We start from the raw sequence: 141,670 nt of genomic DNA, 5'->3' as shown, positions 1-141,670 counted from the left end.
CCTCTAGTTATAGGTATACACTTGCCTGCTCATAAGAACTCGTTAACATTTCATCTGAAAAGAAGCAACAAAACAAAAGAGAGAGCTTACCAGTGCGGAAGATGTAGGAGAAAACAGGGTTCTTGAAACATATGTCCTCAGCCGCAAGAACCCATCGAGCCAGCTCTGGATCAAGGGAAAGAAGACCCTTGAACCCTCCCCACATTACTGGATCATCTAAACTAATTACAAGAAGAAAAAAATGAAATAGCTCAACATTGAGATGACAAGAAGGAAAGAAAGAGATTATTATTAAAAAAAAAAGGTTTTAAAATTTTTGAACTAACGTGGACATGTGATTACTAACAGTGATGAGAGGGACACCAGGTGGTCGTGAACGGACAAGAGTCTTAAGAGTATCTGCATTGTGAACTGTGGTTTTGTTGCAAAGATTCGCTACTGCTCTCGCAAAGGCACCAACGGCTGTTATCACAGCTTTCCTTGGGATTCCTCCCAAGTGATCAGATCTTGCTGCCCATTCTGTTATCCTCCCCATTGTATAAGCCTCAAGCTTCAAAGTTCTCACCTTTATAGCAACATATCATAACAAAAGCTTAAGTAATCGAAATGTAAGAACTTGAAAGGCTAGTTAAACACAAAACTCGATGCAAAGATTCCGTAACTAAGTATCATTTCCTAAGCATCAATCTCTAAACAGTAAAGACCGAGTAATCTGGGGAACTCTAAACGACAGAACTGAACTATTAGAAACGAGTCTACTTTAAGATCGAGACGAAACTTCCAAAAAGATGAAGACTTACGATTAGAAACGAGCGAGACCACACGATTGGTCTAAGAGGAGAAACTGAAGAAGCTTTGCTTGGGAGAAGAAACTCAGAGGGCAGTAGTGTTCGGACGGAGAAGAACGGTAGAATTTGGTTGGTCTGACTCGGTACATTAGATGAGAATACCGGAAACTTTTGTTGGTCGGTAAAAGTAGAGATGACAATCGTGGATCTGGACCGCGGGCCTAGTCCGTAAAGGACTGTCGCGGGATGGTATTGGGACGAGGTTTTCTAGGCCCGCAAATTTGCGAGCTTCGCGGGACGGGTCTTTGCGGAACTGGGTTTTTTGCGGGATGGGCCGGAACGGGTCATGCGGGATTACATGGACCCTCATTTTTTTTCTTCATTTTTTATTTTACCTGAAAAAAACGAGAAAGAGAGGGAGAAGAAAGCGATTCTTGTGACTTTTCCCCCAGAAAACATAAGGAATTCCGGCGATGATGATTCGAGTTCCGGTGATGATGATTCGAGTTCCGACGGTTACGACTCGAGCTCCAGCGATGATGATTCGAGCTCTGGTGGTGTTTTGATTTGTTTTTTTCTTTATATTACACACAATTATGAATTGTTTTATTACAATGTGATATTTCTTGTTTAAGTTGATTGGTTTTATTTTCAGTACTGTAAAGTGGTGTTTTTCTTAAATTAAATTAGGTTATAATGGTGTTTTTTAGGAGAAAAGTTAGTTGTATAACACGTCACTTGTATAATTTGGCAAAGTGATTCACGAATTTTTTTGCAATCCAAATAATTAAAAAAAGAGATGGTTTGATGAAGACATACAATACTTAAGCCAAATTATTATAAAGACAACAAATTAATCAGATTCAAACTTAACAAAAGCTTATGCTTATAACAGAAGAAGACTTTTAACTCAAGAACGCAAGCACAAACGGAGCTTTGTGACATTGATTTTGATAAGGCTTTAGTGAAGCTTAATGAGCTCTCTTCAACTCTCTTACACAACTTTTCTACTTGAACATTCATGAAAGAAGTTGTAACAGACGGTTTGATAAAGAGGCGTCCCGCGGGACGCCCTGCGAAGGCCTATATATTCTGCGGTACGGGTTTAGATCGGCATTTTGAAGATCGTAACCTGCGTGGGATAGGCCCGCTGTGATCCGCTCAACGACTAACCTGCTGCGGTACGGGATGGGTAAACCTGTTTGACTTCTCTAGGTAAAAGGAAGACAGGCGAATACCAAGAAGAGTAACTGGGCTTTAGTGAGCCCATCACATAGAAGAGATCAAGAAGCGTAACTGGTTCAATACCGAGAGAAACACACAATTATACGAGTTGGAATCCAAAGAATGGTAGCGCGGTTAAGCATTCTAAAATCTTCACTCTTCAAGACCATGTAGAGGATGTTAAGCTTTTGGAAGTGTTTTAACTAACTAGGACTTCTTGTATCTTACCGGTATCTATTTTCTGCAATCTGTGATCGATTTATTTATTAACAATCCTTTGTTGGTTCGTATGCCAAATATTTATTGCTAAAAAGACAAACATAACACCAATTCCAACCTTTGAAACGATCCAGTTCCAAAGCGATAACAAACAGAACAAGAAGAGAAATCACCCAGCGAGCCAAAACAATAGGCTCCTTTTAACTGAGATAAGAGATACATGCACTTCATATAACTGATTCACTTGAACAAACACACAAGACTGAAGACGTTCTTATAAACGGGATCTTGGTTGTGTAAAAAGGTATACTTCGTCATAACCCTTCCTGCAATATAGATAATCCAAAGAATCGTTAAAAACATACAACAAGAAAACAACAAGAGAGTTGTGTAAAGATAGTCCAAGTGGCTTTACCCTGCGTATCCGCAGTACGTAGGCTTGTAGTTGTATATAAGGTTCTTCAGCACTTTTTCAGAAGATGGTCTGTTAAGAGACTTCCTAGCTTCACTGCACCAACACACACATCGAAAATCCATCAGAAAAGCAAGTACAATTTTTTTTTGATTCTGAAATTGACTTAAATGTCTGTACACCTAAAATGCCAGCAAAATTAGGAAAAGTACAATTGTTTACATAAATGAAAAAGAAATAGCAGATTTTTTGAGGTAGTATAAAGACTTGCAAATTATTCATTCACATAATTAATATACAAACCCTTAAACGGGTATTTGCATCAATCATGTTTTGTTCTCTTTAAGTTTCTTGTTTTTTGCGTTTGTTCACAACAAAAACGTTGCTAGATAAATGTGGAAACCTTCTACGCTGATTAGAGATGTTACCTGACTAGATAACTAGCAGCGTACTGTGTCACCTGGATAGCGTCAGCTGAGTGTGGAATTTGAGATGAACCCCATTCAAATGCATTTTTCTACAGAGCATATGAATAAAAATTGTTCACCAATAGAGACATAAGAAGTGTATAGCAAGTAGAGTATATACCTCAGGATGCCACTGGAAGCCAGTTATTGGGTACTTCTTTGCTTTAACGGTTGAAACATAAGTCTGCAAGGAAATATAGTTCAAGAGTAAAGGTCAATTTCAAGAATATTAGAAGAATCCTTACTCATGGTTTATATTTATTACTACCTTGCTGTTTTCATCAATGCAGGTTGTCACAATTTCAAAGAAACTAGACAGAGCATGATTGGCTTTAAATTTTTCTGGTGTGATACCCCACTGAAAAATAATTAACAATTTATATTAGCCAGAATATTGAATGTTAATGAAGTTTTAGAGAGTTCCATAATATATTCTGCTTCAAAAACTAGAGGTCACAATACTAACCCTGTGTTTCTGCATAACCAAACAGTCTGTACTGAGTTTTCTCAACAACTCTGGAGGAAATCTGCAAAAAGTATGACGCAATAAGATTATGAGTAGAACAGTTTTACAAAACTAAAAGAATCATGAAGAAAGCTATGCACCTTTGGAATAAGGTTCCTTCAATATTAACATTTTCAACGAACTGGAGACTTGACGCATTATCTTCTGCATCAAATCTTTGAAGAATGCCTCTGTCCTGTTATTACAAAGACAAAGAGTAGATGTAGTATGGAAACTGCAGGTTCCCAAAGTGCTGCACTATACTGTATTCACTCAGATCTATATTCAAAGCAAACGAGAGTTTGTAAAGAAGAAAAGAGTCACCTGACTAACGATGATAGACATAAGCTCGAAACCGAGACATATGCCATATATTGGAAAATGCTCTCCAGCATCATTTCTCTCCAACGTTTTCTGTAACAAACATTATGTAAATACATATTGATGTAACATGATGAAACCAAACATTGTAAGAGTTGAAAGATGGCAACTTACTTTGAAGATTTTTGTAACCATGTCGAAATACTCATATTTTTTAGCCCAACCACCAGTGAATATCACACCATTGACTAGCTCTAGCTTCTGTACTTCACCAAAAAAGACATAACTAAACTGAGTGAAGCCAATGTTTTAAACACAAAGGAGCAAGGCTTCAGAGAACAGAATATGACCTTGAAGAGAACATCTTCAGGCTCGTTATAGATGAGAGGGATGACACGTGCTCCACCTGCTTCCGCGAACTTCACGTAAGAAGCTGCGATGTAAGTCGAGGTAGTATCATTGCTCAGCCTACCCGACGCTCCATCTCCAGGGTGGCTCAGTATCCCTATGACCGGTCTGTGGTTCAGGTTCGGATCAGGGGAGGAGCAAACTGGATTCGAAGAACCGTCAGCGCCGGTTTGACTAGGGAGGTATATGGAAGCAGGAGCCTTGGCTACACCGATGTCCAGGAGTAGGAAGGGTAGACAGAAGCAGAGCTTCCACATCTTGGAGCCAAATGGTGAAGGATTCGCAGCGTTGACCAGGAGAGATGTGAGTGATCTAGCTTTTATTTATCCATCGTCAACGTCATCTGAATCAAATCGTGGAACTCCACGCACACTCTTTTCGAAAACCAATCTAAACTTTTCTTTCTATATTCATTAAAAACAGAAACGTGTTTTGTACTATTTTATACTCCCATCTGTTTCATTATAAGCCTCATTTTATTTTATGTTTCGGCACACGAATCAAGGAAACAATTAGGTAATGATTGTTTTGTTAGTTTTTAGTTTTTAGTTTCTAGTTTTTAGTTTTTGGTTTTTGGTTTTTAGATTTTGGTTTTTAGTTTTTGATTTTTGATTTTGCAGTAGATTTTAGCTTTTTGAAAATCATGAATGGTTGTTTTAGATTTTGGTTTTTAGTTTTTGGTTTTTGCTTTTAAAATTAATATAATATTTTTATAAAAATAAAATATTTATTCCGAAAAATAAAATATAAAATACAAACATCAAAACGCACATAAACTTATTTAATAAAATTATTTTAAATAAAATTCGAGGTGTTAAAAATATTTAAATAAAAAACTTCAAAAAACAATATAAATTATCAACAATATAATTTTTTGTAATGACTAACTTCAAATAATATAAATTATAAACAAAACTGTAGATACAATAAATGCAAAAATAATATATATATATATATATATTTCTATGGTTTGTTATTTTCTGTAATTTTTTAGTTTTTCTAAAACTAATGATATAAAAATAATAAAGATTTATTTTAAATTTTGGTTTTTTAGTGTAGTTTTAGTTTAAATATATTTTATAACTTTGGTAAAAATAATAATTTTTTGTAATTTAAATATTATATAAAATTAAAAGCTGATTTAAAAAAAAAATAATAAATGTATAATACTTATAACTAAAGAAATTATTTAACTTTTCTATAAGATTCATGGTATAAATATTGACTTAAAAATTATAAATAACTTACATAAAAATTAAAATAACTTAATTCGTAGAGAAGATTATTATTTGTAAGTTTTTTTGTTTGTTTTCTAGAATGGCAGATATAATTATATATATGAAAAACTAATTTCTTGAAAGAAAATGAAGTCAGTCGTTTGGAAACCACAAAAGCACATAAAAAGTGGATTTTGGTTTCTATGTATAAAATGGTGTAGGAGTAAAAAAGCTGGTTTCCCTAAAATATAGGGAATCTATTTTAGTTAAATCTTGATTGGGTAAAAAGTAGATTTTAGAAAAACAAAAACTAGAATCTAATCCAAAATCAGCAAACAATCAACCTCTTAATTTTGTACATTTCCTATAAAAAAACACTATTACCTATACACCTAACCATATTTCAGCCAATAGAAAAATAAATTTTGCATAAAATTAATAAATTTTGCATTGAAAATCGAAAACGACACTTATTTTGTAACGAAAAAAAATTCTCTAAAACGACACTTAATATGAAACGGAGGGAGTATTTTATGTTAGAGTTATTCTTAGGTTCACCCCCTAGGGCAAACCTCTAGATTCACCAACCAATAGGATTTCATTATTTCAAATTTGATATTTTTTATAATAGAAAACAAAATATTGTCAAGTTATATCTATATTATTAAAAGAGAAGTACCCATTTGAAATTGTTTTTACTTCATTAATTAAACTCCCTATATTTTTGCTTATCTTTTTCAGTTGCATTTATGAAATATCCTAAAACGAATAAAACTGCCTAATTCATTACTTGTCTTTTCAGTTACATTAATGAAATATGCTTAAATGAATTTAAACTTCCTATTTTATTGTTTGTCTTTTTTAGTTACCTTAATGAAATATCCTTAAATAAATTTGGACATAATGTCATTTAATCAACCAAAAAAACTCAAAAGTTATCCTTACGTGCATAATTTTAATAATGGAGATTTTAAAAAACGTGCATCATTAAAAATGTTACCTAAAACATGCAGCACTAATATATAACATGCATCAATAAAACTAGAATTTGACTCACACAATTGTACGGATATTATTTTCAGTTGATTAAATTTAAAAATAATTATTTATTCAAAAATATTTAAGAATGACTATGTTTTTAAAAATTATATTGTATTATTTGCTCATAACTCATTTGTCATTTGCTAAATTGTTAGAAAGAAAATTTTAGCATAATATAACTCAGTTGTCATTTGCTAAATTTATGGTTTTTATTTATATTTTTTATTATTTAATTATAATATTTTCATTTTATATTTAAAATATAAATGAATTTTCATTCAAATAATATTTTTGTAAATGTATTTTTTTAAAAATAATAGATTTAAATTGTTATTATCATTGAATATAATTATTTTTGACATAATTTGAGTTTTCGTTTACATCAAAACTTATCATATTTTAGGATAATTTTAATTTAAAATGTAATTTTCAAATTTTTCAAACAAATTCTTAAAATATTTTTTAAACATTTTGTTATATTTTTTTAAAAAAATATTGAGTTGCATTTCAAATAAAAAAGGTAAATATATTAAAAATATTATAATTAAAATATGTAAAATTTAATATAGTTTTAAGGAAATGGTCAAAAAAATTCACATAAAAAAATCATGATTTTTGTTAACTGGGTGAATCATTATTTATATGATATCGCACACGAAAGAAAAATTTATGTTTTTACAATTATCTAATTAACTCTATATACTCATTTTTTAATATTTTTTATATGATATCACACATTCGTAAAAAAATAGATAGTTTAAGATGCAAAAAAAATATTTACTTAATGAATATAATATGAACGAATATTACAAATACATCATTTAATAAAATAAATAATTAAAAACTGAAAATTCATATCCGCGCTGGCGCGCGGATCAAGGTCTAGTTACTTTTTTAAAATAAAAAAAGTAAAAAAAAATAGTATTTACAGAAAAAAAAATTAATTTTCTTTTCAGCAAACACTAAACCCTAAATCCTAATCACTGAACCCTAAATCATAATCCCTAAACCCTAAACCCTTGGGTAAATCCTAAACCCTTGGGTAAATCCTAAACTCTAAATAAAAAAACACTAAACACTAAAACTCTAAACCCTAAATCCTAAACCCTAAACCCTTTTGTGTTTTAGCGATTAGTGATATTGATTTAGAGTTTAGGATTTATCCAAAGGTTTAGGGTTTACCTAAGGGTTTAGGGTTTACCTAAGAGTATAGGGTTTAGTATTTAGGGTTTAGAATTATGATTTAGGGTTTACATATATTTTTTGTAATTAATATTATTTTTTATTTCTTTTTATTTTTTAATGTAAAAAACATAATATAATTTGATTATATTTTGTTTTTTTAAAAAAATATATTGAATATGGAATAAGACAATGGTGAACCTGTGAAACCAAGAATAAGTACTCCGTATGTTTTTTATATCCATTAGTGGGGCCCGTTAGTTATTAGCCAGCGAGATTGTTGGCTGGCCGTCGGATTAAGGGATATATACAAGATCTATGTGGTGGTCAATTCTCTTTATCCACGTAGATCAGATTTGATGGGAACGAGCGGTTTCTCGGAGCTACTCAAGAGCATGAGCATTGGTTTGGGTTCATCCAATTTTTTTAATATTTTTTTGTGCGACCATGAACAGTTATGAACCTGTATTTGTTGTTTTCTGCATTAGTGAACTCGAATAAGAAGTTCATAGGAATAAAATAATAATATTAATTTATAAAAAAAAAGTTTAAATTATTCAGAATACATGAATAAAATATTAAAATATATTACAAAATTTTGAAAACTTTTTATTTGAGCGTATCCGTCTCGTTCATTCTCTACTATCATATTGTGCAATATGACACAAGTTCTCATTATCTTTCCTATCTTTTCCTTGTCCCATTGTAGAGCTGGATTTCTAACAATTGCAAACCTCGATTGCAATACTCCAAAAGCCCGTTCGACATCTTTTCTGGCAGATTCTTGCTTCTCTGCAAATTTCTCGGGTTTAAGACCTTGAGGAAGTGGGATGGATTGGATAAATGTTGCCCAATTTGGATAAATTCCGTCAGTAAGATAGTAGGCCATACGATAAGTGTGGTTGTTCACCTTGAACTTAACTTTAGGTGCTCGACCATGTAAGATGTCATCAAAAACAGGTGACCGATCAAGCACATTGATATCGTTGAGGGTACCCGGTAAGCCGAAAAATGCGTGCCATATCCAAAGATCTTGTGATGCCACAGCTTCTAAGACTATTGTCGGCTTTCCTGAACCACGTGTGAACTGACATTTCCAAGCCGTTGGGCAGTTTTTCCACTCCCAGTGCATACAGTCGATGCTGCCTATCATCCCCGGAAACCCCCGTACCTCTCCAACATCGAGTAATCGTTGAAGATCCCCGGTTGTAGGTCTTCGTAGATACTCATCTCCAAACAATTGTATTATTGCATCAGTGAAATTTGCCAAACATAAACGTGATGTACTGTCACCAAATCGGAGGTATTTGCCAAACATAAACGACCAGCCAATCTGTGCGTGACGCGTGGCTTGAACTCGCCCCTTACGGGGTTCATAACTAAGGCCCGGTTCAGCGATATATATCCATTTTACTTTTTCTTTTAATTGATCGGGCCTAAGATCCCGAGCCCATGATCCCCCATAAAACCGCTGATGCGGATGGTCTAACTCCGGCTATGTCGACAGAAAAAGGGGTAAATTCGTATAACTAAATCAATAAAATTTAACATAAATATAGACTTTTAAGTTTCAATTGTTTTGATCAAAATTTTTAAACAATATAATATACTCGATCTTGATCTGTGCATCTGTGCATATTTTATTCTTTTTATACTAAAATATTATAATTTATATAACATTATCATGTATGAATATTATTTCACATAGTTTTTTGTATTTTTAAAAAGAAATTATTTTGTAAACATTATTAAGTAACAATACTATTTTACATAATTTAATGTTTCATTTCTAAAATTTGGAATTTATACGGAAATTAAATTAAAATGAACCTATATAATAGAGATGATTTTTTTTGAGATACTATTAAAAACAACAAAACTTATTTAAAAAAAACTATAATATTGTACTTACAAAATAATTTTGTAGTAAAAATCCTATTTGAGAAATTGCTTGAAATACACCAACTTGAATATCATTGAAAAAACAATTCAGTTAAATATATCATAATATTTGAGTTTAGGGTATAATAATAATTTTTAGAATATATTATTTAGGTGTTGAAGTTGAGTTTATAAAATTCTGTAAATAATTCTTATATATTTATAAATGTTTTGGAAGGGTTAACTTTGTCTTTTAATAATAAATTTAAAATATTTATGAAAAATGATAATAATAGTTATGTACATTTGATAAATTTTTTAAATAGTGGTCCAACTTAAAATATCATATATGAAATGAAGTTGTGACTTCTATTATATATAGTTATTATAGTAATTAAAGTAGGCATAACCAAATAATGATAGTATGATGGTAAGAGGTAGGTTTGGAGCAAGGGGTAAAATCTATCGGTTGAATTTGGATCCGGTCAAAAACTAAGTTTGCTATTGTTTCGCAAGATGAAAATAGAGCTATGTTTTAGACTTTATTAAAAATATAGAACTCTGACTAGTTATTAGTACTATTTTCTTTGAGAGATTAGTCGAGAGCTTCGGTCACACCTTCATGTTAAAAAATATTAAATTGGGTAATTATTTGATTTACTTTGTATGAATTTTAAAATAAATTGGAGATTGATCCGCGCTCCCGTGCGAACGTTTATTTTTACTTTTTATAAACTGATCTTTTGTTTTTAATAATTAGTGCTATATATTTTACATGGTCATCATATATTTGATTATATAATCATTGGATAAATCATGTCGCGTTGTTACATAAGATTTTGAAATTGGGAAAATTGTTTTTTCTTTAGGCAAAAAAAAATGGTAACTATGTCCTAATAGACTAATCTCATATACGTTATGTCTCATTAGGCTACTTATTTTCAAAATGACAATAATACCCTTAATTTATATTTTAAATTTTAAATTCGAAATTACAATTAACAAAACAATTGTTAAATATTAAAATATAATAAATAATTAAAGTAATTAAAATAAAAGAAAATATTAAAAATTCTCAAATCAAAAAAAAAAACTAAACCTATACTTTATGTCTCACTAATATTTTTTTTTCTGAAAATTGAATTTATTCATATATGGAAACTGAATATTTCCAAATATTTTATTCTCATTTTTTTGGAACTGGTTATTCTTATTCGTAGAATACAATAAATCCGTAGAACTCGGTTTGTACATGTTTTTAGATTTATAGTAATGTATAGATTATGATTTCTACAAGTTTTAGATTTACGGTAAATCTGTAGAACTCGTTTTCTACAAGTTTTTAGATTTATAGTAATGTGTATATTTCGATTTCTACAGGTTTTAGATTTATAATAATCTGTAGATTTCGATTTCTACAGATTTTAGAGCGATAGGTTAAGTGCGGAATGTGTATTCTAAATATTTTTAAAGTACTATTATTTGCGTAGATCACGTATTCTAAACATAGTAGATTCAATGAAAAAAATGGATTTCATTTTCTACTTTGTAGATCTACTTTGTAGAATGTCAATTCTACTTTATGTAGAACATAATCTGAAATTATGATTTAAACATTTTTAGAACTGGAAAAAATACCACTAAGTTCATATAGGTATTTCATCTGTAGTTACTATTTTTTCCAATTTTTTTTTTGTTGTAAAACTATTTATTTAATTTATTTTCAAAAATACTAAAGAGCATTAGAGACAAAAATTGTACAAAATAGAAATTAGTCTAATGAGACATAATTATCATTTTTTTGGCCTAAAAAACAAATTTCACTTTGAAATTTATAATTCTAGCAAGTAGGGTAAGGGATACCACAAGTCGCTAAAACCATGTGAACATTTGCGGATGTAACATACTGAGAAAACAATGGATTTTGTATGTAACCACACAAACACGACTCTTGTTCTTTCAGTTTTCCGCAACATTCAGCGGAAGTCCGGCTTGTAATGCTGGTATGCATGTTATAAGTTCTGTCGAGATGCATGCCACTTTCTCTTCCAAGACTGCTTTGGTCGGAGCTAAAGCCGATACAAAGACTATCACAAACGCGATGCATACTACTCCTTTGAACTTCATGTTTTGTAAGCTTAGCGACCTTTTCAACCAAATTCTAGTTATTATTATTTGTTTGAAGAATGTGTGAGGTGTTGTTTTTGAGGTCTTGATAGTTAAGCTACTTATATAGATGGAGGCTGGAGTAATATTTGTAAGAGGCTGGCGTTTTAGGTAGTGATTTTGAAGTTTTGACTGTAAGCTTTTCGTATCAATGCGAGACATGTTACTTTGGTAATCTATGCGAGACATGTTCCTTAAAAGAAAACTACATAATAGGAAAATATTATCAAATTTTGCAAGGAGTCTCATATAATATCTAACTAGTAACCAATGAAAATATATGTTCATAATAAACCATCAATGCATAGATTATTCATAGATTTTTTGAACTTTTACAGCACTAATTTTCCTAGAAATTTGATATGCAAATGATTTATAGCTATCCACAAAGTTAACAAAACAGACAAAACGTAGAATCTACCTGTAACTATTGGGATGATTTTCCAAAATTAAATATAAAAACAGTTGTCAATATTTTGTAAAATGAAAATTAAATTAAACATATGAAATCTAAATAAAACGATAGTGTGAAACAAAACAAAAAGAAGGAAAAGTAATAATATATACTAATTTGTCGACAAGGAAAAAAATGATTTGCTTTAATTTATATCTCTAAGACTCTAACAATGATAATGTAAACCAAAGAAATTATGATAACTGGAAAAATAAAACAGAAAATGGTTGTTTTATTCAATATTCGGTTCTTAAAGACCGGATATAGGTCAGGGTCAGGGCCGGCCCAGAGGGAAAACCACCAAGCCAACGATTAGAGCATATAAATTAAGGAGGCATATCTCTGACTTTTTTATTAATATTTAAAAATATGCAGATTTCTTAGATAAATATTACTTATTAAGAATTTATTAGCCAATGAAAAAATTTCAATACTCTCTGAGACTAGTGCAACTAATGCTTCTTTAATTTGTTTAGTTGTTTCCCATTATCTGTATGACATATTTATTAATAAAAAAATATATAAACAACTCTAATGTTTTACGAATATTATTATTATTATTATCAAATAAATATAATTTATGTTTTTACATATAAACTGTAATAAAATCATATAAAATATAAGTAAAAACTAATAAAAATATTAGTAAAAATTATATAAAATTTAAGTAAAATAATATTTTTAAATGTGAGATGTTGAATTAACAATTGATTTTAGTAAATTATGATTGATTATTGTCAAAATGTTGGTGATAATATTAACAAATATTTCTATACATTTAAATTTATAAAACTATATTTAATAACTATTAATGCAGTTGAATTAGTTTTTAAAAAATTAATGTGATATATATATATATATATATATATATATATATATATATATATATGATTATTAGGAAAAGTATAAAAATATGTTGTTAAAAATTTGCTTAGGGCATCTAAACGTGTTAGACTGGCACTGTCTCTGGTACGAGACCTTTCTCAGGTCTGTCTCATAAACTGCTGAAATGCTCTACACTTACAACAGTGCAATCCACGGATTCTCCACTTGGCTTACTCCCCAAGAAGCGGACTCGCTCATGACTCAACCATGTGGCATTTCCGTTCTCCCTGAAAAACAATACAAGTTACACACCACTCGGACTACACTATTACTCGGTCTCGAGTCTCTTAACGTACAAAACACAGCCCTATTTAACGCAGCAGAAGCCAGCGACATTGTCATCAGAGTTCTCGACACCAGTGTTTGTCCAGAGAGAAAAAAAATTTCAGACGAAGGATACGGTCCTATTCCGTCTACATGGAAAGGCAAAATGCGAGGCTGGGGCTAACTTCCCAGATTCTCTCTGTAACCGCAAACTAGTCGGAGCAAGATTCTTCACTCGTGGTTACGAAGTAAAGAATGGACCAATGGACGATCCAAAGAGTCAAAATCTCCAAGAAACGACGACGGTCATGGAACACACACGTCATCAACCGCGGTGGGATCCATAGTGGAAGGAGCCAATCTTCTAGGCTTCGCTAATGGGACTGCTCGTGGGATGGGCCACGCTCGAGTAACTGTTTACAAAGTTTATTGGGATGGTGGTTTTCAGGTGATAATTTTATACAAAGTTCAGTACTTCTATTTTATCCTACTATATAAAAGGGGCTATTTTGGGGGCTTCCAAGGTGTGCCACATGGGCAGAAAAATTCCTGGCCAACCAATCTGCCATGTCATCCCGAACTGGGCTTCAGCCCAATAAATTGGAAAAAGTTGTCACGTACTGGCCCAGCCCCTTAAGTATTCCTGTCCAATTATCTGAGCCAACCCCAAAGTATTCATGTCCAAAGTATTCATGTCCAATTATCTAGAAAAGAGACAGATCATCTCCCCCGTAACCCGAAGCGAAACACAATCAGCCTCCCCTGTAACCCTAAGCGATGTCTCGATGCCGACATCTAATCACTTCCTCTCCCCATCGCCTCCCGCATAACGCCTCCATTCAAGATGGAACTTCAATCGTCTGCCATAAAACCTCTAATCAAGATGACTATTGACCCTCCACATCTCTCCTCCAGCTCGATGATATCTATCTCTTTGTGTTCTCTTCTTCTCGGACTATTTATACACCCTTCCACATCACTCTTTCCTCAGATCGTAAAATCCATACCTTCATCATGGCCAAACAAACCGCAATCCTCACCGGCGAAGCTTCTTCTCCTCTCCTCTTCCGACATGTTTCACCAGGACCAGGAGATTCCACCATGCAATTTAGGCTTATTCATCACTGGGAAGCTCGCAAGAATGTCAAAGGAGGACCTGGCATCCTTCTTGGGATTGAGATGCTTATGATCGACAAAGAGGTATATTAGCGTAGCTTTGAAAAAAACACTTACTTTATTTTTTTAGCGGATTAGAGTGCTGTGATAGAGATTGGATTAAAAAGCTTAACTTTGAAAAAACCCTTGCTTTATTTGTTCGTGCGGATTCTTTGATAGAGATTGGATTAAAACGAGAATTGAAAAGTTTGTTTTATTGCCTTATAAAAAACACTTGATATATTTGTTTGAGCGGTTAGAGTGATGTGATAGAGATTGGATTAAAAAGCGTAACTTTGAAAAAAACCCTTGCTTTATTTGTTTGAGCGGATTAGAGTGCTGTGATAGAGATTGGATTAAAACGAGAATTGAAAGGTTTGTTTAATTACCTTATATGTATTTAAAAGTGTGTTTTATTGGCTTATATTATGTGTATCTATTATAGAAGTGATTTGGAGAGAAACATTATTTTGGTTTGAGAGGATTACTAGAGGGTGCTGTGATAGAACTGTAAAGTTTGTTTTGTAGCCGTATATCTTTCTATTTTAACGCTTATAAGTAACAAAAACATATTGTCTCTCTGTTCTGTAGGGTACTTTGGCTCAGGGGTTCATCGGTCAGAACCGGCGCAACCAATATGAGGAAAAGCTCGAGCGTGGGAGGATCTACACACTGACAAACTTCTATGCATCCAACAGCAAGGTGATGTACCATGTTGCTGATCAGAAGCTGGTAATTTGCATTTCACACGCCTCTGTCCTGAAGAAAGTTGAAGAAAACATTGAAGGCATTTTGACAGAGCGCTTCAGAATCCATTCCTTTTCAGATTTTGAAGCCAACTGCGATCTCAGAGGGGATCTTCACGGTAAGGATTAGATGATTTGTTATCAAGTTCAAACTTATACAACATCCCGGACTTATTAACCATCTGTTTGTTTTATAAATTTAAACCAATATAGCTTATTAATACATTGTTTCTAACCTTTTAACTGTGTGTTGTAGATGTTGTTGGCCACCTTAAGCTGGTTGATGGCAAACCTCTCCATGAGCGTCCAGTTTTGTGCACCAATGATGACTCTACTTCTCGGATAGTTACCGTTCATCTACAACTTAAAGAGCAAGCCGTTGTAGTTATATATTGTTTACTAATATATGATCTCTTAAGCCTAAGTTCCTCATTTAAACATGCATTGTTTTTTAAATTGCAGTGGTCCAGTAACGAACGTCTACCTATGGGACGAGGCTGCGGAAAATTTCCGCCTTAAGTTTGACGCGTCTGCAGCCACTCCAACGGTTCTATTGGTCACAACGGTGAATCCTAAAAGACTCGCTAGTAATCTCTCACACTCCATATAAGACCTCTAACTTGGTCACATCTCATTAACATAAACCTAACACTAACTGCCTCTGTATTGACAGGAAAATTGTGCTTAAGTTCAATGTCCTCATCCAGAGTTTTTTTGGACGAAGAGGTTGACCCCACCAAGGAGTACTTGACATGGTTAGTATTTTAGTTTCTTTCAATTTGACAGTGTTGATCATCGTCTGATGAAAATTACTTATTCAAGGTTGACCACAAACCCATCTGCAACTTCTGCTGTCAACCCTGTTGAGGTGGTTAAAGCTGAGACGCTCACAATAAGTGAGATTGCTGCCTTCATCAAGAGTCAGCCTGCTAAGGTAATCCCATTTTCTTATGAAATTCAAACATTTTCTAAATTTAGACGCTGACAAACCTTGACATGTGATTTCAGATTGCCTACTTTGACTGCATTGCCACAATTGACGATGTCAAGCTTGGCAGTGAGTGGTATTACATTGCTTGCAAGGATTGTCAGACAAAGCTAAACCGTGGGCCTACAACACTGATTTGTCCAAAATGCGACAATGAAAATGCTTCTGCAATAGCCAAGTAAGGATCTTTCTATTCACATAGTTGAATGCTAGAATATGTAACATGATCTGTTCCGTAATCACAGATTCCGCGTGGAATTGTCCGTCTATGATAATGAGGAGCAGTGTACTTTCATCATTCTTGGCGATGCTGGAAAAGAGCTAACAGGTCGCAAAGCAACAGAGTTAATCGATATGTATACTGAGGTGAGTGAGAATCTAATGTATACTTGGATTTTCAAAGTTATGAGGTTAGTAACTGTATGCTGTTATATTAGGAAAATGGTGGCGATGGTACTGAACATGAGGTCCCTCTACCACAATGTCTCATTGATACCATAGGACAGACACACAAGTTTAGGATTAAGGTCTCCCTCTTCAATTTCACATCAAAGAGGATTTCCTTGACTGTTACGAAGATAGCCTCCCCTGCAGTGCTACCTCCTAAAAACCGATCAGCTCACGTGCCTGCTCTGCCTCTTGCTGGAAGCCAAGACAACCCAGCATCCAGTGCCGTCGATAGCTCAGTGGTGACTGAAAGCAGTGGTGGAGGGTCTTCCTATGCAAACAGTGATCCCAACTATTCAATTGGTGAGCAGAAGAAAGCAAAGCGCAGTAAGCGTAATGGTTAGGTCCTCCTTCCCTGAAGTCACTCCATCAATGGCTGGTACAGACTGTCCAGTCAGCACTCCTTTCAAATAACAGTCTTTTTCTTTTCTTTATTTAATTTTTGAATCCTTCTCTAAAGACAGCTATGAAGTACTTTTTAAAGATATATTGGTTTGTTCTTGCAATCGAGTGTTGGTTATACAATTGAAAACCTATTATGTTTGTTTGTTACTTTTCTCCTTAAAACAGAGATAATTGAGTAATGAGCAAATACTAATTATCATTTCGCATTATCATATTGTTTGTTATTTTTTCCTATTGCTTCAATCACACAAGAATTTCAAATTTTAAACGTATCCCGTTAATTCACGGTAGACAGTTATAACAGAAAGGCAAGAAGCACTTCTCCTGCATCATAAAGGCAATTAGCACCGGCTGCAATCACGGATAGTTTCCAAAATTTTGTTTTGTCTCATTAATACATATCAACAGAATATATGAAATAAATTCATTGGTTTGCATATTTGATACACACCGCTTACCAACCTCATCTCCACATAAGATTCACATCATCTTCCACTAAAAACATTGGAACGAGAAGAAAGGAGGAGACGAGTAATAGTCGTAACTCACTCAATCTGTGGATTTCCACATTTCAAGATCTCTCTTTTACACTGACTCACATTTTAAATCTTTCTTTCGTTCCAAGGCTGGTTTCCTCAACACAATGGTCAAATCAAACAACAATGATCCTCCACCTGTTGGAGGTAAATCAAACTTACCACTTTTTATTTTGAGAATTTGTACTCCCTACACACCAAATATCCCCTATTTGCACTCCATACACTGTATCCTTCCAATTTTTTTCCCCCAATCATTACTATTTTCCCCCTATTCTATGGTATCTCACCCTTTTTGGTATATTCAGCAAATTAGCTCTTATTTTTTGAAAGATCCAACCTTTTTTTAATATAGAGATTGCGAGTTTATTGTTCCAGTTATGGTTCTTAGTATTTCTTTTAATTAAAACAGGGAGAACATCTTAGATTCAAGGGTAGAAGAAGATCAGAACTTAAAACTAAAGAGCTAAATTATAAAAAATTAAAAAAATATGATATTCTTAAACCTTTGCATCTGTTTTTTTTTATAAAATTGATTACGTAACTAACATTGCATGATGTCACATACAAAATTTTGGTTAGCATTTATCTTGTAGTTTTACGATGATTACAATACTATACATAATGAGAATGAATAATGTATATATATATATATATACAAATACTGTCGTTAGTTTTTTGTTGAAGTTATCAAATACTAATATATTTATTTCATACATCAACAGATAATATATATATATATATATTAATAAAATAGTCTAAGTTCAATGTTTTTAATGGTACCAACAATTTTTAACCGCTTTAACTTTTCATGTTTAAACTAAAACTACCAATTAATTATAAATTTACTTTAATTAAACTTGTTATCCGCGCGGAGCGCGGACACCGGCTCTAGTTAGTATAATAATATCTAATTTATTAATTTGAGGTCTTATTTTTTATCTAATGTTTAGAAGTCATCGTGGGACCATTTAATTAGTGATTTAACATGTCTTATTTTTATAATTTACATTAAACATTTGACATGTAACATTTAAACAGAATATCAAAGAGAATTTTTTTGAGATGTAACAAGATCGTTTAACATATGCCCATTCAACTTTTTTTTTTGGTCAACTTGAACTTTCATTAAAAATAAAACTTGAGAGGTGTTCATGGCTTCAGGCCCAAAGAAAATAGACAAGACTTTGCTAAAGAGTCCGCTGGGCCGTTTTGGGCTCTAGGGATAAACTGAAAAGAACATTTCGAGAAGGATGAGGACGGAGAAAACGCCAGGGAGTCGATATCGGAAAGGACTCCGTGAAGATCCATCGTTCTACTTCTCGAGGAGATTGCTCGTACGAGCACTTGGGAATCTGTTCTGAGGCAGATTTGATTGATGTTAAGGGAGGAGGCGTGCAGGAGTGCTTCTCTGATGGCTAGCGCTTCAGCCATGCAGGCGGAGGAGACATGATGTTGAAGTCGTGATGCTCGATTTAGTTCCACCGAGTCCTGATCACTGAAAATCCAACCTAGACCCGCCGCTTTCTGACCTTATCGCCACGCCGCGTCTGTTGCAGATGACTGTTGAGGAATCGATCACCGGTGATTGGAGGAATGTCAGTTAACTACAATTTTTACACAATTATTATCATAAAATCAGCAAAGATTGCCAACAAAAATGGAAGCATTTAATAAATTTATCTTTTCATGAACCTCGCCAAAATTTGTATAAATTAAGATGACATACCTATTTTAATATTTTAATTATCACGTAGACCATTGTATTCTAATATATTATTATTTCAAAACTGAAAACCATAAATATTAACAGAACACATTCAATAATCAGACATATTCAGTGCTATTTTATTCAAAATTAATTATTTAACTACAACCCAAAAAATATATTTTAATAAATCCAAACTAAATTTTTAAAAATCTTAAAAAATATATATTTAAAAGTTCTGATTTTAACACATAAACTGATATAGCTTAAAATCCGGATTGAGAAACATATTAGATATTTCGATATTTCAAAATAAGCAATTTTTTCTTTACTTCCAACACTAAAAAAACAAAACTAATGCAAACGAAGCTAAGTTGGTGGGTTATACTGTTTTAGTTTTCACAAGTTATATTTATAAAAAATTTAGTTACATTTACAAAACTATTTTTAATAGAAAATTTAAATATTCAAAATTAAAAATAAATGTGAATGGTAAAATAAAATACATAAAAAAATTCAAAAATATATATTTTTAAAAAAATGGAAGATTATGTTAATTAGTTATAGCACATCTCACGTTTTGAAAGTACGGGTCAAATGCAAAACTATATTTATTTTTGAATTGTTTATGTATAGTTTAAATATTTTATATTTTTGGCTATAATGAAATATAAAAACTAATATAAGCTAAAATATAATGTATAATTCTTTTCTAAATTGATGTTACATAAATTTCCTAGATATATGCGCTTACAAAACTAACATTTTACATTAATCCTAATTAACGATTTCTAATTATATTTAAATTAATATTTAAAAAATTAAGAATAAAGTTGATTTTTCTAAACAAACATATGATTAATAAGTAGACATTTTTACAATTTCTGTTTTTTTCCCGGTTTATTTCATCAAATATACAAAATATTTATCAAGTAGAAACGAGTTGAACAAATAGATGTTTTATTTCTATTATAAACTAACAAACATGTTAATAATTTTATCAACAAAAATAATCTCGTGCTTTGAAAATGCGGGTCAAAATCTAATTCACTATTAAAGCGGGTTAAAATTAGTAAATTATGTAACAATTTCTACAACTATGTATAATATTTTTATTTATTTGTAAACTCACTACAATATATTATTTAAAATTATTATATAAAAATATAATAGTGTATATTTAATCTTGAGTTCATGTGTCATTTACAAAATATTTAGAAAACTTTAAACGGAGATTTGCCAAAAATGACTCAAAATTTGATTTTGAATACAAAAGTGTACCCCAAATTCAATCAAATGCAAAAGTAACCCAAAAACCTAGTGAAATTACAACAGCCTCCTTATGAACAAACAAAAAACATGTATTCAGTTTTACCATTATAACCTTCCGTTAGAGAAGACTTCTTCTCTATGATGACTTCTTTGTAAGTCTTCTCGTTCAGTAGATCTTAAAAATAATTTTTATAATTTTATAAAAAATATTTTGATGGGTAAAAAATTGAAATCATGTAATAATAAACATTTCTCAATGATGTAATTTTAGTTCATCTGAAACTGAATTATTTTCAACATAGATGAGTGAATGTATATTGGCTTATTAGTCATTGGTTTAGGGTTTGGTAACATATGTTATAGTATTGTATGTGTATTTAGGGTTAGCATCTGAAATCTTACCTTCATTTTTTTTCTTCAAATTGACCCATATATGTTTAGTAAGTATCTAATAACTTGATTTAAACATTTTCTAAGTTTCTTTTAAGTTTAAGAATTTTTTTTTTTGCATAGTTAATTGATTTTAGGGTCTGGAAGACTCACAAAAGACTTAAAAACAAGTCTTCCGACACATCCCGCCTAAATTTTAGAAGAATTTAGGGTTCCCGCCTAAATTTTGGAAAAAAATAGGTTTCCCGCCTAAATTAAAGTCTTCCATAAGTCATTTAGGAGTCTTCCAGAAAAAGTCTTCTTATGGATTAGATCTTAAAAATAATTAATAAATTTTACAAAAAAATATTTTCAAAGGGAAAAAGTGAAAATCATGTATTAATAAACATTTCTAAAAGGTGAAAATTTAGTTTTACTGAAATTAAATTATTTTTAACATAGATGAGTGAATGTAGATTGAGTTATGATATTCTTTGGTTTAGGATATGGTAACATATGTTGTAGTATTGTTAGTATTTTTAGGGTTAGATTTTGAAATCTCATCTTTAAATTTTTTTTTTTTGACCTATATGTGATTAGTTATTTGATTATAGGGTCTGGAAGACTCACAGAAGACTTCACAATTCCGCCTACATTTTAGTAGAATTTAGGGTTCTCGCCTAAATTTAGAAAAATTTAAGTTTTCTGCCTAAATTGAAGTCTTCCAGAAGTCTTCCCGAAGTCTTCTAGGGAAAATCTTCTCATGTATTAGAACTTAAAAATAATTAATAAATTTAATAAAAAATATTTTGAAAGAGAAAAAATAGAAATCATGTATTAATAAACATTTCAAAACGATAGAAATTTAGTTTTATTAAATTTGAATTATTTTTAACATATATGAGTGAATGTAGAATTAGTCATGATAGCATTTAGTTTAGGGTTTGGTAACATATGTTATAGTATTGCTGGTATTTTTAGGATTAGATTTTGGAATCTTAACTTTAAAAAACTTGTTTTGACCTCCATATGTTTAGTTTTGTGTATATTATTATAAGTTGATTATAAGTTTAATGAATTATTATTTGCTATTTAGTTAGTTATTTTATTAGGTTATGCTTTGGAAGACTTCACAAGAAGACTTACCAAGAAGTCTTCGGACATATTCCCGCCTAAATTTAGTAGAATTTAGGTTTTCCGCCTAAGTTTTAGTAGAATATAGGTTTCCCGCCTAAAACGAACTCTTCCAGAAGTCTTCTCATGTATTTGAATTTAGGATCTAGAAGACTCTCTATGTCGAAAATATTTAACCTAATTGAAATTTTTGTCTCCATGTATAAAGAAAATTTACTCATTATCTTTCTTCCTCTCAAATGGCTGCAACAAAAATGTAATGTTTCTCACTCTAAAACTCTCCAACCTCTCTCTGATCTCTTTGAACATCAAAACACCAAATTTTAATCCATTTCTCATTTTTTCTTATGTCTTCTCACTAATTTATCTTCTTTTTGCAGGTTTTTCATTACATGGCTCTCATCTTTCACTCATTCAAAGGTAGATCTATAAATGTTGGATATGTATTATTTTGTGTTTTATATATTATATTCCAAAAAGCTATAGATTCAACCTATTGTGAGTGTTTTGTTTATTATTTAAGCATAAAATTATATTTTTGAAGTTTTTATATGTTTTGAAGCCATTTGAATGTTGTTGAATTTGCAGGTTTTCCAAATCTGAGACTGACATTGAAAGACTTTTCAGAAGACTCTCGGAAGACTTCTAGACAAGTCTTCTAATGCATTTTATGCTAGAAGACTTCCCACTAAGTCTTCAGGAAGTCTTCCCAGGAAGTCTTCAGGAAGTCTTCTGCCCAAAGTTGTACAAATTTTGGATATGTATTTTTTGTGTTTTATATATTGGATTCTAAAAAGTTATAAATCCAACCTAATGTGACAATTTTTTGTTTATTATTAAGCATAGAAAGTGTTTTTGAAGTTTTCTCTGTTTTGAAGCTATTTGAATGTTTTTGAATATATAAAAATTTTAGATCTAAATCAGATTTTGGAAGACTTCTTAGAAGACCCTTGGAAGACTTCCTGGGAAGTCTTCTAATGGATTTTATGTTAGAAGACGTCCCACGAAGTCTTCCGGAAGTCATCCAAAGTTTGAATATGCAGATTTTTCAGATATGACTTTGGAAGATTTCTCAGAAGACTCTTGGAAGACTCTCAGAAACTCTCAGAAGACTATTGGCAGACTCAGAAACTCTCAGACTCAGAAAAATCTTCTAATGTATTTTATGCTAGAAGACTTCCCACGATGTCTTCGGGAAGTCTTCCAAAGTCTTTTGTCCAAAGTGGTACAAAGGAATGATGTCAAGTGGAGTCCAAGCTTATCTATGTTGAGGAATGATATCTAGTTCCATGTGTAATAGTTTTGTTTATGGTATGTTTTATGATTTGTATGTGCACTATTTAGTTGTGAATTCTTTTGTAAACTTAAAGAAATGTTAATCAAAAGAATTTGCTAAATATGTTCATGTTTTTCCAAAAGTACTTGACATTATTGAAGTTATTGATACAACATACCACAAAAAAGTTTAATCATTCTACCCACTCATAACAAAACACAACAACACAAAAACTTAGTCAAATTTACTAAAACTAAGAGAGAAGACTTAAAAAAACTTAGTCAAATTCACAAAAGATCAAACTTGAATTTTAATTGAAAGTTGAAATTTTTTAAATTTCAGGTAAGTTAAAAATTATATCTTATGATCTAAAAAGACACATTAAACCACATGACTTGATATTCTTGAAGTTACTTAACACTTTTGAAAGTTAACACTTATGAGGAAGACTTACAGAAGACTTCTCCGTTTAGCTAGAAACATTATTAAACATCAATGTTTGTAACTTCATAATTATCACCAATTAAGTTATAAATTCGACTTTGTAGTCCCAATATTGGCTAATAAACATGAATTAGCAAGAAAATATTAAAAATTCATTTTAATTTTGGATAAATTTGAAGTTTAATAAAGATTTACGTAGAAGACTTTGTTGGAGGTCATCCACAAAAGACTTTAAAAGAAGTCTACTCTGTGTAGACTTCAAAAGAAGTCTTCTGTTTAGGTCATTTTTGCAATTGTAAATTTACGAAGGAAGACTTCTTAAGAAGTCTACTCTACATAAGACATCTTCAGAAGTCTTCCTTTGTAAATATTGGCTTACTTTTGAAATTGAAATTTTTTCGAAATTCCCAGAAAAGACTTTTTTAGAAGTCTTCTCGGATAAACATGTTACTTTTGAATTTGACCGAAGTTGGTGAGAAATTGACTTTTTGTAGAAAACTTCTAGGGAAGTATACCTGGAGAATACTTCAAAAGAAGTCTTCTCTAAGTCTTCCGGAAGTCTTCTCAATGTCGTAAGAAGTCTGCTGGGTTATTTTTGCAATTGACTATATTTGACTTTTCGAGAGAAGACCTCTTTAGAAGTCTTCCGTTGGATGACTTCTCTAGAAGTCTTCTCTTGCGGGCAAATGTTTGACCAAAACCCAGAATTAAACTCGAGAAGACTTCTCAGTGATATTAAATATTTTACTTTTATTTTTCAATTGCAAAAGAAACCCACGCAGACATCTTCCGGCATTGAGAAGACTTAGAGAAGACTTAAGGAAGACTTTCAGAAGACTTTTGTAGAAGTTTTCTCCAATAATACTTCTAAGGAATTCTTCTACAAAAGTCAAATTTCTGACCAACTTCGGTCAATTCTAAGAGTAACCTGTTTACCTAAATAAGTCTTCTCTGGAAATTTCAAAATTTTTTGTTTACAAAGGAAAGTTAGAAGACTTCTAGGAAAGTCTTTTATTAAAACACACAAAAAGTCAATTGCAAAACTAACCTATGCATTGACCAGAAGACTCCTAAAGAAGTCTTTGTCGAACAGATCTGAAAAATAAAATGTGGTTCGCAATTTCATACCTTGAACTCGCGAGATGACTTGCGTGGTTTCTCCAATAACCCAGAACTTCACTAGAACAACTACCTACTCGTTTATCACCAAGAATCGTGAGCTTATGAACCTTACATAATTTGTAATCAAAATCTTCAGTTTTTTTGATGAATTTTGTGAGAAACTGTAAGATATGTGGTTTGTGTGGATAGAAAATGAGAAAGGATAAAGAAAAAAATCGAAACTTTAGAGCATGAACACTCTCAATTTGGTAGTTCATGGTGGTTGAGGTATTGATGTCAATGGCAAAGTTGTAAATATTTGGTGAAGATGACGATGGTAAGGTAAAAACATTATTTTCAAAAAAAAAGTAAAGGCATTTTCGTGAATAACTAAAACTTCTAGGGTGAATAGGACAAAACAAAGTTCAAAAAAAGCGTAGGTTATTTTTGTGTTTGACTTGAAATTTTGAGTCATTTTTGAAAGAAGCCCAACTTTAAAAGTTTACCAATTTAATAAAAATATTAATGACAAATATATTTTAACAATATATTTCATGTGTATTTTAAATTATATCAACTTTGTTGAGAAAAATATTAAAACTTTTACAAAAAAATTCAAATATTTTTTATAAAATAATGAATTAGTTTAGTAATAAAGAATTCAAAAGTCTCCAAACTCAAAATAGCTGCTTACTTTTCCAATATTACTAAAATAACGAGGGTAAAATTAATTAAACAGATCATTGTGTTTACTGATTTCAGCAATATACTTTTAAGAAATTTCTCTAAAATTATATCTGCTAAAATAAAAGGTAGTATAATATTTTGAAATCTTAATTTAATAACAAAAAAGTGAGAAACTTTAACACTATAACCTCCAAAAATATAGCAGTAAAAATTACTAATATAATATGATAAATCATGTAAAAAATTTACTAAAATAATAAGGTTAAAATTTACTAAACATAATAATATATTTCTTGATAAGATTCAGCAATATATTTTAAAGCAATTTCTCTAAAACGATAGCTGCTAAAATGTTTTTTAAGCTTGACATGAAAATATTTATTATCCTAAACAAAAGAAATCATTATAATAATATCGAATAAAAATACCTAAAGACTAAGATTACAAATATATACAATAGGAGTACAAAATAAAACACCCTTTAGTTTTGCAAGTTATTTACATTCAAATGCCACTGATATATTTAATGAACTTATTTTTAAGTGTCCTTTGTCTCTTACAGATCAATAAACGTATGTTCTGAATTTATTATAAACAGAAAAATGTCTAAAGTTTAAAATTAACTGCACAAAATATTTCTAATATCAAGGACTTTCCAAATTTAAGGTATCCCTAATTTATTGCTATCAAATTAACTAGAAAAATCAATCTGTCATATACAATCTATATTCTTGACTAACCATATAGTAGATAAACAATTAAATATTAGAAAACATAAAATAAAATGAACAACAAGATTCTTTTCATATATATACTATTACATATATAAAGTAATATCAATTTTTCAATTATAATCGTTAATAGAATAGTTGAAACACGAATATTACTTTTATAAAACTACTTCATAATAGAAAATTAAATGGAAAATTACAAAATCATAATATAAATTAATGTGGAATATTTTATCGTAAAATATTTTATAAATTAAAAATGTTTTAAATTAATGTGAAATATTTTGTCTTAAGAATAGCATCCAATACCTAACTATTTATTCCTAAGAATTAGAAATATTTAAAGCACATGTAAATAATCAATTAACATCACCCACTGTAAAAATTTTATGTAAAATAATTTTTTTTTATAAATATGTTTTTTATGCATATTTACATTATTGATTCTATTGGAAAGAAAAAATAAAAGACAAATATATATAAAATTGGCTAATATTATTGCTATTGAAAACACCATAAAATTACTGTCGATCTCTCTTATCAATTTGTGTGTTTAAGAATTACATATTAAACAATTAGTTAACAGGTAAGTTTTTAATATATATATATATATTATTCAATCTTATAAAATAAATTTTGGACACGATAAAAGTTAAAGAAAATATCCGCACGGGCGTGCGGGTCAAAATCTAGTATAATATTAAAATATAAATTATATATATTAAAATTTTTTTATCAAAATTATACATTTATAAAATAACAAATACAGACGTACATCTTATCAAACTCTAATATAGTTGTTATAGTAAGTAAAATTAGGCATAACCAAATAATGATAGTATGATGGTAAGAGGTAGGTTTGGAGTAAGGGGTAAATCTATCGGTTGAATTTGAATCAGGTCAAAAAGTAAGGTTTATTGTTTCGCAAGATGAAAATAGAGCTATGTTTTAGACTTTATTAAAAAATTAGAACTCTGGCTAGTTATTAGTACTATTTCCTTTGAGAGACTAGGGGTGGAGCTCCGCAAAAGCGCGGAGTGGTGGACGTAGTCGTTGCTCGGTCGTGGATGTAATTGTTGCTCTATCTCTGTGTGTGTTTGTGATGCTGTATTTGTGTAGTTAGTGTTTTGATGTGGTTATTAATTTTCCAAGATTTCTATTGTGATATGATTGAGGTGTGGTGGTGAACTATTCTACTTTCTTTATTTGTTGGTGTTGTGTAGGTAGAGGAGTTAAAATTATTGGGTTTATTTTACTTTTTATTTTAAAAAAATGATTGAATTCCAAACCTTGGCTATTTTTTTGTTGTAATTTTAAATTGTCTGTAACATGTTTATAAAATGCATACGGTAATTTTTTTTCTTTTGAAACTTCATATGGTAAGTTTTAGTGTTTGTTTGGCATTAACTAACCAAAACTGTAGTGAAAAACGCATTTGCGTGAAAAAAAAAAATTGTATTGGGTGGATTGTAATTGGACCCCTATAAGTCCAATTTAGAAGAGAACGTAACTGAACAATATTATTGAAATCAACATTTTTACTGTATTATTGAAATATTTTGTCATGACTTTAACTTGACATCAATATTTTTACTGTATTATTCAAATATATAATTTTTTATGTTAGACACATGATATATTAAAGAGGTAATATTTCTCCTGGATTATCATAAGAGAATGATTACTGAATCTAGGCATGAGCACTCGGGGTTCCAATCGGGTTTCGGTTTTGTCCAATCGGGTATCGGTTTTTCAGGTTTATCAAAATAAGCCCCATTCGGATTATATAAAAGTTTGGTTCGCGACCGGTTCGGGACCGGTTCGGGTTCTATTGGGTTCGGATCGGGGTTAGTAAATCTTCAAAGAACCGGTATAACCCGATGTACTTTCGGGTTTTGGGTTCCAACCGGTTGTTCGGTTTTAAAGTACTTGATTTATACCGATTTTGTAACCAAAACATAAGTAAAATCGGTTCTTCGGGTTTAAGTACTTACTTTGTACCTATTTTGTAACCAAAACATAAGTAAAATCGATTCAAAAATAAGAAAAAAACATCAAACATGATCATTCAAAGTCAAACGAAAGGTAAACATTGTTATTGATAGAAAACCAATAAATGAAATCATAAAAAGAAAAATTAAGTTCTCATGAAATGAAAAAAATTATTCAATGAAAATAAAACCAAAATCTAAAAATTTCAAGCCTCAACCGCCACTTTCAACCATCAACCTTCATGTAGTAGATAGGTATTTTAGATGTTTAATAATATCTTAGGCTCCGACTGGTGACCTTTTCGGGAACACGGAGAACGAATAGGAAATGAACGTATAAGAATAAAATTGCAGGAATGAAAAGGAATGCTTGTTCCTTATCAAATTTAACAAGGAATTCTTTTGTTCTATATTTCTCTAAAAAAAAGGAATGGAGAGGAACAAGAAGGAAAAACTATTCCTTGTGAATAGTGATTTTTTTTAGGAATGATAAGGAATTTAGTGTTCCCTTCCGTTCCTTGGTCACCATTCAAAGCCTTAGTGTATTTTGGCTACGTATCAGAAATTGAGATCATGTTTGGTACAAGTTCTTTTTTGACATTTTGAATGTTTCGGGTTCTATCGGATATCCATTTAATTTCGGATTCGGATAATATCCATAACCCGAAATACCATAAAACAAAATCCATTCAGTATTTATGTCGGGTTCGGATCGGTTCAGATTCATTTTTATCGGATCGGGTTTGATTCGAATTTTCGGGTTCGGTTTATTTGCCCTAGCTGAATCTGAAATGATTAAAGTGTTCATAAATTAGAATACACATCTAGTATTATAATTTTAATGTGTTACAAAAAAAAGTATCATAATTTTGATACTGTTTTTAATTTTAAAGGAAAAAACCCGGAGGATGCTTCAAAGTAATATAGCTTTATAAATTATCTGTAGTTCACAATCAAGAACCTTTCCCAAGATTCCTTATAGTTCTCCCGTTTCGAACAGCCATTGTTACCACTTAAATTCAAAAACGTCATTTATTAGGGAAACAACCATTCTCCGGCATTTCTTCAAGAACCTTGACTCCTTTAACAATCATTCGATCAAAACGTAATGCGTGAAAGCATTTGGCTTTCATTTCGTTTCACCATGTCGTCTCATAATCAGCCAGCATCCATCAAATCACCCTTCTAGCACATTCCAAAGATTAATATGCTGCACGTCAAGAAAGCGGGGAAGAGCCACATCTGGCCACGACGAAAATCACCACTTCCATATGAACATTGATATCATAATCTCCTATTTGTCAAGCTCAATAAAGCGAGAAAGATAAACAGATGAGCATAAGAAGACTAACCTTGAGGGAGGTGGAGGGATCGCCAGAGGAAATGGCTTTGAGTTGAAGCAGAGACTCGTTGAGGTAAGGGATTATGAGCATGAGTATCCTCTTCACATCTTTCTAACTCACTCTAACCCCTTTATACCCCCATTGGAGAGAATGATATATATTCTTCTTGAACAACTTTTATATTGCAAACTCCACCAAAGATCCAGATGCATATGAATCTTTCTGAACATTTTCAGAAGGGTTTCCACCAAAACTCACACCCCTAACTTCAAGTCTGATAGCTCTAAAAGCGGATGATCTAGAACCATGAGATGGTCCATGTAAGGGACCTGCAGAAGGCGAATATACATACAAACAAACTTAAATGATGACACAATACTATCATGAGCTGTCTGCCTTCCCTTACAGAGTTCTTTTCTGGTAGGAAGACTCAGAGGAACATGCCATGTGTCCTTGGACCTCCTATGAGCTCCACACTGATCACCATAAGTGTAATGATGATCTACAAAACCACCTAATGAGCTAGCAAGAAATAAAACAACATTAATAATCAATAAAATCAAAAAATAATGAGAAATCATGAAATCTATATTATTTCCTGGATGTTCAGGAAATAATATAACAAAATTAGTTCCCAAACTTGATGTTCTCCTCTTTAGAAACTTTGTTGAAGCATACAATCTGTAAAATAAATAATGTGTATTAGTGTGATTTGAGACTATTCAAAGTTTCAAATTGGAGATGTGCAATTTAGTAAAAGAGAGAAACCAACTTAGACAATTAAGAGTTTTAGTGTGCAAACAACACACGGTTTCATCCACCCAAGTTTTTAGAGGTATAAGAAAATGATTATATAAAAAAAAACATAGATAAATTAACAAAGCACTAAACTTACATAGTAGTTATGTTTTACTTGAATGCTACTATCTTTTGTAAAGTTCATCTCTTCCACATCAATAATACTCTTCTTTTTTACCAAAAAATAATACTCTTCTTTCCACTTCTTTCTCCTCCTCCTCTTAGTGATCTTCTTGTTCATACTCTTTATGATCGCTATTGTCAATCTGCTCATCTCCCACAATCTCCTTTACAGAATCAGATCCCGCCTTCTTCGCCGTCTTAGCCGTCATCGACAAAATCAAACTCTTATCATTCATGTCACTGAAAATCGATATCCTCGGCAACATCGTAGGAGTAGTTACAGGTTACCTCGTCGGCGTCACTGGAGGAGTCAAGGAGTTGCATATATGGATGTTACGATGATGTAGTTATAGGGAGGAATTACATAGATGTTATGATCCAGAACAATTAATGATGGAATGAGTGAAGATGTAGAGTTAGAAGAAGATTCATTGCTTCATGGGAACCCAAAGATCACTTTCTATTTTGTTAATTTAAGCGATGGATACTACAAATCTCCACTGAAGAGGAGGAGACGGAAAGGCTGGAAAATTCAGACTTTCTTTTTGATGCTGCGATTACATGAAGAGTGAGATAAACGTCTAAGTTTGAATGTTTACCGAAGGGCGGCAGGAGCAGCAGGCAAGTACTTGGTAGGCCAACAGTCCGGCTTTTCATGAATATGGAACCCCCTTAACTAGATTTTAGTGCGCTGAAGAATTCTCTTGTAATTATTTTGTTAACTTATTGGGCCAAGATTTTCTTGGACGAACGTAAGAGTTAGTTTATATGCCCATTTCAAAATTCACTGAACTTGACATCTAAAACGCAAAAAAACAAAAAATTGTGGGACCCGTTTACTGAGGTGGACAGCTTTATATATAAAGTAGGGTTTACTCCGTCCTGGTGAAGCCACCTCAGCGTCCACGTCATGAAGTCGAGTTTTGAGAAGCCAACACGTGTCCTCCTATAACAAAACTATGCGTTTCATTAACTCTGCGTACATTTATATTCTGAGAGAGTTTTAAATGGGTTTTGAATGTGGTCATGTGTTTTAATTATTTAAAGGCTTGATTTCACTTTTGGTTTTGTTTGTTAACTTGATTTACGTTTGTTCATGTATAGATTATCAAATTTTTTATTCCTAAGTTTTTGTGTATCGGTGATGATTTAGATGTTGATTTTTTTGTTTATTCTGTTTGTTACGATCTTCATCAATGTAGTTTTCGACCATAGATTTCCTACATGATTATATTTTTAATTCCTCTTTACAATGTCCTTGCGTTCTGTTTTGGGTGATATTTGTTGGTCTCATGTTGTTTTTTTGTTACTGAGCTGAACAATTGTTTACATTGTTACTATCCTCCTAGATTTCTCTTTGTATGTTTATGATTTTAATTTGTACTTGATTAATTTGTAGAGTTCCTTTCGATGTTGGCTATCGATCGTTTTGGTGATAGTTTATGTGACCAAGAAGCCCACGAAGTGAGCAGGACGTAGCAAAGAGTTTGCAAATGATCCAAACTAAACCAAACGGCCAAACAAATGCCTTCTTCGTTTTCATTTAATCATTGCCTACTGATTCTTAACTTTCATGTGTTAAGTAGTTTCCAAGGATTAAACATTTTGGCTGTCAAAAGATTTTTCATTAGGCTACTGTGAAGTTTACTGAAGGTGAGAAGAGTAGATCTTTTGTCTGTTATTGTTTTTTTTCCATTAAAGTTTCTACTCTAATTCTTTTGTGTGCTGGACTTTTTGTGATCCATAGAAAATATTTATGTGAAACTTTCGAAAAGGAACATCCTATGGAACAAATATACTGCTGCTTGTTGTGAATGACTCCTTTCACTTTGAAGGTTCTTTTATAACTTAGCTTCTTGATCTTGAAAGGCACACTAACATAATTGATAGATGAAGCACCGTAAAGATGGACGCAAAAACAGGTTAAGAAAATCTGTGGGAGACAATGCTCTAAATCTAATAATTTCATTTCACAATAATGCAGAGGAAGACACTTTATGGTGCTAAGGCTGAAAAGTGAAAAGTTGGCTATGAGAAAAACATGAGAGACTACAACATATTATCTGGTAAAACGAGTGTCAATCGAGTGTCAGTTTATAGATTGGTTATTATTTGAATCGTTGACCATATTGAATTGTTATTACTCTAAGGAGGAAGGTCGAAAGGAAGATGAGGCCATATACCATTACAAATGTTGAACTACCGCCGTACTCCACCTGCCATGTTCAGGCTGCCTGTTTCCTCTTCTACGTGGCTCTTGATTTCCTAAGCTTTCGTTCACGTTTTTGCGTTACAATATTACTCTCCTTATCCAAATGTTCTATGTGTTGCTTTCCAAGTTTAACTTAAAAGCCTCTTCACATATACCTTATTTAATATTGTATTACGGAGCAATTCATTGCAGTAAAATTAGTTAGAGATCCAAAGATTACTTGACAAACAAGTTACTAATCAACCACGGAACGTAAGAAAAAAAAAGAACCCAAATCCAACAACATAAGCTACCAAGAAAATATTGAAGTCCCCTACGAATGACGAACCTAAATAAATGACATCTTAGAAAACCCAATCTTCCAAGATCCAAATTAAAACGATTATGTTTTCATGATTGTTTTTAAAGATATGAAATATAAATGTATATCACTCTCTTCTCATTACTCCATATATCGCTCTCTATACAAAAGAGAACTATCATATATAGTTGTAAGTTTTTTAAACAAGAAAATATTACAATTTTTAAACATCTGATTTAAGAAAAAAAACATAAAATATAGAGACTTTTAAATTTAAATAAGAGAGTCCATTGAATTACTTATAGACTAATTGGAAACAAACCTTATAAATAGTTCTAAGTGAATCGAAACATGTAAACAACTCAACCAATTAAACACCGTAACTAAAATTTAATTAATTTTTGTTCATTCTTCTCTTCATCTTATATATAATTTTCAATAAAAACATAGATAAATTTTTTTTGAATCGCATAAAAAAATATATTGAATAATTTAAAATTATATTATATTTGTCTATAGGTTCTTATATATTTTTATAATAGATTATAGAATTTATATATTAAAATAAATATACTAAATATATAATCAAAATTAAAATTTAAACAAAAAACCCGTGCGTAGCCCGGGCCGACCCTAGTTATAATATAGAAGATTAGTCGCGAGCTTCGGTCACGTTCATGTTAAAAAAATATTAAATTGGGTAAAATTATTTGATTTACTTTTTATGACTTTTAAAATAAATTAGAGACTGATCCGCATTCTCGTGCGGGTGTTAATTTTTACTTTTTCTTATATAAATTGGTATTTTGTTTTCATGATTAGTGCTATATATTTTACATGTGTAATCATATAATTAATTGTATAATTTGAATATTTTTAGGTTCCTATATATCAGAATCGAATCCGAAGGATATCAGAGTGGTTTCCTTGGAGATGGAAAATCCGACCGTCGGGTTTTATTAATTTGCAAATTCTTCCTGAACTAGTTAAAAGAATGAAATTGGCTGATATTATGACGATACTCGGTAGCAAATCAGGTAATATGGTTACTTTTGGTTATTTGGTATTTTTAGGTTAATATGGTTACTTTTGGTACAAATATTAGAACATGTTTCAAATGCATTAGTTTTTAGATATTTTTAGGTTTCTATATATCAAAACCGAGTCTATCCAGACTTGGGAAGAACCGACTCTAAACCCACATGAAAATTTATAATACCCGAATGAAGACTAATTTCAAAACCCAAAAAACCCGATACTCAAAAAAGAAAACTCGTAGTTGAACATGTACTCGAATGTCCATGCCTAATTGATTATGTAAACAAATAAAAAAAACTCTTTTTCAACCATTTTGAATTCTTGTCACAAATGAAGCAATTTCATTCAAATATGTCGAATTATTATTGTTAATATGTAAAACAAATGCTGTTGAAATATTATAATAAAGATAATTAATGAAGTAGTTAAAAGAGTGAGAAAAGAAATGTAAGAGTACCCGCAGTTCGATTCCCATTGGCCATCCAAGCTGTCTTAAATGGTAAGAATACGTGACTATTGCGGGACTCGTGAGATTAGTTGGTTGACCTCAGTCGGCGGATCCGCACGATTATCCAAAAAAAAATTAAAAAAAAAATATATTTTGTATTTCTGTAATAAATGATGTTGATTTATTTAGAAAATATAATAAATGAAGTGGTTAGAATTAATTAAAAATAGAATAAAAATCTATAATAAATCAATTAAAAATAGACAAGTATTGTTTTGTACTTCAGTTTTAATAGAACTAGTGTTAAAATACTATGAAGACACTATAGTAAAATAATGAAAACACTATATTGTATATTACATATATTTTTTTTAAAGAAAAATATATTTGTATCCTTTAAGGCGGGAGGGCCGTCATGGGACGTATTGTTAGGAAGAAGTGTGGATTTGGGTTCAGTCAAACTCCAAACGGACTTCGTGTTCCACGGCCCAATAGCTTCCGAAACCTGCACGAAAGAGTCAAGCCCAAGTCTCAGCCCAAGTCTCAGCCCAAGGAAGTCACTCACTACAAGAAAACATATTTTTAACGAGGGCGGTATTCGTTGTAAATTCGTCGTAATTGGGACTTTACGACGAATTAACATCGATACGCGTTTCGTTGTTAAACGCTCGTCGTAACGGAGGTTTCGTCGTAAAGTCCTAGTTACGTTTACGAGGAAGTCAATTCCTCGTAAAGCGGAAGGAAACTATTCGTCGTAATGCCCTCGTAAATGACGATGTAAATACCTCGTAATAGTTCGTTGTAAAAGCCACGTAAGGCTTCCACGTAAAGTCGATGTAAACTTTACGAGAACTTTACAACGACTCCATGTAAATTCCACGTAAACGTTACGAGGACTTAACGTGGATTCTTACAACGAACTTACATCTCCATATTTAAAATATTAATTAATTATAATAATTATATAAATTTTATAAAACAATAATTTTAAAATTTAAAATATTTGAAATAAAATTAAATATGAAACCAAATAATTTTTTTAAAAAAACTATAAATTCATTAATTAAATAGAATTTAAATTTTTTATACAAAACAAAAGAAATTAAAAAAGGAAACTAAAGGCCAACATCATCGTCATCGAAGTAGTTGGCTGAGGGCTGGGCAAGCAAATCCTCGACGGTGTATCTTGCGAATGGTGCATGAGCTGGCACCCGCAAATCGGGATGAACTGCAGCCGGTGGGGCAGGCTGATCCGGGGCGACAGGTGGAGCTGGTGGGGGAGGCATCTGAGATGGAAGAGGAGGAGGGATCGAAGAAACTCTCCGAGATGTGTGAGAGTCCGGAACTGTCCCGGAAGAAGACGATGGACCGCTAGAGGAAGATCCATCGCCAAACAAATCCGCATATGTAGGTGCAGGAGCTGCTGGTCTCGGTCTAGGAGCCATCTAGAAAATTTAAAAAAATTAAATTAATATATATCCTAAACGAATTGTTTAAAATAATTTTCTAAACTAATCATCTAAACTAATTCCGTTAACTAATCACCTAAACTAATTCCCTAAACTAATCACCTAAACTAACCACCTAAACTATAAAAAAAAAAGATAGAGAGAGAAAGTTACCTTAGAGGGGGAGAGGAGTTAGGGGGGAAGATACGAGCAGTGCTCGTCTGAAAGACTTCTCCCATATATATAAAAACGGTTTCCTCGTAACTTCGTCGTAATGTTACGAGGAAGTTACCAGACCCGTGTTTTCGTTTACCACGAAGTTACCAGGCCCGTGTTTTGGTTTACGATGAAGTTACCAGGCCCGTGTTTTTTCATTTACGACAAAGTTACCAGGCCCGTGTTTTTTCATTTACGACGAAGTTACTAGGAAATAGTATTTTATGTTACGACGAATTTACATGGAAATAATATTTTATGTTACGACGAAGTTACCAGGCCCGTGTTTTTATTTACAACGAATTTACGAGGAAAGTATGAAACCCCGAAAATCAAATCCCTAAACCCCAAAGTTATCATCTTTACCATTATCACTCATTCATACTTTCATCCTCTTTATCCAACTAAAACCCTTAACTTCAACAAAATAAATTTTTTTACCTTAAGAAATAGATATTATACAAGACAACTTATAGTACACATACATTAAGTATTTCACCTAAGCAATAAAAAACAACATTGGGTACAATATTTTGTAAAGATAAAAACAACATTTGTTACATATATTACATCATTCTGAATCGTTTGAGTTCTCATCAACATCTGAACAGTCATCGTCGTCACTACAATCGAACTCTTCTTCACGTGCTTCATCTGTCGCATCTTCGGGAAGATCTTCATATTGATGGTTATTTGGGTCGATCAGAAGATTTTCATCAAGTTGTTGATCAGGAACCTCAACTTCATTAATAGCATCTTCTTCTTGCAATGGTGGTTCTTCTCCAGCAACAATTCGTCCACGAGGTGTAATTTTGATAGTAGCCAACCAATTAATCCCAGAACTTCGAAGGCGAGGGTATGGAAGAAAGCTAACTTGTTCCGATTCGACCACTTTACAAGGAATTTAGTTAGGTATAAAGCACACTTAATACACGTTTCGACCAAGTATAACGGTAACCCGATTCGTTGTAAAATACTTGTTAAATTACAACGCCATTACGAGGAAATATAAGGAAATAGGATTCCTCGTAAAGTCCTTGTAACATTACAACGTCTTTACGAGGAAAGATAAGGAAACAGGATTCGTCGTAAAGTCCTTGTTACATTACAAAGCGTTTACGTGGAATTTAATTTTCCACGTAAAAGCGTTGTAACTTTACAACGGCTTTACGACGAATCAGTTTCGTTGTAATATTACATCCGCTTTACGACGAAACTGCTTTTCGTCGTAACGTCGACGTAATCTACTTGTAAATTTACGAGGAATTATGTTCGTTGTAAAACTTCGTTGTAAAGCCAGTGTTTTCTTGTAGTGACTCGAGATAATGAAACGCAGCGTTTCAGAGTGATACGCAAGAGGATGAGGTTGTTATAACAAACTCATGAGCTGGCATCGTCTTCTTAACACGAGAGAGAAAGAAACAATCAAGCAGCAGAGAACGAGAGAGAGAGAGCAGAGACTTAGCTCAAGATTGTGAGGGTGAAGATCGAAGGAGTTGCGAAAGCGGTACACGGTTGGAGATACCATTCCGGCGGCGACTTTCCGATCTCCGCAGAGGAAACGACGTGTGAGCTATAGTTTTCTCTATCTTGTAAACGGTTGAATAGATCTACCATTGTTGTGATCTTGTAAGCTTGATTGAAATGATAGTGAATCATTTGAGGGATGTCGTTCCCTCCCCGGTGAGTAGATCAGCGAACACTGGGTGAACAAAAGCTTTGTGTTGTTCTTTGATTCTCAATCATCAATCTGAAACAGAAGGAATTGATCAATCACTCACATTAAGCAATACAATTAACCTAAAGAATTGGATCTAAACTCTACAAGTGGTATCAGAGCACAAGGTTGGGTGCTAAGGCTTAGAGTTGTATCAGATCTGATAAGTAAAGAGAGAGAGATCTCTTATATGTGATTGCGGCTTTAGCTTTCACGTTGTGGTTGAGATTATCTTGCTTGTGTTGTTGTGGCTGTTGCGGTTACGTCTTCTGTGTGCAGTGAATCTTGAGATCTCTACGGTTCAAGATGGAGCGGAGTCATGGGAAGTTCGAGATGGATAAGTTTGACGGGAAGGGTGACTTCGGGATGGGGAAGTACAAGATGATGGCTCAGCTTGAGGTTCAAGGTCTTCTGGCTGTTATACAAGACAACTTTGTGGTTACTGCAGCTTCTGAAAAACAAGAAGAAGGTGAGAAACCAAAGGTTGATCAGAAGAAGTCCGATAAGGACTTACGAGTCAGAAGCTTACTTTGTACCTGCTTGAGTGACTCAATCTTGAGGAAGATCATGCACGAGCAGACAGCGCTTGGCATGTGGAAGTCCCTGGAGAAGCTGTATCAGCTCAAGTCTCTTCCAAACAGAATATATCTGAAGCGGCAGTTCTCCTACTACAAGATGGAAGAAGACAAGTCAATAGAAGAGAATGTGGACGTATTCTTAAAGCTTATAGCTGATCTAGAGAGTCTGAAGGTTACCATAACAGACGAAGATCAAGCTATTCAGTTGCTCTCTGGTCCTCCTGCTGCGTATGAGCAACTGGTTCACACTCTTCAGTATGGCATGGGTAGAGACACTCTTACCGTATCCGAAGTTATTACCTCGGCATATTCAAAAGAAGCAGAGCTTAGACAGAAGAGATTACTAAACAAGAAGAAATCTACTTTAGAAGGCTTATATGTTGAATCAAGAGGAAGATCATCTAAGCGATCAGATAACGGTAACAACAAGACGAACGGCAGATCGAAAAGCAGAAGTGATCGATCTAAGTCCAGAGGCAGATCAAACAAGACAAAGAAAGGAACATGTTTCTCATGTGGCAAAGAAGGTCACTGGAAACGAGACTGTCCTAACAAAGCTCAAAGATCAAACAGTGAACAAGAAGTGAACTCAACAACTGAAATACAACCACTAGTTATTACAGCAAGCACACATCATTCAAGAAAGGAGTGGGTTCTAGATTCAGGTTGTACATTTCACATAACACCAGACAAGAGCGTCTTATTTGATCTACAAGAAGAAGATGGAAGTCAAGTTCTAATGGCAAACGACACAGAATGCAAAGTAAAAGGCATTGGCAAAATCAGAATCATAAATGACGACGGTACAGAAGTGATTCTTAAAGATGTTCGTTATATGCCAGAGATGAGCAGAAATTTAATCTCATATGGAATGTTAGAGAAGTCAGGATGTAACTATCAAGGTGGAGATTTCACGATAACATTCTATAAAGATGGACAGAAGGTGATCACATGCAAATATCAAAACGGATTGTATTATCTACAAGGAACCGTGTCAAGTGGTGAAGCAAATGTCAGTGTGTCTACATATGCTAAGACTAAGGTGTGGCATTCTCGGCTTGGCCACATGAGTGCAAAGAACATGGAATTACTTGTTAAAGAAGGCTACATTCCAAAGACTGAAGTGGGAAAACTAGAATTCTGTGAAGGTTGCGTTCTTGGAAAATCACACAAATAAAGTTTTCCTACGGCTAAGCATACTACTAAAAGCATCCTAGAGTATGTTCATTCAGATTTGTGGGGTTCTCCATCAACTCCAGAAAGTCTTGGAGGTTGCAAATATTTTATCAGTTTCATTGATGATTTCTCTAAGAAAGTTTGGGTTTATTTCCTGAGAACTAAGGATGAAGCTTTCTTTAAGTTCAAAGAGTGGAAAGAGGCGGTTGAAAGCTATACAGAGAAGAAGATCAAGTGCTTACGCACTGACAATGGACTTGAGTATTGCAACAATCAGTTTGATGAGTTATGCAGAACATCTGGAATCAAGAGACATCGCACTTGTACTTACACTCCTCAACAGAATGGGGTTTCAGAACGTATGAACCGCACCATTATGGATAAAGTGAGAAGTATGCTTGCGGAAACTGGTTTGGGACACAAGTTTTGGGCAGAAGCTACTTCAACGGCAGTGTATTTGATAAACAGGACACCAAATTCAACCTTAGACCAGGAAGTTTGGTCAGGGAACAAGCCTAATTTATCACACTTGAGAAGGTTTGGATGTACTGCGTACGTTCATGTTACTCAAGACAAGACTAGTCCACGAGCCGTGAAAGGAGTTTTCACGGGGTATCCATTTGGAGTTAAAGGTTACAGAGTTTGGATTCCAGAGGATCTTAAGTGTACTACAAGCAGAAATGTTGTGTTCAGAGAAGATAAGATCTACAAGCATACGCAAGATCATAAGGTTACAGAGAGTGAAGGTGATTCAGTTAATCCAGAGAAGCAGACTAAGAAATCTAAGAAGAAAGTTTCATTCAGTCCAAGTTTGGATTTTGATTCAGGGGCCAAGTGGTCCAAACTATGAACATGGTGAATCCTCGGATCCTGGAAACACTAGTGTGTCTCAACAAGATTCAGAGGATCAAGGAAGTTCGAGTGGTTCAGAAAGTGATGATGAAACAGACGGTTTAACGTTTGTTGAAGACAATGAATCTACATGCTCTATTGATAACTACATGCTTGCCAGAGATCGTGCAGAAGACAGAATGTGAGACCACCTTCGAGATATGAAGACGCCAACTTAGTTGCATATGCTTTAGCCGTGGCAGATGAGATTGAGAAAGATGAACCTAAATCTTTCAAAGAAGCTATGAGGAGTAAAGATAGGAAGTTCTGGTCTAATGCTGCTGATGATGAGATTGATTCACTTAAAAGAAATCACACTTGGGATCTAATTGAGAAACCTAAAGATCAGAAGACAGTGGGTTCTAAGTGGATCTTCAAGTTTAAACCAGGCATTCCAGGAGTTGAGGAACCGCGATACAAGGGAAGACTAGTTGCTAAAGGATTCTCACAGAAAGAATGCATTGACTACAATGAAATCTTCTCACCAGTTGTCAAGCACGTCTCCATAAGACTGATGCTTTCAATAGTGGTGAATCGAGATTATGAATTGGACCAGTTGGATGTCAAAACCGCATTCTTACATGGAAACCTAGAAGAGAGGATTCTAATGGATCAACCTGAAGGTTATGTGAAACCGGGAGATGAGAACAAGGTGTGTCTTCTAAGGAAATCATTGTACGGTCTGAAACAATCTCCTAGACAATGGAATCTACGTTTTGACAGTTTCATGAAGAAAGAAAAGTTCAAACAGAGTGATTATGATTCCTGCGTCTACATGAGAAATGTGAATACTCCTAAAGCAATCTATCTATTTCTGTACGTGGATGACATGTTAATTGCTTCAGGTGATTTAACAGAGATTCAGAAGATGAAAGATAGTTTGAGCCGTGAGTTTGAAATGAAAGATTTGGGGAAAGCTTCAAGAATTCTCGGTATGGACATTGTTCGTAACAGACAGAAAGGAACACTGCTGCTATCTCAAGAAGCATACATTGAGAAGGTTCTTAAGAGTTTTGGAATGGAAGATTCTAAGCCGGTCACAACTCCATTGGCGCCTCAATTCAAATTGAAGAGTCTAACCAAGGCAGAGGCATTAGACCAAGCTGCGAGAATGGAGGAAATACTTTACGCGAGTGCTGTGGGGAGCCTAATGTATGCCATGATAGGCTCCCGAGCAGACTTTTTTTTTTTTGGTCAAACGAGATTTTTATAAATGACTACTCTCCATCAAAGGAGAAATTGTTTACAAAAGATGGTAACAAAGCCATCACGGCTAACAAATTCGCTGCCATAAAAGTCAAGCGAAAACATAAAAACAGAAGATAAAAGCAAGTCATTATACATAAGCAACAAGCATTGCTGAGATGTCCTCGTATCTCAACAACATTAAGCCTAAGCAGTGGAATGACGCCAAAGAGCATACTGAACACAATCAGTGATCCAATGCCTGTGATTGATACCACAACTAGTGTGGGATACACAATCTTAATAAGGGCCACAATAGCAGAAGTAATCTGGTACCAAAATGCTGAGCCTTTGAAGAGTACAGAGAGCGCATCATCTGTCGTCCAATCTTCCAATCCATAAACTGGCCGTGCAACACAAGAGCAAAGGTACAAAAGCCATGGTAAAAGGAAGATCGAAATGTGTTTTAAAGAAGTGGCGATAAACAAAATCTGCAACCACATCCAAGAGAAAGTTCTGCAATTTAACGTTAACGTTAAACACTCTATAGCAGAGGAAATAGAACTGATCTGAAACCACGTTCTTGTAGTAAATCTGCATCCAAACAGTAAGAACTCCATAGCGGAGGAATATATATGTAACGAGCACTCCATAACGGAGGAAGTTGGTAACAAGAGCTCCATAACGGAGGAAGTTGGTAACAAGAGCTCCATAACGGAGAGGAGGGTTTGTAGCTTAGGAATCATCAACAACATACGATGTGAACTGAGTAAGATCTCACCAGAGCATTCAACACATCCGGCGGGGCAGGTTGAAGATGGCTCAGATACTTCGCTCCAGAGGCGAGTCTCGTCGATAGCACAGGTCTTAGCAGCATTGGAAGAGAAGTGAAGTGGAAGAGGTTTTGATGGAAGAGGAGGCGGTTTCCAGTGAAGATCTATGAAAACAGGGCCTCGACTTACAGATCTGACGCACCAGAAATAGGAGCCGCAGCACCAGAGAACACGCAGAGCGGAGGAGCAACAGCAAAGCATATGAAGAGCTCTTGAACCCAAGCGATTTGAAGCAGTAGCGGTAACGGCGGAGACAAAAGGAGCAGTAATCGTGGCGGAGACAATAGGAGCAGATAGAGAGACAGACTTGAGACGAGGCATGAGAGTAGGAGACGAATGAAGGCGACGCCGGCGATCTAGGTCACCGCCGGCGTCGATGAAACCAAGCAGGAGCGGCGCCTCGATTTCCGTGGCAGGGAGCGACGAGCTAGGTTTTTTGGCTCCCGAGCAGACTTAGCTCACGCAGTGGGAGTTGTAAGTAGATTTATGTCCAAACCAGGAATGGATCACTGGCAGGCAGTGAAGTTGATTTTGAAGTATTTGCGTGGTGAATCTAAAATCAGTTTAACGTTTGTTAAGAGTTCAGTGTGTTCAATTGAGGGGTTTTCAGATTCAGATTACTCAGCTGATTTAGACAGACGACGTTCAGTTACTGGTTATGTGTTCAAGGTTTAGGGTAATACAATTTCGTGGAGGTCTAATCTACAATCTGTTGTAGCTTTATCGACCACTGATTCAGAGTATATGGCACTCTCCACAGCGACCAAAGAAGCAATTTGGTTAAAAGCAATATGTGAAGAACTAGGTCTACAAACATGCAGTGTCAAGATGCATTGTGATTCACAGAGTGCCCTAGCTCTAGCAAAGAACAAAGTATTTCACGAAAGGACTAAACATGTTGCAAACAAGTATCACTTCATCTGTGATATTGTTGCTCAGGGTGATATTATTCTACACAATATTCACACAAGCAAGAATCCAGCTGATTTCCTAACTAAAGTGTTACCTGGTCCGAAGTTCAGGCTTTGCTCTGAGCTGGTGAACTTGTTCTGAGCAAGAAACGGCTTCGGGTAACAATGTGTCTACGTTATTGGTTACCTCGCAAAAACAAAAATAAATCAGTAAGGTTAGATGTCAACAACACATTCATCAGTCGATATCTAATCTTATCGTTTTCTGAAACCAACTTGGAGAATAAAGAAAGAATTCGTTACCCGAGTATTGGAAGCGAGGTGGAGTTTCTCTGGAGGAGTTCAGTTTCAGGTGGAGTCTCTTCCGGTTTCCTGAAACGAAGTAAAGATCAGAGTCAGTAAAGGGTCCCTTCAGTCACCGTCAGTTTATTAGAAAAGTTTTCAGTGCTCATCATAAGTCAGAAAGGTCAGAGTTTACTTATCTGGGTTCGATGTTGCAGAAAGGTTGAAGCTTTATGATTAGATGGTTGTCTCTGGGGTTGTCAGATTCAGATCTGGTACATGCAGAGTCCGTCGAGGTTCGTCGGTTCATCTTCTTGATCATGCAAAGTGTTCTGGTCAGGGGTTGAGTTGAGTTCTTCGGGTATCTGCAAGAACATACAAAGAAAGGTCAGTCGGTGGAAGATCCGATGAAGTGTTAACCTTAAAAGAAAAAAAAAGAGGAGGAAGAAGAAGGGATACAGAGAGTACCTTGTCGTTATGGGCTCTCAGGTATCAGAGAAGCATCGAAGACGCTCCAGGAGTCGTCGGAAAGCGATGCGAAAAAGCGGAGGCGAAAAATCTCTTTGGAAAGAAGGGAGAGAGACAAGGAGGCTAGGGTTTCGCAGATAGAGAGAGACAGCACTTTGGTGTTATGTCTGAAAGGTGGAGATTGTGGATTTGGGTTCAGTCAAACTCCAAACGGGCTTCATGTTCCACGGCCCAATAGCTTCCGAAACCTGCACGAAAGAGTCAAGCCCAAGTCTCAGCCCAAGGAAGTCACTCGAGATAATGAAACGCAGCGTTTTAGAGTGATACGTAAGAGGATGAGGTTGTTATAACAAACTCATGAGCTGGCATCGTCTTCTTAACAAGAGAGCAGTGTTTTTAAAACCGGACCGACCCGATGGTTGGACCGGATTCGACCGTGAACCGGTTATATAGCCGGGTTGGTCTAGTAATTGGTTCGACCATGAACCGACCACATAGCCGGATTATATTTCAAAGTTATTAAACCAATAAAAACCACTAGACTATCGAAAATCTATAAACCATCTATATAAACAAGAAACTAATTTATATTTATAATATTTTATGTTCAAAATTGATTTATATTTTAACTATGCATCATGTTCACTAATATTACTTTTATATTTACATACTAAAAAAATATTAAACCATATTATTGAACCAGGTTTGACCGTGACCCAAAAATATTTTCGGTTCAGCTTCCGGTCCGGTTTTAAAAACACTGCACGAGAGAGAAAGAAATGATCAAGCAGCAGAGAACGAGAGAGAGAGAGAGAGCAGAGACTTAGCTCAAGGTTGTGAGAGTGAAGATCGAAGGAGTTGCGAAAGCGATACACGGTTGGAGATACCATTCCGGCGGCGACTTTCCGATCTCCGCATTGAATAGATCCACCATTGTTGTGATCTTGTAAGCTTGATTGAAATGATAGTGAATCATTTGAGGGATGCCGTTCCCTCCCCGGTGAGTAGATCAGCGAACACCGGGTGAACAAAAGCTTTGTGTTGTTCTTTGATTCTCAATCATCAACCTGAAACAGAAGGAATTGATCAATCACTTACATTAAGCAATACAATTAACCTAAAGAATTGGATCTAAACTCTACAAGAAGAGATGGTCGCACGGCTAACCGTGGGGACGCCGTGGCTGCACTTCCACTAGGACCTGACTCGATGGAGATACTTACTTCTAAATTCTCCGTACATAATCTTGACACTACCGATCTTGTCGCTTTATCTGGTAATCTTTACATTCCCGTCTTGAATCTTCGTTTGAGACCAAAAATATTGGTCATCTTGCAGATGTATGACCAGGGATCTCAATAGTATTTTGTTTCAATATTATCAATACGAATTATGAATCATAATAAATGTACAGGTGCTCATACCATCGGGAGGGTTCAGTGTGGAGTGATAACAAATCGTCTACACAATTTTACTGGTAACAATGGACAGTCTGATCCTAGCATTGAACCAAAATTCTTAAGAACATTGCGAATAAAATGTCTGCAAGGCAGAAGTCTCACCGCGAGGGTCAATCTTGATCCTACAAGCCCTGACTCATTTGATAACGACTATTTCAAGAACCTTCAAAACAACCGTGGAGTCATTGAATCAGATCAAATCTTGTTCTCTTCTAAAGGAGCACCTACGGTGTCTTTGGTGAATCGTTTTGCAAAGAGCCAACGTAAATTCTATAAAGCTTTTGCGAAATCAATGATCAAGATGGGTAAGAGCATATCCATTGGTTAGAACCCTTGATGGGTTCTAATTATTAGTTTAATTATTAATTGTGTACTTTATAAAGTTTAGAACCTTTGTTAATGTAATTAGTTTTGTCAAAGTCTAATGGGAGAACCTATTTGAGGTTCTTAATTTTTTTTTTGTTTTAAAGTTGAATTATTAAATTCAAATTTTACAAAACTTATAAATTATATGATTTCATAAAAGGAAAGAACAAAATATTATTGTTAAAGTAATTATTTTACATAAATTTGAAAATTCAAAGATGCTGTGATGATAAATTTGACATTAATAAAACCATACTCAATTTCAATTTCAAACGCCATTTGACAAAATATTATCTTTCAATATAATTTCAAAAACGTCTAATGATCAAGAACTACTACAAGCTAATGCTCAAACAACATAACCATAGTAGAGTTGAAAATGACTCCAACATAATCATACATTCAAAGAAGTAGATGGTACCTTTGTTCAGATACTGAACCAGGAGCTTGTGTCGCATAATCACTTGAGGAATTCATGGCACCGATATAAATTTTGCTATCTTTATTACCAGCATAGAAAAATGATGTTTGTAGGAATTCAACGCAAGTGCATTGATGGCTGCAGGAAAGATGATGTTTCTCAACAGTTTCTCCTTGGACAGGCTCCAAACCTAACCAAAGGCCATGAAATTTAAAAATCGCTTACACTTTCATCGCAAGTTAACAAAATGCATATAGATTACTAGTCCTCCAAACAAGTGCGTACCTTGCAAGTACAATCTTCTGAAGCAGTAACTAGCAGAGCATTGCAGCCACCATAGTCTATGACAATGTCGGTTACAGAAGTTGTATGCTCATTAAAATCGTGTTCATAAAAAGTGCTCCCTTGCTGCTGCCTCTGGATATCATCAAACAACCTAACTAACCAGCAAGAGTCAAAGCATAAGAATATAAAGTACTTAAAATCAGAGAGAAAGAAGCAAAGAATTAACCTTATAAGAGACCATACTCTAATATAACCATCTTTAGACCTTGAGACCAACAAAGAATCGTCTCCAGAGAACAACAAGCATGTCACTGATTGGTAATGGCCATGCCACTTCTTAAGAAGTTTCCCACTCGAAACCTAATCTCACACACACTATCAAGTAAGCTTCATCACACAAGAAGTGAAATCAAAACATTAGAATTTGTTACTCTTTTACCTCCCAAAGAAAGATATCTCCAGAGGCTCCACCACCAACGATGTAAGTTCCTTCCATGTTAGCTGCAAGAGCCGTTATTGATTCCAAAGGGAAGCTCTTAACTTCAGCTTGAGGCTAGCAATTAAAAAAAGAACATCTTTTTCAATCTCAAAAGAGAGAAACAGAAAGTGGGTTTATGTCGGATAAGGAAAAGGAAGAACCTTGTTCCAAGACAAGAAGAAAATGGAGCCGGATGAACCGGAAACGTTACGGAGCTGAGAGGCGGCGAGGAATTTATCTCCGACGGCGGTGAGGCCGTGTGCGGGAGAGGCGCACTGCTTGAATCTGAGCTGTTCCGTTCCGGTTTTGAGATCCGAGCTTCCGATTCCGTTATCGATTGACGATAAGCCTATTACAGAAATCTCCATAGATATTCACAGAGAGAGATAGAGAGAGGTACGATTGCATAAGACTATTATCCTATACCAAGCTGCCACGTTAGGGGTTCTTAGCAACTCCACAAATCCCATTTTAGACAGCGGTTCTGTCTTTTTTTACTTTTTTCATTTATTTTTTTTGCTTTTTTTTCTAAGAAACCCATGTTTGCAATCCTCTGTTGGAGGTGGTCTAATGTAAGGATTCTCACAGGAACCGATGGAGAGATTCGTAGAGACTGTAGACGAGTCAACTAATACGGTTTTGCTCAATTGCATCATCAAGGGATAAAAAAATTTCGTGTTGATAATACTTAATAAGTTGTGTTTGTTCTTTTCCATACAGTTGTTTATCTCCGTTTGATTTTTTTTAATATATTAAGGTTAACATGGCCATTATTAATTTGTTCACAGTGATTGTAAATCATACACAGAGATATCAATGAGAAGAGCGTCAACAAAGTAATTAAGCTTCTGTAAGCCAAAGAAAGCAAAAAAGTGTTGAACGACGTCGTTGAAGTGGAGATGGTCTCATGTAGTACATATACAAAGCTGTGCTTTGCTGCAGTACAACACAAGAACACCGGTGTTTAGTACTTGCAGAAACTTGGATTAAATAATAAAGAATAATACATTAACAATGTTTTCTTTATTACATTAGTCACGTGGAAACTATTTTAAACTTTAGCTAATGATAGTTTAAAAGTTATTACACATCAGCAACGTCAAAAATACGATTTAGCACCGCTCGTTAATCGTACACAGTCGTACAAACACAGACATTGTACTGCTTTCAGACAATGTCTTATAAATTACATGTGTAGTTCCATGAGGATAAAACAGAGCAATAAATTATTTTTCCCTGGAATTGAATGAACATCATTGAGTGCAGCGTTGATGTGATTTACTTTTTTTATTGTTGAATGGATTAAAGCAATTTACATCAATGTTGGCTCAATTATGTTTTTTCTGATTTTCAGGATCATAGGAAAACAACATTCACATTTTTTTTTATCATTTCACTCCAGATTCAAATCTCTTTTTCCATTTTTGAGTCTTACAACAAACTTTCACCATACAAAATAACTTAGAAAAAGCACCGAAAAGGATTCAGAGGATGATTGTTTGCAGATTCTGCAGTAGTTTTTAGTTTTTGTTCTTTTAAAAACCACTTTTTAGCCGATCAAGTTTTTGGAGAAATAGATTCCCTATAATTTAAGAAAACTGGTTTTTGACACAAATTGTTATTTTATAAAGAAAAGCTAGAAACCACTTTTTCCAAGTTTCTACAACAACATCACGTTAGATTTTTATCTTTTAACTTTCTTATAAAATAATTTTATTTTCTTAATCAGCATTTAACAAAATGAAATTTATATACAAGAACAAAGTTCTCGTACATGTAACTAAAAGAAGTTCAAAAATATTTGTTTCATAAATAAAAATGCTAACTACTATAAACAAATAATTTTTAGAAAAAAAATATTTTTAACATATATAATAAAAATTATAATTTATATTCAGAAAATCTTTTAAATTTGTCATGAAAACTAAATTAATTATTTAAGCTTACTTTATGTAAAATTTGCATGTTTTGTTAATAATCTATTAGTATAATTTTATTTAAAAATGTGATATATTCTTTTAGTAATTGTATGTTTCTTAAGGAAACAGATTTTAGTTATAAGTTAAAAATTTAAAAATAATAGAAAACTAAAATAAATCAGTAGTCAATTTTTTTAGGAAAACAAAAAAGCAAAAAAATAAAATTCAGAAGCTACTTTTTGTTTTAATTAAATTTGGATTTTTGTTATTATTATTTTTTTCAACTTCAAACAAGTAATAAATAAAATATATTAAAATCAAAACTGAAAAATCATCATCCAAACTATTGTGAAAACTAAAACAACAGTAAAATCAAAATTAAAAATTAAATTAAAATACTTTCTTAAATTAAAAAAATAATCAAAAACTAAAAACTGAAAAATCAAAAACCAAAAACTAAAAACCAAAATCCAAAAACTAAAAACCAAAAACCAAAAACCAAAAACTAAAATCTAAAAACCATCCAAACAATTATGCGAGGTTGGTCTCTTTAACATGTATTTTTTTAAATGAAAAATCATAGCTTTTTCATACTTTATGCTAAGAGTGACATTAAAATTATTATATTTTCAAAATATTGTCACTGTTTTTAAATCGAAAGTGAACAACTTTATTAATAAGATTAACGTCGCACTAACGTTCAAAAAAAAAAGATTAACGTCGCATATTCGAATCTCTATTGGGTGCATTTTCTTAAGTTGTTTTGTATGTTGAAGGTGTGTTGTTAGAATCGAAAATATAATAATTGTAAATGTTCTAAACGACGTATAGGAATAAGAGCATCTCCAAAAAGATTCTCTATTATTGAGTTTTGCAAACTTTATATTTGAAGTTTCAAGGTGTTCTTCTCCAAAAGCAAAACTTCAAATTTAACTTCAAAATTATTTATAATTTACACTATGCTCCTTATATTTGTCATAATTAATATAAATTCATAAAACTTTTGTAGATAACTAGCACTTATATAAAATATTATAGTAATATTAATTAATAAAATATTACACTAAAATATAAAATTATAAATTGAAATACATAATTAAATATTAAACTACAAGACAAATACCACATTATTACATAAAATTATTTTAAAACGCTCCATTATTAAGTTTCTTTTGTAATATTTTTGTTGTATAATTCTACTTTTAAAATATTATAAATCTTATTTTGATTTTTAAAAAAACTTCTATATGTAAAATTTTAATTTATAGAAATAAATTTGAAATATTTAAAGTATACAAAAGTTTTAAAGGTTAAAATTATAGAAGAGAAAATACTTAAGAATCATAAATGTGATGTATAATTAATTATAAGGACCAAAATGCAAATAAAAAGATAAAACTTCAAATTTAGAGTTTTAAGAAGTGAAACTTCAAATAAGATTTAACACATGATATCTGATGTGTCTTTCAAAGAAAAATATAAACCATATAAATCCAAAATTTAAGTTTGGTTCGTATACAACCTTGTTGATTTTTTTATATCTACGAATCACATAACAACGTTTATAACTTATATATATATATATATATATATATATATATTTGAAAATTTTAACAAAAAAAATTGTAGAAATTAACAACGTCATATGTGTAGGAACTAGGAAGTAGTTAAGTTCCAAATACACTTGTTTTACTTCGTAAAGTTTTCACATTATATATTTGAAAATTTTTAACAAAAAAATTGTAGAAACAACGTCATATGTGTAGGAACTAGGAAGTAGTAAGTTCCAATACACTTGTTTTACTTTGTAAAGTTTTCACATTTCATTGTTTGTTCTGCCACACAAAAAAATTGCAGCTTATATTAAGTTGCAGTATTTCAGAACTACTACATTATTATTACTAGGGGCATAGCCTCGTGAGTATTGTTGTTTCTCTAGCTAAATCTGTTGAGATGATGTCATGTTTTGTTGTAGTCCTTAATTTTGTAAGATTTATACCGTAATAGAATTGGAGTGGGATGGTGAAGTGGGGTAACTTTTTTTTGTGTGTTTTGTGTCGTGAATCAAGTAAAATATGTCTGATCTAAATGATTAGAATACTTGCTGAATATTGTTATATTAAAAATGTGATTGTTATTCATGTGGAAATCACGAAACCATGGTTTTTCTTGCAATACACGCAATACAAGCTAATTAGTGTATTTGTTTCCTCTTAAAATGATTGTTTTAGTCTTCTTCTATATGAGTATTTCCATGGGTTCTATGGCAAATCTGGAAGTTGAGGAACGCGATGGTCTTTGAAAATGTCCAATACAATCCCATTTCAATCATTTCAAAAGCAGAGGTAGAGGCTGACATTTGGTTTGCTACCAATAGCCCCTCGGGAGGCGTTGAAAGAAGGAAGACGAATGTTGTTCAGCTAGTCGGGGGTTGGCAAAGTCCTCCTCGTGGGCTGTCAAAATGTAATACCGGTTCTTATTGGGATGCTATGAGAAAGATGAGTGGTGCCTCTTGGATTATTCTTGACCATTTGGATTCAATCTCTGTTCATTGCTTCATTCGTATTCTAGTGTAAACTCTGAAATGGAAGCGGAATTACTTGCAATGTTCTAGGCTGTGGACATCATGCAAAGTATGAAGTGGCACAACTTCATTTTTGAATCCACATCCACCTTTGCAAGAGTGGTATGCTTTAGCTTCCCGTGGCCTGGTGCTCTTATATCTGAAATTATTCCTCGCCTTCATTCCTTTGGTCGATGGAGTATAGAGCACGTCACTAACAACAGTAACAATGCAGCTGAAGCAATCACTGTCAAAATAAATTTTCTTATCAGATTTTAAATGAGCTTTTAATATAAATAGATATTTTTTTGATCAAATAAATATCTATTTAGTTCCATTTAGTTTAATAGATTTTGAATTGGTAGTTCGACTAAGGCTCATTTATTAAATGGAGTTTTCCTTAAAATTAACATAGACCTTATTAACCTGTGTAACTTAATATTTTTTAATTAGTTAAAAAGATTTTAATTAAAAATAATCTAAAAATATATATATATTCTAAAATCATTTTTTCAAAATTTCGTTTTCCATTTCTTCAATTTTTTTGTTTTCTTAAATAAAAAATTAAGTTTGTTTTCAAAAAACACTCTTTGATTTTTTTTCTTAATAATTTTAATAATTAGAGTTTTTATTCCAAATAATATCACTTTAAATGGATTTAAACATTTAAATATAATATTTACGAATCTGAATACGCCTAAACATGTTTTAAAAAATGAAATTTAAAATTTCATGTAAAAGCTCCATTGTAGAATTGATTCCTAATGATTAATCAAGAAGACACCTCTTTAGGACACATGACTAACACTCGCTATTCTGTTACATCTTAGCAGTGTTAGCAGTGTAGAGTGTGGGAATTGTATGAGAGAAGTTTTGAAGTTGTTGTATTTGCAACCGACGTAGATAACAGCATACCATATTTTCATATGCTATGAAGGAGTTGTACGATCTTCAATTACACTCATTTTCTTGTTAAACTAATTTAAGAAGAGGAACTTTGGTTTAAAAACACTTAAAAACTATTTACTTCTCACTTATAGGTTTATTAGTTTGTCCCGCTCTAGTTATCTTGCTCGCCTAGTTACTCATGAGATTTTTCTTCTTTAAAAAAGTTATCCACATTTTGTTTCTCCGTTAAATTTGCTATTTTACTAATCAGATTTTCTATTTATTTAGAACTCAGCGGTGTGATTTAACATGACAAGGTTATTTAAAAGACAGAATTGAGCCTTAGGCCAGCAAAAGTTGTAGCTTATTCCTTTTGTGATGTGGATGTAATGTGTATTTAAGCATGAACAAACCAGACATTTGTTGTGACAAATTACAAATACCCATCAAGGTCCCCTTTATTAATGTTGCCAAATTACTACACTCCCACTGGAAGCTTGATTGAAGGTAACTAAAAAATCAAAAAAAAAAACTTAAAACATAGGAAAAGAGTAGTAGCTGTAGCTTATTCCAGAGTTTGTAGAATAGGGAAGCAAATCTAAGTGGGAACAAACGTTTGCTGAACTTGCTAGGATAACACACGTGGGCGTTTGCGGCTCGTCTCTTCGGCTCCAAAGTTAAGTGGTATTGGTGGGGATCAACTTCCATTATGTTTGGAGTCTCATCACCGGAATGCGTGCAGAAGCGTGTGGTTCCTTAGATTGGAGATCCATCTGAGGAGGGTTGCTACTACTTTCCCCCTGAAACAATGATGATCACGTGGGTCAATTTTGTTTAACCGCGTTACAATGTATTCGTACCTCACGTAGCCTACCTCTGACTGAGTTTGAGGAACAAATATCATCACTGATTGCAGACACTGTGAAGGTCCGGTGTCTGGGAGTGAAATTATAGGGCGTTATCCGAATTTGGAAAAGGTACTGCTGCCCATCAAGATCCCGCAAGGCAGCTTGAAAGCTCATACCCTCCACTGCCATTAACCTGTCGCAGTTGTAAAAGTTTTTAAATGACAATTAACTATAAACAGGTGAGAAGCAAGAGATTAAATAAGTGTAACTATGGACGTTAACCTCCTCAAGAGCGACTGTGGTTACATTTTTTTTTTGTCCTCTTGGACTGACAACAAACGTATTACTTTTCATGGCCATCGTCAACAGCCAACTCAAAGTGATACATGAGGAGTTTACGTTTACTTCCAAGTCTTATTAAACTTGGATAGGTATGATTATGTAGGACTCTTTGTTACCTTAAAACCCTGGCGATCTTGGGTGATACACATTTCTTGCGGTATAGAAATAGAGTTTTGGAAACCTGGTTGTTTGACGTGGCTATGTACGTGTGGAGGCCTGCTATTGAAACATGTACGTGGGAAAGCCTTGGTTGGTGCAACACCCAAGATGTGTCCAAAGATATATTTTAGCAAGCATGCCATATAGTTATAGCTAATATTGATTGGACAACAGACAGCAGAAGCGATGTACAAATGAAACGCAGTTGGTTATCTAAGCGTGGGTTAAAAAGTAGAATAATATGGTGATGCTCTGTTTGCATAACACTTTACACTGACCTATTGGTGAAAGCTTCGATGGCAAGGATGTTGGTGTCCAGATAAAATTTGGTCGCCGGGGTGGAGTTCAAATAGAGTACCTAACATAACCGAGTGTGCGTTAGTGAGTGAGATTTACACATAGCTAGCAATATATTTGCATAGAAAAGATTGACCATCTGTATATGCACAATGTGAAATATAGGTGAGCATACCTCCAAAAACTTTGGGATTTGGTTGGAAGATGAAAGGGCTATCCGTTCTCTTGTACATATTAGTGCAACGTCCAACTTCGAAACCACCAACTTCCACAATGGCACCTGCTCGTAAAGCTCCATGGTATTCATTAAGACGTGCAGCTATAATCCATGGATCAACAGAGAAAAAAGTATAAACCATTTGGGTTTCAATGTTGACGATCCGGTTATGAATTAATAATTTGGTGTTAGGGTTATACGTTGTTACCTTTTCATCAAAGTGATACCCATGAATTATATGTTCTTCTTAACGTTAGGTGAATCCTAGAATCGGAGAAAAAGACCAACAATCTCCTGAGAAGAGCGGCCAAGTTCAAGATCCTAAATCTGGCGGACGTTACAACAACTGGAGCAGAGATAACATCACCGACAGACAGTCATCTTCGAATAAATGGCTAATGATTTCAACCGGGAGATTATCAGAATGAGGATATGATTCAGATTCGAAACCAAAAAAAAAAAAAAAACTCAGATTCAGACAAGAACTAACGTACATATTCAATAGCGGAGGCATCGATCTTAACCTTAGATCGCTTGGTAGGGTAAGCAGATGATGAAGACTGTTCAGGGGATGAAGAAGAAGAACAGAAACGCTTGGAAAGGGTAGGACTTGTCTAAACCATATCTCGCGAAATCTAAAATATTAGAGAGATTTTATGTTATTGTGGGACCCATAAACATAAAGGAGCCGGTGACGTGGATGGCCTCAAGAGAGAACAAAAACGGTCCTATTATAACTACAGCTTTTTCCGGGCTACGCCCGGATTTATTTTCATTAATTTTAAAATAGTATGTTAGTATATTTAAAGTATAAATTACTAAAATTAAAATTTAATTATTAGAATGCAAACAAAAATAATTATAAAATATATATTATATTATCACAGTAGAAAACACATGTTAAAATCTCAATCATTTTAAAATTTTGATTTCGTAACTCCTCTGTTCATCATATCTTTCTGATTCGTATTGTATAATTAGTGGCTAAAAGTTTAAGTTCTTACCAAGAAAACTAAACTTTCTAGAAGTATGCATGAAAAATAAAATGGGGTTGCTGAAATTTTCTTCCAAATTCAAAAAAGTTAGATACAATAAATATTTTCTTTTGTAAATACCTTGATAACAGGCAAAAAGATAATTTCTTATTGAATATTTTTCTGAAATTTCATAAATGTTGAAAAAATATAATAGTTTTTGAAGGTGATTGGTAAGTACTCTGAATGCTTTCCACACTTTTTCACAACTAATCTAATTTACCAATCATGCTTTAAAAAAATAATTTAAATGTACAATTCAAAAGTTAAACTGAAAATATATTGGCTATGAAAATCATTTTTTAAGAACTTATATTTAGTGCTTTGAAAGTTATTGATATAAATATACATCAATAGATTGTACAGCTACAACATATTTTTTTACAAATTTACAGCTTATCTAAAGCAAATAATTAAGTTTGCAGCTACAAAGACTAATTATCTCCACTAAATATTATTTTCCTTTTGTCGTTCTCTGCTAAATATTATCTTTTAAAATATTATTCGTTTTCATGAGATTCATATTTTTCATCATCGATTTCCAAGAACAAAGATAGAAGATATTATAGATATAGATATTAGATACGTGAATTCTCCTATTGACTCCCATTAAGGGAAAAAATACATGTTACATTCGAAATAGTCTATTTACATATAAATCAAAGATTATTTTGTTAAAAATAATAATTAAGATCTGGGTTGTGATTTTGCATCCAGTTAAATAATTATGAACTTTTTATTGAAATAATTCAAAAATTAACGCCCAAATTACATATTTATGTTATTAAATTAAAGGAATTCTAATTTTACCATAATATTTGATATATTTTCTAAATTTATTTAAAAAAATAACAATTTGCATAAATACCTTAAATCTGTGATGGAAATAAGACTAATTTTCTTAAATCATTTATAAATGTTTAAGAATCATTTATAAAACATTTATAGAAGTGTTTGAAATAATATTAAAAACAGTATCTAAAGTATGGTATTTTAAGCAGTTGCTCATTAAATTTGGATATCCTTTTCTATTGTGTTTTTCATTTTTAATTAAAATTCTTAAAATCCTTTGTACATATATCGTTTACAAATTTTGTCAGAATATTTACAAAAACTTCCTGGTTTTGTTAGCTCCAAGTTTTGAACATAATTTTTCCCCGTCAGCATAGAATTTGTATTATTATAAAATATTCATAATTTTGAAATATAAAAAATGAGTAACTCACATTTAGGCACTAAAAATGGGAAATGTAATTTGGCCCTCTTATCTTGACATACTATACAGAATCAAAGCTTCTCTGTTCTATTTTTTAATCCTATACAAAGCAAGAATCATTTTCAACATCTATATGTTTTCATTTTGTTTCATACTATACAGAATCAAAGCTTCTCTGTTCTATTTTTTAATCCTATACAAAGCAAGAATCCTTTTCAACGTCTATATGAATCCTCTTTCCATCTCTCTCTTTCTCTGTTTCATCAGTCAGTGGACACTGCACCAAAACAAAGGCTAAGGTTTGGTCTGGAAGAGAACTGTACCATAAGTAGAAACTCTGTATACAGTTACATTCCAATCCATGTAGTCTACTCCATCCCCCGATTGCAAAACGTAGCCCGTCGTTATCTGGATATCGCTGGTCAATGGCATTGCGGATGTCTCTTATGGTTTGGTTTGATCTAAAAGGAAGCTCCAGCGCTGTCCCAATCCCATCTGCCAATCTGATAGATATCATAACAGTACTTGGCGCAGTTTGTGTCTCCACAGTTGTCCTCCTGTCTCGGTTAGCAAAAGGATCAAGGACTGTTTCCGCGCTTGAACCTTCCTATACAGCCTTATCCTATAAAGTGAAGTCAACAAAATATTCAGAAGTGAAAATAGAAAAGCAAACACCTTATGTAAAGCTAAGACCAGAGGAAGAGAAGGGTTACATACATCCACTTGAGATGACGCCATGCCAGGAATAGCCACTGTAAAGTCTCCTTCACCACCCTCTTCAAGTGACTTTTGTGTCTCCGTGGGGCCACTTGAAACATATGAATCATCAAACTGTGATTGTGAAGGTAATGATCCCATCGATGGAAGAGGCGGATCTCTGTTCTCTATCAAACCCATATTAGTGATCCTGAAAGAAAAGGAGAAAGAGATATAATACTCTAGAAACCAACATTCAGTGGTTTACCTAGAAGAGCTCCCGGTTTCAAATTCTTATGAATCCTCCTGAACTGGCGTTGTTTTATCCTCTTCCACGAGACAGGAGAAGGCTTGGTCTATATTCCAATTGCTGGCTGTAAGGTAAATGGTTGCAACATCTCGAGTAACTACTCCATCAGCCGCATCACGAATATATCAATGAATTCATCTTGTTTCAGCGAATTCAGCAGCTCCCTAGTTTGTGTAGGACTTGAACTTTCCTGAAATGCAAGCAGTGTATGCATCAACATTGAGTTCCATTCTCGGCAACTCAAAGAAAGAGCAGCAAGAGACAATAGGTTGTTTGCTAAGTTTATGTTTAGCTTGATGAACCATGTGATGGCAGGTGCTGCTGTCTCTGCGGTTCAGGGTTTCGAGCAGCACGCGGTGGAGGTGGTGGACCAAGAGAGGTTCTTCTAGGCGACCTGGATCTGCTCCTGTGAGAGGTAGAAGAAGTTTTAGCCTCGCCTTCCTCTCTAACCTTGTGAACAGCATCCAAACCTTTCCTCAAGATTAATCTGTCCTTCCCACTGACGATAATGAACTTGTCATCCATTTTGATCTTGCAGCCGGTCTCGCTCTCAATCCTTTCCACAACTTTCTCAGTAAACAAATCTCTAACGTTCTTGTCCCTAGCTGGTACCCTCTCAAGGAACTCCTGAGACTTTCTGTTGGCACCAAGAGTCGATGGACATCCCTAAATAAGAGACTACAATCAGTAACGAAGTATACAGACTACAAAAAAGTAAGTAACTTCAGAGGATAGTTACCTGTGTGAAATGACCAGACTCTCCACATATCTTACAGATCATTTCCTCTTCTTTCCTCTTCTTCCAGTTCCTCTCAGTGGCTTTGGACTTAGCCTCCCAAACCTTAGCCTCTCGGCTGATGAAATCAGTTGGTACGGAGTTGGGGTCAGGGAGCTCCTGCTGCTCTTCTTCTTCATCACATTTATCTTCAGGCAGTTTAGGTTTTTCTTGGACATTGGTGGTTACAGTAACTTGAGGACCTGTGTACTCCTTGTAGATTTCACTAAAGTCGTCATAAATATCTGGGTCTTCTGACCTTGTGCTTTCCATCTGAATACAAACACAATCACAACTCTCTCTCACTTTCAATTTCAATTTCCAAACACATCCAATAAGAACTAAGTTCATCGATCACAAATACGATTTGTACATAGCTCAATGCAAATCATATACACAGAATCAAAGAGCGGCTAAGAAAGCGAATGGGAAGAGTGAATCTAGATTTCTTGGAGTAAGGTTTCTATCGTTTACCTTTCGAAGCGCGAATCAATCAGTGGCAACCACGTTTCTCGTGAAGGTGACTCTGTGCTTGAATCTTGGTCAACAGCCATACCACAAAAAAAAAAATTTGATCATATAAAAGACAGAACAAAACACTATCAGAAGACAAAAGCACCCTAAATCAAGAACACACAAAGACACGTTAAACCATAAATCAAGAACAGAAAGATATGCTAAACCGTAAATGAAGAAATGATGACCTAGCAGAAGGAGGGCTCCCGATTCTGACATTCGTCGAGGTATTACGAAACGGCGGCACTTTACTCAAGACGTCATGCATCGTATCGGCCGATCCTTCATTCCCTGGGAACCCGTGCAGATACCACGTCGTGTGATAATGGCACCGGCTTCGACTTCTTCTCAGGTGTATCATACCCGTGCAGATTCCTTGTTGTCGCTGAGGTACTTTGTTGCGTCCGCCATAGACGACGATCCATGAGAAAGTTCTATGAATCTCGCGATCTTCTCGTTCTCCTTTGTTCCTCCGCCGCGGTTCTCTGGTTCTCAGACGGAGGTTGAGTCGGTGACGGCAAGGTTTTCTGCGGCAAGCCTCCATCGATTCGTGAAACGTAGTAAACAGAGAAAAGGGGATCGAAGATCGATTTTGATAAATTAGGGTTGGTTCTTGGCGGAAAGGGAACTTCAGCGAGTCAAAGGCTTCCCGTACTTTTCGATTCCGAAATTATCGGGCCTGTAAAATGCGAGGCCCAAATGACACGCACGGAGTGCGAATATCTGATTCCCTATTGGTTGATTTTTTATGCTGACGTGGACATGCTCAATGGAGCTCATATATCCCTTTTAATATAGTATAGATATAAACTAGAGATTAACCCGGGCTACGCCAGAGATTTTTATTTTTTTCTAATTTAAGTTGTTAAATTATTTATATTTAGGTTATGATATATATTTATATAAATGTTAAGATGCATGTCATAATTAAAATTTATTTTAAAATTTTAACACGTTAAATTAACATATTTTTTACTATTTAAATATTTTTTTGTAATTTTTTTGGCTATCTAGTTATCATATTTAGCAAAACTATCTGTTGAGTGTTGGAATAAATGTTTTAGACATTTAATTAAACTGCAGAGTATTTTCGGATCGACCACATGCTCAACAATCGATCGATCCGTAAAAAGATGGTCGATCTCCTTGGCCAGGTAAGTACAATTTTAGCAAAAATATCTTTGATTTTCAAATATTAAGTATATAACTATTCTTTTGAATATTTTTTTTTTGAATTGTATTTTTTGATTAAATTATTGTATTATAATGTTTATGTAAATATTTTTTGTGATGTTTGAATTTGTGATGTTAGTATACTTAACCTAGATGATATTGATGTTTAATAATTTATATTTTTCTAGAAATAGAAAATAATGATATATCAAAACATATCTAATACTTGTTAAATGATAGTATAATGTAAATTACATCCATTATTTGAAAATAACCATTTGTTGTTTTTATTTTTTTTTAAATCAGAAATTTTTTTTATTTAAAAACATTATTCATATATAATATAATAGTTTAAGTTTGGAAGATTAATATATATATATATATATATATAAATTATGTATATTTTTAAAAAATAATTTAAGATATTATATATTGAGTAACTGAATAAAAGCTGAATTTCTTATCTTGAAAATGAAATATTTATATTTTTGTCTTCATGTTATACTCACCAATCCAGCATTGATATTTATAACTCAGTATGTTTTTTTAAAAAACTTAGTTTTAAGTAATAAACGAATTTAATAAATTAAATTCATCACCTATAATGTTCTGTAAACTATATTTGAAAATTCTCTAAAATTATATTTTAAGCATAATATTACTATTATTTAATTTAAGTTATTTTAAGCATAATATATGCTAAACCAACTTAAATTATATTTACAATAGGATCATCCTAAACCGGTTAATAAACCAAAAACAATACTAAACCAACATGAACCAATACCTGATTCGGCGAGGAAAGAAGTGTTTCGGGATAAACGCTTGAATGGTTATTAACTGTAATGGTTTGATCATAAAAGAGTAATATGAATATTAACAATAAAATTATGAATTAGATTAATTTAATTGAGTCTATGAAAAACAATTCAATTCTCATGAATAAGTTTGGCTTTTGGAAGTTCCGGGTTTTCCAACAATGAATCCACCTATCAAAAAGTTCGTTGTTATAAAAAATCTCCTTCAAGGTCATTAAAGGTTTTTGGGACGGCAAGAGTTGATGATGAAACCATTTTTTTGCTCGAGTGCTTTGAAGTTTTCCTTAATAGTGTGAGGTTGATGTTGATGGAATAATGAATTTTATAGGGACTTTCTTGATGTAAAACTATACATTTTTTTTAATGTGGTATTTCCATTTTTATATAATTTACTACCACTTTAAGATAGATGTACATTTTAAGATAGATGTTTAAATCTTAAAGTACCTTTTTCCATTTTTTAAAATGTTTATTTCCATTTCTTATATTTTTTATTTACGTAATATATATATTTATATATTTATATTTTATATTTTAAAATAGATATTTAAATCTTAATGTACTTTATCCATTTTTTTAAAATTGTGTATTTACTTATATTATATATTTTACATTTTAAGATAGATGTTTAATGCTTAATGAACTTTTTCCATTTTTTTAAACAAAATTGTGTATTTACTTATTATTATATATAATTCATATATTATATATTTACATTATTTAATTATTATTTATTTTCCTGTATATGTATTTCCATTTCTTGTCCTTTTTATTTACTTAATATCTCTATTTTACATTTTAAGATAGATGTTTAAATCTTAATGTACATTTTTCATTTTCTTTAAATTGTATATTTCCATTTGTTATACTTTTTATTTACGTAATATCTATATTTTAAATTTTAAGATATATTTTTAAATCTTAATGTAATTTTCCATTTTTAAATTGCGTATTTACTTATATTATATATTTACTTATTATTTATTTTTCTTTATATTGTGTATTTATATTTCTTATACTTTCTATTTACTAATAATTTTATATTTTAAGATAGATTTACATTTTAAGATAGATGTTTAAATACTAATGTACTTTTTCCATTTTTTTAAAATTATGTATTTCATTTTCTTATACTTTCTATTTGCATAATATCTATATTTTACATTTTAAGATAGATGTTTAAATATTAATATACTTTTCCATTGTTTTTAAGTTGTGTATTTCTTTGTCTTATACTTTCTATTTACTTAATATCTATATTTTACATTTTAAGATAGATGTTTAATATTTAATGTACTCTTTCCATATTTTAAAAATTGTGCATTTACTTATTATTGTATATATAATTCATATATTTATAATATTTACTTATTATTTATTTTTCTATATATTGAGTATTTCTCTTTCTTATACTTTATATTTAGTTAATATCTATATTTTATATTTTAAGATAGATGTTTAAATCTTAATGTTTTTTTCATTTTGAATGTAAAAAGGCAATGTTTAATAGAAGAACTTGGACAAATAGTCAAATAGTTATATTTATGTTTTTTTTCTTTTTTTATAAAATGGTAATGTTACATTATGGAGATAAGCCATTTTTTTTAGTGAAAAATGGTAATCTTATGTATGTTTAATGTAGTTTTTCCATTTTTTTATGTTGTATGTTTACATATTTTTGTTATTTTTAAATGTAAAATGGTAATCTTACATATGTTTAATGTAATATTTTCATTTTTATGTTGTATGTTTACATATTTTTTATTATTTTCGAAATTATATATAATGTTTTTTTTTTACAAAATAGTAATGTTACATTATGGAGATAAGCCGTCTTTTTTTTGTGAAAAATGGTAATCTTACATATGTTTAATGTAGTTTTTCCATTTTTTATGTTGTATGTTTACATATTATTTTTTAAAAATAAAAATGTAAAATGGTAATCTTACATATGTTTAATGTAATATTTCCATTTTTTATGTTGTATGTTTACATATATTTATTATTTTCGAAATTATAAATAATGTTTTTTGTTTTTTTTTATAAAACGGTAATGTTACATTATGAAGATAAGTCATCTTTTTTTTAAGTGAAAAATGGTAATTTTACATATGTTTAATGTAGTTTTTCCATTTTTTATGCTGTATGTTTACATATTATTTATAATTTTCAAAATCAGTAATATTAAAATGTAAAACTATAATTTATGCCACGTGTCATCTTTCGGGAGAAGTTTTTTTGCTGATCTGGACGTTCTATGGAGCCTCAAAAAGTCTCTTTTATTAGTAAGGAAATTGTGCTTTTACTTATTATTGTATATATAATTCATATATTTATATATTTATAATATTTACTTATTATTTATTTTTCTATATATTGAGTATTTCTCTTTCTTATACTTTATATTTAGTTAATACCTATATTTTATATCTTAAGATAGATGTTTAAATCTTAATGTTTTTTTTCCATTTTTAATGTAAAACAGCAATGTTTAATAGAAGAACTTGGACAAATAGTCAAATAGTTATATTTATGTGTTTTTCTTTTTTTTTATAAAATGGTAATGTTACATTATGGAAATAAGCCATTTTTTTAGTGAAAAATGGTAATTTTACATATGTTTAATGTAGTTTTTTCATTTCTTTTATGTTGTATGTTTACATATTTTTGTTATTTTTAAATGTAAAATGGTAATCTTACATATGTTTAATGTAGTATCCATTTTTTATGTTGTATGTTTACATATTTTTTATTATTTTCGAAATTATATATAATGTTTTTTTTACAAAATAGTAATGTTACATTATGGAGATAAGCCGTCTTTTTTAGTGAAAAATGGTAATCTTACATATGTTTAATGTAGTTTTTCCATTTTTTATGTTGTATGTTTACATATTATTTTTTAAAAATAAAAATGTAAAATGGTAATCTTACATATGTTTAATGTAGCATTTCCATTTTTTATGTTGTATGTTTACATATATTTATTATTTTCGAAATTATATATAATGTTTTTTATTTTTTTTAATAAAACGGTAATGTTACATTATGAATTTTTTTAAGTGAAAAATGGTAATTTTACATATGTTTAATGTAGTTTTTCCATTTTTTATGCTGTATGTTTACATATTATTTATAATTTTTGAAAATTAGTAATATTAAAATGTAAAACTATATTTTATGCCACGTGTCATCTTACGGAAGAAGTTTTTTTTGCTGATGTGGACGTTCTATGGAACCTCAAAAGGTCCCTTTTATTAGTAAGGATACAAACATCATATATATTCTGGATGTTTTTATATATATTAAATCTAAAAATAATTAATATATATATATAAATATATAAATCTATTTTGGATATCCAAAATACTTTGATTCGGATCGGATTATGTTTCAGTTTTTCAAATACCAAAATTTTGAATAATTTGGATATTTAATCAATTTCGGTTCAGATTTGATACTACTTATTCGGATTGTGATCGGTTAACTTCTTTGAATTCGAGTTTTTTACCTAATCCTAAATAGTGACATAAAAAACTAATAGTATCGTATTTAAAAAAAAATACACCCTCGCGCGGAGATTAAAATCTAGTTATTATTCTTATAATCTCACACATAACGTGGATCAATCATCTATTTTCCAACATTTAAGACGACCTCGATTTGAAAATTTGGCAAAATTGTAGCGGAAGAGTGTCGCTTTCAATCCCGAGTATTCATAAATCATCAAACTCTAGAATGTACCCCCGAACATTATAAAGTAGTGGTGAGAATTCTAAGTACAAATATGTCGGTATTTTTTTCTTTATCACAAACAAACTTGAAAATAAAAGATATCACTTTGGCATTATTATAGTAATCGATTTCTATCAAAATTTCAAAATTACTCTTTTCTATAATCAAAACAATGCAACGTTCATAAAGCAATCGCAAAAGTTGTTGTAATTTCTTAACCAAAAGAGGTGCAAAAAAATTCCGGAAAATATTACGTAGATAATAACACTCCCACTTGTCAAAAAATGACAAGAAGAACCACTAGTTGTCTGAGTCAATGTACATACATTAGGCACCGTAATATATTCATTTAGGAGTTTAACTCATGCATCCATTCAACCACAAAACTTTCTACTGCATCAAATTTTTTATTATCTACATCTCATTTTCTAAAGGGAATTTTTCGAATACAAGCAGAATACACACGCAGAGACACTTGATTTCATCTACATATATAGACACTCTGATAAGACTTAAAAGATCTTCGGCAAAAGTTTCACTCGTACACATACTTTAACATCTCACATGAGAGACTAAACCTTACATGGTCATAAGTTTTAAGGAAACTTTTAGGTTGATCGACCTACCTAGCCCCAAAGGGGAACCACATCTCATGGATGTCTGACTGGTACGAGACCATGAGCAAGATGATCACGAGCACGGCTGCTACGCCCCAAGGAGAAGAACCAGCACGGTGGATGGAGTCCTGTTCAGGCCATGGGACGTAGAAGGAAAGGCCGCCTGAGAAGATGTGGACGAGGAGGAGGAGGAAGAGAGGGGAGAGCATGAAGACGAGCTTGAGCTGGTTCATGGTGTCTTCGAGGACGGACTCGTAGTTCAAGTACCATGTGAGAGACAATACAAAGAAGACAACCATGAAGACAAAACAGACATGTGGGTCTGGGAGAGAAAGGTTGTCTAGGTACGATGAACCGTAGTATGGTGATCTCTCCATGTATTTCTTCTTCTTCTTGATCTTCTCTGGTTTTGGCAAAGGTCTAAAGTTCTTAGAATGTCTAAGTGAAGTCTAGATGTCTCTCTGTGAGTGTGTGTGTAGCAGTGTATTTATAGAAAAAAGTAATTTTCGTTGATTTAGACCATGATTATCGGTAAAACTCCAAATGGGGCCTTAAGAATTTTTTTTTTCCATTTTGTCTTCTAAAAAAAAATTAAAAAAAAAAACCAATCACGGGCCGCCACGTATCGACCTGGTTTTTAAATTTTTTGTCGGATCCACGCGTTATTGGGTTCCACATTTTGTCAAAGGCCTCTTTTAGAAAGCTAGGTTATTTATGCTCTTATTAGATTGAAATATTGTAGGGCTTTTGGGGGGGGGGGGGGGGAGGAGGTGTTTGAAGTGGTCAGTTCAGACTACGTGAATATTGTCATATGGTTTTGTATTAAAACGTCAAATTATTCCCTTACAGAGATGTGTCAGAAGCATCGCCCAGGACTTGTGTTCCTTTATGAAACAAAGAACAGGAGGCTGCTGTTGCAAAACATTCAGGCCGACTTAGTATTTGATCATTTGGTTACTGTTGAGCCACTTGGTCTCAGCGGAGGTTTAGCTTTAATTTTTTATGGATGAATTTCAAGTTAATGTTTTATTTTCAAATAACCGTATGATTGACATTGAGTCAGTCATCGATGGAATAAAAGTCTATATGACGTTTGTTTATGAGGATCCTGTACTAGAAAGACGAGATCAAGTTTGGGAACATCTTACACGTTTCTCAACGACAAGAACTGGACCTTGGTTTATGATAGGGGATTTTAATGAAATTACAGGGCATGATGAGAAGGTAAGCGGAAGACAACGGCCTGATAGTTCATTCCTGCCTTTTAAGCAAATGCTTAATTATTGTGGAATGCTAGAGTTCCCTTTTACGGGAGAAATGCTCTCATGGGTAGGGAAGAGAGCAGGCGGCTCAACTATTAGATGTCGCTTAGACAAAGCAGTAGGAAATGCGGATTGGCTTGAGAAGTTTTCCCACTCGTCTGTCAAGTATATGGGGTTGTGGGGATAAGACCATCGTCCGATTCTTGCAGATATACTCATAAAACCAATAAGGAGATCAAAAAAATTTAAGTTTGATAAAAGATGGCTAGATAACGATGAGCTAAGGCAGGTCATTCTTGAGGGATGGAAATCTCCTGATCTTCCTCCCAACGCGACTATTATGGAACATATTTCAAGCTGCCGAAAAGCCTTGAGCGAATGGAGGAGACATCATAATGTTAACTCCTCTTCCGCGAAATTAGTGGAAGAGCTTAAAGAAAAAGTGGAAGGTATGTATGCAGATGATAATGCTACGACTGAGGAAATTGCTGCAGCGTTGAAGGAGCTCTCTGATGCTCTTAAGGCAGAAGAAATGTTCTGAAAACAGAAAAGTCGAGTGTTTTGGCTGAGAGAGGGAGATCGAAATACAAATTTTTTTCATGCCTTGACAAAGCAAGGGAGAGCAAGAAATAAAATTACGCAGCTACTAGACGCTGATGGGAATATAGTCGAGGATGAAGAAGGCTTAGTAGCCATTGCTACTAGCTATTTTAGACAGATCTTTGAATCGTCTAACCCAGAGGACATTGCAGAGGCACTAGCTAATGTTCCTACGACAATCACTGGGGCAATGAATGATAACCTTACAGCTCCGGTAACGGAATGGGATGTCAAATTAGCACTTTTTGCTATGCATCCAGAAAAGGCCCCCGGACCAGATGGGATGACTGCGCTTTTCTATCAAAAATTTTGGGATATTGTAAAGGATGATTTAACTCTTATGGTTAATAAATTCCTTATTGAGGGAACAGTGGTGAATGGACTAAATGATACGAATATATGTCTCATCCCAAAGACGGCCAAGCCTAATGACATGGCTCAATTCCGACCCATAAGCCTGTGTAATGTCAGCTACAAGATAATTTCGAAGGTCTTATGCCAAAGATTAAAGAAAGTGCTACCAGGCTTGATCTCAGAAATCCAGTCAGCCTTGGTTGCTGGAAGGCAGATTTCAGATAACATTATGATTACCCAGGAAATGTTTCACGCGCTGAGAACAAAACCAAGTGGACGAAGTAAAAGGATGGCCATTAAGACAGACATGAGTAAAGCTTATGACAGGATGGAATGGTCATTTATCGAAGCGGTCATGCGTAAAATGGGTTTCTCAGAGACTTGGATCACCTGGATAATGAGATGCATTACGTCGGTGAAATATAAGGTACTTATGAATGGACAGCCAAGAGGAAATATTGTTCCTGGTAGAGGCCTACGACAAGGAGATCCTTTGTCTCCTTTCATTTTTATTCTATGCACGGAAGCGCTCGCTAGCCTTCTCAATCATGTAGAGAATCAAGGGAAGATAACGGGGATGCGTGTCACACGCGCGTGTCCTTCGGTATCCCACCTTCTCTTTGCTGATGATAGCCTTTTCTTCTGTAAGACGGAGCCCCGTGAATGTGAAGAAGTAATGAAAGTAGTCAGGAAATATAGTAAAGCATCAGGCCAATGTATCAACTTTGATAAATCGTCCTTACTCTTTGGTAAGCGAATTAATGCAACCACCAGACAAAAGATCAAAGATGCACTTAGAATACAAAATGAAGGAGGAATGGGAACCTACTCAGGTATCCCGGAAGACATTAGCGGCTCCAAGTGTAAATTGTTTGCATTTCTCAAAGATAAGTTGATGCACAGAGTAAATGGATGGACAGGTAGATGGCTCTCAAAAGGAGGGAAAGAGGTTTTGATAAAATCTATTCTGCTAGCTCTTCCGACTTATGTCATGTCTACTTTCCTGCTCCCTTTGGAGATATGTGAAAACCTAGCAAGTGCCATCGCACAATTCTGATGGAGCTCTAACCCACCAAAAAGAGGAATACACTGGGCGAAATGGGAAAAAGTATGTCTACCAAGAGAGGACGGTGGGATTGGGTTTCGTATGATCCATGAGTTCAATCTGGCTCTGCTGGCAAAAACAATTATGGAGGCTAGTTCAATTTCCAGATTCATTGTTTGCCCGGGTTTTGAGGGGAAGATACTACATATTAAGTTCGCCACTACGAGTACATTCTGCTAGTAGCCCATCCTGTGTGGACTAGCATTTCTGTTGCGAGGAAGTTGTTTCTACTGGGAATCACACAGAAGATACACTCAGGGTATGACGTTAAGGTGTGGGAGGATCCGTGGATCCCAACGACCCCAGCGAGGCCAGCTATCCCTGTTGCGCCATTTATGCATCCCAGTATGAGAGTCAATGATCTCATTAATCAGGCAGCAAATGATTGGGATGTTGGACTTTTGGAAAACAATGTCAATCTTGAGGTCATACCGCTCATAAGAAGCCTAGCCATAAGCTCATCTCATCGTCGCGATACCTATTGCTGGAGCTACACAAGGAATGGCCAATATACGGTTAAATCTGGATACTGGGTGGCATAGAATTTATTAAAGCCGGAGGAAGAGAATGAGATCTTAGAGCCGAGTATCACCAAGCTTCAAGCCTTTGCTTGGAAGTTAAGGGCACCTACGAAGATATGTCATCTTATATGGCAGTTGTTAACTGGTCATGTGGCAGTAACAAGGAACTTAGCAAGACGTAATATGAGATGTGATAATTACTGCCCAAAATGCGGAGATTTAGAAGAATCTGTAACCCACACCATTTTTGAATGTCCGCCAGCTCTACAAGTTTGGTCCTTATCAGCAACTCCAACAAGCCCAGAGGTATTTCCAGTATCAAGTGTCTACACAAATATGGACTACCTTTTTTGGAGGAAAAACAATATTATTGAGCCAGAAGAAGACAGAGACCCGTATCCCTGGATTATCTGGAAGGCAAGGAATGATAAACTGTTCAGGGGGATCGACAGAGATCCTTTGGAGTTAGTTCGATATGCAGAAAGTGAATTTCAGGCCTGGTTTGAAGCGAATGAAGTGGCACAACCAGTGGTACAAGATAACAATATGGAGAATCCCCAAGTTATAAGCTTTGGTAATATATGCTTGCTAGATGGATCTTGGACTGCCTCTGCCAATTATAGTGGATGTGGGTGGGTTTGGCTGGACAGTAATGGAAATACCCAGCTCATGGGGACAAGAAATCTCACTCGACGTGAATCAACCTTAGATACGGAAGTAGAAGCACTAAGGTGGACGATGGAGAATATGCTTCAGCACTCAACATGTCAGAGCTTTGGGACGGACTACAAGGAGCTGATTGCAATGTTAAAGGAGCCTCATGCTTGGCCAAACTTTGCGACGGAATTGAAGAGGATAGAGACACTACAGATATTCTTCCCGGATTTCAACATCATACATGTTCCACGAGCGCGCAATCAAATTTCAGATTTTTTAGCTAAGACTGCTAGATCCTTCGATAGGGAGTTAAATTTTATTGGTTGTTCTATTCCGGTCTGGTTACCCAGGCCACCTAAAGTTTGAGTAATAGAATAGCCGTTTGATGTAAAAAAAAAAGCCACCTCAAATTTGAGTAATAGAATAGCCATGTCAAAAAAAAAAAAGTGTTGCGTCTTCGCTATTTTTTTATATGCATTTGAGATTATCCAAAAACCTTGAATAATGTTTTGATCATAAGCTGTGAATTTTATTGAATATTGTTAGTGATAATACAGGGGAGGGGTTTCGTGGTCCCATCAGCTACATCAGGAGATCACGTCAGGATTTTTTTATTTTTAATTGAAGTGATAATAATTGAAGTCTATTTCTGGGTGTCATGATGCATCGATTCTTTCGTGGACGGAGTCACGGAGGACGGTTAATAATGTCGGTAGTAGATTCATCAAATTAATTTATTACTATTGAAAAGAAAATGTGACGTTCATTTCTGCAATCTCATTGGTGTCTCTTATTTGTGTTTCCTGAAAAGCCCAAGAGTCTACTAGAAATGAGACGCCCAAATAGAAAAGGCCGAAGAATATTTATGACAGACGTAATACAGAGTAGTAAGCTTATAGTTGCAAGTTACTTGAGGTTTCGATTTTAGACGAACTGGTGGTTTGCCCTAAGGACGGGATCTTGTTTCAATTATTTATGTGTTGTATTTTATTGTATTTTTAATGTAATTCAATTTTCTTGTGTTAAGAACTATATTTTACGGGTAATTGTTATTTTCAGTGAAGATTTTTTTTAACAACTTCAAAGTTGTGTTTAGAAAAAATGTCAAATACGCGAAAGTTTTCTTCCTTTAAGATGTTTTGTGTAAATCTATGTCATACATATATAGCATGCTTTCTATTAGTTTTCTCGGTCTCAAAATGTCTTTGGTTAGCTTGTATTGTTGAGACAAAAAAAATAACTAAATCATTTTCTCACTTTGAATATTTTGGTTTTTTTTGTATGATTTTTGATTATCCACATACAACTAATAGTCGTTGTCTCGTTGATAATGTTTGTAAGTTTCAATGTGGTTTTTCAATTCATTGTAGTTGTAAGTTGATAGGTATATTATTTTGTTGTTGTCTCACATGTTGCTTTCTTTTTCATCCGGAAGTTTCCTATCTCTAATAAATCCATGAAAAATATGAAACTCAAATTTGATCGAGCCATTTAAGATTTTTGCTAGCAACTTGTAATATTTTTAAGAGTTACTTTCTAACATACATGTTTCCAATATTTTAGTTCCTAAAAAACTTATAAATGATTCTAGAGGTGATAATAATATGGCTGTTTATATTAGAAACAAATCATTAACAATAAGGACTCATAACAGTAGCTAAAACATTAGTTTAAATCATTTTGTAAATCTAAGATGTCTTATACTTTTTTGTCATATGTGCATGCTTGATTAGACATAGTGTATGTTTGTGGGCGGAGATATTTCTCACAGGACCATGACTGACTTCGGTGACCTTCTTTACCACATGCAAATCATTGACACATTGCAGAGGCCACCACTGAAAACATGTGTTACATAAAACTTGCATTTTAGATACCCGATCTTTGGACGTTGATCGAATTTGGGAAATGGACGACTTGGAGCTCGAGTTCTCAACAGTTGTGTGGTGACATGGATTTTGGACGATCACAATTTTTCCTTTCCCCGCTGATGTTTGCTTGACCTTAAATTATGTCAAAGGAGCTTATATTGATAGTATATCATATGATTGTTAGTGAGAAGCAGCAAAATCGCCTATGTCGAGTTGAAGAATGATTTATGTTTTCTGTTATCTTCTTCCTCTAGTCTTACATCATATACAATAAAAAAATCCATAAATTATTAATGGTGGGATTATGATATTTATTAATTTATAAAAAAAAATTTCTGGATTTTATTATTTTAGAATATATTTTATATAAAAGAGAAAATAATTGATTTTACTGTATATATATTAATTAATTATTTAAAAAAAAAAATAAATTTCATATTATTTTTATTATATTATTTGGTGTATAGAAAACATGTTTTATAAAATTTAAATATGGTTTAGATATAATTTAACTAAATATTAGTGAAGTATATTGAAGTGTTAATAAAATATAGAGATAATTCTATTACAAAGCAAACAATACAATTGTTTGTTTGTACTTATATAAAATGTAATATATACATAAATTATTAATTATGATTTAAAGGGGGGCATATATTTACATAATATTTTCTAAAAAAAAATTATTTTATTATTTTATCGATTTACGTCTTTGAATCAGTCAAACTTGGGACCAAAATTTTATATTAATTTATTGAGTATTAATTTGCAGAATTCCTACTGTATTAAAAATGAATTTTGACTAACTTCAGCAGCCTTAGCCTCTGAAGCCTTCTAGAAGCTGGGAATTGGTCATTTGTCAGAGCCGGTGTTTCAGAGAAAGATTAGAACCTAAAGAGAATGTCGAAAATGAAATATTATGGTGTAAAGTCTCTTTACCTCTATACTTATACTGGATGACGTACTGTCGAAGGCGGTGAAGCTGGATACAGTAGACATAATAGGTATGTGTAGATGATTGAGGTGTAATATTTAGAAATAATTGGACAAAACTAAAAATGAGATATGTTTGTGACAAAAAAAAACTAAAAACTAAATTAAAAAGGGAAGTTTACTAAAATGTCACAAATTAATTGTGTTATTACTAGAATGACTAATATTTTTAGAAAATTATTAGAATATTTTTCTGGTCAAAATTGCTCTTGACCATAGTTATAACAATAAAAAAAACATTACCAAAGTACCCTTAACATTAAAATATGTATAGAAAAAAAAGTCTACCGTTAAAGTGGTGTCAGACTTTCTTAGAAACGTCAGATTTGTTTCTACGGCAGAGTTAATTGTCTGATTTAAATAGAAAACAGATTTTTAAGAATTAGTCTGTCGTATGAGGTAGCAGATTTGTTATAAATGGTAGATTTTTGTGGTCAACTTATCTTTTTATGGGCCGACTTATTTTCTTATGTTCGACTTATTTTTTTACGGCAGAGTTATATATCTGACTTAAAATTGTTGGTAGACTTTTTTTTATGTGGTTGCAGACTTTTTAATTTATATTGTGGCAGATTTATTGACGAAAAAATCTGTATTTGTGTCAACCAAACTTAATTTAATGTTCAATTTCGTATCGGGTTAATTTTTAGGTTAATTAAGATCAGAATTAGGTAAATGTTTGGTAATTATCGTCATCTCTTTCATTCCTCTTTTTCTTTTTATCAAGTCGTCGTTTTTCATGGCAGATTAATCACTTGTTGCAATACGAGGAATTACCTTATTACCTGCACAAGATTAGAATGGTAAATCCTGGAACTTTGGCTCTACTGGAAGTTGATGCAATAGATTTAAGTATTTATTCCTTGCCTTCAGCGCAAGCATTATCCGGGGAAGGATTAGGAAGCGTGCACAACATACCGGTATTTTGAATGCATGAAATGAAATATTTTGTATTTAGTAATGGTTTCAAAGTAAACGTCTGTTCATGGCTGGTGGAGCTAAACATCTGTTCCTACATTTATAGTTTCTTGAACAATCTGTTGTTATCGGAAAAAAGAAGAAAAATCTATTGTCAAAGCCACAAATAATGCAGTGAGGTTTTACAGGAATGAGTTTCTTACCATGCAATTAAAAAAAATCTTGCTCTTCTGGCAGTTTTCAACAGTGACAAAGTCAAAATCATAAATGGCATAGTGACTTTCTTCAGCAGAGAGGCGTGCAGCAAAGTCCTTATATGTAAGAATAGGTTCTTGAATTTGACATGTTGTTGAGTTTGTAACTTTGTATCAGATACTGTTCTCTCTTTCAATTCATATCACATATCTATAAAGTTCAGAGGTACTTATCTGCAGACAAGGAATGTGGACAGCAACCAGCTGACTACTTTCTTTTTAATATCATTTTGAGAAAAAGAACATAACAATGGAGGTGTTGCAAGCAAGAAACTAAACTGTCCATGAAAAATCTTTATAACCTATAAACTTGTTAACATAGAGCTTAAGCTTGTTTTGTTTCTTTGTCTTGGTGGTTCCAAGTTCCACATCTTTCTCCTTGTCAGCTACCTGAATCGTCACCGTCTTTTGGTACGCTAAACCTGAAATCAAAGAAAAAAGATCCAACCGTTTATCACATGTAAACCAACAAAATTCAAAACAAAAGATCCAAACTTTAGAGTGTGTACTACCTAAAGGCAGTAACTTGTGTCCTTAAACACCATTTTATCCAACAGATTAACAAGAATTTAGAGGAAAATAAAAGAGTTGTGTATTACCAGAGTACCTGTAACAGTTGAGTTTGCAGAGGTTGTTGCTCTCTTTGCTAAATTAAACATTAGCATTGCCTCTGCCGAACTGTTTCATCAAGAAATTGTTGTTTTTCTTCCCAGAAAAGTTGTCCTGGAACTGTTATTATTATCTTGCCAATATCACGTACGTATCTCATCAGACCCTAAGAGGAAACAATTTCAAACAATCTGAAACCAAGTCACTAGTTTATAAAACTTTAAATTTAAAAAAAGAGTAAATGTTAATTATCAAATACAATTAACAGATCTGAAAGTCAGTGAGATGAAACTGGGAATTAGGGTTCCAAAATTTCAACATGCAATCAATTAATCTATGATAACAACAATTCGAATAGCATATATTAAAGACTCACAGATTAGAGTAACTTGTAGTTGAAGCCGGATGTGATTGAGGTGAAAACGATTTCGGGTTTGTCGAGTAGGAAGAGATGAAGGTGAGTTATCGTGGAGGATGGTGGAGACAGTCAAGTCACGCTGGTGACGGAGACGAAGCCGGTTGTGAGGGAAAAGGGACCAACAGAGATGGAGGTGAAGGAGACGACGAGGAAAGCGTTTCGCCGTAGGTAGAGAAACCCGACATAGGTAAAGTGCTTGCTTTTTTTCTTTCTTATAGTATTAAATATTTTTTTTAATTAGGATATAATTATTAGTAAAGGCAAAATGGTAAGTTTGCATGCTTCAAGAGTTAATCTAGTAATTTCAAAATTATATGAGTTAGTCTAGTCATTTCATGATTAATTAGAGTCATTTTAAGTAATTTCTCAATTAAAAATGGTTAATAGGATATAGCTCGTGAAAGACTTAATCACATCTCTTAATCTCACCTATTAGACACCTATCATTAGAGGTGTCAAAATGGATAATCCAACTCAAACCAATCCATAACCATATGAACCATTTAGTTAATGGTTAATGGATAAACCTAATCCATTTAGTTAATGGTTTGGATCAACCCATAACTCATTTAAAATAATGGATTAATGGTTTTAATAAGTTGACTCACTATTATATAGTATCAATATTACAAATCAATTAAAATAAGGAGAAATTTATATAAATTTTTCAAATAAAAATATCATTAACACTGTCTAAAATAGTACTATGCAAATTTATAAGTAAATTGTTAAAATTAATAAAATTATAAAACATAAAATTAAAACATAGTATTTTCATTAAAAAGCAACATCATGTGAACATCTGTATGGAATTATTCTTGTCATTGTCTTTTGTCTTTAATAATAAACTTCCTGTAAAAACACAACAAACATGGAAACAATTCTATTAGACAAAAAAGAAACAAAGTCAACTTAATCATACATAAAACTCTTGTCCATTTCATTTCAGAAAGACTAATATAAGAAACATAAAGAATAACTAAACTTATCATGATATATCCAAAACAGAGAAAAGTCAAAACCATTCTAATACATTCACCCCCAATACTTAAACTTAAACATCTCATTCAAATCATTACCAAAAGTCAGCTTAGTCACACATACTCTGACAAAACAAGGAAAAAAGGTTCAGAAACAGAGAAACATCACATGACTAACCTTTGCCTTACTGATACGTATGTGTGATGTTGTTTCTTTGGCTACTTCCAGTTTCTTCTACTTCATTTGGCCTTGAGCGAATAATAACCATCTCACCTTCGCCTTTATCTACAATACATTTGTACTGTTAACATACATCTCAATTCACAGCAAACCAATGATGCTAATCAATAGACAATATACTTATACCTTCATCATCAAGCAGGTAGCCATGTATCCAAGAACGTGTACACAATAAAGCCTGAACATTACTAGGCAACAATCTATTTCGATACTTACTTATAACCTGAGAACCAATACTGAAAGAATACTCAGAAGCCACAGTAATTATAGGAATGCTAAGCACATCAATTGCCATATATGTCAAGGCGCCAAAATGATGTCTGTTTTCTTTCCAATACTGCAGAACATTCAAATTAGGATGACTCCTCATATCTAACTTTGGATCCTCCAAATACATATCCAAAGCTGACTTTCCTGCTTCCATATAGTCTGGAAGATCATCTAATTCAAACAGATCCTGTATCATTTAAAGAGAAGAGATCAAAGATCATTTGAAACTTAAACGAATGATTATATAATCAACAAACATAAGTTAAATAAATCAAACAGAACTTACATCTTGTACATCCAAGTTCCCTCTTCCTCTTTTAGAGACACGAGAGTCTACTCTTGTAGAGCTCACAATAGGAGTCAAATGATACTTTTTCCTATAGTCTTCAAAAAGCTTATCCATAAGATGTTTAATCTTTTCTTTCAAAGTGAAGGGATCAAGCTCATCATAACAACGCTTCAGGAGTCTAAATTTCATCCTAGGATCAAAGACTGCCCCCATTGCTAGAATAACGCTATACTGCTCCCAATATTTATCGAACTTTTTTTCTCATCTTAGATATCATCTCTCTAATGATTCTATCTTCATGGCTCCTGTTCACTTCCAACAAACACTGAATCTTCCAAATATGCCCAAAGTATAAGTTGGATGTATAATAACTTGTCCCAGACATTAGAGTGGTTATACAGTAAAAAGGCATCAAAATTTCGTGGATAATCTTTGCCCTCTTCCATTCTTGACTCGAGGGACAATGCCTATAGCTTTTATCAACCACTTTGAACCTATTTAAGGCACGCTCATACCTCAAAGCTTTCTCAGGCATTAAATAAGTTGAGTTCCATCTATGCTGAACATCCAAAGAGAAGATAGCTTCTTCATCACCTGCAATCTGAGAGTGCAATCCTTCTAGCTGTTGAAGCTTTGAAATACTTCACAGTATCTCGAATCTTAGACAATGCACCACTAATAACATCTAAACCATCTTGTACTATCAGGTTTAAGATGTGAGCACAACACCGCACGTGAAAAAAATTCTCCTTTACACAACAGATTATCATCCAAATTTAGCCTATCCTTCAAAATCTCTTGCTTAGAATCGTTAGCTGTGGCATTATCTAATGTCAAAGTGAACACTTTTTTCTCAATTCCCCACTCCTTCAAGCATTCATGAACTTTACTAGCTAAAACATCACCAGTGTGTGGAGGAAGCAAATCACAAAATGACAAAATTTTGTTATGCAATACCCACTTCTCGTCTACATAATGTGCAGTCAAGACTATATATCCATCTCCTGAGACTGAAGCAGTCCAACAGTCAGAGGTTAAACATATCCTACTAGGAATATTTTCTAACTCAGACTTTAACTTTTGCTTCTCTTTCTCCCAAGTTTTAACCACGTCAACTGCAGCAGTGTTCCTAGTGTAACACTTATAATCTGGGTTTAAATAACTTAGATAATCCCTAAGTTCCTCATATTCAACCGCAAGGAAAGGAAGGTTATGTCGGATAATGACTCGACTGAATTTTTCCCTAGCAACTTTATCATCAATCTTCCTCTCTTCTCTTTCACCATCTAATCCCTGTGAGCATTTCTCAGCGTGGCGTTTTAAGTTAGAAGTTCCATTAGTTCTAAACCACAAATAGTTTTTTGGGCACTTCTTACAATAAGCTCTCTCTTGAGCATTCTCATCTTTTCCTATTGTAAAGAAGTCCCATGCAGTTGATCTTTTAGTTCTTTATGAATGAGTGGAACTTACAAGAAGATATTGTGATGCACTTGTTGATGATTGTCCACCATTGGGTCCACCAACACCACTTGGAAGACACTCTTCATCATTGTTCATCATTTTTAGACACTGAAATAATGTAACAAAACAAAACAATAAGACAAAATCAAATATCTACATTATAAAAGACCACATGTACATGTTATGCTTCTTTTATTATATATATACAAGTGTTGAATCACAGAGTATGGGAGCTACAACTACAAGAGGAGAGACAGTGACGTTCTTCATATATATACAAGTATTGAAACTTGAGGTTTTGTTGAACCATTAAAACCATCAACAGAAGCTCAACGATACAAAAAAACCCACAACGAAAACAAAATACTCACAACGAATATAACGATCGAGAAGATGGAGATGAGATCGAGCCTCTTAGGTGATGAGATACGACATGTGACGAGATGAGATACGGTAGATGGAGATGAGATCGAGCCTCTTGGATAGGCTATCATGTAGTAACAAATATCTCAATTTTTTTAACATTCCATTAGAAAAAGGTTCCCTTGAAATTAAGGATTTTCTTATACTATTATTTTATTAATTAATTGTGTCCGTTCTGGTATTTAACTTTTGTTTCTAATACATACGATATTAATGAACATTATTTGTTTGTTTTCTCAAAAAAAAAAGAATTATTTGTTTGTATATGTTACCAATATTGACGTTAAAAGTTTTTGATTATATAACAAAAAATCAGAAGAAGTAATTTGGAACGTGAGTGCATAGCTGTCTGTGTCTTTTGACTTTATTGTGTATGTCCTTTGCTTATCAATATCTTTCTCGAAATTCCACTTTCAGTCTAATGGCCGATCTATAATTTTAAATTTCCAGTTCATATTTTTTACTTTCACACCCTTCGCTCAAAAACAGAGAGAGCCTGTAAACTTTTCTAAATCTCGATTTGTAGCAACTCTCTCCTTCTTATCTATCTTCTCTGTTTCTCTTCAAGCATCACCATCTCAGTCTGTGTACATAGAAATACATCAGTTTATAAGCTTTAAGAATCAATCCCCAGATTGGTCTGCCAGCAAGAACTTGTGTACCTTTAATGGCGTCACGTGCAGAGATGGCATGGTTTATTTGGTTGATCTCTACTCCAAGCCTCTCAACGTCAGATTTAATGATAGATAATCTGCAAAGAGAAAGTATGGAATGTTTTGTTGGGAGAGATGATTATCATGTCCTTTCTCAGTCTGTATTTATAGTCCTAAAGTTTCATATGTTACCATGAAAATGTGTATGAGAAATCAATGCGAGGGAGTGGAGAGACTGGTTTAATGATTATTATTGCGATCATTACAACTATTTAATGTAAAGGAAAGGCGTTACTCGCCGTCAATTGTCGAAAGAACAAAAAAAACTAAGCGCGGTGTGGCCTTTTCGACTTGAGCACAGAGGTAAAGAAAAAAGAAGGCTTAAAAATCTGTGGTTGGGCTTTGTCTAATAAATGTCCATGAGTGGCCCAACAGAAAGCCAAGATAGATAACTCGAGAAGACATGGCCTGCGTGAGACGAAGAACAAATTAAGGAGAAACAGCGGTGATTGCTTGGTGTCGAGGAATAGAGAAAACCCAAAACGAAGACGGGCCAGATGAGTTACACTTTGTAAAGGCCCATAAACACACAAATAGGAAAGAGCGATGAGAGCCCAAATAGAAAGGGTGAGGAGAGCTTTGAATTCACGTAGTAAAAAGGACACATGTCCAATTTTAAATATAGGAGTGATGAGGTGCCATCATGAGAAGTGACAAAATGCAACTTTATTGTAATAGATATCTTTTATAAATATTCATATTTTAAATCTAAGATATAGTGAAATCATAACAAATTTTTAATTGCAGGATTGAGTTATTAAATCAATTTTATTATTAAAATTGTGCTGATATATTGACATTAATCCGAAAAGGGCTGAGTTCGAATTAGTGACAAATAAATCAAGCAACAAATGTGAATGATTCTTCTTCTAAAGTTTCTGCAACACCTTTGGGTCCAACTGGTGACACCAATTGAGGAAAAAATTGCAGGGAATACTATGTTCCTCTCAGTTCCCGTCTTTTGTTACCAGTTAAAGGGAAATTTTATTACTTGTAGGAATTAGAAATTCCCCCACGTTCCTTTCTTATGAGGAATATAGTGTAAATATTTTCCATGTCAAATTAGATAAGGAATCAAAAGGAAAACTATAAAAATGGTAAAAACATATATATTAATATGTTAATGTACCAAATAAATTTATAGAAAACTGATATTTTAAACCAACTTGTCAATGTACGTAGGTTTGTCTTTTTCTATATAACATTAGTTCATCAAGCTTTTTCTTCATATAACCCTAATACATCTAGAAACAAGAGAAGCAGATAAACTATACTTTTAAGATTATTTATTATGTGTATAAGAAAAAACACACGCACTGATCAGTGTTGGTTAATAATAAAACTTGTTTCATGTGTTTATATTATAGCTATCATGTCAACTCCAAGAAATCAAAATGGAGCACGTCGTGGACGTAAGTCAAACAATGAGGCAATAACCACAATCGATGGTGAAACCAGTCGTGAAGGCCAGGTAATTATGTTATATAATTTTTTCTGCAGTAATCAGCTGTATAAATGAGATATTTTAAGTTAACAACTAGAAATATGTACTTTAGTATCTGTCGAAAGACAGAAACTGTCAAGTTGTGCTTGAACTTGTCATTGCGGAGTTAAGAGCAGGAGACTACCGTAGTAGAATGCCCGATGCTGCTGCTAAGAAAAGAATTGAGAACAAATACTTTGAGTTGGTGGGAGAAAAGATTTGTTGGGATCCAGAAATAACTAACAAAATTGGTTACATGCGTAAACTATGGAGTATCAATGGTCAACTGATAAAACGCACTGGAGTTGCAGTTGATCAATCTACTGGACAGATAGATATGATGCAAACTTGGTGGGCTGATCGGATTGCAGTAATTCTTTATGCATATACAATTAACTATGTTCTTATTAAAAATCTAGTAACCTACATTTTTATGGTTATCTCTGTAGGAATATGGAAACAAAGGAAAATTTGTTAGCGTGTTGCAAAAAAAACCGTTGCCGTTCAAAGATTTGCTAGATCAAATTTTTGGTGAACATGATGTTGAGCAAGATGAACGTTATTCTCCGCATATGCTTGGCCAACATATCCAGCAGATTCAGCTTTCTTTGCCTAGCAATGATGACACGGTATTTGACCAAATGCAAGAAGATCAAAGTGTTGAACAAATTGCAGATGTGACTAACGATCAAGGATCCCAACCGCCAACTCGAAGAACATCAGCCCGTCGCCCTCCAAGAAGAAGAAGTAGTTTTGAAACACAGGTTGAGAGTGGATTTCAACGTGTAATAGATACTCGGCAAGATATTTTGGAAGAACTACGGTCACGAAAAGTTCAAAAGCTATCATATGGTGATGCGACGGCTGTTCTAGAAAAACTACCAATTGAACAACTTGGAGTGTTTTTGTGGGCAGCAAATAAGCTGTTGAAGAATGAAGTAGATGTCCGTGAAGCATTTATAAAAATGGAGAGTCAAGATATTAAGATCAGATATTTGGAGAGTTTAGTTGGCATAGATAGATACGGAAATCCATGCACTCATGTTGATCTGCTAATGACAAGTCAGAACCTCTTTCAGAATGTTGGAATGACTGGAGCTAGTTCAATGGGAACCGAAACTGTTAGAACTGATTTCATGGGCTTACTTGGGATGCACTCTTCTGAGTTAGAAGAATCAACAAAAAATGCAGCACGTGTAGTCCATATACATGATGATGGAAGTGATGCTGAAAAGCTTGTTTAAGTTTTCTGAGATTTATATTTTGGTGTTTGATATTTATATGGATTTTATTTATTTTTATTTATAAAAGCATGAAGTTTTTCTAAGGATTATATCAATAATAAGTTTTATAAATATATATGCAGGATCTTCGTATTATATATTTACTTTCTCGTGGAACTGAAAATCTAGAAGAAGATGAGTTAGTGGAGCTTATGTTATTGGAAGAAGAAGAATTTATGCAAAGGTACATGCATCCTATATTAGAGTATTACAAAAACAACTTTTGCAAGAATCCAATGAACAACGTGGTTCCACGAAGTTGAGTTTTGGACCATAGCTGAAAGGCAACTTTTCTCTCTCCTGAAGTGCGACTCCAAAGGCGAAACTGAGATCTTGGAATTATGCGCTCCACCGGCGTCGTTCCCGGCGTCGGACCCCACCGCTGGCCATGACTAACAGGAAGAAGAAGAAACAGAAGCCCTCTGGTGGTAGCCCGTCTACCTCCTCTCGCTCCGAATCGTCTGAAACAAAATCCTATCCCCCGACGCTTGAAGTTGACGCTTCAACCGTTGCACGTTCATCTCCAATGAATGAATCTCAGCTACTTGGTGAAACTAACTCACTGACACCCCTCCGGGAATTGCAAGGTCGCGCAGCCGCCGTCGCAGATGAATCCGGAAACTCTAACCCCCAAATTTCAGCTACAGTCGAGATTGTACCTGAAGAAGTTGGACCTGAGGCTACTTCAACGCAGACCATGCCTGTGGTACCCTCTTCCGTCATTGCCCCGCCGACTGTTGAGAATCTCAACACTCAATCGCCCCAAGAAGGTGTCAAGACCCAAGCGGCACTATGGAAAGATAAAGTTAGTCCTAACTCCGGGAAGCTAGAGCCTGAAGGTACCCCGTTTATTCTAGACTCCGGAGAGGCTTGCGTAAAAATCCCCAACGCTGTCATTGAAAAGAACCGGAAAGCTTGGGATAGTTTCATCATAGGGAAATTCTATGAAGAAGCCCCGGCTAGAGGAGCTATACACGCCATTGTAAATGGCATGTGGAGTAAACAAAGGCGAGATATCTCTGTCTCCAAAATGGATGTAAAAGCATTCCTGTTCCGTGTTCCTTGCCCGAACGCCCGCCGTAGGATTCTCAGCCAATGCTTATGGCAGGTCGATGGACAAACCATGTTCGTTGCGAAGTGGTCCCCTGGTGTTAAGCCTGAAAAACCTGCTCTTTCTACTGTACCCGTGTGGCTTGATTTTGTGGTAGTTCCTCTGCAATTCTTCAATAAGGACGCTCTGAAGGAAATAGCTGGGCTGGTGGGTTATCCGATTCGCCTGCACCCTAGCACTGTAAACCTTACCAACATTGAAGTCGCAAAGGTCTACACTGTCATCGACCCCCGTAAGCCCCTACCGGAGGCCGTCAATGCTCAGTTTGATTCAGGCGAAGTGGTGAGAACACAGGTCTCAAGCCCATGGCTCCCATCTCTGTGCTCTCACTGCTCGAAAGTGGGACACACGATCTCCAAATGTCCTGCTGCTCCACCCAGGTGCGAGCACTGTAGGTCTGTTAAGCATTCATCGGAAGCTTGTACCAGACAAAATGTGCCTCAACGTGCAGGAAAAGCACCTATCGCAAGCCAGTATCCAATAGTTGGAACCTCAAAAACGCAGAACATGCACAATGCCCCAGCAAAAGTTCCAGCGCCTGATCTTAGAGGAAAGCAGAAAAGTAAAAAGCAATGGGTACGTCCTGAATCCATCAAGCGTCCTCTTATCATTGAAGAAGCCCCCTTGAAGCAGTCCGGCCCTTCAAAGGAACTCGCTGCCCCTACTCATGATCTCGAAGAAGGAGAAATATTTGTTGACTTTCGCAACCTAGAACTATCTTCCGCTTCTCCTAAGTCCTCTACTTCTTTAGATGAAGACGATCCAGGCTCAGAGGGGTTCTCTAATGAGGAAGATGATCCTCATGATCTAGCTGATCAGTACATCAAAGTGATCTCGCGGAGATCGCAGAAGAAAGCAAGAGCTATCGCTAGGGCCAGAGGCCCTTTAATCCTCTGATTTTTTTCCCTCTTTATGGATATTTTTTGTTGGAACATTAGGGGTTTCAATGATAAAGTTAAGCGCAGCGGATTTAGGAAATGGTTTCGTTCTAATAAGCCAATTTTCGGAGGTCTGTTGGAGACTCATGTCAGTAGCGCTAATGCTGGCTCGATCATCAACAGAGTTTTTCCTGGCTGGCATTACGAATGTAATTACGAATTCTCGGATTTAGGTAAAGTTTGGCTTCTGTGGCATCCGTCAGTTTCTGTATCGGTGCTCCAGAAATCTCTTCAGTGCATCACCTGCTCGGTAAGGTTGCCTTTTATCTCCACTGAACTTGCTGTTACTCTAGTCTACGGCTCAAACCACAGGAAGGAGAGACGGGAGTTATGGTCTGAAATCTCCTTCCTCTCCCCTCCTCCCCTATCAGCCATCTACCTTGGACTGTCTTGGGCGACTTTAATCAGATTCTAGCGGCTTCGGAACATTCTTCTCCTGATGCCCCTTCTTCTTCCCGAGGGATGAGGGATTTTTATAACTGCACACTTTCTGCTAACCTTTCAGATCTCCCGTACTGTGGAAACTCGTTCACTTGGTCTAACAATCAAGGTGCTTCGGTGATCTCAAAGAAGCTAGACAGGATTCTCGTAAATGACATATGGCTGCAGCGGTTCCCGAACTCACTTGGTGTCTTGGGTGACCCGGGAATCTCTGACCATAGCCCGTGTTGTGTTTACCTTGATACCTCCTTGCCTAAGAAGAAGCTACCCTTCAAGTTCTTCACCCTCTTGAATGATAATCCAGAGTTTGAAATCCTAATATCTGAATGCTGAAATTCTCTTGAGTTTGAAGGGACTATGATGTTCAAAGTTTCTAGGAAGCTTAAGGAGCTAAAGAGTATTATTAGGTCCTTTAGTAGAGATAACTATTCAGGGATTGAAAAGAGAGTCCTAGAAGCTTTCGATCAACTCACTCAGTGTCAGCGAATTCTCCTATCTTCTCCTACTCCTCAGGCGGGCATGGATGAGAGACTTGCTTTTGGAAAATGGTCAGAGCTTGCTAAGGCTGAGGAGTCATTTTTCTTCCAGCGATCTCGTGTCAACTGGATCGATAAAGGCGACTCCAATACTACTTTTTACCATCGGACAGTACGGACTAGATCATCTCAAAATCAGATTATCTTTCTCAAAGATGAACATGGTAATGTCTTAAGCGAAAAAGATGATATCATGAGGCATGTTGTCTCTTACTATGAAAGCTTGCTCGGAGGCACACCGTCGATGACACTTTCTACCTCAGCTGACCTTTCTAGCCTGCTCCAGTATCGATGCTCGGAAGATGTAGTGGCTGCTCTTCAAGCGCCCATCACAGCAACTGATATTCAGGCGACTTTCTTCTCGCTTCCGAAGAATAAAGCGCCTGGACCTGATGGTTATCCTGCGGAATTCTTCACTGCTCACTGGAAAACAGTTGGTAATGATATGATAAATGCGGTTCAGGAGTTCTTCACTTCTGGTAGACTTCTACAGCAATGGAACGCCACCATATTAACCCTCATCCCGAAGAAGCAGAATGCAGTTTTAATCTATGAGTTCAGACCCATCTCTTGCTGTAATACAACTTACAAGGTTATCTCCAGGCTGCTCTCCAACAGGCTAAAGAAAGTGCTGCCTTCTGTAATCTCAAACACTCAGTCATCTTTTATTCCCAGAAGGCTACTAGTGGAGAATGTCCTCATGGCTACAGAGCTGGTCAATGGGTACAATTGGAAAAAGATCTCGAAGCGATCCTTACTCAAAGTCGACCTGAAGAAAGCGTTTGATTCTCTCAATTGGAGCTTCCTTCTACTCATCCTACGAGTCTTGGGGTTTCCAGAATCTTTTGTCAGTTTGATCGCAGAATGTATTACAACCACTCGCTTTTCGGTCTCAGTTAATGGTGAGCTCGGAGGATATTTTAGGGGAGCACAAGGATTAAGGCAGGGAGACCCTCTGTCCCCCTACTTATTTGTCCTTGCCATGGAAGTCTTTGCTCAAATGCTGAACAGAAAGTATGCAGAGGGAAGCATCGGGTATCACCCAATAGCGTCGAACCCCTCAGTAACTCATCTGGCATTTGCAGACGATATTATGGTATTTTTCGACGGTCAATACGGGTCTCTCCAACAAATAACTCTTACCTTAGAAAGCTTCTCCACATGGTCTGGCCTGTCAATGAATCGAAACAAGACGGAGCTATATGTCGCAGGAATGAGCCAGATAGAATCATCGGAACTAACAAGCCGTGGCTTCTCCCTTGGCTCTCTCCCTGTTCGCTACTTAGGATTACCTCTTATGCACCGCAAGTTGCGTATCTGCAACTATAGGCCACTCCTGGATCAACTAAAAAGGTGATTCTCATCTTGGTCCACAAGGGCTCTCTCTTTTGCAGGACGTAAGTTATTACTTTCCTCTGTGACCTTTGGTACTCTTAACTTCTGGTTCTCATCTTTTGTGCTACCAAAAGGGTGTATCAGGGAAATTGAGTCCTTGTGCTCAAGATTTCTTTGGAATGGTAATATTACAAACAGAGCAGCTGCAAAGGTTTCATGGGAAACAGTTTGCCTCCCTCGTTCTGGAGGTGGTCTAGGCCTCCGAGACCTTCATACTTGGAACAAGACCCTTGCGCTCAAATTAGTCTGGTTACTTCATGCTGAAACTGAATCTCTTTGGGCCGCATGGACAAAGACGCACAGACTAAAGGGCGCCGGCCTATGGAGTATGGACGCAAAAAAGCAGTCCTCTTGGGTTTGGTCTTCCATCCTGAAGCTTAGACCCATGGCTGAGCAATTTCTTCGCTGTCAGATCGGTAATGGCGCCTCAGCAAGCTTTTGGTATGACTACTGGTTGCCTATAGGCCCCCTCATTAAGTACTTTGGTGATGCTGGACCAAGACACATAGGAGTTCCTCTCAACGCCAAAGTAAGTGAATGTTGTACCCCAAATGGTTGGTCTCTGAGGCCAGCGAGATCTCACAAAGCTGAACACCTCCAGATCCTCCTCTGTTCAGTTCCTCTGCCCTCTTCATCCATTACCCCTGATGTCTACAACTGGTCTGTAAATGGTCAGTCCCTAGACTCTTTTTCAACTAGTAAAACCTGGGACTGTGTGAGATGTCGGGGCACTACAGTAGATTGGGAATCTACTATCTGGTTCAGTGGACACATTCCTAAACATGCCTTCAATATGTGGGTGGCGAACCTTGATAGATTACCAACTCGATGTCGATTGGCTGCTTGGGATATAACCATTGTCAAGACTTGTTTGCTTTGTAATCTCTATGATGAAAACAGGGACCACCTCTTTCTTCGGTGCTCCTTCAGTGAGCAGTTATAGAACATCATCATTAGGCGCCTCGGATATAGACCGTTCTACTTCCATACCTAGTCCGCTCTTATTGCTTGGCTTGACACTAGAGACACAACAAGCCCTCTCACACTTAGACGCCTTGCAGCTCAGGCAACCATATACAGTATTTGGATCGAGCGCAACAACCGTCTTCATCAACGTATCTCTTCTACACCGGCCAGACTCTGCAAGGATATTGACAGACTCCTCAGGAATACAATCCTAGCAAGGAAGAATCGTAGCTACTTCGGTGGGCTCATGCAAGTATGGTTCAAACATACTGTCTAGTGTGATGTGGATCTTCTATCTCATCATATAAGCCTTTTGTTGTTTTTTATCTTTTTTTGGCATCAATCGGCTTTACCGCTCAATTTTTTGTAAATTTACAACTCTGTTTCATTTTAATGATAATTAACATACTTATCAAAAAAAAATGAACAACGTGTGGGGAAATAGTTGGAAAATAATACGGGAACAAATCTACAGCAATGAAATCTCGTGCCGTACTCTTATTCGTATGAGCTCAGAAGCGTTTATCCGTTTATGTGAAGTCCTTGAGAAAAAGTATGGGTTACAAGAGTCGCTTAATATTAAAGTCGATGAGAGTGTTGCAATTTTTCTTGTTCTCTGTGGTCAAAATGACACTCAACATGACATCGGTTTAAGATTCGGTCATGCCCAGGAGACTATAGGTAGAAAGTTTCATCATGTTCTGGGGGCAATGGTAAAATTGGCAGTTGACTACTTACGACCAAGAACGGCTTCTGAGTTTGAAGCAATATCTAATAGTTTACAAGGAGATAAACGATATTGGCCATATTTTAATGGATCTATCGGGGCTCTTGATGGTGACTCCAGGTCGTGATGCATTACGATTTGTGAACCGGAAAGGAACGACAAGTCTAAATGTTCTAGGAGTATGTGATCACGATATGCTTTTTACATATTGTTTCGTTGGAATGGCAGGATCAACACATGACTCTAGAGTGCTAGATACCGCTATGCGCGATGATCCGTTGCTTCCTAGACCTCCTGGAGAAAAATATTATCTCGTAGATTCTGGTTATGCAAATAGACGTGGTTATTTAGCTCCATATCGAAAAGAAAGAAAAGAAGGTACTCGATATCATCTTCAAGACTTTATAAATTGCGAGCCTCCAAGAAATAGTAAGGAAATGTTCAATAGATGGCATGCAACTGAACGTACGTTTGGTGTATGGAAGAAAAAGTGGAGGGTTTTAAATGAATTTCCAAGGTACGACATCTCCACACAGAGGAACGTTATATTTTCAACAATGGGGCTTCATAATTTTATTAGGTGGAACAAAATTAAAGATGTTGATTTTGAGGAAGCGACTATGGAGAACAGTGGTGTGCATATGCATCAAAGTGAGAACGATTCAGATGATGAAAATGATGTACGAGGAAATGAAGAAACATCAACGGCAGTTTATATGAAGATTGTTCGAGATCAGATTGCTACACAACTGTGGTCAGATAAAAGACTTGGCTCCCGTCGAGTATAGGTCAGTGTGTGTTTTTCTCTTTATTTTATATACAAATTCTTGGATATATCATCTCTTAAAAAGCACAAATATATACTTTCAGTAACACAAGTTTTTGTTTTGTAGTTATGAGCTACATGCATTGTGGCAATTGAAATGGACGTGGCAACATGAAGCGTAGACCAAAAATCTTGTTTACATTATTTATTATTTTTTAGAGTTAATTATCTAATTATTTATTGTTTGAAATTTTGTTCCTTGTTTTGGTTACATTCCTTCTCTACAATTTTTCTTTCTAATTAATTCCATATCATTCCTTTAGATTCTTTTCCCTATGATTCCTTTCATTTTTAAAGTGGTCACCAGTTAGACGTTTTAGCAGGGAAGACGATTAGACGAATACAAACGTAAATAGGAAGATAGTTCATATTGAGAGCCTCATTCTATCGTAGGATGCTTTGATTCTCTAGGAAAAACTTCATGTTTCTCATTTCTATCATATTCTCTGCACTCAGTATTCTAACCTTCCTACATGAACCTACATGAAAAAATGGAAAAAATATATATATATACAGTAATGTTATGGAACAGTCAATGCGTCAAAAAGCTTGTTATTCAGTTTATGGAAGTTGAAACAGAACCTGGTGAGATTGAGGACTAATGATGAGTTTGTATCTTAGATTTACGTTTTTTGTGGCACGTAGCTATGTTATGATAGTTGTTTTTTTTATTAATTCATTGTTTTTTTTTGTCAATATTTCATATTCATTCACTGTTTTTCGTCCAACAAATTTGAAATGGTTAGTAATCCAAATTTGTTTTGTTTTTATGATTTGAAATTATATATAATTGTCAGGAAATGAATTTAAAATTAATTAGTTTTTAGTTATGATTTAAACATCTTTTTTAGGTTTGTGTGTAACATAATTGTCAAATTGTCTACTGACTTAAACTTTGTATAGACTATAGTTTTAGAATCTTTTGAGTTTCCATTTATTTTCTTTGCCGGTAAGAACCCACATATAAACCAGATTTTTATTTAGTTTATCTTAAATTATCTTTGTATATCGAAATTTTTTGGTTTAATTGTTGCATAGAAAATCAAATCTGAGTAGAATTAAGAAAAAAGGAAAATTGTTACCAAAGATGTTATTTCCCATACCAAAGTGATAGATGATAAATCAAGTCAAAGAATGACCAAAACAACAAACTACTATTGTTTTCATCATCATCCTCGTCCTCCTCAGGTTAGCAACAGCCCTTGGAGTAAGTTTGACAATCACTCAGTCGAGGACGTATGAGTGATTGTCAAACTTACTGCCCAGCCGAGCCGGTGACTGGAACACAACAAAGAGTACCACCAAATGAGTTTCCGAAGTTATAGTATCACAATCCTCAGTCTTAATGGTCGGCTTTGTCTTTTTGGATCCCTTCTTTGCCTTATTTTATAGAACATAACCATCTGAGTCAAACATTTTCGAGGATACCACTCAATCTCCATCAAGAACAACAGTTTTAAGGGTCAATAAGACTTGTTGTAATACGGAACAAAACCTGCAAGTACATGCATGATAAGAGCCAATAAGATCATACATATGGTCTTCTCCAGGATAGGCTCATCGTGATCAGTCATTTGATAATATGTAGAATCATGTGGAAAACATCAAGAAATGGAATTGCTTTTCCAGTAACAAAAAGGTAACCTAATTACAAAACTTACTCAGGGGTAATTCTCCAGTGCAATATGCAAGAAATCCGGTACCCCTTCCAGATATTCGTATCAGTTGAAGTTGAAACATAATTTCACCTGCATTGAAAACAAAAAAGATAATCAGGTTGTAGTTTCTAACACACCTTCAGCAGTTTTATCTTCGCCTTGTTCTGTTTTTACTTCTTCTGGTGCACTTTCAACTTCAACCACACCATTCATAATCTCACAAAGCTGTTTAATGTGAACAATGCGGTAGAAAAGCAGAAAACCATCAACGTCAGTTATAATTTTACGAGAGAGAGAGGACATATCAAGTTGTATCCTACTACTACGTTGAGAAGAAAGAGAACTATTAATATCAGTTATAAGCATGAGGGATAAGAAAAGAAGAAGAGAATTGGAACCAGAACATAATCACGAACCAAGGAGGAGGATAAGTGGAGCTGTGGACGTAGAGGAGTGTATTCTTGTCCTTCACGTCCCTCAATCTCAATTTTTTTTATTAACTCCAATTGATATATTAAGTAAGAAGCAACAAATAGAAGATCATTTCCATACCTTTATATACAAAGGTTGATACAACTTCTGATAATAAGCTTCTACCGCTGCCTCTCCTTGATTCCATTTCATCATGGTGGTCCTGCAATGCAAAATTTAAAAGGAATAAGTAAAAGACTATGTACATATTCATCTAACTGGAAGATTGTCTGTCTCCCCTGGATCTCTCTTAGAATCTCTACACGGTTCATGATTGTCGGATTCAAGTTTTCTCAAGGACATCTGAGTGTTGTGAAGCAAAATTCTGCAATTTGTTCTCCACAAACCAGCACAATCAGCAAAGCACATAAAGCATAACAATCAAATAAAGATCCAGAAGCCACAGTCCTTTGCGGTTGTCTGTTGTGTGTGAATCGACTTTAGAGACCACAAACTTTATAAATCTTAAAACGAGAGGAAAATACTAAAGGAGTACTTGTTCACTAATGATTAGACGCTCAAGTTTGATGAACATCCCAGCTTCAGCTGGATTACAGGCTTCTAACATAAGGATGATGGCCTCACAGTCTGGTGACGATATATTCCTCCAATGTGATTATCAGAAACTAATTGTGCAGAAAACCAGAGAGGGAACCTTGCTGAGAAGATTTGACGATTTCATCAATTGATTGGCGTTTGATTTTAACTTACTGGAAGGTTTGAGGATGGGTCTCTTCAACTGAAAGGACTTGTAAGAGTCGGTCATTATATGTTATAAAGCTCAAAAATGTATTAGATGAGAATTCAATTGCAAGGGAGATGAAAATATATAATGGAACGGTTGATGTTCAGTTTTCCCTAGCCAGGTCTTTGGAAATTGGAGGAAGAAGGAGGCTCTTAGATTGTTGGCCAATTTTTTTTTTTTATTTGCCGAAAATATTACGTGGATGTTCAGTTAGATGACATGCCTAAAAATGCTGAGATGGCACGTTCTAATAGGTTTGAATTAATTTGCAAACGTAGACCGTTTATCCGAGACTCTTATTCCATTTATATTACTTATTTCACATATATAGATAAATAGATAGATAGATATACACATATATTGAAAAAAAATAGATAGATAAATATTTTTACTGAGCAACCGCCCTGACCAATTAGGAATGAACATTTAAGATTGTTAGATAGTTATTACAACATTGGCTATGTCATCTCAAGTAACATAGGCTTTACGCTTTGGCCATCATTTAATTTTTTACTAGATCATTCTCTTCTTTCTTATTTGCGTTTGTGTCCGTCTCATCCCAGACTACCTCCAGTTACTATTTTCAGTCAGAAAAGGATCGTATAGTAAGAGACATTGACTTCTCAACCTAGAACTAGGACTGTTCAATCTGGTTTAACCAAACCAATTAAAAACCGAACCAAACCGAAATAGAAAGGTGGTTTGAATTTGGTAATGCCGAATATTCGGAATTTGGTAATACCGAATATACCAAATAGATGTTGTTTTTAAAAATATACTTTGGTATATAAACCTATCAAACCGAATAAACCAATCAATTAAAATATAGTAGCATAATTATATGTAGATCATATAATATAATTAACAATATATACATAAAATTTATTTTATAGATATGATCTTCATACTTAAAATTTTGATTTTAGTAATTTAATATTTTATTTTAAATTAAAATTAATTTATTTTAATTTTTTATCAAATTAAACATTAAATAATTTTTTACTTTTGTTGACAAATTATGTATGCTAATATTTAGTTATTTAATAATATTATGGATTACTAATTTTTCTCATTTTTATTCTATAAAAACTATTATTATTATTAACTTAATGTTTTTACTAATCGTTTTAAATAGTAAAAGAAAAAAAGAAAACATATTCTATTTAAAAACTGAAATATCTTCATGTTATAAAGCTGATATCTAATCATATAAAGTAAAATTCACAAAATCTTATAAAAGATAAATATATTTATAATTTTTTGGTATAAAACTGAATAAACCGAAAATCGACGGTATCTAAACCAAACCAAACCAAATTTGATATGGTTATTTCTTATAAACTGAATTACCAAAAAACTGAAAAACCAAACGGAAACGAAGGATTGGACACCCCTACCTAGAACTCTCGTTTATTAACTCTTTGCTAAAAGCCTAAAAGCCATGCATAAGTATACTTTTTTTTTTGAACTGGATGCATAAGTATACTTGTTTTTTTTGTTACTACTGAAAACAGATATATAAGGGAAAAATCGCGACGTTGTTCAAAAAAGGAAAAAGAGCATATGAAAAACTAACAAAGAACCAACGTGAGTTCTTCTGTATCTGTATGATTGGACTTTACGATTCAACATATAGATAAATATTAGATGCTTAATTTTTAATTGATTTCACCTAATTTCTCCAATAATAATAATAATTTCATTATCCAAGTAAAGATTACTTGATTTTTTATAACGAGAATTATCATATATAAAAAAAATGCAACGCTGCTCAAAAAAGGAAAAAATGCATTAAAAAGCCAAACCGTCATATAAATAAATTTATAGTTAAGGATTTTGCCATGGAAATTCATTTATAAAACCAATTCATGATAGGAAATGGACGTACACTCCTGTTAGAAATCAGTTAAGGATTTACATCTCTTTATAAACAACTCTCAACACACACTTTTCTTCTCAAACAAAGAAGAGAAGCCAACGAGCGTTTTTATGGATTTCGATCTCAACATGCCACTACAAGAAAACATAAGTTTAACGAGGACGGTTTTCCTCGTGAGTTCGTCGTAAAAGAGCCTTTACGAGGAATTAGCGAAGAAACACGTTTTGTCGTTACTCGTTCGTCGTAACACATATTTCCTCGCTAATTCGTCGTAACTTAGCGAGGAAAATATTTCGTCGTAAAGACGAAGTACATCATTTCGTCGTAAAGACCACGTAAATATTCCACGTAAGGAGGTCGCTAAATTTCCTCGTAAATACCTTGAAAAGAGTTCCTCGTAAATATGTCGAAAGTTTTTCCTCGTAAAATACACTTAACTACCACGAAAGTATTTCCTCGTAAAATACTCGTTTATCTTTCCTCGTCATTTCCTCGTAAAAGATTCTTCGTAAAATACTCGTTTATCTTTTCTCGTCATTTCCTCGTAAAGTTTCCACGTAAATAGGTCGTCATTTCCTCGTAATATTTTATATATAAATAAGTTTTGAATTTATAATACAACAACCGGAAAAAAAGAACTAAGGGTCGTTCATCGCCTGGTAGAATTCCTCACTCCTCCTCGCAACATCCGCCTCGTTATGTGTGTCGGATGACTCGCCTGGAATGGGATGTTGTTGTCGCATGTTCTTCAACATGGACTCCCATTCCGGATTTGTGGCCGCTATAACGTCCAAGAAGCCCTCGACTCCACCCATACGAGCATTTGTCGAGGCCAACTCGTTACGCAGCTGAGAGACTTCATCATCCCGTCGCTGACCATAAGACAATGTCGCTCTCGGAACATCGTTGTCGGAACCAATCTCCAACGTCCGTCCTTTTTTTTAAGGACAACCTTAAAAACAAAAATAAATATTGTTAGTAAAAATTTAAAGTTAAATTAAATGAATAATAAAAAATTAAAATTTTAGAAAAATTACCTCCTCGTAAATCTTATCCACTTCAAGTGTGGATAAGGTGACGGGTAATCCGTCGGTAGACTGCTGGGTCAGCTGGGTCTGGCGGTCTTCAACCCGAGCAACCACGTCGGTGTAGATTTGCTCGGACTTACCATCTACAAATACGCCTGCCTTGTTCTTGTGGGTCCTCTCGTAAAGTTCCATAAGAGACGGGAGATGTCCCGTCTCTTTGGCCTAAAAAACATTTAAAAAAGTTAGAATAAAATTAAATATATATATTAAAAAATTTATTTAATAAAATATTTAATTACCATTTCCATACGGACACCGGCGTGGGGTTTTTGGCCCAGTGTGAAGCATCGGCCCGTTCCCGTGCTCATCGACCGTGTTACGGGAATTAGAGCAAGACTGGGCAATTCTAATGGAATCAGGAAGACGCCAATAACAGATGAGACCATCCCACACATCCGTGGTGAGCTCAGCGGGTTTGCCACGCTCATATCCCTTCACGATCCAGTCACCCTTCCAGTTGGAGACCCTGTCCAACAAGCGAACTTTCGCCTTCGCGTTAAACGCTTTCCTCACCCTCTCAGTGACCCCAAGGCCCAATAATATTTTTGCTGTGGAAAAAATTAAATAAATAATTAGTTTTTTTAAAAGAAATATATATAAATCATGAAAAAATTAAAGTATATATAATTAATTAATAGAAACTTACAGCGTAAATTTTGAACCACGTCTTTCTGACGTAGTGAGGCGTCTTACTCCAGTTCGGATGTGGCATGGAGAAGTAACCTTTGATAGTGTCGGCTACGTCCGATGCAAAACATCCATCAACCCCAAACCTGGAAAAAACCAAATTTAAAATATAAATTATTTTTTAATGTTATAAAAGAATTTTAAACGAATTAAAAAAAAATTAATGTAACATACCACAAAGTTCCGTCCGGTCGGTCGGGGTCGATGACTGGTAAACTTTCTCTGCCTGGCAGACGGAGAATGTCCTCGACAGTGTACTGCGAGTATGGAGCACTCGGAGGCACCATCAAATCGGGATGAACATCGGCGGGCATCGGAGGAGCCATCGGAGGAGGCACAGGAGGAGGCATCGTCGGAGGAGCCATCGGAGGAGGCACAGGAGGAAACGATGGTGCACTAGAAGAAGGCGACCGAGAGACTCTCTGAGAAGGCTGAATCTCGGGGACAATCTCCGGACCCGAAGAACCGGGAGCTGAAGAAGACGACGGGTCTAAACGACTACCAGGCTCACCGAACATCTGTCTGTAATGGGGAGTAAGTCTGTTCTTTCGAATCGTCTTGAAAAATAATTTAATATTTAAAATTAACATCAACAGTATAATTTCCTATATTATCCACCTAATCAACACTAATTAACATAAAACCCGTAAACCTATCTAAATTCCCTATATTAACCACCTAATCTATCCTAAACTAATCGAAATTAGAGAGGAATTAGAGAGACTTACCATTGCTACGAAATAGAAAGGAAGTGGAGAGGAAAGAAAGAGTGAGCGCTCGGGAGTATATATAAGATTACTTATCCTCGTTATTTCCTCGTAAAGTTACGAGGAATTACAAAGGCCCGTGTTTAGCTTTACGAGGAATTACAAAGGCCCGTGTTTTATTGTACGAGGAAGTAGCGAGGAATTACAAAGGCCCACGTTTATGTTTACGAGTTTTTTACGACGATTAAGCTTACGTGGAATTTACGAGTCAACCATTTACGAGGAATTAGCGAGCCCCGCTTTTCTATAAATACCCGCAACTTTCCTTCTCAAACCACACACAAACTCACAAATCACACACAAACTCACAAATCACACCCTATCTCAAATCACACAACTCAGTAAAATGATTTTCAAATTAGAAATATTTGAAAAAAAAAGGAAGATAAGAAAGATATTGGAACACATGTGGGCTAGACTTACGTAAGTCTCACCACATGTGATTCCAGTATCTTTCTTTTCTTCTCTTCTTTTTTTTCTAGTTTTTATTCTACAAGGAATTAGCAAGGCCAGCTTTTTTTTTAGGTTACGTGGTATTTACGACGATTTGCGCTTACGTGGAATTAACGAGCCCTGCTTCTTTTTTTTCGTCGTTATTTCCACGTTGGTTTACGAGTGCTTTACGACGATTTCTGCTTACGTGGAATTAACGAGCCCCGCGTTCTTTATTTTTATATTTCGTCGTAATTTCCATGTTTATTTACGAGGAATTAACGAGTATTATGTTTAAATCCCTAAAATCCAAAACTCCAAACCCCATCTTCCTTATCTTCTACTTCATATATTCCAAACCCCAAACCATCTACCCTTTAAACTCAATATATTCTTTCACCTCAATCTATTCTTTCCATTCCAAACCCCATTCCTTAACTTATTATCTCAATATCTTATTTATAAAACAAACTCCCACATTACCTTACACAAAATCAAATACATCAATCCGATACATCGACATTCTCGTCATCACTAGAAACATCATCATTTTCATTAAACAGCTTCCTCTGTGGCATCGTCGGTAAGATCTTCGTACTCGTGATTATGCGGATCAATGAGAAGGATGTCATCAATTTCTTGTTCAGGTTCCTCGACTTCATTTATCTGTTCTTCTTGCAAAGGTGGTTCTTCTCCACTGATGATTCGTCCTCGAGGTGTAACTTTGATCACAGCTAACCAATTTATACCCGAATCTCTCATCCGAGGGTATGGAAGGAAGCTAACTTGGTCTTCTTATGAAGCTAAGATGAAAGGCTCGAATTTGTTGTACCTTCGTCCACCGTTGACAGTAACTACACCGAATTTGTTAAACTGAACACCTCTGTTGACGACGGGGTCGAACCATTCACATTTGAAGAGGACGCATTTCAGCTTCAATATCCCTGGGAATTCGACTTCAATAATCTCCGTCAAGATAGAAATATGTTTCCCCTTCACACATATTCCATAGTTACTGGTCGCCCGCTGTCTACCATACTCATATGTGTGAAAAGTATAGCCTCGTGTGAAATACATCTGTGATGTGGTGACCTTTACAAGTGGAGATTGAATTACTTCGTGTAACCACTTAGGATAATTTGCATCGTCGTCATAATCAACCTGCAAAAATAAAGAGAACGTTGAAATACAGATCATGTATGAAAAAAGAGTTTGAGTTAATTAATACCTGATTCCTCAACCACTTAATAAAGTGTTGATCTTTCCTTTTGTCTACGTCACTTGTGGATATATCAGGAAATGTTTCTTCGACTTGAGAAAAAAATAGGCTGTAAAATCACATTTTATATGAATGAATCTCTCGCAATTATATAATTTATACTTATATGTGTTTAGAAGTGTCCATATATGTTACCTTTCAAAATAACGCATCAATGGATCCTCGCAATTGAGTACAATATAGGTGTGTGTACTATGAGTGTCTTGTTCACTCGACCACCAAACCTCTTTTGACTTCCCTCCGAGTCGCCCATTCTGGCTAAAGAGATCTGGAACGCCAGCAACTGCATATGTTGGCGCAACACCACCATCATCATATCTTCTTGGAGCTCTTCTCCGGGTACGTACTCTTGACGCAAATGCAAAGGGCAGTAGTCGTTGCATAAAGACATGAAAATCATGACTCTTCATCCCAGAGAACTTTTGACCCTTTTCAACACATCTAGAGAGATTTGAAACATACCCATCGGGGAACTTCACTTCTGATGCCACCCAGTTGAACAACACCGACTTTTTTTCCGAAGACAATCTGAATATTGGAACTGGAACTTGTTCATTGCTTTTTATATGTAACTCGCTTCTTGAGCAAATATCCGGCAAGTCCAACCTTGATTTTATGTTGTTTTTGTCTTCCCTGGGACATTCAATATTGTATTCATGTTGTTGTCAAAGAAATTCTTCTCTATATGCATCACATCGAGGTTGTGGCGCAGAAGAAGATCCTTCCCATATGGCAACTCCCAAAATATACTCTTCTTGTGCCAGTTGTGATGAACATCGTAAGAATCATGCATATTACAAGGGACATGCCAATTACCACCCCAACGAACCGTTTCGTTAGCTCCGTAGTAGTCGATTTGCGCTTCAATTTGTTCTCCAGTTAGATATGGAGGAGGAGTGTCTCTCACAACCCTTTTGTGCCTAAACAAATTTTTGTTTCTTCGGTACGGATGGCCAATGGGAAGAAATCGACGGTGACAATCAAACCAACTTGTCTTCCTACCATTCTTCAGTTGAAACGCATCTGTCGTTCCATTACAATATGGACAAGCTAATCTCCCATGTGTAGTACATCCAGACAACATCCCATAGGCAGGAAAGTCACTTATGGTCCACAAAAGCATCGCTCGCATCGTAAAATTCGTCTTCGTTGAACAGTCATACGTCCTCACCCCTGTTGACCACAAATCCTTCAGCTCTTTTATCAGTGGTTGTAGAAAAACATCCAGGGACCTTTTTGGATGGTTCGGACCAGGTATTAATATGGTGAAGAATAGCAACTCCCATTGCATGCACATCTCCGGTGGCAGGTTGTATGGCGTAAGAAAGACTGGCCACAATGAATATTATCTCCCTGACATTCCGAACGGACTAAATCCATCTGTGCATAATCTGAGATACACATTTCGGCTATTGCTAGCGAAATCCGGATGTACTTTGTTAAAATGTTTCCAGGCTCTTGCATCTGATGGATGAGTCATCTCACTATCCGTCTGAGTATGCTCGGCATGCCATCTCATCTTTCCAGCTGTCTGCTCTGATTGGTACAATCTTTTCAATCTGTCTGTAATTGGTAGGTACCACATCCTTTGGTACGATACCCTATTACGTCCCCATCCTTGCGGCTTGAATCGTGGCTTCTTGCAGAATCGACATTCTTCTAACTTCTCATCATCTCCCCAGTAGATCATGCAGTTGTCGATGCAAACATCTATCATCTCCGAAGGCAACCCAAGATTATAAACCAGTTTCTGAATCTCATAATAAGAATCAGCAGACACATTGTCTTCCGGCAAATACTCTTTAAACAAGTCTGCCCATTCGTTCATGCAACTTTCAGATAGATTGTGATCAGTTTTACTATTCATCATTTTAGCAGCCAACGACAAATTAGAGAAACCTTCTCTACAACCACTGTAAAGTGGTTGATTTACCGCGTTTAACATTTCGTAAAACTTTTTTGCATCTATATTAGGTTCTTCGTCTTCATCATGAGCTACGAATGCATCAGCTACCATATCATGAACCCTATCATAATCTACCATTTCCTCCTGATGGTAACTATGTTCATTATGCAAATGATGATCAACCGGTTCTTCCTGAAAATTGCTATTACTACTACTAGCTTCATTCTGATCATAATTATAACTTTCTCTATGTTGAAACCAGATATAGTAATTTGGCATGAAACCTCTATTTATTAAATGCTTCCAAACATTTGTACGGTTTGCCAATTTCGAATTGATGCATTTCCGACAAGGACAGAACATCTTACCACTTTCTTGGGCGAGCGGTGTTGAATCTCCTTGATGCATAAATGTCTCCAGCCCCACAAGGTATTCTTTCGTCACTCTCCCGTTAGCATCTCTATGCATATACATCCACTTCCGCAACTCGAAAATATTCCCAGAGCCAGCCATTTTTTTTTCTTTCACGTTTTTTTTTGTTGGTGTGTTTAAAATGATGTTCAAACGTCCCTATTTATAGAAATTTTCGAATCTGGTAGTTGTAATTTTCCTACGAATTTATGACGAAAATTAGTTAGGTGGCCGAAAAAAAACGTGTGACAAACAAAGTTGGTGGATTCAAAATTTCGTCGCTAAGTAGATGTAAATTATTTCCTCGTAAAGACTACGCTAAGTTTACGTTACGTGGAATGTACGAGGAAATACGATTTCCTCGTAAAAACCACGTGACTTTACATCGACTTTACGACGAAACTGTTTCGTCGTTACTTTACGAGGAAATAATGCTGATTTTATTTTTCCGCGTAATTTTCTTGTAAAGTCGACGAAATTAACGAGGAAAAATATTCCTCGTTAATTTTCCTTGTTAAGCTTCTGTTTTCTTGTAGTGTGCCCCCGTATACCTTCGTGAAGAAACTATCTGCAAGTGATGTCGGTAGTCAAAGCCGACTTATGCTGCAAAGAAGCGACGCCGAGAACCACATCTTGAGTCATCTATCTGAAGATAACAATATAGCAATCCAAGCAGGCGAAGGAGTCAGGATTAGAGTGTGCGACCGCAACTCAGACACTGAGCATTTGCTTGTTCTAAAGAGAATGATAAAAACAACAGGAAGCTATGTTTTAAATGGCGGATGGATTAGAGAGTTTGTCAATAGGAGAGGTTGGAAGGAAGGACAAAAGATTGGACTCTTCTATAATAGCCATAAAAACAGTCTCGATGTTTATATGCTTCATCCTCCTCCTGCAGATAAAAACAATCCTAACTAGGTGGAAAGATCTTCTTCTCTTCTGAGGACCTACCTAATATACATCTAGATTGTCTTTGTTTTTGTTTTTTTTTTTCCAGGGTTTTTTTAGTAAAGCCTAGACATGACTATGTTTGTCTACCCAAAACGTTAATAACTTATTCATGGTACAATTCGAACTTAGAATTCGTGTCTTTCTTTTGTTATCCCACCCCTTTTTATCAACTTTTAGTTATTCTTTAAAGCTTCCAATAGGTCAAACTAAAACTTAATCCCTTTTCTAATCCTTCAGTCACCGAATTTTTATCTCTTACATTTTCGATTCATTCTTTGAGTTTTTATGTTTTTGGTATTTTGATTTCTATCTATATTAATCCCGTTTAGGGTTTTAGGTTGTTTTGGTTTGCATTTTGCTTTTAGCTTGTTCATCGTGGCTTCACAAAGCTAATAATGAACACAATTGACAAATATTTTTTTTTTAATTATGAGAAGTGTTATGGTATCATAAAAACTTTTAGAAGTCCACCTACTAATATACATATATATATGTATGAACGTCTAGTTATTTACCTTAGACTCTAATATCATTGTATTGTTAATGTTTCGCTAAAGTGGTCCACTGGCGATCCTCGACCTGGGAAGTCATGGGTTCGAGTCCCGCTGGCGGATGTTGCTCTTGAGGGCCTTCGGGCCCAATACGGACACTTCCAACTACGCTGGCCACTGGTGGGATTTAAATGGGGTGATCACCAGCCCTCCTGGAGACCTCGGCGGGCTCCCCGGCTTAGCTCCGGTGGACGGTCTTTGGTTGATAGTCGGAGCCTTACGAGGTCTTCGGATACCAGGGTTATCAAAAAAAAAAAATGTTTCGCTAAAGTTATCTCTACTGTTTCTGTGTGGACAAGACCATTAGTTTTCTTTTTCTTTTTTTTCATATGTCAAAATTTCTTGTATATGATCTACTGGTTTCAAACCAATTTTAGTAAAATGATTTTTTGTATTGGCCGCTTATTAGATCATACAAATCTTTAACAAGAATATACATATGGATATACAATATAAGTAGATGAGTGGGTTTTACTTAATAACTCTGTTGTGATCTCATTGACAAGCAGTGCCGTCCCTGCCATAAGGCAGCTAAAACTTGTGCTTTAGGCCACATATTAATCACAGTTCTTAAGGCCACATATTAATCACAGTTTTTAAGGCCACATTGCAATAAAATGATTGTAGTTCAATGTCTAATGCAACATCTTGTTACTCTTTCTTTATTTCAGTGATGTGTTTTGTTTTGGACTTACGTTCCAATTTTCGTTGGTTAGCGTGGTTTTCTTTTGAGTAATGTTTTTTCTTCTTTGTGTTAGTTGGCTTTTGCTACTATAATATTATCTTTTTCATTCGATTATTTAGATGTTTATCACAATAAATTTTCATCTTTCATATATAGTTTGACAGTTTTATAATTTTTATTTAAAAGTTATTTTATCCTTTTTTTTATAAAATAACTCCCTAATATTTATTGATGATCTAAATTAATATACATTTTTACGGAAGGAAACTTTCAAACAAAAGTTAACCACTATTTTTAAATATGCTTTAGGCCACAGATTTTTTTGGGACGGCACTGTTGACAAGGATTTTAATGTTATTCTGGCCAATAACATTGTCAATATTTTATGAATTTGATGCTTTATCATGGATTTTGGTGCAGGTTATATGCACAATGGAGTTTGATCAGTCATTCTTAATGCGTTACATATACATGAGATAATACTTGAAACAGAAGGGCCTAGAGAATCAGGGAGATTTGTCATTTTTCTTCAATAATCTTAGGAATTTATTTTCTATATATAATGAGTCTCTGTAATTGCAAATGCTTACGCATAAGAAAAGAAGCTATCAGTAGAGTAATCTCCTGGAGAGTTCGAGACTCTTACTCTAGTACCATCCAAGATAGTGGCTTATGATGCTGCGTAGGCCTGGGCGTTCGGTTCCGGTTCGGTTCTTTCTGTTTTCGGTTTTTCGGTTATAGGGATATAGGAACCGTTCGGTTATCTATGAAATTCGGTTCGGGTCCGGTTCGGTTTTTTTCGGTTTCGGGTCGGTTCCGATAACAATTAAAGAACCGACTAATATCCGATAAATTTGTGGTTCCAATTCAGTTACGGTTCGGTTCCGGTTTTTTTGGTTAATTTTGGATAATTCGGGGTAAAAAACAATTTGTTGGAGATTTTTCGGATATAAATCGGGTAATTCTGATAAATTTTAATATTTTAGATAAAAACTATTCGAGTAATTCGGTTCTTTAGGATAATTTGGATAATTTAAAATACTCTAGATACAAAAAATATTAGAGTATTTCGATTTTTTTGGATAGTTCGGTATATAAGTAGCAAGTTTTGAATATTTAGTATGTTCAATACCAAATATAATGAATATTTTTAGGTTTATAAATTTTATTTCAGATATTCGGATACCCATTCGGTTCTCGGTTCGGTTCCGGTTCGGTTTCGGTTTTTCAGTTATAGAAATATAGGAACCGTTAGGTTATTTTTGAATTTTGGTTCGGTTTCGGATTCGGTTTTTTCGGTTCGGTTCCGGTTCGGTTTTCGATTTTTATGCCCGTGCCTATTGTTGCGGTAGCCAAATTATCGTTAGGATAGTTAGCAGTAAAAACTAAATAAAAGACTTTTCACATTAGAAAACTTTATAGCATAGAGTTGATAGTTGCAAGCAAATAGAAACAAGAATCTGCAAAGTCTCCTCTGGTTTTGAGATGAAGAAACTACACAAACCCGAGAAGAAGAAAAACTGGAGCTTAGCAGAGATACTCCATGGTGTGTTTCTATTTCTGCAGCTGTATTCTCTTGTCCCTGATAGGCAGATCAAGCGGCTTCTGTGCCTCATGAGGATGGTCTGGGCCTTTGTACACCTTCAGGTGATTGAACAAAGCTCTCCCAAGCCGTCCCTTTGGAAGCATTCCACGAACAGCATGCTCAATGATCCTTTCCGGGATTCTCTGCTGCAACTGATCAAAGGTTTCTACTGTCATACCACCAGGTCGTCCTGAATGCCTCCTGTACAGCTTTTGGTTCCTTTTCTTTCCAGACACAGCCACTTTCTCAGCATTCACCACAATGACAAAGGCTCCCATGTCGACACTGGGAGTGTAGGAGGCAAGGTTCTTCCCACGGATGTGATTAGCAATGGTTGATGCTAACCTTCCGAGAATCTTGTCGGTTGCATCGACCACATACCAGGGCTTGTCCGTGTTCACATGGTCTGAAGCCTTTGGGTACCATGTTGTGTTCCAGATGTCCTATAAACCAAAAAGTACAGATTCAACCCAAAGTCTATAAATAAATAAAGGTTCACACTTTACCAATCACGAAGAAGAAGAAAAAATCAAACTTTCAAATCCATTTGAGTCACTAAACAAGAAGATACGCACTTATACTTATACATATGTAGCCAGAGTCAAAAGGAAAAGTCTATAGCTTCAACATAACCCATTCTTAAACACAATGTGAAGAAAGTAAAGGCTCACACTTTACGAATCAAGAAGAAGAAAAAAAAAAGCAAACTTTCTAATCTGTTTAACTATCTGATGCACATATACTTATACAAAACAATGATTAAGAGATGTGAATAACAAAAGCGTTGAAGCTAAAGAAAGAACGAGCTAGATAGAGAAAAAAAAAGATCGTTACAGGGCCATTTGCTTCCTCTTCGTCGAACATCCACCGTTGGTTTGCAGGAACGAGAGAAGTAGTAATTGCCTGGTCGGCTTCGCACTTCACCTGCACTCCCCTCTTCGTGTTCGCGTTAGTGGCGTTTCGAACCGGCGGCTTTGAGATAGCATTTAGAGAGAAGCCTAAGAACGAAGACCTTCTGTTACATCCGGAGGTTTTCACCGAAGAAGAAGAAGAAGGGAGTATAACTGTCGAGGACGAACAGAGAATCGCCATTGTTGTTCTTCTGTGCTCTTTCGATGTAATGGATAAGATTGTGTTCTTCTTCAGTTCAGACAATAACAGTGGTGGCAATAAGTGTAAATAAGATAATTAATAGGACGAGAAAGGTAATATAAACGGGTTCAGAATCCGACTCGTTTGGAGCTCCGAATCTAGCCCAGTACGACGACTGTGATGTAAGCGAGACGAAAACAAGACCGTTAAGTTGAGAGAGTCAGGGAAGACCAAGCTACATCTGCGTTGCTTCTCGATAAACAGTGGTCCAGAACAATGGCCCATGGGCCGTAACATCCAATACACAGCTGACATTACCACACGCGTGTATGTCAATCCCTCGTTCTCTATCTGAAACTCAAAGCAACACTCACAGTGACAGTCTCGCACTAACATAAATAAACTGCGATTATGCTTTGTAACTTTATCGTTACGGATCAGTAAATCATCTCTCAAGAACTGGGTGGTAAGTAAGTTTGGACGATGAACTTACAATCTTTAAAATAGGCATGCTTGATGTATATTTAAAAAGGCATTTGCCTTAGGCCCCAAATAATTATTCAATTTTAAGGGCCCAAAATTTTGATAATCTAGTATCTCATAGTGGTTTTTTGTTTCTCTGCAGTTATGGTCAGTGACCACGTTCAAATCTTTGTGTGACTATAAGTTTTGAACATAAGCTTTTATAGAAAGAAATCCATATTCTAAATAAATATTAGATACAAATCAGTAAAAAGATCTGACTCGCAAATCAAAACGAAATCAGGTCAAGTTTAATAGGTTTACATTATAATGTTTTAGAGTAAACTTTCCGAAAGTACCATAAATCAGAATCTTAATTGATTTAGATATTTTTCTCATCATATTATATCTGTTTTTCACAAAAAAATTGATACATCATATTCATATTGCTTTGTTTTCTTTCTCGTGGAACCATCCATCTTTGGTATTTCTTCCTCTTTCCTTTTGTTGATATAGTATGTTTTGGTTTTGTTTTCATTATTTCTATCCTATGAAAGCGATGTATTACTTATATGTTTACCGATTATATGAAAGGGCCCCAATTTTTTAAATTGCCTTAAGCCTCTAGATACCCTCGCACGGCACTGCATGCGGGTTCCGGTTGTTTGGTTTGGGTATTTCTGTTTTCGGGTAGTGCAGCTTGACATAAATCTTACTATTTAGCCCGAAATAAAGTTTGGTTCGGTATTCGATTAGTTAATTTTTCTAAAATCCTACCAAAGTTTTTGATTTCCCTTAAGCTTCCGTTTAAGTTTTTAAAAATTTAGAGATAAATATGGTTAGTTCAGTTATTTCGGTTAGTTCGGTTCAGGTTTTGGAACGGTCTGGCTATAATTTTTTTTTTTGAAGAATATTGTTGCTGAACCGAACTGAAAACCTATTTTTTTTATTAAAAACCAACCAAATCAAGCCGAACATCCAACCAAACTAACTAAAAATTTGGTTTAGTTCGGCGGGGTCGGTTCGGTTCAAAATCTCAGGCCTGCTTTAACATATTAAGTGAAACATTGTTGACGGTTGAATGTTTTCAGAGAGAGAAGAGCTCTTCCATTGACCCTCAACGACACAAAAACAGCAGTGAACATGCTTCACAAAATGGTGAACATCGTAGTTGGGATCATCATACTCCTTGTTTGGCTTATCATACTTGGAATCACTTCCACCAAGTTCCTAGTGGTCATGAGCTCGAATCTATCATCTACTTGTTTGTGATACACCCCTTTGATGTTGGCGATAAATGTGAAATAGATGGAATCCAGGTAAGTTAAACTTGTCAATGTTCAAGAAATAGCTAGACGGCATCTAGGTATTTTATATAAGATTATTGATTAGGCGTACACTTAGATTGATTTTTTAAGCCCATTGACCCTTTTTGAAAAACACCGTCAAGAAAAATCATTTTGTTTAGCTCCGGTTTGCTAATTAGTCGCTGCCTAGACCAATTTTTAGAACATTGATTTTTGATATTGTAATGTTAGAAGAAAAATCTTATTGTTGTTCCTTTGTGTGTTTCTCCAGATGGTTGTGGAAGAGATGAACATATTAACAACCATATTCTTGAGGTTTGATAACCAGAAAGTTCTGTATCCTAACAGTCTCCTCTGGACTAAATCCATTGGAAACTATTACCGGAGTCCAGACATGAGAGATGGAACTGAATTCTCCATCCACATTACTACTCCAGCTGGGAAAATCATCCTTATCAAGCAGAGAATCACAAGGAACATCATGCATATATCACAAGCCTTATACATGGATATTTATATACTTATGACATGCATTCTCTGTGATAGTTACATTGAAGGGAAGGAAGATCACTGGTATCCAGCGCCAATGATAGTATTCAAAGACATGGAGTCATTGAACAGTGCGAGGATTGCGGTTTGGCCAACGCATAGAATGAATCATCAAGATATGGGAGAGAGATGGGCTAGAAGATCTCAACTTGTTGAAGAGATTGCCAAGATTTGCAGAGAGCTTGACATTGAGCATAGGTTGTATCCTCTTGACATCAGTGTCAAAACTATGCCATCTCCTACTGGTTTGCCTGTTTCTGAACGTCTTCCACCTCATTGGTCTGCTCCTGCTTCTGGTAGCAAATGAAACTATAACGCCCGACCGCCCACAGCTAATGGGCCATTCACGCCCGCTCTCTCGGCCCGTGGGCCCCATCCTTTCTGACGGTCGGTCCGTTAATTTTTCAAGGCTTGTAATCATTGTTTACTGACCCTGCAATCACCACCCAACCTTTCTCCGTGCTTTGGCCTCACTCGCACGGTATCGCGAATCACTTCCCGATAGGTCAGCCATCCTTTCACTACTCCAGCCCAAGCACGCTTAACTCTGGAGTTCTAAACGAATGTGTGACAGAAAAGGTAAGTCAACTTTGGTGACATATGTAGCCAAATCAATTCTCTTAAGCCTTTTCACATATCACAACTCGGGATGTTACAATTCACCCCCTCTCAAAGAACGCAACGTCTTCGTTGCGCCCCACGACAGGTCTCAAGACGCCTCTCAGGTCAGAACTGAGATGGCTAACCAGCTCTGATACCACTTATAACGCCCCGACCGCCCACAGCTAATGGGCCACCCACGCCCGCTCTCTCGGCCCGTGGGCCCATCCTGTTTGACGGTCGGTCCGTTAATTTTCCAAGGTTCGGAATCATTGTTTACTAACCCTGCAATCACCACCCGACCTTTCCCCGTGTTTTGGCCTCACTCGCACGATATCGCGAATCACTTTCCGATAGGTCACCTATCCTTTCACTACTCCAGCCCAATCACGCTTAACTCTGGAGTTCTAAACGAATGTGTGACGAAAAATGTAAATATAACTTTGGTGACATAGACAGCCAAATCAATTCTCTTAAGCCTTTTCATATATCACAATTCATATATCACAATTCGGGATGTTATATAAACTTGATACAGTTTGCATCAAGAGGTTCTGGTTCTCATTTTTTTAAGAAAAAGTTGTAACTAGATATTTAGAATTTAGCTAGGAAAATGAGGTACTTGATGATTACTAGACTGATGTCATGTACATATTATTGTAATCTCCATACAAATCTTTGACCAAATATAATATATTTATTCCAAATATGAACATTCAACTTCAAGTCACATAACCAACACCTACAGTACAATAGTTCACATCTATTATCAGACCAGCCGATGGTCGTTGCAGTTTTTAGAACCGTCTCCGCCGCCGCTTCCCAACCCTCTGGTTAGGAGATGAGCCGGTGTACGGAGTTGAAGAAGATATGTCCGGAACAAACACTGACTGATGGTCAAAATGTTTAGGCCAGTTTAGACCAGAAGCTGTTGGTGGAGAATGGATCTGTGGAACTGCCCATGATGTCTCACCTCCCAAGCAGTTGTTGTTATCTTCTCCATCTTCTTCTCCAGATCTCATCATGGAAGAACTGTCTGAATCTCCTCGTCTACTAGTATCAGCCTGAAAAAAAAAATGAATACAAAAAGACAAAATGAAGACCAATCTTTACTTGTTACCATATCGGACCTAAAAGAAACGATTTTTTAAAAATTGATCTAGGTGTTCAAAAAATCGGTCTTAACGCATGTCTAATCAATACTCTCATGTCTAATTACGGCCTAACAATTTCTCGAACACTGCTTGTTACACACACTAATGATAACTAATTGTTTACCTTAGATGATGAACCGTTATTCTCCATGTATTCATAGCTCTGATCAAAGTCCGTTAATCCGAAAATCTCCTCTAATTGCCACTGACCAGTAGCTGATCCACTGCTTGCAAAAGGAAGCTTTGTGGAAATGTGATCACTGACTTTAGTTTCCGGTAAACCCACCTGATGATGATCAAAGTCCATCTTCTGAGGCTCAGATGTAGGTAGTGTAAACTGTTTGGTCTCCATGGCTTTATCATCATTAGATGCTGGTGATGATGATTTTGTAGAAGGACCTGTGTCTATAGCTTCAAGACCAACTCTTATCCCAGTCAGAAGAAACCTCTGGTGAGCTGAGACATGAGGGTTCACAGTGTGGATTGCCACATCGCATTTCCGACATAGTAAAGCTCTGTCTTGCAGACAAAAGAAGAATCCAGAAGCTTCCTGTCAAGTTCACAACACGAAACACAGCATAAAACAGAGCATTAAACAGAGCAATGACCTCTCTAAACATATAAAGGTTCAAACTTTTTATAACAAAAGCCAATAACTCAGACGAACTTTTATGTCAGAGCTTAAAGACTCAAAACTTTTGAGATGCAAGAGAGATGAGTTCAGACCTGACAAATGTCGCATTTGGGTATGGAAGAGGAAGAGACAGAGAGAGGGACTCTCTGGTGTTTTTCAGCGAGTTTATTAGCGGCGTGAATTTTCTCATCGCAAGCCCAACACAACGCAGCTTCATCGGCGCAACATAGCACCGCCGCTTCCGCCGCCTCGCAGACGTTGCACTTTATCTTCATCCAAGAAAACCAAAGATTCAAATCTTGAGAAAACGAAACTAATCCTTTCGTTTCTTTGATTTTGTTGTTTCGCTTGTGGATTGCTGTCGGAGACTTGATTTGTCTCCTCAAGACTATGAGGTTTATGGTTTTAAGAAACTCTTACGTTCTAATTTGTCTGAAGGACTTTTTCAAAAAAAAAAAATTTGTCTGAAGGAGAATTTTCTGATAAATATTTTTTCTGGTCAAAATGAATTTATTTATAACTTTCTGATTAAAAAAATGTTTATTTGGATTCTAAAGAAAAATAATTTTACAATATCAAGATTATATTCATACACGTATTAATCGACAGTCAGAATCTTAATCAACCAATCATTAATAAGGTCCCAATTTGAAAATAAAAATAATAATTTGTACATTCGAATTCTAGATTAGTCGTTGGCCTTTGAGGAAAAATATCATATAAATTAATAGATTAGTAAAATAATAAATAGTGGTGGGTGTCTAGCACAGTATATAAGCGGTGGGCTCGAAAAGAAAATATGAAGGAGTTTAGGGGATATTTTTTAGACATGAGTGAACACTGGGAGTACACGTGGCAGTCTAAGTACATGTGTCTTAATTGCAGGAGACCATCTTAGCTGTAACTTGCAGAGTAAACACATCTCTATATCACTTGAATTTTCTTGTACTCATGCTCAGAATATCTACTGTTTGCATTTTACAATCTACATAATTTGAATACTATAATGATGGGATGATAACGAAATGTTTACAAAGAAAAATATCCAGCCTTATAATGTCAACATTATATTCAAACACGTATGGTTACGCAAGCCATAAACAAATCAATCAACCAATCATTAATAAGGTCCCACTTTAAAAAAGATTTCTCCAAAATCAACAATTTGCACGAGAAAAGAGATTATTCTAGGTAATTAATTTATTTTTATTCAAGAGGATCAGGCACATCCACGTTCTTGGTTCAAGAAAGATAGCTACTGAATCAAAGAATCAACGAATCTTTCGGTCCAAGGAACCTTTGCCATAACTATCTACAGACAAGTGAGTTGAAAGCTGTCTCTCAATGCACCAACTCTTTTAACTTTAATGAACACATTCTAGTACCTTGATCTGATCTGAGTAAAGCCTTGAGACAAGAACACGTTTAAAACCGGCGCATCAGATGATATCTCGATTGTATCGCCGAGCTGCACGTTGTAGTTAACCTGACAACCGTCGATGTAGATAGTTCCATGGTCTGAATACCAGTTAACTTCCAAGGATTGGTCCGGTTTAAACGCTGAATGCATTTGAGAAAGGGTTGGAACGGGAGAGATGGGCTCTCTAACCATAAACTGTAGATCACGAGACAACATAGGCATCAGGAACCCACCTGCTGACAGCATTGCTGCAGTTGACCCAGCTGCTGTGCAGACTCTTAGACCGCTCGAGCGGCAGTTTACTGTCTTTGGATTGGTATCACCATCTTTGTTCTTTATCCTGCGCATGTTGTGAAAACATTGGTACATAAAATTACTAGAGAAGGTTAATGTATAAACCAGTGTTCTAAAAATCTGTTTAGGTGGCGCCACCCATATAGTTCAGGTATAAACGAAAAGATTCTTTTAACAAATCGGTATAGGCGTTCCTAGACACTTGCCTAAACAATAATACTCTGTAAGGCGCTAAAAATTGTATACTTTGTGATTCTAAGAAACTCTTACTTGAACGAGAACTTTGAAACAGCGGCAGGGCATGGGTGTGAGATCAGAATGTCATTAAGTGCGTGTGAAAGAAGAGGTTCTGAGTTTAACTTTACTGATATTCTCGATACTTTGGAAGGAACTACTCTGCCAAACAAAATGTCATCTAGTACCTGTGAAACAAATAGCGCTGAATATTCAAAACCGATTCAAGTAACGAATAGGGCTATTCCTCTATCAAGCTTACTTATTTACCTGTTCAAAGTTCTCAACTGTTGCAGCACAAAGATGACCAGTGCTTCTACTAGCGTCAAACTGATCACTTAGTTCTTCCACCTGTAGTTATAAACAATAATCCTCAATAATCGTCTAAATACGGCCTAGAGATTTCTTGAATATCGAGAAAAAACAGAGGCTAAAAGACCTCGTGAGCTTGTGTTGGGTCAGAGTTGACTCCAAGAACAGGAACAGAATCGTCTATAAAATGACTAGCGTGCAAGAGGGTGCCATCTCCACCAACGGTGATGACCATATCAACATCACGAATGGGATGTGATAAGTCATTACGTGCGATGGGTTTCCATTCGACTGGCTTCTTATTTAGTATCTCCTGACAAAAGGTTATAGCATCCCTGTGTACTTTGCACCTGCTCTCTAGATACTGAAGAACCTAAACAACAATAACAACATAAAAAAAAACATGAGATAGGAAGCCACGAGACCCGAGATGGAAACTTTTCTCAAACAAGTTCTTTGTAATCAACACATCTTGTCATCACATTGAGAATAACCAAAGATGGAAACTTTTTTCTCAAAGGGGACACGAAGGAAGCAGAAAGATTTGTAATTTACGTTATTACATAGAGTTCACAAGACCCAACAAGAGTTTATCATCACGACATTATCAAAACGTTACGGTCATGTTCTCTCAGGAATTACGTCGAACATTTTCAATTCGAAACGAAATAAACGTGATCTGGCTAGAAAAACTTCAAAATCTAGCTGACACGAGGAGGGCGATACCTGATGATTTTTGATGAGCGAGACACCATCTGTTTCAAGGAATGGGTACAGATCAACCGGTTTCAATAGAAGTAGAAGCTTCCTGATCGCCATTCTCCTTCAATTAATCTCTATAGACAGAATGAAGATGACGATCTCCATAGGAGGACCCTCTTATGTGAGTGTGTTTCTTCTTGTAAGTTTGGCAAAAGATTTAGGCGCAAATACAAGGTCGGCCCATCACTACTCTACTAAAGTGGCCCAATTACTCGGATCCAAATATTTGAGATGTTTGGGTATTCATTAATGGTATTGGTTCCATGTCAAATCCTAGGCTCCTAAACGGTACTATTCAGATCTAAACCTGGTCCCCGACGTTTTGCCTATCAGGAACAATCCTTACTAGGATCACATCATTCGAATCGAGTGGGCAGTTCTTTAAACATTGTCCGGTCTAGAATCTGATCTTGAAGTGGGGTTAGTTTTGAAATCGTACCGGACCGGTTAGGATCCACGTGTTTTCATAATGGTGAGACCGCCACTATTGCCGAACCGAACCTATGAATTTGACCTAGAGATATCAGAATTCACGTGATTGTCTCTGATTTGACCAAATGTAGTAAGACATATCTTGTAGTTTGTCCAAAAATATTTTGCTTGTTTTTTTTTTGTAAACTCATATTTTGCTCGTTTATAAAAACATTTGTGTGTGTGTGTGTATATGATTTGAATGAGACAAAAATAAGTAATGTGTCTAAGATAAGAAAACTATACCTAACATAATACAGACAAATTATGGTGGATTGTACGAGAACCACTGAACCACATGAAAACAATTACCCATCCATGTAATTATGTGCATGAATAAACTACTCTTGTCCATGTTGTCATACGTACTGGTGGGTTTGTGCAAATTTAAATTACTTTATCTTATTTGTTAACATGAAAATAAGTAAATAACTAATAACCACATCCATGTAAATATGTGCATGGATAAACTACTCTTGTCATACTGGTGGATTTGTGAAAATTTAAATTGTTTTTTTTTATTTATAAAAATGATATAGACATAACTGTGTTAAGATTCGACACACCAAAATATGATACAAGCCAAGAAAAATTGGCTTTTATAGAATTTTTGATCAAAATGGAAAATATTCGCCTGTTCGAATTATTCGCCAAAGCACTTGACTACGATCTTTCTATTACTCTATTAGTATAAAGTTATCTTTATTGTTATGCTAAGCTCAAGCGTCTTGGACTAATAAGTTTTTTTTTTTGGAGAAGGGGCTGTCTTGGACTAATGAGTTAGGTAATCCTGGCTCTATCCCATATGGTTGGAACGGAACAACAGATTACACAACAACGTCTCCTCTTCACCATGTGACCTTGTTCAAACAACTTGACAGGCAAATCAAGGATACAATCCTTGCAAGAAGGAACAGGAAAGCCTTCACTGGACACTTGCGTCAGTGGCTGGCTAACGAGTAGGCAGTAGCGACCTGGTTCACCTCTGTTTGATACCTGTTATAATTCAGGATTTTACCATGTTTTTTATCATTTTTGCCATGGTTCTTCCCTGTTAGCTTAAAATCTTTTTTTTTAAGCTTAAAATCTTTGTACCACACAAACCGCGATCATTCTCGTAATGCAATTCATATTCTTAGCAAAAAAAGCTTGCTCTGTAATAATCTCAAATCATATATATGATATAATTCGTTGTGCTGATGAATGATTTTTCCTATAAAAATCTTCAGAAGCTGGCAAACAATATTAACTTCTTTTTTTGCTTTTGTTAGAAAAGGAGGCAACCAAAAAGGTTTTAAGAACTAGAGTAATAATTTAAACCTAGCAACGCTACGTGCATGGAAAGATCAGACTAGAAACAGTGACAATTCTCTAAGAGCATCTTTATTGCAATAACTCTTAAATGGGGTTTTAGTCAATTTTTTAATATTAAAATTAAGTTAAGAGTTTATGTTAAAAAACACCTAATTTTAGTTTTCTAATAGTAGTTTTTTAAGTTAAGGGTTCTTAAAAAAAATATTAAACATTTTCATAAACCAAATGATTAGGATCAAAGATAGAACAGGGAACATGGTACAACAACCATCACAACTCACACATCATATCCACCAAAGTCTCTTTAGGAAAAAAAACAGAACAAGAAACAGGAGAAACCAAACCGAGTCACTCGACTCTATGATTGTTTGTTCATCATGGCAGATGATGATGATCCCTGCATATGAGAGCCTGAGCTTCTCCTATGCGACTGCAGATGTTTTAATCTTCTACTGAGGATACCTATATATTTTCTGAGACGATACCTGTCTGAGTTTGTGAGAGACAATGGAGGGTTCAGAATCAGCATTGGTGCTTCCACTAGAAGGAATACCATCAAACGCACTGCTTTTGAGTACTGGTTTCCAGCCTTCTCTATCTCTCCCATAACCTCCTTAACCTGCAGAACAAAGCCACATCCACAAGTGGGATTAAAACTTTTATTTAATATATGACGATGAACATAAAATACGAACTGAAATTATCTGAGATCCTAACCTTTTGCTCCAACAACATCTATCCAAATACAAGTTCTATTAATTGAACTCTTACATTGAAATCTTCCTGCGCAACTTTTGTGAACCGTCTGCACAAAAGCCAACATAAGAAGAAGTGAGACACAACCATAAATGACTTAATGACAAACCAAAAGCATCAGACTCTAATAACCTTAGATAAATATTGGTTGTGGGGTTTCCTAATTCAAACTGCAGAGCAAGAAGTATATCAGCTGCCATCTTCGCAATCTCTTGCTTAGTGTAAGTGTTGTCTGTTATGTAACAGAAGTCTTCCACATTTGGAGGTAATATCTCTTCATACTTCCTACAAAAAACGCATACATAAGCCAAAAGAGATGCAAATAAACAAATACCAAAAAAAAAAAACTTAAAAAGATGTTGCTTACGAGGCAATAAGCATAGAAGAAACTCCCAAAAGCTGAAGCTTTTGCCTATTAACAATCTGAAGAGACAAAAATCTGTCGATGTAGGAGACATCGAGGTAAAGAGTGTAGGAGAGAAGTTTGTACTCTTCAGCAACTTCAACTAACCAATCAACCAAAACTCCTCTCATATTAGGTGTTACATCTTTCTGCGCCTTGTCTATATAATCAATCAAAGGCCTTGACTTTTCCTTACCTGATTCAAAATTTTCAAACCAAAATCAATTCTTTTACAAAAGACCCAGATCGAATTTCGAAATCGAGATTGTGAATTGAGGAAGCTAACCTCTAATTGACAGAGATAGACGAAGATTCCAGTGACATAGGGAGCACACATCTGGGGATCGTCAGATCTAGTCACTACAAGAAAACATAATCTTAACGAGGGCGGTTTTCCTCGTGACTTCGTCGTAAAAGAGACTTTACGACGAATTAGCGAGGAAACACGTTTGTTCGTTACTCATCCGTCGTAACAGATATTTCCTCGCCAATTCGTCGTAACTTAGCGAGGACAATGTTTCGTCGTAAAGACGAAGCACATCATTTCGTCGTAAAGACCACGTAAATATTCCACGTAAGGAAGTCGCTATATTTCCTCGTAAATACCTCGAAACGAGTTCCTCGTAAACTACACGTAAATACCTTGAAAGTGTTTCCTCGCAAAATACATAACTACCACGAAAGTATTTTCTCGTAAAATACTCGTTTATCTTTTCTCGTTATTTCCTCGTAAATATTTTCTCGTAAAATACTTGTTTATTATTTCTCATCATTTCCTCATAGGGTTTCCACGTAAATAGGTCGTACATTAGCTACGAATTTACTTCGTTTTTATTATTTTACAGAATTTTAAAATATAATTAAAAAATAATTAAAATTATTTAATTTATTAATAAAATTATAATTTAAAATAAAAATAAATCAATGCGAAAATATTTTATATATAAATAAGTTTTGAATTTATAATACAACAACCAGAAAAAAAGAAAACTAAGGGTCGTTCATCACCTGGTAGAATTCATCACTCCTCCTCGTAACATCCGCCTCGTTATGTACGTCGGATGACTCGCCTCGAATGGGATGTTGTTGTCGCTTGTTCCTCAACATGGACTCCCATTCCGGATTTGTGGCCGCTATAACGTCCAAAAAGCCCTCGACTCCACCCATACGAGATTTTGTCGCGGCCAACTCGTCACGCAGCTCAGTGACTTCATCATCCCGTCGCTGACCATAAGACGATGTCGCTCTCGGAACATCGTTGACGGAACCAATCCCCAACGTCCCTCCATTTTTTTTAGGGACAACCTTAAAAACAAAAAATAAATATTGTTAGTAAAAATAAGTTATATTAAATGAATAATAAAAAATGAAATTTTTGAAAATTTACCTCCTCATAAATCTTATCCACTTCAAGTGTGGATAAGGTGACGGGTAATCCGTCGGTAGACTGCTGGGTCTGGCGGTCTTCAACCCGAGCAACCACGTCGTTGTAGATTTGCTCGGACTTGCCATCTACAAATACGCCCGCCTTGTTCTTGTGGGTCCTCTCGTAAAGTTCTATAAGAGACGGGACATCTCCCATCTCTTTAGCCTAAAAAACATTTAAGAAAGTTAGAATAAAATATATATATTAAAAAAATTATTTAATAAAATATTTAATTACCATTTCCAAACGGACACCGGCGTGGGGTTTTTGGCCCGTAGTGTGAAGCATCGGCCCATTTCCGTGCTCATCGACCGTGTTACGGGAGTTAGAACAAGACTGGGCGATTCTAATGGAATCAGGAAGACGCCAATAACGGATGAGGCCATCCCACACATCCGTGGTGAGCTCAGCGGGTTTGCCACGCTCATATCCCTTCACGATCCAGTCACCCTTCCAGTTGGAGACTGTGTCCAACAAGCGAACTTTCGCCTTCGCGTTAAAATTCTTCCTCACCCTCTCAGTGATCCCCAAGGCCCAATTATATTTTTGCTGTTGGAAAAAATAAATTAACAATTAGTTTTTTAGAAAGTATATATATAAATCATGAAAAAAATTAAAGTATATATAATTAATTAATAGAAACTTACATCGTAAATTTTGAACCACGTCTTTCTGACATAGTGAGGCGTCTTACTCCAGGTCGGATGTGCCATGGAGAAGTAACCTTTGATCGTGTCGGTTACGTCCGATGCAAGACAGTTGTCAACCCCCCACCTGGAAAATACAAATTTAAAATATAAATTATTTTTTAATGTTATGAAAAAAATTTAAACGAATTAAAAAAAAAAATTAATACAACATACCACAAAGTTCCGTCCGGTCGGTCGGGGTCGATGACTGGTAAACCTTCTCTGCCTCGCAGACGGAGAATGTCCTCTACAGTGTACTGCGAGTAAGGAGCACTCGGAGGCACCATCAAATCGGGATGAATATCGGCGGCCATCGGAGGTGCCATCGGAGGAGGCACAGGAGCAGGCATCGTCGGATGAGCCATCGGGGAAGGCACATGAGGAGCCGATGGTGCACTAGAAGAAGTAGACCCAGAGACTCTCTGAGTGTACTGAGTCTCGGGGACAGTCTCCTGACCCGAAGAACCGGGAGCTGAAGAAGAGGCCGGGTCTAAACGACTACCCGGCTCACCGAAGATCTCTCTGTAATGGGCAGTAAGTCTTCCTTTTCGAACCTGGGAAAAAAATTAAATTTTTAAAATTAACATCAACAGTATATTTCCCAACATTATCCACCTAATCAACACTAAATAACATAAAATCCGTAAACCTATCTAAATTCCCTATACTAACCACCTAATCTATCCTAAACTAACCAAATTAGAGAGGAATTAGAGAGGCTTACCATTGCTACGAAATGGAGAGGAAGTGGAAAGGAAGTAGAGAGGAAAGAATGAGTGAGCGCTCGGGGGTATATATAAGATTACATATCATCGCAAATTCCTCGTAAGGTTACGACGAAATAGCGAGCAGTTACAAAGGCCCGTGTTTTTCTGTACGAGGAAATTGCGAGGAATCACAAAGGCCCGTGTTTTTATATACGAGGTATAAACGACGATTTTGCTTACGTGGAATTAACGAGTCTTGCTTTCCTATAAATATACCCACAACTCTCATTCTCAAACCACACACAAACTCCCAAATCACACCCTATCTCAAATCACACTCCTCAGCAAAATCCTATTCAAATTATAAATATTTGAAAAAATAGGAAAAGGAGAAGATATTAGAATTCATGTGGGCGAGACTTACGTATTATAATTGCTGGAAGTCTTGCGACATGTTAATCTGGTATTTTTCTCTTTTTCCTTTTTATCTAGTTTTTACACTACGAGGTATTTACGACGATTTCTGCTTACGTGGTGTTTACGACGATTTCATCCTACGTGGTCTTTACGACGATTTGCGCTTACGTGGAATTAACGAGTGTTCTGTTTAAATCCTTTTACGTGGTGTTTACGACGATTTCTGCTTACGTGGAATTAACGAGTGTTATGTTTAAATCCCTAAAATCCGAAACCCCAAACCCCAAACCCCAAACCCTAAACCTGAAACCTCAAACCCCAAACCCCAAACCCCAAATCCGAAACCCCAAACCCCAAACCCCATATTCCTTATTTTCTACTTCATATATTCCAAACCCCATCTTTATTTTTAAATTTCGTCGTTATTTCCTCGTTGGCTTACGAGTCCTTTACGACGATTTCTCATACGTGGTATTTACGACGATTTCATCCTAAGTGGTCTTTACGACGATTTGCGCTTACGAGGAATTAACGAGCCCCGCGTTCTTTATTTTTATATTTCGTCGTTATTTCCTCATTGGCTTACGAGTCCTTTACGACGATTTTTACTTACGTGGAATTAACGAGTGTTATGTTTAAATCCCTAGAATCCGAAACCCCAAACCCCAAACCCCATATTCCTTATTTTCTACTTCATATATTCCAAACCCCATCTTTATTTCCATTCCAAACCACAATTCCCACATTTGCTTATTCATAAAACAAACTCCCACATTACCTTATTCATAAAACAAACCCCACATTACCTTATTCATAAAACAAACTCCCACATCTTATTCATAAAACAAATACATCAATCGGATACATCGACATTCTCGTCATCACTAGAAACATCATCATTTTCATTAAACTCGTCTTCAACAGCTTCGTCTGTGGCATCATCAGTAAGATCTTCGTACTCGTGATTATACGGATCAATGAGAAGGATGTCATCAATTTCTTGTTCAGGTTCCTCGACTTCATTTATTTGTTCTTCTTGCAATGGTAGTTCTTCTCCACTGATGATTCGTCCTCGAGGTGTAACTTTGATCACTGCTAACCAATTTATACCTGAATCTCTCATCCGAGGGTATGGAAGGAAGCTAACTTGGTCTGCTTGTGAAGCTAAGATGAAAGGCTCGAATTTGTTGTACCTTCGTCCACCGTTGACATCAACTACACCGAATTTGTTAGACCGAACACCTCTGTTGACGACGGGGTCGAACCATTCACATTTGAAGAGGACGCATTTCAGCTTCAGTATCCCTGGAAATTCGACTTCAATAATCTCAGTCAAGATCCCGTAGAAATCTGTTTCCCCTTTCACACATATTCCATAGTTACTGGTCGCCCGCTGTCTACCATACTCATATGTATGAAAAGTATAGCCTCGTGTGAAATACATCTGTGATGTGGTGACCTTTACAAGTGGAGATTGAATTACTTCGTGTAACCACTTAGGATAATCTGCATCGTCGTCGTCATAATCAACCTGCAAAATAAAGAGAATGTTAATGAAATACAGATCATGTATGAAAAAAGAGTTTGAGTTAATACCTGATTCCGCAACCACTTAATGAAGTGTTGATCTTTCCTTTTGTCTACGTCACTTGTGGATATACCAGGAAATGTTTCTTCGACTTGAGAAACAAATATGCTGTAAAATCACATTTTATAGGAATGAATCTCTCGCAATTATATAATTAATTATACATGTATGTGTTTCGAAGTGTCAATATATGTTACCTTTCAAAATAACGCATCAATGGATCCTCGCAATTGAGTAGAATATAGGTGTGTGCACTATGAGCGTCTTGTTCACTCGACCACCAAACCTCTTTAGACTTCCCACCGAGTCGCCCAATCTGGCTAAAGATGTCTGGAACACCAGCAACTGCATATGTTGGCGCAACACCACCATCATCATATCTTCTTGGAGCTCTTCTCCGGGTACGTACTTTTGACGCAAAGTAGTACGATGTGAAGTGAGAAACTTCTTCCGTCAAACTTCCAGCAATTATAGAACCTTCAACTTTGGCGAGGTTCTTTGCTTTTCCCTTCAAATATTTCATGGCTCGCTCATACTGATACATCCATCCGTAATGTACAGGTCCACGAAGCAATGCCTCATATGGGAGGTGGACAGCTAGATGCTCCATGACGTCAAAAAATCCGGGAGGAAATATCTTCTCCAAGTTGCACAATAAGATGGGAATGTTCTCCTGAAGCTGTTCCACAACTTCTTCTTTAAGAGTGCGTGTGCTCAGATCCCTGAAAAATGCTCCAATGCCTTTTATATTCCAAAAAAAATTAAACACATTGTTAGTCATATATTATTTTGCAAATTAGACCGTTATAAAATTATTGTGATATAATACACTACGTACCTGCAAGTGCTTCATGTACGTTTGTTGGAAGTAGCTCCGCAAATGCAAAGGGCAGTAGTCGTTGCATAAAGACATGACAATCATGACTCTTCATCCCGGAGAACTTTTGACCCTTTTCAACACATCTAGAGAGATTCGAAACATACCCATCGGGGAACTTCACTTCTGATGCCACCCAGTTGAACAACACCGACTTTTTTCTGAAGATAATCTGAATATCGGAACGGGAACTTGTCCATTGCTTTTAATATGTAACTCGCTTCTTGAGCAAATATCCGGCAAGTCCAACCTCGATTTTATGTTGTCTTTTGTCTTCCCTGGGACATTCAATATTGTATTCATGATGTTCTCAAAGAAATTCTTCTCTATATGCATCACATCGAGGTTGTGGCGCAGAAGAAGATCCTTCCAATATGGCAACTCCCAAAATATACTCTTCTTGTGCCAGTTGTGATGAACACCGTAAGAATCAGGTATATTACGAGGGACATGCCAATTACCACCCCAACGAACTGTTTTGTTAGCTCCGTAGTAGTCGATTTGCGCTTCAATTTGTTCTCCAGTTAGATATGGAGGAGGAGTGTCTCTCACAACCCTTTTGTGCCTAAACAAATTCTTGTTTCTTCGGTAAGGATGGCCAATGGGAAGAAATCGACGGTGACAATCAAACCAACTTGTCTTCCTACCATTCTTCAGTTGAAATGCATCTGTCGTTCCATTACAATATGGACAAGCTAATCTCCCATGTGTAGTCCATCCAGACAACATCCCATAGGCAGGAAAATCACTTATGGTCCACAAAAGCATCGCTCGCATCGTAAAATTCGTCTTCGTTGAACAGTCATACGTCCTCACCCCTGTTGACCACAAATCCTTCAACTCTTTTATCAGTGGTTGTAGGAAAACATCCAGGGACCTTTTTGGATGGTTCGGACCAGGTATTAATATGGTCAAGAATAGCAACTCCCGTTGCATGCACATCTCCGGTGGCAGGTTGTATGGTGTAAGAAAGACTGGCCACAATGAATATTGTCTCCCTGACATTCCGAACGGACTAAATCCATCTGTGCATAGTCCGAGATACACATTCCGGCTATTGCTAGCGAAATCCGGATGTACTTTGTTGAAATGTTTCCAGGCTCTTGCATCTGATGGATGAGTCATCTCACCATCCGTCTGAGTATGCTCGGCATGCCATCTCATCTTTCCAGCAGTCTGCTCTGATTGATACAATCTTTTCAATCTGTCTGTAATTGGTAGGTACCACATCCTTTGGTACGGTACCCTATTACGTCCCCGTCCTTGCGGCTTGAATCGTGGCTTCTTGCAGAATCGACATTCTTCTAGCTTCTCATCATCTCCCCAATAGATCATGCAGTTGTCGATGCAAACATCTATCATCTCCGAAGGCAACCCAAGACTATAAACCAGTTTCTGAATCTCATAATAAGAATCAGCAGACACATTGTCTTCCGGCAAATACTCTTTAAACAAGTCCGCCCATTCGTTCATGCAACTTTCAGGTAGATTGTGATCAGTTTTAATATTCATCATTCTAGCAGCCAACGCCAATTTAGAGAGACCTGCTCTACAACCACTGTAAAGTTGTTGATTCGCCGCGTTTAACATTTCGTAAAACTTTTTTGCATCTATATTAGGTTCTTCATCTTCATCATGAGCTACAAATGCATCAGCTACCATATCATGAACCCTATCATAATCTACCATCTCCTCCTAATGGTAACTATGTTCATTATGCAAATGATGATCAACCGGTTCTTTTTCCTGAAAATTGCTATTACTACTACTAGCTTCGTTCTGATCATAATTAAAACCTTCTCCATGTTGAAACCAGATATAGTAATTTGGCGTAAAACCTCTATTTATTAAATGCTTCCAAACATTTTCACGGTTTGTCAGTTTCAAATTGTTGCATTTTCGACAAGGACAAAACATCTTACCACTTTCTTTGGCGAGCGGTGTTGAATCTGCTTGATGCATAAATGTCTCCAGCCCCGCAAGGTATTCTTTCGTCACTCTCCCGTTAGCATCTCTATGCATATACATCCACTTCCGCAACTCGTAAATAGTCCCGGAGCCAACCATTTTTTTTTCTTTCACGTTTTTTGTTGTTGGTGTGTTTAAAATGATGTTCAAACATCCATATTTATAGGAAATTTTGAATCTGGTAGTTGTAATTTTCCTATGAATTTATGACGAAAATTAATTAGGTGGAAAAAAAAAACGTGTAACACCTACAAAGTTGGTGGATTCAAAATTGCCTCGCTAAATACACGTAAATTATTTCCTCGTAAATAACAAACGAAGTTTACGTCGTATTTACGAGGAAATAGTATTTCCTCGTAAAAGACACATCAATTTACATCGATTTTACGACGAAATGCTTTTGTCGTTACTTTACGAGGAAATAACGATGACACTATTTCGCCACGTAAGTTTCTCGTAAAATCGACGTAAATTTACGAGGATTGTTTTTCCTCGTTAAATTTCCTCGTTAGGCTTCTGTTTTCTTGTAGTGAGTGTCGATGTCGGACTTTGATTCCTTTGGGACATTCGAATTTGATTTCTTCTTGCACAAGTTGGGAAGCTCACCGAGGATGACTCTCTTCTTCTTCTTGCTGTGACACGTGCACCGTAAGAGCCATCCCTCGACTCTCTTAATTGAGAGATGCCTCTTGTGTTTATTTCTTTATTTCTTTTCTTTTTAATTGTAATTAGTCTATGAAACCTAGTTAAGCGTCAGCAATAAACATGCTCTTAGTGGTGAAGAAGTCCACAATAGGTTCTCATTGTTTTTATATTATTATTTGATGCACTTTTTGTAAATAACTAAATTTTTTTTTGTTTTCAAACTAAACTAAACAAATGAAGAAGTACCACTTGTAAAATAAATATGTAAAAATGTCTTAATCAATTCTCTACCCTTATACGGTATTGTAGAACCTAAAATCTACACTAAGTATTTGATAGTGATCGGGAGTTTGATCTAGGGAAGACAAATAATGTAGGCAACGATATCCTTAGAACACAACGATATAAACAGTTTCCAGTAGGTAAAAATGAACACTAAGATTGGGATGAAAATAAGGTTGATGTATATGTGTAGCTCTCTCTAGGGTTTTCAGTGTGTCCATCTTCATGTCCGTTCTCCTTCCTTTATAGCGAGTCGACCTCGTGATCTTCGTAATTGCTCCGCGATCTCCGTAATTGCTCCGCGATCTCCGTGATTGCTCCGCGATCTCCGGGACCTCGAATTCTTCGTTTTCGAGCTCGATTGCTTGATATGGGCTTCAGTTCCTTACGGCTCATATCTTTGATCACGGCCCATTAATGCATTGACCGAAATTGGGTCCAACATTTGTCCCCCAGGGACTGGGTCTGTTGTTCGATGGTTCGTGTTCATGGGTACGTCTGTTGTTGGTTTTGGCTGCTTGATTTAGGAGTGTTGCTCGATGTCCTTGAAGCTTGCTAGGTAGCATATCCTAGAGTTCTTCTGGCTTCCTCTGATAGTCTCGACTCCTTTCGGGGTTGGAAATTTCAGGCATTGGTGATATGTTGAGGGAACTGCCTTCATGCTATATAGCCAAGGCCTCCCAAGGATTGCGTTGAACAGGGATGGACGGTCTATCAGATGAATTCTACGATTTTCCTAACTTCCCCAGCGGTTACCGCGAGCTCGATCGATCCGAGAGAGTAGGTGGTTTCTCCTGCGAACCCGATGAGGGGAGTTCGCTCTTGCTTTAGGAGTGGTTTGGTGAATCCCATTCTTTTGAACGCGTCGTAGAAGAGGACATCAGCTAAGCTTTTGGTGTCGATCATTACTCGAGATAGTTCGCAACCGCCGACATCGAGTCGTATTACGAGGGCGTCGTCATGTGGTTTGTCGAGATCTGCGATCTCATTTTCGTCGAATGTGATTTCATAGTCGGGGCCTTACAGGGGCTCTCTGATATCTTGTGAATCTGCATGATTTTAACTATCAGTTAGTGTATATATTAATCATTTAGAGTGCCATTTAGACATCGTTAGGTTGCATTTCCATGCATAAGTCCATATCAGGTGTTGGAGATGGCATTTGGTGAGTTTAGACCATCTAAAACTTGATTGAAGGAAAAATGAGTGATTTTGGTCGAGAAACGAAATGGAGACCAAGTGTCCCAGCGGCTTAGTGCCTCCACAGCGGCCTAAATTCCAGGCCACAAAGCCGCTGTGAATCCTAGACGACATTACCTCATTCCACGGCTAAAGTGTTGGAGCTGCCTATTTCCCAGCGGCCTATTGCAGCGGTATGTCGCGGCCACGAAGTTTTGATGTCAATTTGCGCGAGCTCACTCGGCCTACTGCAGCGGTATGAGAGGCCGTGGCTAAGGAATCGTCAAGGCGTCCACATCCAAGTGTTGGAGCGGCCTATGTCCCAGCGGCCTGACGACGCGTCTAAAAGCCAGTTGCGACACTTAGAAAAATATGCAACTCTGTTTTTACCAATTTTTACCCCTTCGTTTTTAGAGCACTATAAATACATTTCAGACCTAATTTTGGGACATATTTTGTTTTCTCTCAAAATACATTGATACTTTGGAGAAGATTTGAATCTTTAGTAACCTAATCTTTCTTTCTTGAGTATTTTGAGTCGATCTCATCTTCTTAACATGATTTCTCTTGAATCTACAATGGGTTTAAGGTTAATCATGAAGATTAGTGAGTATACTCTTTTTGGATTCATGGGTTAGGATGATTAGGATGATTAAGTGATGATCTAGAATGTTTAGAGTAGATTAATATGTTTCCTTGCTTGATTGGGTGATCTTAATGCTAATCTAGAGTTGGTCATTTTAGATTAGAAATCTAGACATTTGATGTTTGATCAATGATAGTAAATGAGCATTTGTCTTGACAAAGAACTTGCTTAGGAATGTTATCTAGACTTAGGGAAATGTGTTGGTTGAAACCTTGTAATTCTAGATTGATTCTTAGTCATCTGAAATCAAATTCTTATACCCATGATTCCTCCCTTATCCATTTGCTTGAAAGTTGCTAGTTAATTGTGTTAGAGTCTTGTTAGTTATTCAAATCAGTTCATTACATTGAATGCACTTAGCTTAAGTATGAACTTGTATTCTCATTGAATTGAAACACTTAGAAATGGATTGACATCTAAAATACTACTTTGATTTGAACCTTGGACCCTTGAAAAGTCCATTTCACTCTCTTACCCCTACGTTGTTTTCAGCTCTCCGTTGGTACGCCTTGATCGAGTCGACCGAATTGCAGAGCTTGGAACCTCCGTAAATGAAGTCGATTCATTTTTTGCCTTTGCCGTGGGCCGGAAAATTTCATTTCTTGGTTAGTGCTGGTCGGTAGTGCCTCTGTCCCCCAGACAGATTGCGATTAAGGGTCTGCATTCTGTCTTTTTCTGAATTTGTAGGGCAGTTGGTTTTTCTAGTAGCTTGCGAATTTTGGTCATCTTGTTCTTTCGCTTGAAGTTGGGGATTTTTCCGTTGGGAGACTCTGTGTTAGGGTTGTACTGTGTGACACTGGGAGGAGGAGTAGCTTCATCGGATTTTTCTAATGTGCGGATTGCTACCGTGACCTCGATGCATATTTTCCCTTCGGTTTGGTTCTTGACTTCGTCGGTTGTGTTCCTGTTTGGCCCCCACGAAATCATGTCGACTCTTTTCTTCGGAGCTGGGGGTGGAGAGCTCGGCGACTCCGGCTCGGTTTCCCTTCCTCTTTTGTTCGTCGAGACTTTGGATTTTCGGTTAGGTTTTGGAGTCACTGGCTCTTCCTCTTCCTCTCCGGTTTCTTTGCTGGTTTTTTTATTTTCGTTCTGACTGCGAAGCGCCACTTGACATTCTTCGGTCGAGTGGCCTTTGCGGTCATGAAAAGCGCAATATTTGCTGAGGTCGTATGTTGAAGATTTTTTGCAGTGAGTTGTTTATTGCGTAGGAATGTTGCCCTTTGGTAGCTGGTTCTTTAGGAGCAGTTGCATTATTCTTGTTCGCGCTATACTGCTTCTTTAAGGCTGCGACCTCCTCCTCGTAGGTGGCGAAGTAAGAGGCTCGGTGTAAGGCGTCATCCAACGAGATAGGTGCTCGTACTACGAGTTCTTTCCTGAATTTGGATGAGAACCAAACACCATTCTTCAATGCTGCCAAGGCGACGATTTCGTTTGGATGCGAAATCTTGGCTTTGATTTCTCGGAACTTTTTTATGTACGCTCTCAACTGTTCGAAAGGCGCTTGCTTGAGATTCCAAAGATCTGCCTCGTAACTCTTGTTTCTATGAAGACTGAGTACTGTTTGAGGAACGTAGATACCAACTGGGTGAAATTGTCAATCGATTTTTCTTCTAGTCCGGCGAACCATTCGAGGGCGGCCCCCGTGAGGTTCTCGGCGAAGAAGCGGCAGTAACCGGCCTTCTTTTCGTCGTTGGTGAGGTGCGCTCTTGATATTGCTAGACAGAAGGCCCGTACGTGGGCCTTTGGGTCCATGTTTCCTGCGTATTCAGGGAATTTTAATTTCCCAACATGATGCAGCCTCACGCTGGCAATTTTGTTTGTAAATGGAATCCTTCTTGTTTCCTCGATGACCATGTCGATATCTGGGGCAGAGCTCGTTATCATATGTACGATGGCATGTATTCTTTTGAGCTCGGCGTCGTTCCTCTCGATATAATTCTGAAACACTCCGGTTTCACTCGGGATCCCTAGGTCTTCTCTTTGGGAGTCGATATTAACGAGAACGCGATGGTCGTGCCTCCGAACTTGTTCTGTTAGGTTATCGAACCCTGCTTGATGGAGGGTCCTCGTGGCGGATGGAGTTCGATTTTCAGGGATCGAATGGTTTGGCGGCGGGATCCGCGTTCTCGGTTCCCCTTGCCATTCTGTTGATCCGTTCTGGAATTGGATCGGAGGGCTTCGTGGATGTTGCAGCTCAGTGTCGATTTCATCCAATCTGCTGTAGCTTAAGCTTCGGTGGGTCATGCTTTGCGACGGGGGTCGTTGTGAGTTTTCTCCCATGTAGCGTTTGGATCGAGCGCTTGGGATCTCCGGAGTACCGAACAGACCGGCATTTTGAGGGTTTGATGCTCCTCTTAACGGATCGAGAGGTGTTTGATTTCTTTCACGAGCGTTTGCAGCTCGATACTCTTCGAGTTCCCTCTCTGCCTGGTCTCGTCGGTTAGCAGTGGTTTGATTGGTGATCCTTTGGTTACGAATTTTGTCGATTAGAGACGAGACCATTCCTCGAAGTTCGGTCACCTCTTCTCGAGTTTGGGCTAGAGGGGTCGGCGAAATTGGTTTGGATTGAGATCGGGTCAGATCATCGGCGGTTTGTCTGTCCCCGGGACGGATCCAGACTCGAGCTCTGACTCGTTCCGGAATCGATGTCTGGTTGATCGGAGGAGATTGATCTTGACTTGAAGTTCCGATCGGAGGGGTTCATTGCGTCTGGGTTGTTCTGGTCGCGTCATTGGCTCTCGTCAACCCAGTTGGTATGGTTTCGGTCCCCGAGTCGGATCCGATAGGATCGATGTCATTGACTCTTGAGGGTGTGGTTCCGGCGGTTCGGTTGGGATCCATAGTCGCGCTTAGGAAACTTACATCGGTTTCTTAGCAAAGATGTTTTTCGTTTATCTTCCCCACCGGCGCCAAAATGTAGAACCTAAAATCTACACTAAGTATTTGATAGTTTTCGGGAGTTTGATCTAGGGAAGACAAATGATGTAGGCAACGATATCTTTAGAACACAACGATATAAACAGTTTCCAGTAGGTAAAAATGGACTTTATTGATGAATAAGATCGAATACAATGAGTTGAACTAGATCGAATGATACAAATGAGATCGGTAAGGAAAGGATCTAAGATTGGGATGAAAATAAGGTCGATGTATATGTGTAACTCTCTCTAGGGTTTTCAACGTGTCCCTCTTCATGTCCGTCCTCCTTCCTTTATAGCGAGTCGACCTCGTGATCTTCGTAACTGCTCCGTGATCTTCGTGACTGCTCCGCGATCTCCGAAACCTCGAAGTCTTCATTTTCGAGCTCGATTGCTTGCTATGGGCTTCAATTCCTTACGGCCCATATCTTTGATCGCTCCCCATTAATATATTAACAGAAATTGGATCCAACAGGTATGACTATCTGACCTCTCACTTGTCTTATTTTCTAATATTATAATTTTAGATATCTGCCTCCATCCTATTGATGGAGGTGCTCTAACCTTTTATCCTTTTATCGAGTGTGATAAAGTCTCCACTGCAATTGGTCACTGAAGCAATTTCTCTATTTCTTTGGAAACGCCATACAAATATCAGAGCAACCTTAATGGTGGCTAGAACAACTTCGATGGTGGATTTCCACCACTAAACGTATTTGTGTTTAGATATTTTTGGCTAAGTTTCTCGTAAAATTAAAATATCCACAATTTAATAATAATATTTATATACACATATATATATGAGAACCTAATGGCGAAAATCCACCATTGGAGTTGTTCTAAGGGCATGACTGTCTTCTCCGTCACCACCTGTAAACGCAGCTTTTTCGGTTGATAGCGGTTGTTGGCGTTTTGCAACAATCACTCAAACCGTTTTAAACCATTTCAAACCGTTCTAAACCTTTTAAATTCAAAAGTTGGTTCCAGTTAGCGTTTGCAGTTGCGGAAAGGTAAATTTTTTAAAAAAAAATAATATAAGTACAAAAATAAAAATAAAAATAATTTTTTTAAATCTACTAATAATAGCAATCCCAATTATTTCCAAAGGCTGTGAATCCCTATTAAGTTGAAATGTTGTGTTTTCATTCTAAAATTTTAAAATAACTACTTTTAAATTGAAAAATTTTGACTATCCATATGAGTATTATTTTGAAATAATACTTATATGAATAGTCACAACTTCTCAATTTAAATAGTCACATCTTTTCAATGTAAAGGTAATTATTTTGAAAAGATGTGATTATTCAAATAGATCTTTGAAAATCTATAAATAGTTTGTATCCATGCTTTTCTCAACGTACAATTTTCACTAATCTAATAAAATGGTAAAGAAAAAAAAATCTTTGGAGTTACTGATAGACCATGGATTTTACCCGTTTTTAACCATGGTTTATGAGTATTTTAAGATATATTATTATTATATAGAGTCTATTTAGAGTAATTAAGAGTTCAAGTACTATCTGGAAGAAATTGATGTATTTGGAGCTATTTGGAGATATTTTGAGCTTCGCTGGAAGAAAGGGATGGTCGACGGTCACAACTCAGTATCGACCGATAGTTATCACCAAATATCGATCGATGTTGGACTCCTCATGTCGATCGATTATGAAGCCACCCAAGAGTTAATAAACAAATTAGAAGATTCCAAGTTTCACAAAAGTCTTATATAATTACATCATTAGTTCCTGGCCGCCTGTTAGGCTATTTATTAGGGTTTTGTATCATTTTAGAGGTAGACTTGCCTAGAAACCCTTTTAGACCTAGTTTGGAGGAAGCAAGAAGCTACCATTGAAAGAGGAGAGTTTAGAGCTGGAGAGAGAGATCAACACTGCAAAACAGAGAAGATTTTGAACTCCTTTGCTTTATTTCATTTGTTGCTTACTCTATTTATTCATTTTTATTATGTATTATTCAGACCATCATAACCATGTGTTCCATGAATATGTCTGAGTAGTCCTTACTGTTAGATTTAGGTTTCTCAATAGGTTGATAAATGTATTACTGACAATAATAATTGTTAGGGTGTTTAGAAATATGATTCTTTCAACTAGTTATGCTTAAAGCTAAGTTTAGGATTGATCACCCTTAAACTTAGATCATAGGATTAATTGGGATCAAGCCATTGCTTGACTCAATACCTGAAAATAACTAGAATGATCTAAATGATTAGATACGAACGAGAGTTGGTCTAGTGAGTTAGAGAATTTAGATCAAACCTGGCCGTAAAGCTTTCTGGAAGAAGTATCGATCGACGCAGCGATAGCTCTGTCGATCGATATTTTGAAAGGTGTATCGATCGATATTCACAAAGAATTATCGATCGACACTTTCTCGTGATTAACATACGAGAGTTGAAATCCGTGATCCAGATTAGATAATCAATTTGATTATACCTTAGTTTGAATTCAAGAATAATTGATATCAATAAACCCCTAATACCCAATTTAAAGTTTTACTTATCACACCTGAGAATAAACCTGAGTCTAACTATTTTCCTCAACTGTTAACAACCTCAAAACAAATCAAACGAGCAATTTACTTGCTCACCAATCCATTTACTGCTTTAAAACCGTTTAATCTAGATTTATTCCAAGACCATAATCTATTGTGTAATCCTAGAGTCTCTGTGGATTCGATCCCTAAGTACTACATCCGATTTCGGCCGGACATCGATCGACGAAGCGACAGAAATATCGATCGACAAAGCAAGAGCAATATCGATCGACAAGTCGACAGGAATATCAGTCGACACCGAACATCATACATCGATCGACGACACCCCGCCGGAAGCAGGTAAGTTTTCTCTTACCAATAATGCCATCGAGAAAGTAGTCCTAGGAGAACCTAAAGGTTAACTAAGCAACGCAAACAACCCAATAATAAACGAACAGGGGACTGCAATCCCTGTTCAAATTAATTCAATCTCAAAAAGAGATCATGAATGGAAATTACCTTTGCAAGACTATTTAAACCCTGGCAGAACCTATTCCAATAGGTCCGCCATTAAATTACCAAAAGATGGTATCGAGAAATTCGGGGATAGCCTCGAATATTTATTTATGGTACGTCAAAACCCTTTCTGTGGAACCATCTTAGAGCATCCGCACGATCACATCGAGTATCTAGAAGATTTGATGGATGACGAATACAATCGTTGTAAACTCTTTCCATTTTTCTTTGAAGGTGACGCTAGAAAATGGCTAGACCAACTACCAACAGGATCGTTGACCTGTTGGAAGGAGATAAGGAGTACCTTCATCAATCAATTCTTCGATGAGACGCGGTGCTGGGATATAAGGAAGAAAATCTCCACCTTCCGTCAAGGTCGACGGGAATCATTCAGAAACGCATGGGAGAGATTTAAGAGCTACCAACTTGAATGTCCTCATCACAGCTACTCAGAGCCACAACTCATTAGTACCTTTTACGGGGGTGTTAACTTGCATTACCAGATCACGCTTGACACAACCAGTGAAGGAAGCTTCAGTACCAGGAACCCTGAAGAAGGGAAGCGTCTGATCAAGAATATAGCTACGGGTAGATCCTACGAAATGATCGAGGTAGAGCGAGTAAGGAGAGTTGACTCAATTGATGAGCCACCTTTAGCACAAATCAAAGAATCTCTGGATTCTTTTCACTCCGCTCTTGAGGAACGGAACCAATTTGGGATTTACCAAATTGACGATGACACCCTATATGAACTAGAACAACAAGTAGATTTCGTGGATATCCAAACTTCAAAAAACGAGTATCCTAACCCCGATAACTTTACCCAAAATTACGATGCTACTGTTGGATCACGCCAGGGCAGAGCGAAGTTTAGACTAAACCAAGCTTTCACGGGAAATCGCAGATTGGTGACTGACCTTAACGGAAAAATAGACATAATGTACAGTGAGCTAATAAGGAAGTTCGACGCTTTAAGTGAACACATTAAGAGACTGGACGGTCAAGTCGCGGAAAACGCAACCGCCATCAAAAGAGAGGCAGGACGTCTCCCTGTGCGGACTGACGCGAACCCGAAATGTCAAATTAATGTCGTGTTACTAAGGAGCGGAAAACGCCTAATCCCAAGCACGATAGAAATCAGTAACGCAGAAAAACATGTTATAGTTGAGGAAAACGGTGAAAATAGGTCACGCCCGATAATCCTCGATGATTCCAATACGAGTCAGAAACTCCTCGAGAGAAGGAGCTTCCCAACACTGAGGAAACAACCATCAACCTCGAGGAGGAGGAAGAAGAGTTGGAGGAAGATGTGGAAATCGATCGACAAGAGAGAACCAACGTCGATCGACATGCTACGGGAAATATCGATCGACATTCTGGAAACAATATCGATCGACGATCGACTCCTGCTGAACCATCCTTCCCTCCTAACAAGAGGCAGACTAAGTGCGAATTGATAAAGCTATATGCAAGAAAGCATTCGATAAGATCATGTTGGAAATGCCATTGAGTGATGCCATAAAGGTATCGCCTTCAATAAAAAAATATGTAAAAGACATAGTATCCAACAGCTTTCCAGCCACTGAGCGTAGCGTCATGATGGTTTCAGAGGAAGTTAGTGCAATAATCCAAGGAGGAACTCCAATCAAGAGGCCCGATCCGGGTAGTTTCATTTTGGATTGCAACATACGAAATAAAAATTTTTCTCGATCCCTTTGTGACCTAGGTTCCAGCGTAAACCTCATGCCGCACTCTGTCGCGATATCCCTAGGATACGAAAAGTTTAAACCTACCAAAATAACTCTGGTTCTGGCCGATAGATCCCCTAGATTACCTGAGGGAGTGCTCGACGACGTGCCAATAAGGATTAATGATTGCCACGTCCCAACGGATTTCGTGGTACTGAAATACCGGAATGAACCAAAAGATCCCTAAATTTTGGGTAGACCATTTCTAGCTACAGCAGGTGCGATAATCGATGTCAAGGAAGGTAGAATATGTCTGAACATTGGGAATATTCCGATGACCTTCGACATGGATAAGATGATAAGTCGACCCTTAATCGATAAACAGACATCCTATGTGGATGATATCGGTGAACTGACTGAAGAGTCTTTCAAAAATTCTCACTCAGATGATCCTCTGGAGAAAGTACTCACATCTAGTGAAGAAGAAACATTCAGTGTCACCAGTAGAGTTGAAGAATACACGCGATTAATGGACGCAAGTATGGAAATAGCAAACGTTGATGACATAGAGGATGACAATTCAGAAATCAACGTCGATCGATATTTGATGGAAGCCGTCGATCAACAGCCATCTTCTTTGGAAAAATGGGATCCCGAGAAGGCACCAAAAATTGAGTTAAAACAGCTACCAGCTGGACTCAAATATGCTTTTCTCTATAAAAATTCCTACCCCGTAATCGTGAATGTCAACCTGACGAATGGAGAACTCGCGTTGTTATTAAATAAACTACGCAAATATAGGAAAGCCCTCGGATACTCGCTCGAGGATATTCCTGGCATTTCTCCAGATCTGTGTATGCACCGGATTCACCTAAAAGACGGTTCAAAATCGTCAGTGAAACACCAAAGGCGGCTGAACCCGAACTTAAATGAAGATGTTAAAATGGAAATAATTAAACTTCTAGATGCCGGAGTCATTTACCCGATTTCGGATAGAAATTGGGTTAGCCCCGTGCATGTCGTATCAAAGAAGGGCGGAATCACTGTAGTGAAGAATGATAAGGACGAACTCATTCCCACACGAACTGTCACTGGGCATCGAATGTGTATCGACTATAGGAAGCTGAACGCTGCCACCAGAAAAGATCATTTTCCCTTACCCTTCATTGATCAAATGTTGGAGAGATTGGAAAATCACCAATACTACTGTTTTCTTGACGGATACTCCGGATTTTTCCAAATCGCTATACATTCTGACGATCAAGAAAAGACCACTTTTACATGCCCTTATGGAATATTCGCATACCGCAGAATGCCATTCGGTCTTTGTAACGCCCCCGCCACTTTCCAACGATGCATGATGTCAATCTTTACTGATATGATAGAAGATTTCATGGAAGTCTTTATGGACGACTTCTCAGTATATGGATCCAGTTTCAAAAACTGTCTTGATAACCTATGTAAAGTATTGGCAAGATGTGAAGAAAAGAACCTCGTTTTAAATTGGGAAAAATGTCACTTTATGTTTAACGACGGAATCGTCCTAGGACATAAAGTATCCGCTGCCGGTATAGAAGTAAATCGGGCAAAGATTGAGGTAATGACCGGTCGGCCGGCACCCACGAACGTAAAAAACGTGAGAAGTTTTCTCGGACATGCCGGATTCTACAGGAGATTCATACAAGATTTTAGTAAAATTACTAGACCTCTCACCTCCCTTCGCTGTAAAGAAGTTAAATTCGACTTCACACCAGAATGCGTAAAGTCGTTTGAGGAAATAAAGAAAGCCTTAATAACTGCCCCCACCGTACAAGCACCTGACTGGAATCTTCCTTTTGAAATCATGTGCGATGCGAGCGATTTCGCTGTGGGAGCAGTTCTGGGCCAAAGGAAGGACAAAAGGCTACATGCAGTTTATTATGCCAGTCGAACACTCGACGAAGCACGGAGAAATTACGCAACAACGGAAAAGGAACTGCTTGCCGTGGTTTATGCATTTGAAAAGTTTCGCCAATACCTAGTCGGTTCGCGAGTCATCGTCCACACTGACCACGCCGCGATTAAATATTTAATGCAAAAGAAAGATGCGAAACCACGACTCTTGCGATGGATCCTTCTACTTCAGGAATTCGATATCGAGATCAAAGATAAAAGAGGATTAGAAAACGGAGTTGCAGATCATCTTTCCCGGATAAGGATAGAAAATGACATCCCTATCGATGATTTCTTACCAACTGAAAACATTTACCAAACGGATTCATTCATCGGGAATGTATGTATCACTTCGGAAGACCTGTCGATCGACGAAGACGACGGTTTATTGATCGACACCTCAGATGATCTAAGCGAAGAGCAAAATCCAAAAATTCTCACCTTCGACATAAAAGTTAATGTTGCGTGCAACAAGCTGTATACCGACCTTACTTCTCCGTTAAAAAAGGTCTATACCGGGAAGTGCACGCAATCGAACAAAATTCAAACATCAAACCTTGGTATGCTGATATAGTGAACTATTTAGCTGCTGACATAGAACCCGAAGAAGTGAGAGGGTATACAAGAAAGAAGTTTTTAAGAGAAGTTAGGAGATATCATTAGGACGAACCATATCTCTACAAACACTGCGCGATGTATAGACGATGCGTCGCCGAACCTGAGATACGCGACATTTTGTTCCAATGCCATGGATCCGTTTATGCTGGGCATTTTGCGACCTTTAAAACGGTATAAAAAATCCTTCAAGGAGGGTCTGGTGGCCAACCATGTTTCGCGATGCTCATGCATTTATAGCACAATGCGAGAGATGCCAACGAAGAGGAAAAATCAGTAAAAGACACGAAATGGAACAAAGATCTATTCAAGAGGTAGAAGTCTTTGACTGTTGGGGAATAGATTTCATGGGACCCTTCCCTTCTTCATACGAAAATAAATACATCCTAGTTGCTGTTGACTATGTGTCTAAGTGGGTTGAAGCGGTAGCGTCACCAACAAATGACGCATCTGTAGTCATTACGCTTTTCAAAAGCATTATCTTCCCGAGATTCGGAATACCCCGAATAGTCATAAGTGACGGTGGTTCCCATTTCATCAACAAAGTTTTTGAAGGACTACTCCGTAAGAACAAAGTACACCATAGAGTTGCCACACCCTACCACCCACAGACGAGTGGCAGGTCGAAGTCTCAAATCGGCAGATCAAAGAAATCTTAGCAAAAACAGTGGGCATATCCAGAAAAGATTGGTTTAGGAAATTGGACAATGCACTCTGGGCTTATCGGACTGCCTTCAAAACTCCCTTAGGAACCACCCCGTTTCACCTACTTTAGGGAAAATCATGTCACTTACCAGTTGAGCTGGAACACAAGGCAGCCTGGGCCATCAATTATTAAATTTCAACATCAAACCACCTGCCGGAAGGAGGCTCATGCAGCTTATCGAACTGGATGAAATCAGACATTTATCCTATGAGAGTTCAAAAATATATAAACAAAAGACGAAAGCATATCACGATAAAAAGATCATTTCCAGGCACTTCGAACAAAACGACCAAGTGCTACTGTATAACTCTCGGCTAACGCTGTTTCCCGGAAAACTCCGATCTCGTTGGTCTGGTCCTTTTACCGTCGTGAACGTAAATCCTTATGGGGCTATTACGCTTACAAATAATAAAGGCGACAAATTCACAGTAAAATGCCAATGAGTAAAGCACTATTGGGCTAAACCACCAAATATCGGGCATATAAACTTAGACCCCCTCCCCGATAATTATAGTCAAGCTAAAGGTTTAAAATAAGCGCTGAATGGGAGGCAACCCATTTCAACTTTTTTGATAATTAGGATTTAGTAATAAAAAAAAAACGAAGCTGCTGAAAACATAACGTCTATCGATCGACGAGGACACTCAGACATCGATCGATAGTAAATGAACAAACGCGGGCTCACTTATGTAGACACTTAAGTCGACATTCACATAAACCCGAAAACCCTAAGAACACACTCCCATCCCTTTTCTCTCTCGTTTTTCGGCCAATTCCGGCGATTTCGTTGCTCAATCCACTCGATTTTCGACCCTCTATCCGTCTAGATCGCTTAGCTCGCTCATCATCATGGTATGAACATGAAATTTTCTAAATTTTTGTTCTTGCTATGGTTGAAATAGAGAATGAGCTAGAACCGGTATTTTCATGCTCTTATAGATCCATTCTTGCTAAAGGAGTGATAGAATAGGGACTACTGATCGATTAAGCCGATCATATATGCCATGCAAATCGAATTGCATCGATGGGTTTTTGCTGGTTCCCGCGAAGGTGAAATCGACCGATGATACACACCTTTCATCGATCGATTTTCACAAAGAAACATCGATCGACATCCTCCTGTTATCGTCGATCGATATTGCACCAAACCATCGAACCGAACTGAATTCCTATTCTTGTTTATAGTTTTTGGTTGCAGATGTATGAAAGGAGGACGAAGCGTAGGTTCGACGTAGGTGGCAGTAGTGCAACTCCGCCGCCACCACCAGTTCGCGACCAATACCCTTGGCCACGCGAGCGCGAAGACAAACCTATCCCGCTCTTTGAAAACTTCGACGACACTCGTAAAGCAGCGAAGAGCGGGGCCTGTAGAAACCGTGCGATCGAGGACGCGTGGGACGACTATGACATCATCTTCTACAATGAGTGGCGGAGGGTCTCCATTGAGCCTACATGGTTCGTCGATCCAGACGTGATCCGCACCTTGGGCATCAAGTCGGGCCTCGACAACGTGTTCGTGGAACTGGGCATGGGGAACGTGGCCACAAACCCGCAGGTACTCTATCCGGAGCTGGTCCGTCAGTTCATGGCCACCGTGAACGTCTACTATTCCAACGAGAGGGAAACGAAGACTAGCGAGGGTGTCTTGACTTTCTTCATTCGCGGCATCCGCTACAGAGTCCCTCTCTCGACCCTCAACACTATCTACGGGTTCAAAAACGAGCGTGAGCACGCCATCGTACCAGACTTCCCAGGGATTTCGACATTCTGGGAGCACATAGCTACCGGTTACTTCGACTCCGCCAAGGCTCTTAAGACAGACATCCGTCACCCCAGTCTGCGCTATTTCATGAAGGTCCTTGCCAACACTCTGTTGTGCAAGATAGAACCTAATAAGGTTTGGGTGCAGGAGCTCACATTAGCTTACTACGCAGTCAGGAGTTTGGTTCACATGGACAACATCGAGGAGCCGGCGGACGACGCGTGGCCCAGCATTGGAGCTGTCATTGCTGAGCATCTGGTCAGGCTTAGGATGAAGCCATTTCAGTCACAGGGAAAGAAGAAAGAGACGGTCTGGAGCCTACTTACCCCGATCTTCATACATTGCAGAGTCCCGTTAGACGATGCTGAGATGGAGGATCAGATCGTCTACATGGATGCAGCGCATCTCACGAGCACTCAGTGGCTCAAGGAAGACCGTGACTGGTGCTTCAGGGACGAGAACGGCACGCACTTGGTGAGGCTGCCACTTCGTCAACTCACGGATTTCGACCATGGCCTTGCTAGCATTCAGTTTCGACCTGAACCTCGCCTCGTCCGAGCCCCTTCAGAACAACCGCGCCGCTACACGGTACCTCAGCCACATCAGCCCGAGGCCGCACTACCGCCATTTCCACCCATGCCAGACATGTCTACATACCCTGAGGGAGATTTCCAGCGCGTCGTAGTCGATGCTCTCACTGCCATCTGGGCTAGAGTATCAAGATGTCGCTGTTCGAGCAGGAGGAGTGTGCGAGCCAGCTCACCGTCAGCAGCAAGACAGCCCCGTCAGCACAGAGACACCTCCAGCGACGAGACCACTGATGAGGACTAGTCCTCATATCTCTATCCCTATTTACTTATGTTTTCTTCTACTTTCGAACTCTTAGGATTGACTTTTGAACTTATTACTTTATGTTATGACTGGAGTTTATCTATTCTGCTAATCTTGCACGCGTTTGGATTGTCTAACAGAGCTAACCTAGCTGACTGATGCTAATTCTATGATGAGTTAGACACATTGATACGTTGCAGCTAGCGCATACGTTTTCTATCTCTGCATTGTCGATCGATAACAAGACGGTTATATCGATCGACAGAAATGCGATGATATCGATCGATTATGCGGTGTACATGTCGATCGATCCTCGAGACAGCGGGTAACACATTGTCTAACATCTAACTTATAGTTATTACTTATTTCTACCCTAACCAATCTTAGACTGAATATAACTGGGGACAGTGAAATTTATGTTTATGGGAGGTACTTACTAATATTAGTTTATTCATGAATTTCTGAAAAAATATATATATTTCCAAACAAAAAAATTTTATTGAGTCAAGAAGGGGATAATGATCTTATTAGATTTTTGCTTGTTATCTAACCATTTTTTTAGCACCATTTTAAATTCTCTGATTGCACATAGTACTAAAGATATTAAAGTGAATCAACCTGTCAACTGTCCACACTTGCTGAGATTGTTTGAAGGAACCAAAGCTGACCTCCAACACTAAACTTGACACAACTGCTTGTCTTGGGGCGTGGTATACATGGGATCGAATTCTTCAAACAAGTCTGGAAGGTAAAGCCTTGTGTAGATAGATTAATCACCCTTTCTCTCTCCATTTTCGAATATATAAATAGATAAAAAAAACTTATATATATATATATATTATTATTAGATCTATTAGAGATTTATTAGGTGGAATCCGAACAGGACTTGGTGGCTACAACCATTAAAGCTTGCTTCATAAGGATTCCAACAAAAAAGAATTCGAACGAGACTTGGTGGCCGCAATCTTCAAGGCTCGATTCATATGTATTCTTGGATATAGGTCAAAAAGAAGTGAACAGGACTTGGTGGCAACCACCATTATGTCTTGATTCATGGAAACCTGTCCAATCTAAGTCAATAATCTTGCCAATAAAAGCAGATTTTGACTAAGAGAGAAAATTAGTAGAGAGAGAGGATATGAACTAATGTTTACCTGCAGGTCCAAATACTTGTTTGAAAATCCTTGCATCCTGTGATTGATACCCTCAAGATAAAGCCTGCACTTTTATTTATGTTAAGAAATGAGGTTGGTAGAGGGGAATATAAGACAAGATTTGTTTAAGTTGCTGGCTAGATGAATTTGGTTGCTAAGCTAGGATATGGTATAAAGTGCTTTTGTGATTAGAACCTTTTAGATATGGATTGCAATATTAAAGAGGTGATGATTATGAGTTTTAAATCATGTGAGTTCCTGATGTTTTCAAACCTCTTTCAGAGAGACTGCTCTGTTGTGTTTTGCTTGAGGACAAGCAAAAGAGTAACTCTGGGAGAGTTGATAGACCATGGATTTTACCCGTTTTTAACCATGGTTTATGAGTATTTTAAGATATATTATTATTATATAGAGTTTATTTAGAGTAATTACAGGTTCAGGTACTATCTGGAAGAAAGTGATGTATTTGGAGCTATTTGGAGATCTTTTGAGCTTCGCTGGAAGCAAGGGATTGTCGACGGTCACAACTCAGTATCGACCGACAGTTATCACCAAATATCGATTGATGTTGGAATCTTCACGTCGATCGATTATGAAGCCAC

At 36.0% G+C, this 141,670-nt stretch overlaps 13 protein-coding genes, 3 long non-coding RNA genes and 1 pseudogene across 31 annotated transcripts in view; 3 read left to right on the top strand and 14 right to left on the bottom strand.

Annotated features, from left to right (window-relative positions):
• LOC106379509 (N-acylphosphatidylethanolamine synthase) overlaps positions 1-988 on the bottom strand; it is a 1,987-nt gene extending 999 nt beyond the window's left edge. Inside the window, exons 1-4 of one of the 4 annotated variants that reach the window (XM_013819444.3) lie at positions 801-988; positions 327-565; positions 91-216; positions 1-25 (exon numbers count right to left, since the gene is read on the bottom strand). The exon at positions 1-25 is cut by the window's left edge and continues 61 nt beyond it. In XM_013819444.3, coding sequence (XP_013674898.1) covers positions 1-25; positions 91-216; positions 327-405 — 230 coding nt within the window. In that variant the 5' untranslated portion in view covers positions 406-565; positions 801-988. Of the gene's footprint in view, positions 26-90; positions 222-326; positions 566-800 lie in introns of those variants that run through there. The other 3 variants (XM_013819445.3, XM_013819443.3, XM_048747422.1) reach the window with 3 other exon arrangements.
• A 1,304-nt stretch (positions 989-2,292) lies between these two features.
• Positions 2,293-4,756, bottom strand: LOC106381435 (gamma-glutamyl hydrolase 1). The gene is made up of 10 exons (XM_013821330.3): positions 4,287-4,756; positions 4,111-4,197; positions 3,940-4,029; positions 3,717-3,811; positions 3,577-3,637; positions 3,379-3,468; positions 3,232-3,294; positions 3,072-3,160; positions 2,647-2,739; positions 2,293-2,557 (listed from the first exon to the last, which is right to left on the bottom strand). The coding sequence occupies exons 1-10, from the start codon at positions 4,599-4,601 to the stop codon at positions 2,506-2,508; spliced, it is 1,035 nt and encodes a 344-aa protein (XP_013676784.1). The 5' UTR covers positions 4,602-4,756; the 3' UTR covers positions 2,293-2,505.
• Positions 4,757-14,448: 9,692 nt separating this feature from the next.
• On the top strand, positions 14,449-17,114 carry LOC125582312. Its single transcript, XM_048748938.1, has 9 exons — positions 14,449-14,634; positions 15,181-15,454; positions 15,592-15,706; positions 15,798-15,922; positions 16,009-16,090; positions 16,158-16,269; positions 16,344-16,501; positions 16,569-16,689; positions 16,761-17,114. Exons 1-9 carry the CDS (start codon positions 14,449-14,451, stop codon positions 17,112-17,114), a joined length of 1,527 nt encoding a protein of 508 aa, XP_048604895.1.
• An 18,688-nt stretch (positions 17,115-35,802) lies between these two features.
• LOC125582311 (vegetative cell wall protein gp1-like) lies at positions 35,803-36,132 on the bottom strand. The gene has a single exon (XM_048748937.1). It carries the CDS (start codon positions 36,130-36,132, stop codon positions 35,803-35,805), a length of 330 nt encoding a protein of 109 aa, XP_048604894.1.
• Positions 36,133-44,961: 8,829 nt separating this feature from the next.
• LOC106381436 lies at positions 44,962-47,942 on the bottom strand (annotated as a pseudogene).
• A 5,270-nt stretch (positions 47,943-53,212) lies between these two features.
• Positions 53,213-55,297, bottom strand: LOC106381438. 7 transcript variants are annotated; one of them, XR_007319253.1, is made up of 7 exons: positions 55,130-55,283; positions 54,844-55,030; positions 54,594-54,737; positions 54,400-54,479; positions 54,079-54,274; positions 53,647-53,813; positions 53,213-53,572 (listed from the first exon to the last, which is right to left on the bottom strand). XR_007319253.1 is itself a non-coding variant. In XM_048747417.1 (7 exons), the coding sequence occupies exons 3-7, from the start codon at positions 54,723-54,725 to the stop codon at positions 53,562-53,564; spliced, it is 519 nt and encodes a 172-aa protein (XP_048603374.1). In that variant the 5' UTR covers positions 54,726-54,737; positions 54,844-55,030; positions 55,160-55,297; the 3' UTR covers positions 53,213-53,561. The 7 variants fall into 7 exon arrangements, 4 of the variants coding, with proteins under 4 accessions (XP_048603374.1, XP_048603373.1, XP_048603372.1 ...); XR_007319255.1 differs by having other exon boundaries at positions 54,079-54,178; positions 55,130-55,282; XM_048747417.1 differs by having other exon boundaries at positions 54,079-54,207; positions 55,160-55,297.
• Positions 55,298-56,896: 1,599 nt separating this feature from the next.
• On the bottom strand, positions 56,897-59,840 carry LOC106345841. Of its 3 annotated transcripts, none has more exons than XM_048747412.1 (6): positions 59,141-59,840; positions 58,631-58,939; positions 58,194-58,557; positions 57,850-58,081; positions 57,603-57,762; positions 56,897-57,507 (listed from the first exon to the last, which is right to left on the bottom strand). In XM_048747412.1, exons 2-4 carry the CDS (start codon positions 58,937-58,939, stop codon positions 58,056-58,058), a joined length of 699 nt encoding a protein of 232 aa, XP_048603369.1. In that variant the 5' UTR covers positions 59,141-59,840; the 3' UTR covers positions 56,897-57,507; positions 57,603-57,762; positions 57,850-58,055. The 3 variants fall into 3 exon arrangements, with proteins under 3 accessions (XP_048603369.1, XP_048603371.1, XP_048603370.1); XM_048747414.1 differs by having other exon boundaries at positions 58,155-58,557; positions 59,141-59,828; XM_048747413.1 differs by having other exon boundaries at positions 57,603-57,769; positions 59,141-59,828.
• Positions 59,841-65,231: 5,391 nt separating this feature from the next.
• LOC106351007 lies at positions 65,232-66,020 on the bottom strand. The gene has a single exon (XM_013790824.3). It carries the CDS (start codon positions 65,900-65,902, stop codon positions 65,531-65,533), a length of 372 nt encoding a protein of 123 aa, XP_013646278.1. The 5' UTR covers positions 65,903-66,020; the 3' UTR covers positions 65,232-65,530.
• Positions 66,021-74,250: 8,230 nt separating this feature from the next.
• Positions 74,251-75,292, bottom strand: LOC106351008. Of its 3 annotated transcripts, none has more exons than XR_001271183.3 (3): positions 75,046-75,292; positions 74,668-74,860; positions 74,251-74,482 (listed from the first exon to the last, which is right to left on the bottom strand). It is a non-coding gene; the product is annotated as an uncharacterized LOC106351008 (long non-coding RNA). The 3 variants fall into 3 exon arrangements; XR_002661716.2 differs by having other exon boundaries at positions 74,660-74,835; positions 75,046-75,291; XR_001271182.3 differs by having other exon boundaries at positions 74,668-74,835; positions 75,046-75,288.
• Positions 75,293-88,123: 12,831 nt separating this feature from the next.
• On the top strand, positions 88,124-89,132 carry LOC106349585. Its single transcript, XM_048748935.1, has 3 exons — positions 88,124-88,454; positions 88,573-88,722; positions 88,942-89,132. The coding sequence occupies exons 1-3, from the start codon at positions 88,124-88,126 to the stop codon at positions 89,130-89,132; spliced, it is 672 nt and encodes a 223-aa protein (XP_048604892.1).
• Positions 89,133-90,205: 1,073 nt separating this feature from the next.
• Positions 90,206-92,550, bottom strand: LOC106345842. Of its 2 annotated transcripts, XR_007319252.1 has the most exons (3): positions 92,011-92,264; positions 90,832-91,925; positions 90,206-90,665 (listed from the first exon to the last, which is right to left on the bottom strand). It is a non-coding gene; the product is annotated as an uncharacterized LOC106345842 (long non-coding RNA). The 2 variants fall into 2 exon arrangements; XR_001270392.3 differs by having other exon boundaries at positions 90,832-92,550.
• Positions 92,551-104,066: 11,516 nt separating this feature from the next.
• On the bottom strand, positions 104,067-105,610 carry LOC106345844 (50S ribosomal protein L13, chloroplastic). The gene is made up of 2 exons (XM_013785035.3): positions 105,100-105,610; positions 104,067-104,708 (listed from the first exon to the last, which is right to left on the bottom strand). The coding sequence occupies exons 1-2, from the start codon at positions 105,355-105,357 to the stop codon at positions 104,235-104,237; spliced, it is 732 nt and encodes a 243-aa protein (XP_013640489.1). The 5' UTR covers positions 105,358-105,610; the 3' UTR covers positions 104,067-104,234.
• A 3,271-nt stretch (positions 105,611-108,881) lies between these two features.
• Positions 108,882-110,542, bottom strand: LOC106345845 (B-box zinc finger protein 22). Its single transcript, XM_013785036.3, has 3 exons — positions 110,156-110,542; positions 109,554-109,979; positions 108,882-109,339 (listed from the first exon to the last, which is right to left on the bottom strand). The coding sequence occupies exons 1-3, from the start codon at positions 110,336-110,338 to the stop codon at positions 109,073-109,075; spliced, it is 876 nt and encodes a 291-aa protein (XP_013640490.1). The 5' UTR covers positions 110,339-110,542; the 3' UTR covers positions 108,882-109,072.
• A 709-nt stretch (positions 110,543-111,251) lies between these two features.
• Positions 111,252-113,250, bottom strand: LOC106351009 (NADH kinase). The gene is made up of 5 exons (XM_013790825.3): positions 113,050-113,250; positions 112,451-112,696; positions 112,282-112,362; positions 112,048-112,199; positions 111,252-111,823 (listed from the first exon to the last, which is right to left on the bottom strand). Exons 1-5 carry the CDS (start codon positions 113,140-113,142, stop codon positions 111,442-111,444), a joined length of 954 nt encoding a protein of 317 aa, XP_013646279.1. The 5' UTR covers positions 113,143-113,250; the 3' UTR covers positions 111,252-111,441.
• A 1,812-nt stretch (positions 113,251-115,062) lies between these two features.
• Positions 115,063-116,961, bottom strand: LOC106351010 (putative cyclin-A3-1). 2 transcript variants are annotated; one of them, XR_007319246.1, is made up of 5 exons: positions 116,316-116,901; positions 115,994-116,225; positions 115,759-115,911; positions 115,588-115,675; positions 115,063-115,489 (listed from the first exon to the last, which is right to left on the bottom strand). XR_007319246.1 is itself a non-coding variant. In XM_013790826.3 (5 exons), the coding sequence occupies exons 2-5, from the start codon at positions 116,158-116,160 to the stop codon at positions 115,229-115,231; spliced, it is 615 nt and encodes a 204-aa protein (XP_013646280.1). In that variant the 5' UTR covers positions 116,161-116,225; positions 116,316-116,961; the 3' UTR covers positions 115,063-115,228. The 2 variants fall into 2 exon arrangements, 1 of the variants encoding a protein (XP_013646280.1); XM_013790826.3 differs by having other exon boundaries at positions 115,642-115,675; positions 116,316-116,961.
• Positions 116,962-132,490: 15,529 nt separating this feature from the next.
• LOC125582310 lies at positions 132,491-133,837 on the top strand. Its single transcript, XM_048748934.1, has one exon. The coding sequence runs from the start codon at positions 132,491-132,493 to the stop codon at positions 133,835-133,837; it is 1,347 nt and encodes a 448-aa protein (XP_048604891.1).
• A 6,447-nt stretch (positions 133,838-140,284) lies between these two features.
• LOC125581631 overlaps positions 140,285-141,670 on the bottom strand; it is a 5,892-nt gene continuing 4,506 nt past the window's right edge. The window contains exon 2 of the long non-coding RNA XR_007319251.1: positions 140,285-141,670. This exon is cut by the window's right edge and continues 4,170 nt beyond it. This is a non-coding gene — a long non-coding RNA (uncharacterized LOC125581631).

This window comes from Brassica napus, chromosome C2 (assembly GCF_020379485.1).
Source record: "Brassica napus cultivar Da-Ae chromosome C2, Da-Ae, whole genome shotgun sequence".
NCBI lineage: Eukaryota > Viridiplantae > Streptophyta > Magnoliopsida > Brassicales > Brassicaceae > Brassica > Brassica napus.
This window is presented reverse-complemented; position numbering and strand designations above follow the sequence as displayed.

Excerpts from the sequence above, each read along its gene's own strand:
- LOC106351009 (XM_013790825.3), bottom strand. The coding sequence starts at position 113,142 with ATGGCGATCAGGAAGCTTCTACTTCTATTGAAACCGGTTGATCTGTAC. Across the intron at positions 112,697-113,049 it reads CGCTCATCAAAAATCATCAG|GTTCTTCAGTATCTAGAGAG; the intron begins GTATCGCCCTCC and ends ATTGTTGTTTAG. Across the intron at positions 112,200-112,281 it reads CAGTTGAGAACTTTGAACAG|GTACTAGATGACATTTTGTT; the intron begins GTAAATAAGTAA and ends TTTGTTTCACAG.
- LOC106345844 (XM_013785035.3), bottom strand. The coding sequence starts at position 105,357 with ATGGCGATTCTCTGTTCGTCCTCGACAGTTATACTCCCTTCTTCTTCT. Across the intron at positions 104,709-105,099 it reads AAGAGGAAGCAAATGGCCCT|GACATCTGGAACACAACATG; the intron begins GTAACGATCTTT and ends TTTGGTTTATAG.
- LOC125582312 (XM_048748938.1), top strand. The coding sequence starts at position 14,449 with ATGGCCAAACAAACCGCAATCCTCACCGGCGAAGCTTCTTCTCCTCTC. Across the intron at positions 16,091-16,157 it reads ACCAAGGAGTACTTGACATG|GTTGACCACAAACCCATCTG; the intron begins GTTAGTATTTTA and ends TACTTATTCAAG. Across the intron at positions 16,502-16,568 it reads AATGCTTCTGCAATAGCCAA|ATTCCGCGTGGAATTGTCCG; the intron begins GTAAGGATCTTT and ends CCGTAATCACAG.
- LOC106345845 (XM_013785036.3), bottom strand. The coding sequence starts at position 110,338 with ATGAAGATAAAGTGCAACGTCTGCGAGGCGGCGGAAGCGGCGGTGCTA. Across the intron at positions 109,980-110,155 it reads CCAAATGCGACATTTGTCAG|GAAGCTTCTGGATTCTTCTT; the intron begins GTCTGAACTCAT and ends TGAACTTGACAG. Across the intron at positions 109,340-109,553 it reads ATAACGGTTCATCATCTAAG|GCTGATACTAGTAGACGAGG; the intron begins GTAAACAATTAG and ends TTTTTTTTTCAG.
- LOC106345841 (XM_048747412.1), bottom strand. The coding sequence starts at position 58,939 with ATGGAAAGCACAAGGTCAGAAGACCCAGATATTTATGACGACTTTAGT. Across the intron at positions 58,558-58,630 it reads AGTCTGGTCATTTCACACAG|GGATGTCCATCGACTCTTGG; the intron begins GTAACTATCCTC and ends TCTCTTATTTAG. Across the intron at positions 58,082-58,193 it reads GCAGCACCTGCCATCACATG|GAAAGTTCAAGTCCTACACA; the intron begins GTTCATCAAGCT and ends CTTGCATTTCAG.
- LOC125582310 (XM_048748934.1), top strand. The coding sequence starts at position 132,491 with ATGGTACGTCAAAACCCTTTCTGTGGAACCATCTTAGAGCATCCGCAC.
- LOC106381438 (XM_048747417.1), bottom strand. The coding sequence starts at position 54,725 with ATGAATACCATGGAGCTTTACGAGCAGGTGCCATTGTGGAAGTTGGTG. Across the intron at positions 54,480-54,593 it reads AAATCCCAAAGTTTTTGGAG|GTACTCTATTTGAACTCCAC; the intron begins GTATGCTCACCT and ends CGGTTATGTTAG. Across the intron at positions 53,814-54,078 it reads AAGATCGCCAGGGTTTTAAG|GTTAATGGCAGTGGAGGGTA; the intron begins GTAACAAAGAGT and ends CAACTGCGACAG.
- LOC106351007 (XM_013790824.3), bottom strand. The coding sequence starts at position 65,902 with ATGGAGAGATCACCATACTACGGTTCATCGTACCTAGACAACCTTTCT.
- LOC125582311 (XM_048748937.1), bottom strand. The coding sequence starts at position 36,132 with ATGGCTCCTAGACCGAGACCAGCAGCTCCTGCACCTACATATGCGGAT.
- LOC106381435 (XM_013821330.3), bottom strand. The coding sequence starts at position 4,601 with ATGTGGAAGCTCTGCTTCTGTCTACCCTTCCTACTCCTGGACATCGGT. Across the intron at positions 3,812-3,939 it reads TGTCTATCATCGTTAGTCAG|GACAGAGGCATTCTTCAAAG; the intron begins GTGACTCTTTTC and ends TTGTAATAACAG. Across the intron at positions 2,740-3,071 it reads GCTGCTAGTTATCTAGTCAG|TGAAGCTAGGAAGTCTCTTA; the intron begins GTAACATCTCTA and ends GTGTTGGTGCAG.
- LOC106351010 (XM_013790826.3), bottom strand. The coding sequence starts at position 116,160 with ATGAGAGGAGTTTTGGTTGATTGGTTAGTTGAAGTTGCTGAAGAGTAC. Across the intron at positions 115,676-115,758 it reads ACAACCAATATTTATCTAAG|ACGGTTCACAAAAGTTGCGC; the intron begins GTTATTAGAGTC and ends GCTTTTGTGCAG. Across the intron at positions 115,490-115,641 it reads TTGCGCAGGAAGATTTCAAT|GTTAAGGAGGTTATGGGAGA; the intron begins GTAAGAGTTCAA and ends TTTGTTCTGCAG.
- LOC106349585 (XM_048748935.1), top strand. The coding sequence starts at position 88,124 with ATGAGCTCAGAAGCGTTTATCCGTTTATGTGAAGTCCTTGAGAAAAAG. Across the intron at positions 88,455-88,572 it reads ATCTATCGGGGCTCTTGATG|GATCAACACATGACTCTAGA; the intron begins GTGACTCCAGGT and ends TTGGAATGGCAG. Across the intron at positions 88,723-88,941 it reads TCGAAAAGAAAGAAAAGAAG|ATGTTGATTTTGAGGAAGCG; the intron begins GTACTCGATATC and ends ACAAAATTAAAG.